We start from the raw sequence: 144,179 nt of genomic DNA, 5'->3' as shown, positions 1-144,179 counted from the left end.
ACTGTTCAATGACTTGTTTAGCTTATATGAGGAATTTGAAAAATGTTTCGTAAATAAATCCTGGAGTGAGGCAAAACAGACGAAACTTCAGAACAAATTCTTAAATGGACCAATTTACAGACATAGCAACACATAACTGAGAAAGTTTTGTGTATGTGAAGTAGCTAAAACCATGCACAAAGCTTGACTGCTGGATGTTCTAACTGAAATTAGAATGCTCAAGTGACAATTTCCAGAATCGATGCAACCCAGTAGCCAAATTCTTGGAATTTGTAGTGAAACTGGAAACCACCGGGTTTCACACCAGCAGGCAAGGGAACTGGGAACTACAATGTGAGGAAGAAATTTTAGACATCAGGACAAAGAGTAAAAGTTTAAACAACCAGCAATGCAAGGACAACGTAACCACAACAGGAGAGCAGGAAACTAGATTTCTCTGCATCTGGGGTCCAGAGATGTCAATCTAAACCAGCATGGTAAAGGACAAGATGGGTAGCCAATCCGAAAAAATATAGTGAGTTACAAACAAGGTTGAAATAGTGAAAATGGAGATTGTAAAGGAGGGCAAGAAAGTAGGGACAAATCAGATGCAGAATAACAGCAAGGAAAGAGAAATACATGGAAAATATGTATCAAATGACAAGAAAATCATGTACACTTCCTTTATAAGTGAATGTGTGGAGAATTTTCTGGTATGGCTCAATTAATGTGCACACTCATTCTCATGCTATTTTAAATAACAATAATATAATTTCTGTTGCTACTCATGATAATGACTGTTGTGCAAAACCATTATCAAATATTACGTCTACCTTGTAAGATTGCTGTGTTTGTTATTTATAAGGTCTAAATGCCTACAGTGCACAATCTAGTTATACCTGTAGTTACAGTTGTCCTTGTTTACATAACATTGCATTCCTTCGACTGACATATAACCCTTTGGATTACTGCCTCAATATCTCTCATCTCATTCTAAGTTATTAGAGTGTTTGTTCTATTCTCAGCTTTGTATTTCCAAACAACACTGCTTTGCACATTTGCAGCTGTTAGCTGCACTCTTGTCTTACATGTAAGTGCCTACCATTTAAGACTATATGCTCACTCCTGCTAATCCATTCTTTGACCATAGGTCCTTGTTACACCGAGCTCGGTGTAAACATCACCATTTACCAGGCTACATCCATATACTTAGCAACATCAACTGTTTCCTATAGTAATCCCATGTTAAATGCATTTATCAAAGGAGAAACAAAGTAATGTACTTCAGCAGTTCAAACTGATGTTATGCTCCATTGCTACACTGGTTTTTCATACAACACTTGTTAAGGAGTGTCTTTTATTGTTTATGTTCAGTGGCCTTACTACAGCAGTGGAACATTTACTTATATCCCCAGTTTTACAAATAACTCTTAATGGCAGCATGTTTCCTCTCTAGCCTCATCATAATACAGAATCTCCACTCAATGCTACATTTGATTTATTTGATGACACATTCAGTACCACATAGCATACCATTGATGTTAGCATGATTTCTATCTGTGTCTGACCAGTAGTGTAAGCAGACTGAAGTGCCGAATGAAGCAGTAGTAGTAAATAAAGAGTGATCCAGTACTTATAAGTACACTATTCTATAGATTAAGAATTGAGTGACTTTGCATACTTTAGCACAATGAAGCAGTAACTTTGCATATTATCATGGAATGTCTTTTATGAAACAGTGTACCTTTCCGCAAATTATTGTTGATTCTCACTTGTCACGTATTTGAATAATTTATATCAGCCCATTATACATGTTTCATCATTGTACTTTACTTTTATAATGGCAAATTGGTCACAGAACCTGGCATTGCTCTCCCTACTCTTTCCAGTTGCAAATCTCATGGTGATAAGTCTGGTACCCAACAGTAAGTACCGCAACCATGCCTGTGTCATTCTGCACTCAACATCAGCCAAGATGATGTAGGATCTGTCAAAATTGGATCTCAAAGCAGCCCCCACAATTCTAAGTATGAATGAATCCCCAAAGTCTGTGCTCTGTACATCATTCCAAGTGGAATGATCAATTATTTTAACTAAACATTTATATCCCTTGATATATTTTAAACCTAACTAAATGACAATTACAGTTATACACATACAAAAACTTGAACTGATTGATTGCCCTTTCCCAACCTCCACATGCCTGGAATGACGCCAACTATTTGTAATACCCCCTGGCATGAAATTTTAAGTTCCTCCTTATTCTTTCAATTCCTTTGAGCACTATTAATATCACCATAACACAAATATCCACTGAATTTTTTTTACATTAAACATGTATTACTTAATAATTTTATGCATAATTTTATATCCATTATGTACAGTAATGGTGAGTGAAAAAGCTCATCTCTGATGGAGTCTGGGGTGATTCTCACATACAATTACATAATTTTTTTTTCACTACCAAGCATCCTGTTCAATTTTATTCTTGCTATTCTATGTGCTTCTTTTCATTTTAACCATTTTTCATATAACTTAACATCATGCTATACTTCATCATAAAATTAATGTTCCACACATCATCTATTATTGAGATGTTAGTGCAAGAGAAGTGTATGATGAATTGTGTTTAAAATAATGTGAAATTGAAAAGATGTCTGTGGAATGCCTATGATGTGAATATCAGGGGTCAGGCCTCAGAACAAGGACTGAGAACAGGTCCTAGTTGTATAGAAATGCAGGGTCCCATTAATTGAAAAAAGGAGTACTCTGTTGGAGCTACAAATATTCAAACATTAATGGGGATTTATGGCCACAATGTGGTGATGTGATGTTTTCCTTATCTGCTGAGATAGTGGAGCTGTTAAGTCAGAGGAATCAGATGAATTGTTTTTGGAGGAGGATGAAAAACGTGAGGTAAATAATTAAATTATATGTGTAGATGGTAAAGCTACTGAGAGTAATACAATGGAAGAAAAGATGAATACATTAAACTCTGTCAAGAGCACTGTATCAGACTTTGAATGACGAAGTCAAAACAGATTGTAGTACAATAGATCTAGACAGGTATACTAAAGATGAATGGTGTGTCAGAATTACAGACATCAGAAGGATATGTCAGATTTTGAAAAGGCTAAGATAAGGAATGAACTTGATAAGAGAACCAGCTGTGGAGGAATTACTTTATGAATTAATGGAAGGAGATAACAATGTGCTAGAGTTTTGCATGGGGAAATGCAGACTGATACTTATTATATCATAATTTCATTTATTATGAAATTTCAATTGTAAAAACCAACTACATTCAAAGACAGATGAAGCTAATTAAAGTGGATATAAATGGTATAATTGAGAGGAAGTTAGCTCAAATCAGAACCAGCATGCCACATGAGAAAATAAATGATGTTAAAAAGTCAATGAGGCTAAAAGTGGAAAAGTTGCATTACTAATTTAGAGGTGGTGTTAATAACTGTTTGCTGAAGCAGAATGCACTTTTGGGGGAAACACGAGCTGTACTTCACAATATGCCTAAGAGAACTGTACATTGCAAAATAGTCTTTGGAAAAACTCAGTTGGGTTTGGAGATGAGCTTGAATGTAGATGTGTTAGCAATGGATCAGGTCGCCACTATAATAAATGTACCATGTGGTGGACGAGGATCTTCAATATGCTTTCCTAACAAAGGAAAGAACCACCTGACAGATTTTCTTGCGGCATTTAAAGGCAGTTGCGCACCAGAAGTGTCTCATGTGTGAAATATAAAACTAGTGGAATGACAGAAGGAAATGTGCAACAGTGGGAAAAATTGATGAATGACTTGTTTATCAGTTATGAGGCACCTGAAAAATGTTTTGTAAATAAAGTCTGGAATGAATCACAATGGAAGAACTTCCGAACAAGTTCTTGGGTGACAAAGCAATACAATAATGAGGAAGTTTAGTGGATGTGAAGTGGTGAAACTGATGCACAAAACCAGACTGCTGGGTGTTCAAACTGAAATTACAATAGTTGAGAGATGATTTCAAAGAATAGATGCAATGGGATCTAGTACACAGCCCAACAAACTCAGAAGGAAAATTCTTTGAATTTGCAGTGAAACTGGAAATCCTAGAGTTTCAACCGCAGGCATGGGAATGGGAACCACAATGTAAATTTTAATTAGGACAAAATGAATTAGTCCTATGTATTTCACAGGAACAGCATTAATTATGGAAATAATTAAGAAAGGGGGAATATAATGATAAAGAAAATTTTAGTCATCATGGAAAAGAACAAAGTTTTGAATGACCAACAATGCAAGGACAGCATAACCACAACAGGAGAGCAGAAAACTAAATTTCTCTGCATATCAGGTCCAGAGATGTAGATCTAAGCCAGAATGGAAAAGGGAAAGATGGGTAGCCAATCCGAAAATATATAGTGAGTTAGAAAGCAAGGTTGAAGTCATGGAAATGAAGATTGTAAAGGAGGGCAAGAAAGTAGGGAAAAATCAGAAGGAGAGTAACAGCAAGGGAAGAAAAATATGTGAGAAACATACCGGTATATCAAATGACAATTAATGGGAGTAAAATATTTTTTTGATTCAAGGGAGGAAGAAGCTAATGGTAAAAGACTTTGTACAACAAAATCACTACCAGTTATATGACCAGAAGCAGATGCAACCTTGGCAGAGATTGAATGGAATCTTATCTCAATTCATATAAAACGCAGCAGCAGTAATCATTGTAATGTCAGTTGTAATTCAGTGGATGTACTGGTGAATGTTCAAGATGACAGTAACAGAGGTTCACATGTAGTATTGATGGATGTAGAGAAGGTTGAATTTATGTTGACAACAGATGTAATTCATTCATTGTCAAAGAAAAGTGAGAAGGAGATTTCAGAGAATACAGTAGTGGATGAGGATTGTAATACTGCTGGATTAGATGTGTCAGAAGAGAGAATCAAAGCATTCATTTCTGTAGTGGATGGTGGGCTAATTGTTTTATATTATGATAAAAAGTCAATGAGAGGTTCTAAGTAGGACCCACGGACCAGTAAGAAATTATGAGGAAACTATTGAGCAGGATCATGAAATTAATACTTAGTAGTACCTAAAGGAGGAAGCAGAATACAGTTTTACGATGAGGGATCATACTGGAAAATTCCAAAATCACTATTACCGTAATTGTGGAACAATAAATAGATTAAGGTGGTGAAAGCGCTTATTAGAAGGAGAGACAAATTATCACAAGAGAAGTGTATGATGAATTCTTAATAAAAGATTGTGAAATTGAAAAGATGTCCATGGAAAGTCTGATGTGAATATCAGGGGTTAGTCCCAAGAGCAAGGGTGGAGAACAAGTCCTAATTTGATGGAAATGGAGAATCCCTTTAATTCCAAAGGAGTACTCTAGTTTAGTTAGAAATATTTAAGCATAAATGGAGTAGCTTACTACCAGATAATGCACTTTTACAACCTTTGAAAGATTGTGTGTGGATGAAATAGAATGAAAATGCCCTGGAAATGAAATGTAGGTGTAAATGTAAATGGTATTGGACCCCTTAACTGCAATAATAATTCTACAATTAACTTACATGTTTTACATTAAACCTTACTTGGTACCGTGTATACAGATACTGATTACTATTCCTTTAAGTACATGTCCAAGCTTTTCATAGATGAGAATGTGTGTTTATTGCACTTTCATTCAAATACCATTGACAAAAATCAATATTTAAATTAATCTGTTATTCTATTACTCATGTACTCCATCTTTTATAAGTGCATGTGTGGAGTAATTTCTGGTATGACACAATTAATGTTAACACTTATTATCATAGCATATTAAACGACAATAACATAATTTGCGGTTCCACTCATGATGACTAACATGGAATGCCATTGTCCGATATTATGTCTACCTTGTAATGCTACTGTTTTTGTTATTTATAATGTGTAAATGCCTACAGTGTAAAGCCTAGTTACACTTGTAGTTGATGTTGGTGCTGGTGTACATAGGATTGCATTCCTTCAACTGACATAACTGTTTGGCTCACCGCATCAATATTTCTTGTCTAATTCTAAGTTTCTAGAGTGTTTGTTCTATTCAGTGCTTTGGCATTTCCAAACAACATTACTTTGGGCATATGTAGCTGTCCTCTTGTCTTTTACATGTAAGTGACTAACACTTAAGGCTACCTGCTCTCTCCTGCTAATATATTCTTTGTCAATAGGCCGTCACCATGCCGAGCTCGGTGGAACCGATTACCATTTGCCAGGCTACATGCATATACATAGCAGCATCAACTGTTTCCTATAGTAATGCCGTGATGAATGCATTTCCCAAAAGGGAACTGTCCTTGACGTCCTTCAGCAGTTCAAACTAATGGTTACGCTCCTTTGCCACTCTGGTCTTTCATACAACACTTGTTAAGGAGTGTCTTTTATTGTTTATGCTTAGGGACCTTACTGTAGCAGTGGAACATTTACTTAACTCCCCAGTTTTAAGAAATAACTCTCTCTCTAGGCTCATCACGTTACAGAATCTCCACTCAATGCTACATTTGATTTATTAAATGACACATTCAGTACCACCTAGCATACCACTGATGTTAGCATAATTTCTATCTGTGTCTGACCAGTAGTGTCAGAGGTGAATGAAGCAGTACTACTAACTGTAGAATGATACAGTACTTATAAATATACTATTGTATAGATTTAAAATTAATTGAATTTGCATACATTTCACAAAGAAGTAGTAATTTTAAATACTATCATGAAGGTTTCTTATGCTATGGTGTTCATTTGCGCAAATTATTGATGACTGTCAACTGTCACTTATTCGAATAATTTATACCAGCCCATTTCACATGTTTTATCATAGCACTTCAATTTCATAATAGCCAATCAGTCACAGCATCTGGCGTTGCTCTCCCTGCTCTTTCCATTTGCACTTCTCATGGTGCTGAGTCTGGTACCCAACACTTAAGTACTGCAACCATGAATGTGTCACTCTGCACCCACCATCAGCAAAGATAATGTAGAATCTGTCAAAATTGGTTCATTAAACAGTTCGCAGAATACTAAATCCGAATGAATTCCCAAAGTTTATGCTGTTCACACCATTCCCAGTAGAACTGACAAACATTGTAGGAGCCAATGCAAACTGCCTAATACTTTGGCAGAACTGGATGTTCATTTATTTTAAGTTAACATTTATACCCCTTGATAAATTTTAAACCTAACTAAATGACAATTACAGTTATACACATACAAAAACAATTTAATTACATTAGCTTGTCATTATTACTACTTGAACTGATTGACCTCTTGTCCTTTCCCAATCCCCGCATACCTCGAATTACGCCAACTGTTTGTTATACCTCCTGGTGTGAAATTGTAAGCTCCTCATTATTCTTCATATTCCTTTGAGCTCTATTAATATCACCATGACACAAGACACAAATATCCCATGAATATTTTTATATTAAACGTGTAATATTTAATAATTTTATACATAGTTGTATATCCATTATGTACAGTTATGGTGAGTAAAACAGCTTCTCTGTGACAGAGACTGGGGTAATTGTAACATACAAATGTGTTGTTTGTTGTTTGCCACCAAGCATCCCGTTAAATTTTATTTTTACTTTTCTAGCTTCTTCTCAAATTTTAACCATTTTTTCTTATAACTTAGCACTGTCCTAGACTTCTTCATAAAATCAGTGTCCAAAACAATATCTTTTATTAACTCTTTCACTATTAAGCAACTCATTCTGAACTGAAATCAATGACTTTGCAGTTCTACTAACATTCCTTCTATTACTGACTTTCTCAACCCACTTGTTGCAAATCTAATTTTTACACCAGTGACAGTAACAATTACCAATTTCTTGGTTTTTTGCCAATTTAACAAATTTTCTAAAATTGCTGACACCTTGCTCTCATAACCGATAAGTTCATGTATTTTCCTATCACAATTATTGATTTCTATGATCTTCCTCCAAACATTTTTCCCTTCATAGATCATTTTCTATGTCTCTGTACTTCCAGTGCATACATCTTGTCTGTCAAACAGTCTTGAGCCTCGTTATCTGGTTCCATTAATTCATCAAGGAATTCCTTCACTTCCGATTCTCTGATCAGTTTCCCTATCTATCTTGGCCTTTTGAAAATTCCATATACCTGTATGATGTCTGTAATTTTGACTACATAATCACCATTCCTCTTTTGTGTAATTGTCTAGATCTTTTGTACTCCCATCCAATTCGACTTTGTCATTCGAAGCCTGATTTGATCCTCTCCACAGAATGTAATGTACTCATCCTTTCTTCTATCGCATTACTCTCCATAGCTTTACCATGTACACATAAAATATAATTATTTACCTCACCCTTTTCATCTCCCTCCAACAACACTTCATCTGATTCCTCCAACCTAACAGTTTCACTAACTCACCTGATGAGGTGTTTGGTGGCTATGGTGGCAGGGTTCTGGGTGATTTACTCCTCGGAGCTGTTGGAAAATGCAAGGAATGGTCATGTTACGGCTATCAGATAGAGAGGACTGGTTTGGTTTTTCTGACATGAGAGAGAATCTTTAATTATAACCATCGGAAACTTGTATTTTTCGTGATGTGGAATGGAGCCAAGTGATAGATTGAGAACAGATACTTGAGACTGTGTCTTTAGCTGATGGAGCAAGTGACTGGATTTCATTATATATGGATTCTAAAATAGCACATCCTTACTAGATGGAGCCACATTTTTATTTCATTAAGGACCACCATTCAGTAGGATGCTATATCTTTCTAACTAAATAAATTACATAAAATATAAATCTGAATACATACAGCTTTACTGTATGATTAAATGATGATGGCGTCCTCTTGGGTAAAATATTCCGGAGGTAAAATAGTCCCCCATTCGGATCTCTGGATGGGGACTACTCAGGAGGACGTCGTTAGCAGGAGAAAGAAAACTGGCGTTCAACGGATCGGAGCGTGGAATCTCAGATCCCTTAATCGGGCAGGCAGGTTAGAAAATTTAAAAAGGGAAATGGATAGGTTAAAGTTAGATATAGTGGGAATTAGTGAAGTTCGGTGGCAGGAGTAACAAGACTTTTGGTCAGGTGAATGCAGGGATATAAATACAAAAGCAAATAGGGGTAATGCAGGAGTAGGTTTAATAATGAATAAAAAAATAGGAGTGCAGATAAGCTACTACAAACAGCATAGTGAAGGCATTATTGTGGCCAAGATAGACACAAGACCCATGCCTACTACAGTAGTACAAGTTTATATGCCAACTAGCTCTGCAGATGATGAAGAAATTGATGACTATATGAAGAGATAAAAGAAATTATTCAGGTAGTGAAGGGAGACGAAAATTTAATAGTCATGGGTGACTGGATTTCGACAGTAGGAAAAGGGAGAGAAGGAAACATAGTAGGTGAATATGGATTGGGGCTAAGAAATGAAAGAGGAAGTCGTCTGGTAGAATTTTGCACAGAGCATAACTTAATCATAGCTAACACTTGGTTCAAGAATCATGAAAGAAGGTTGTATACATGGAAGAACCCTGGAGACACTAAAAGGTATCAGATAGATTATATAATGGTAAGACAGAGATTTAGAAACCAGGTTTTAAATTGTAAGACATTTCCAGGGGCAGATGTGGGCTCTGACCACAATCTATTGGTTATGAACTGGAGATTAAAACTGAAGAAACTGCAAAAAAGGGGGAATTTAAGGAGATGGGACCTGGATAAACTGAAAGAACCAGAAGTTGTACAGAGTTTCAGGGAGATCATAAGGGAACAATTGACAGGAATGAGGGAAAGAAAAACAGTAGAAGAAGAATGGGTAGCTTTGAGGGATGAAATAGTGAAGGCAGCACAGGATCAAATAGCTAAAAAGACGAGGACTAGTAGAAATCCTTGGGTGACAGAAGAAATACTGAATTTAATTCATGAAAGGAGAAAATATAAAAATGCTGTAAATGTCGGCAGGAAGTGCAAAATGGCTAAGCAGGGATGGCTAGAGGACAAATGTAAGGATGTAGAGGCTTATCTCACTGGGGGTAAAATAGATACTGCTTACAGGAAAATTAAAGAGACCTTTGGAGAAAAGAGAATCACTTGCATGAATATCAAGAGCTCAGATGGAAACCCATTTCTATCCAAAGAAGGGAAAGCAGAAAGGTGGAAGGAGTATACAGATGGTCTGTACAAGGGCGATTTACTTGAGGACAATATTATGGAAATCGAAGAGGATGTAGATGAAGATGAAATGGGAGATAAGATACTGCGTAAAGAGTTTGACAGAGCACTGAAAGACCGGAGTCGAAACAAGGCCACTGGAGTATACAACATTCCATTAGAACTACTGACAGCCTTGGGAGAGCCAGTCCTGACAAAACTCTACCATCTGGTGAGCAAGATGTATGAAACAGGTGAAATACCCTCAGACTTCAAGAAGAATATAATAATTCCAGTCCCAAAGAAAGCAGGTGTTGACAGATGTGAAAATTACGGAACTAACAGTTTAATATGAAACCTACGTTTCTGGCTTTTGTAGACTTAGAGAAAGCTTTTGACAATGTTGATTGGAATACTCTCTTTCAAATTCTGAAGGTGGCAGGGGTAAAATACAGGGAGGGAAAGGCTATTTACAATTTGTACAGAAAGCAGATGGCAGGAGTCGAGGCGCATGAAAGGGAGGCAGTGGTTGGGAAGGGAGTGAGACAGGGTTGTAGCCTATCCCCGATGTTATTCAATCTGTATATTGAGCAAGCAATAAAGGAAACAAAAGAAAAGTTTGGAGTTGGTATTAAAATCCGTGGAGAAGAAATAAAACTTTGAGGTTCGCTGATGACATTGTAATTCTGTCAGAGACAGCAAAGGACTTGGAAGAGCAGTTGAACGGAATGGACAGTGTCTTGAAAGGAGGGTATAAGATGAACATCAACAAAAGCAAAACGAGGATAATGGAATGTAGTCGAATTAAGTCGGGTGATGCTGAGGGAAATAGATTAGGAAATGAGACACTTAAAGTAGTAAAGGAGTTTTGCTATTTGGGGAGCAAAATAACTGATGATGGTCGAGGTAGAGAGGATATAAAATGTAGACTGTCAATGGCAATGAAAGCGTTTCTAAAGAAGAAAAATTTGTTAACGTCGAGTATAGATTTAAATGTCAGGAAGTCGTATCTGAAAGTATTTGTATGGGGTGTAGCCATGTATGGAAGTAAAACGTGGACGATAAATAGTTTAGACAAGAAGAGAATAGAAGCTTTCGAAACGTGGTGCTACAGAAGAATGCTGAAGATTAGATGGGTAGATCACATAACTAATGAGGAGGTATTGAATAGAATTGGGGAAAAGAGGAGCTTGTGGCACAACTTGACTAGAAGAAGGGATCGGTTGATAGGACATGTTCTGAGACATCAAGGGATCACCAATTTAGTATTGGAGGGCAGCATGGAGGGTAAAAATCGTAGAGGGAGACCAAGAGATGAATACACTAAGCAGATTCAGAAGGATGTAGGCTGCAGTAGGTACTGGAAGATGAAGAAGCTTGCACAGGATAGAGTAGCATGGAGAGCTGCATCAAACCAGTCTCAGGACTGAAGACCACAACAACATAAATCTGAATTTCAGCATACATTATTACTGTGATTTTCCTGATCTTTTATCTTTAGTTATCTCTAACTCTCATTACATGTCCACCCTCAACCATTTTACAACAAGATCACAGTGTTATCATTGATTGGTCACTACCACATCAGGGCTTAGACCAGACAGTTTACTGCTCAACCCTGAGACATCTACGAGTGAAGCTTTTAAAAATAACCACCACCACAACCACAACCACAACCACCACTATCATCAGATGAACTGTGACTTTCACATTCAAAATAGAATTAAGAAACAATGATTTTCATGTAGACTTCACCCTGTAGTTTAGGGTTGTGAATGGAGTCATCTGCTCTGGTGGCAAAATATTCAACAAGTTTCGACACAACATAAAAAGAAGCTCTGAGTATCTACCAATCCAAAAGAAAAGTAAAAAGCGTACCCAATTACCAAACTTTCTACAAATTATCTGAATGCCGTAACACTAGGAAATGATAAGTTGTTTCCTATAAAGCAAGTATCAAAGTGTGACTAAAAACTGCATAACAAGCAGTTATGTACTCTAAATAAAACTCAGTATATAAAGCTTTAAGTACATATTTCCTTTGAAATATACCATTCTGATAAAGTATATATTAAGCCATCAATATCAATAAGCAGCAGCAATGTGGCACACTTGAGATGGCACCATCCTTTTGTTCAGAGAAGCAGATTTCCTTGTGATTTAGAACATGCCATTAAATTTAAATGATAAACATGGAAAGTGTTACACAGTGCAGTGATAATTTAGAGTTAAAGCAGTATATGGATAAGGTTTCCACAATTTCCTTGCCTTTCCTTAATTAACCTTTATCTTGGCTCATTTCACATCCCTGAAGTCTATCTTTCTTGATGGGCTCTACGAAACATGATAAAGTAGTGAATGGAACTGGATTTACGTTTATCCTCTAATTGTCTTGTGTGGATATGAGAAATCAAGCAGATCAACACAGTCACCTATTTATACCTTCTTAAATGAAATTCTAACTGCAGTAGATAATTAGCAACACATATCTGGCATATTTCTTGAACTTAGTAAAGCCTTCGATGTAATTGATCATAATACTCTGTTGCAGAAGCTAGGTAATTATGGAATATGAGGCCTGCCAAACAGGTGGATACATTCCTACCACCATGACCGTCAACAGATCACTCTAATAAAATACAAAGACATAAAAACACCAAAAATTTGTAATTTTTACAGTAATGCACAAAACATTAATATGGAATTCCTCAAGGGTCAGTCCTTGGACCAATACTTTTCATTCTGTATGTTAATGATTTGTCAGAAAAAATAACTAAAGAACAATAGTACTTTTTGCATATGACACAAATATCCTAATCAAATCATGTGATGAAGAAAGCCTACAAAAAACAGCTACAGGTATAATACAAAATTTGACACAATGGTTCAGAACAAACAAGCTAATAATAAATAATGAAAAAACAGTGACAGTCAATTTCCTAAATTCACAGAAACTACATCCTGCAAGACCAATTTTTAAAGTTGATGGAAAAACTGTCTCATCTGTGAGCGACACAAAGTTTTTAGGTATACATATTTAGCAAAATACAAGCCGTGCATCTGTGATCACAATGTACCATGGCACTATTCAGTCATTGCTGATATACGGCATTATCTTTTGGGGGAACTCCGTAGGCTACAGAAAAAGATTGTTAGGATAATAAACCATGCTAAGTACAGAGACTCCTGTAGACCAATATTTAAAAAACTCAGTATACTGCCTCTTTCTTACTTATATATGTATGAAATATTAAATTTCACAAAAGGAAGTATTTTAAAAGATGGAAATATCTTCAAGTGTAACTGTGATTACCACCCTCACGATACTAGGCAGAAGCATTACTTGCACGTCAATACAGTAAGTACAAACATTTGTAAGAGAGGAGTGTATCATACTGGTATAATGCTGCACAATCACATGCCACCCTATTTGAAACAGATACAAAATTTACAAAAGTTTAAAGTGAAACTGAAAGAGTACTTCTTGTCCACTGCTTCTATTCTGTTTCCGAGTTTTTACAGTACGAGAAAAGTGTAGTGTAACTGCTCAAATATTCTCAATAAGTCTATCATTTTATTTCACTATATTAAATTTGTCATCAATTTTCAACATGTACTGAATAATTTTTAATTTTTTATTCTTTCAAAATAACAATGTGTATGATGTTGTATATACTGTACCAACCTGACTTGTCCTACATTGTTTGTGCAAAATATGTATGTAAACATGATTTACAGGACCAATAAAGAAATAAAAATACAAATTACAAATCACTGTGTTTCCAGAAGTGACAATTAATGGTTGTCATGTATCTTGCATTTCAACATCCCATGTGATTGTGAGGGGCGGGGGGGGGGGGGGGGGCGCTTACATTCCTCACACTTTCTGCCATTGCTGATGATTCTGTTGTTGTAGTTGTAGTTGTAGTTGTAGTAGTAGTAGTAGAAGAAGAAGAAGAAGAAGGAGAAGAAATAGTAGTAGTAGTAGTAGTAATCTGTGGATCATTTTTACAAGGATACTGGATATGACACGGTATTACAATTTAAGAGAAACAAAAATAAAGTAGTACACATGTACAGATATTTGCATACTCACAGTACAGTATGGCAAGGATGCAACAGGTAGTTGCCTGTGACCTTACAGTAGTAACCACCTGAGATCCTGAAGTAAATTAGAGAAACCATGGAAAACCTGAATCACAATGGCTATGTGAAGATTGGAGCCTCCATCCTCCTGCAACAATTTGTACACTTACTTATTATAACACTCATGGTAATTGGTTAGAACGCTATGGTAAAGAAAGATAATGCACAAGGGATTTGTGCAAAACCGTTTGAAAATTAGAATTATTTTGAGGAAAATTATTTACATAACTTAAGAGTAGCTTTTAAGTTTAAATACTATTCGCATCAGAATGAAATTTATTTTACGAGAGAATATGAATATTATTTATTGGTGAAGATTATAAGACAGATGTAAACTCTCTCGTCACAGAAACGGAGTTTAGGTTAGTTCACAGCTACTACACAGTCATGATAAAATGAAGTAATCTGATGGTATTCAACTAGTAGTTTTGTGGATACTGGCGTGATACTAAACTATAGTATATACAGTACCGGCAACTGCACAAATCTACTGATATTTTCCTAAAACTAAATGCTAAAAGTTAGCTACAACTGTGTTTTACAACGTCGATGCGACGTATTTTCTCCATAACACATATAATCTACTAAGTACAGATAAACTTGATATACTGCAATAGCTGTAACTACGAAACTTAAATAGCTGCGTCTAAACTATAATTATGACTAACCAGAAAAGAAATTCAGTAATTACGCCCTTGAGCTGCATTACAAACCTATATTTCACAGCAACCTCTATTCAGAACCAGTAATTAACGAAAATGTCGAATCTGCTGTGCTGAAAATTCAAGGAAAGAGTAACCTGTGTAAAACGTCGAACAATTTCAATTCCAGCGCTTCGAACATTTCGCTCGTTCCTCGTCTCTCATTGGCTGCCTAAAACAGTCTTCCCACTGGCTACGGGACTGAGGCAGTGCCAACATATATAAATATTAGTTGTTTCGAAGAAATTGCATTTTTTGCATGCTGTACATCGAAATTTTTATTTATGCACCCAAACGTAAAAAATGGACAAATCATATAATATTTCAGGACACCCACTGAAGATGCCTTGTAAAAAAAGGCGAAACGCATCTGCGTGCATAAATAAAAATTTCGATGTGCAGCATGCAAAAAAGGCATTTTCTTTGAAACAACTGCAATTTATATGCAGCTGCTGCGAAAACGACCACTACAAGAAACGTGCCAACATATATGCTCGGAAAAAAAGTAGTTGTTGACACTACCCTCACACCGACTGTGACGCGATATGAACTGGAAAACTGGCATGTTAGATTTTATTTTTGCCAAGCATCTGTTTTGCTCTTGAAGGGCACGAATTTATTGACCGGCCGATCGCCCACACCATTTCGCCCAACAAATCATGTATTGTGCAGCGTTATCGTGACAAGCGTCCAACAAAAGTTCAGATAATGGGTAATCGGAGTTTAATGTATCAGGAGACATATGACACAGTACACGAATATTGACAGTCCGTTATCACTTTGGTGTAGTGAGGAAAGTCCTCAGCTGCGGGTAAAGAGATTAATTTGCAAATACGACAATGCTGTTTCTCAACCAATCATGAATAAAAATGTTTTTATTTAGCTTCACGTTTCAGATTCTGCGACTTATCATTGTCAATAATTTACTAATTTACCGTGAAACACGGAAAATGCGAATGATTTGATTATATGGCAAAAACAAACTCCCACTCGTTGTTAGAAAGAACACGAAAAATGACTGATCCATAAGAAAAAGAATTAACACATGACTTATTCTCACTGTTTGTCGCCTATACGGTCTAAAAGAAAATTTAGGAACTAGTAATTTTAAGCGACAACTTTTCCAAACAAAAACGTCTTCAAAGAACGCACATATGCCGACGTAATTCATTATTTTTATTTATTTATTTATTTATCCATCTTTAAGCATTTACATGCAGTCGATGTCGTCATGAGTAATGTACAATTTACATATTAAGAAATATAACTATTGTGAGGTATCACACAAAGCTAAAGTATACATTTTAAAAGAACATACATAATAAAGGAATACATTTGATACAGAAAAGCTTAGGAAGAGGTACAAACAGAGTTGCAAGTTGTTTCGTAAGTAAGGTCTATTTTTGAAGAGTTTTTAAATTCTTTAACACTGTAAAAAGCTTTGTCTTTCAGCCATTTTTTAGTCTTACTTTTAAATGTATTAAGAGAGACAAAATGTGCCTGCACAGGTAATGTGTTGAAAAGCCTTATTCCCATGTGTTCATAACTGTCTTGTGTTTTCTTGAGTCGAGTTGTTGGTATGTCTATCTTAATTGTTTGACGAGTGTTATGATTATGAATGGACTGCCTAAGGTTGTAACTGTTAAAGTTTTCTTTTATGTACAAAAGGCAGCTGTTTATAAAAAGAGAAGGGACTGTCATTATCTGTAACTCTTTGAAGTATGACCTACATGAATGTTATTTTTGGTAATCCCAGAGATACTCCTGATGGCTTTCTTCTGCCAAATAAAAATTTTCCTGGACCATGGAGAATTACCCCGTAGAAGAATACCATAGCTAATAAGGGGGAGCTTCTTAAGTACTTTACGTACTACATACCAGTAGTAGGTTTTCACTTTCCAAGAAAGAAAAGGCAGCAACAGTTTTCAAGTTTGCAATGAATAAATCAGATGAACATGTAAAGAGCTCCTGCTTTCATTCGTCTGTTAGAATAGCTGCTGTAATCACGATTGTACCTTCATAACAGATACATTTATCGATGCCTTTCAGAAAGCCAAGGTATATTTTTGAAAGGAGCGCAGCTACATTACCTCTTGTAATGTGTATAAAAAAGGCACACAACAGTACTCTCTGGGCTGTTATGCAAATCTGGCATGGACTCCTGCTCCTCTCTCCTTTTACTTTTATCATGGCCGACAGATCCTCGAATGCCATGTGCTCCACCCAGTGTTTGGGCTCCACTTACCCCCCCCCCCCCCCCCCACCCTCTGCATCCTCTGCTAACTTAAAAATTTCCCAGACTACTCCTTCAGCTTGAAGACCCCCGTACCATAAACTCGACACTACCCACCCCCTAGCACTCCCTCCCCCCCCTTCACTGACTGCTACTCTGCTGTATCTCAATGAAACTTTAACTGCCTTCCTTTACACAACCATGAAATCCACCCTGAAATATATGTATGCCCATCCTACCAGATCTAATAGATCCCTACCACCATCCCATTGTCAGGGCAATATTCCCTTCCAGTCCTCACCATCCACTTCCTAAGTCTCAATGTCAATTCGGAGCACTCCCTCCCACTTCACCCTTCCCCAGTCCTTCCTCCAAATGTCCACCCACACATCTGTTTTTATATTTTATTTAATCATCAAATCAACCTTTAATATTTTAACTTACACAGCTGATAATCTGTCTTTTTATTGTTCAAAATGTTTACTCATCACCATTTCTAATCTTTCTTCTTCTGATCTAAAATGTGTTCCCAGTTCTTAAAATTATAGGAGACATCATTTATGCTACATACGTAAATAAATACTCCCCCCCCCCCCCCCCCTCGAATGATCAGTCTTCTGACTGGACTGATGCAGCCCATGATGAATTCATTTCCTGTGCCAACCTTTTCGTATCAGAGTGGCACTTACAATCTACATCCTCAATTATTTGCTGCATGTATCCCAATCTCTGTCTTCCTCTACAGTTTTTACACTCTACAGCATCCTCTACTACCCTGAAAGTTTTCATTGATAACTTAACACCTGTACTGTCATCCTGTCCCCTTTTGTTTTCAGTGGTTTTCATATATTCCTTCCCTTGTTGAATCTGTAGAAAACTTCCTCATTCCTTGCCTTAGTCCATCTAATTTTCAACATTCTTCGGTAGCACCAAGTCTCAGATGTCTCTATTCTCTCGCATTCTGGTTTTCCCACATTCTGCGTCTCAGTGCCATACAGTGCTACACTTCAAATGTACCTTCTCAGAAATTTCTTCCTCATACCAAGACTTATGTTTGATACTAGCAGACTTCTCTTAGCCAGCAATGTCCTTTTTGCCAGTGCTAGTCCTCCTTGCTCCATTCATCAGGGGTTATTTTGCTGCCTAGGTAGCAGAATACCTAAACTTCATCTACTTTGTGATCACCTGTTCCTATGTTGAGTTTCTTGGTGTTCTCATTTCTGCTGCTTCTCATTACTTTTGTCTTTCCTCGGTGTACTCTCAATCCTTATTCTGTACTGATTAGACGATTCATCCCATTCAACAGATCCTGTAATTCTTCTTCACTTTCACTGAGAATAGCTGTGTCACAGTGGATTTTAATGTTTATATCCTTTCACTCTTAATTTTTATCCCACTCTTAAAACTTTCTTTTATTTACGTAAACACTTCTTCAGTATATACCGGTAGATTGAACAGGGCAAAAGACTACAACCCTGTCTTACACCCTTTTCAATCAGAGCACTTTGTTTTTGGCCTTCCAGTGTTATCGTTCCCTCTTGGTTCTTGTACATATAGTATGTTATGCATCTTTCCCTAGAGCTTACCCCCGTTTTTCTCAGGGTTTCAAATATCTAGCACCATTTTACTTTGCCAAACACATTTTCCAGGTCAACAGATCCTACGAACGTGTCTTGATTTTTCTTCTGTCTTGCTTCCATTATCAACAGCAACATCAGACTTGCCTCTCTGGTGCCTTTACCTTTGCTAAAGCCAAACTGATCACCATCTAACAGTTCCTCAATGTTCTTTTCCAGTCTTCTGTACATTATTCTTGGATGCCTAAGCTTTTCAGCTGTTTGAGTGATACTTCTCACGTTTGTCAGTTCTTGCATTCTTGGGAATTATATGGATCCATTTTTCTGAAAGTCTAATGGTATACTGCCATACATTCTATACACCAGTGTAAGTAATCATTTTGTTGTCACTCCCCCCAATTATTTAGAAATTCTGATGAATGTTATCAATCCCTTCTGTCTCATTTGATTTTAAGTAATTCAAAGCACTTCTAAAGTCTGATTCTAAAACTGTATCTCCTCTCTCTCTTCCCTATTTATTTCTGTTTCTTCTTCTATCACATCGCCAGGTAAGTCCTCCTCCCATAGAGACACTCAATGTACTCTTCCCACCTACTCACTCTCTCCTCTACATTTAACACTGGAATTCCCATGATCTATTTCTTCTGTTACCCATGTTTTCTTTGCAGTTATCTTCCTTGCACCTATGTTTTTCTCTCTAACTTCTGTGACTGCCCATTTTAGAGATGTCCATTTCTCCTCAACTGAGCTGCCAACTGAGCTATTCATTATCACAGTATGTATAGCCTCAGAGAACTTCAAGCGTATCTCTTCATTCCTTAGTACTTTCGTATCCTACTTCTTTGTGCACTGATTCTTCCTGACTAGTCTCTTAAACTTCAGCCTACTCTTCATCATCACCAAATTGTGATCTGAGTGTATATCTACCCCCAGGTGCGTTACAGTCCAATATCCTATTCTGGAATCTTTGCTTGACCATGATGTAATATAACTGAAAGATTCCTGTATCATCTAGCCTTTACTAAGTGTATCTCCTTCTTTTGCGATTCTTGTGCAGAGTGTTTATTGTTACCATCTGAAATTTATGTCATAACTCAATTAGTCTTTCTCCTCTCTCATTCCTATTACCAAGCCCATTTTCTTCCATGACCTGTTCTTCTGCTCCTTCACCTACAACCGCATTCCAGTCTCCCATGACTATTGATTTTCATCTCCCTTTACATACTGAATTATCCATTCAATATCCTCATATACTTTCTCTATCTCATCATCTTCTGCTTGCAACATTGGCATGTATACCTGAAATATTGTAGTTGTTGTTGGTCTGCTGTCGATTCTGGTGAGAATAACCCTATCACTGAATTGTCCATAGTAACTCATTCTCTGTCCTACTTTCCTATTCATAATGAATCCTACTCTCATTATTCCATTTTCTGCTGCTGTTGATATTACCCTATGCTCGTCTGACAAGGAACTCTTTTCTTCTTTACATTTCACTTAACTGAACCCACAATAGCTATATTGAGCATTGGCTTTTATCTTTTCATATTTTCAAGCTCCCTAACACATTCAAACTTCTGAGATTCCCTACCCCAACTTGTAGAAACATTATCCTTTTGTAGGTTGTTCAATCTTTTCCTCATGGTCATTTCTCCATTTGTAGTCCCCTCGCAGAGATCTAAATTGGGGGACTATTTCTGGAATCTTTTGGAGTTGCAGGCCACATGTCCTGTGGATATATGTTATCTGTCTTTGATGGGATGATTTCCATTGACCTTTGACTCCACGTGCCACTGATAATTGTAGTTTCTCATTTGCTTTACCATAATGTATTTCCTGAACATCTGTAAGTAACGCTGCAGATTTCAGGAATAATTTTACACAATAACTGAATTAGAGATCTTGCTAAGTTCTGTTAATAGCTAGAAAACTTGATACATTGAAGAGCTGATCCTCACAGCTCACTGCTTCTCTTATCACTGTACCAGTATCCTTTTTCATTGATTGTAACTTAATGTGCTTCAGCAGCTTAGAAAAGCATTGTATTGTATTGTGTTGTATTTTTTATTGGTCCTGTTGTCTACATAGCAGCTTATGCATAAGACATTGGACAAGTCAAGTTATAAATATACAGGCTGAAACTCATTTCAAGGCATACATATTTAAGGTTACAATAATACACTTTACACGCAAGTATTTATATAACACTTTTCATAAATTTAAATATTCTTCAATGGAGTAAAAGCAGTGATGCTGTAAATATGACTTTAGAGATTTTCCAAATGTATTGACCTCTGTGATAGCTTTTATGTTTTCAGGAAGTTTGTTATAAGGCTTAACTCCCATGTGAAAAGTACCTTTTTGTCACAGTGCTGTGCTGATTTGAGTCATATGTAAGTTTCTGTTTTGTCTGGTAAAGTGATCATGTATATCACAGTTTTTTTGCAGTCTCAAGTCCTTACTTATTACATTTAATTTAAAGAACAAAAGGGTTTCCTTAATGTATACACATGGTAATGGAGGAATACCAGATTTCTTAAACAGGGGTTTACAAGAGTCTCTAGGCTTGCACCCAAACAAGATTCTAATGGCCCTTTTTTGTAGTTTAAAAGTGCTATTAGCTGTTTTAGAGTTTCCCCAGAAGGTCTAAGACGAGAATGTAAGTATGAATGATATGCATTCAATACTGTTTTCTCACTACAGCATGATTTTAATGAACAAAGAAGGTAACATGTTTTGCTCAGGTCTGCATTGAGATATTCAATATGCTTATTCCATCTGATGTTGCTCTGCAGCCAAAGTCCTAAGAATTTGGTTTCAATATTGTTACCAACTGGTTCGTCATTGATAGAGACTGATGGGATAAACATGTCCTTGTTAGGAACATTGTGGAATTTTAGAGCAATGGTTTTTTTACTGTTTATTACAAGCTGATTACCCTTTGCCCAGCTGCTAAGTTGCTTCGTGACCACGTTTACTGTCTGCTGTAACTGTCGTCTCCTTTTAGTAGAATCATGGTGTCATATGCAAATATGGTTGTTTTGTGTGCATCAACATTTAAGCTTAGATCATTTATGTACAGAAGAAACAGAAGGGGTCCCATTACTGATCCTTGGGGTACACCACATTTAATTTGTTTATAGTCAGATAAGTGATTAGATACAGTTTTTGTTGAATATTTGTGTGCTTGATGCACACTGTCTGCTTACGATGAGTCAGGAAGGAACTGATCCACTTGTTGGACAGACCTCGAATTCCATATCTTTGATAGCAGAATCTTATGGTCCACCATGTCAAAAGCTTTTGACAAGTCAATAAATACTCCTAGGGTTTCCTGTTTTTAGTCCATCAGGTTTAGGATGGAATTGATGCACTCATACACAGCAGTTGTCATTGACCTCTTATTTCTGAATCCATGTTGTTCATTACATAGGATGCTGTTTTTATTTATAAATTTCATAAGCATCTCTCATCAAGCCTTCAAAAATTCCAGAAAGCATCTGATCCCAATTCCTTCACTAATGTGGGTAAATAAATTTCTTTCTTTGATAAAATCGTTTCTTTTCCCACAGCTTTCTGTAGCCACTTCAGTCCTTGTTAGTTCTAAACTAATCAATGTAAATACAAATTGTGTGTACAGCCTCTTAGTATATGTTTAAATGAAATGCATAATGGATCCCTGAAATGGTACACAGTTCAGGCTTGTTTTGTTAAAGCAAACAATAAGTTAAAGCAAGAACTATTATTTTTAGAAGGCATTCCTGCTCCCTAAATTTTATGAACACCAAATAGAAATAAATTTCTTGTTGTATTATTTTAAGGAATAATAGGGAAGGAACATGTACACATAATGGTGAAAGAATAAGTGTACATAGATCAGCCAAAATAGTATAAACACCTCTTTTACAATACAATACATTCATCCTGTATTTTCCATTACTTAATTTACAATATACATTTTTTATTTCAACAGTAAAGCCTATCTCAAATAGAATAATATTTGTTATGAGCTTACTTTCAGACTTCATCAAGTCCTAGGCCACTTCCCTGTATGGAGCATGCCATGTTTTTGTGTGAGAGCTCTAATATTATTTTTCTGCATACAAGCTTTGTTAAGAATTTTAAAATACACTGTGCCTTGTGAGACACAATACCACTTCCAAAGAATTTTATTCAAAAATGTATGGTTTTTGAACCAGTTTAATGTAGAACATAGGAAAGTAAAATCAGCTATAGAAGAGTCGCAGTGAGCTGAATGCTGTAAGTAAAGAACTGCATATTTTCTACTTTACTTAAATTAAACCTGTTATTTCCCAAAAGTCAGGCACATTTGACTATTCTCTGTGTGATTATTAGGCTCTCAGCTACCTCACAATCGAAATGTTTCAAATTTATGACACACATTTGTGATTATGTTGCACTTAGCAGTATACCTACTGTGGTGTTATTAACTGAAGCTTTCGATACCAATTTACCAACTCACAACCAAACTGCCAGTTTTCAGACTAACTTGTGCATCAGGCTACGCTACAGATCACTATGCCACCACAAGGTTTTTGCGTTCACAATAGTCGGCTTTGAAGATTCACAACACAATTTTCAACTTTCAACATAATCTATACCTTGCAAAAGAAGAAAAAAAAACTGCCAATGAGCTGTTCTTTTCCTTTGTGCATGTATGATGCTACACACCATATCATCAGTATATCCTGGGATAATGCTGACATATGGTATCAATATGTTCAGTTGACCCATATTATTCATGTACAATGATGTGTGCTTAACAAGCAAGGAAGTAAGAACTATCACAATCCATTTTTTGTTTCTAAAGATTCTTGAAATTTCATATATCTTCAGTGACTAGTTGATGACAATATACTTTCCCACCAACATATTTTTATGAACTTTAAATCTCGCAGATATACAAATCCACCTTGTGGTATTATCAAAAATTATTGTTGATGGGAGACATCTTTGTCGCAGAAAAGAATGAGAGTCGTAGGGCATAGTGGACACGCATCAGCAATAAGCACTGATGACAATGATGTAATTGTACTGTTAAGTATTAACTTAGTACAAAAACTGAATTTTGTAGGCATTATATGTGTAGCATGTAGAATTCAAATTTGGTAACGGAAAGAAGTTTGATTGAAATTACAGAAATTGTAATGAAAGCTACTCCTGATGTAGAAGCTGCTCTTTTACATTCAATATATTCAACAGTTTTGTTGTGATACTAAGCACTGCATTCTGTGCTCCAATTAATTTTATTGTGTTTTACAATGTACACGTGTGTAGTGAGCCCTTTGATGAAATATAGTTTCCTTTAAGCAGTTCCATGCAGAAGTCATGACAAGATTCATTCTTTTGTGAGTCCATAGAAGCTACAGTACTGATGTAGGCATATTGCAGCTACTAGGCTTAATTTACAACCTCAAGAATCACCACAACCACCACAAGGTCAGCACGCTCTGTGTGCTACTCCAAGCAGAGGGAGTACGCATAAGAGGAGTACTGACCATTACACGTCAGCAGTTGAAGTAATTGCTGGAAAAAATGTGTGCAACACTAACACCTCAATTTTTTTAATCATCAGTCCTAATTCCTCTCTTGTGCCAACCTCTTCTTCTCAGGGTAGCACTTGCACCCTGAGTCCTCAATAACTTGTTGGATGTATTCTAATGTCTGTCTTCCCCTGCAGTTTTTTACTCTCTACAGCTCCCTCTAATACCATGGAGGCTATTCCCTGAAATTTTAACACATGTACTGTCATCCTTTCTCTTCGCCTTGTCAGTGTTTTCTGTATCCTCTTTTCTTTGCCAATTCTTCAAAGAATCTACTCTTTCTTATCTTATCAGTCCCTCTAATTTTCAGCATCCTTCTACAGCACCACATCTCAAAGAGTTTGATTCTCTTCTTTTCCAGTTTTCCACCATTGCATGATTCAATATTGTACAATGCTGTGCTCCAAATACACAGTACATTCTCAGAAGTTTCTTCCTCAGACTGAGACTGATATTTGATAATAGCTGACTTCTCATTGCCAAGAATACCCTCTTTGCTTGTGATAGTTGGCTTTGTATATCCCGCTTGTTTCATCTGTCATGTCTTATTTTGCTTCCAATGTGGGACAATTCCTTACCTTTGTCTAATTCACATTCCCAATTTCCAATGTTAAGTTTATTGCTAATATCATTTCTGATACTTCTCATTACTTTTGCCTTTCATGGATCTACTCTCAATCCATACTTGATTCTCATTAAAATATCTATTCCACTCAGAATGTGCCTTAATAGTTATCCTCTTTCGCTGTGGATATAAATGTCCAATGTCATCAGTGAATCTTATCTAATTTTAATCCTATTCGAAAGTCATTGCTTCCTTCCTGTCTCACATCCTTTTTAATCCAAACCACTTCAGTCTTGTTCTTCCATTCTCTTTGTCTGCTCTCAGTTGTTGTACATACTGTATACTATCTATCTTTCCCTGTAGCTTATTCTTATTTTTCTAATAGTTTTGAAAATCTTGCACCGTTTTACATTGTCAAATGCTTTTTTTGGATTGACAAATCCTATGTAGGTGGCTTGATTTAGCTTAAGGCTTACTTCCACCATCAATCACATCAGGATTGTCTCTGTGGTGCTTTTACCTTTCCAAAAACCAAACTGATCATCATCTAACAGATCTGCATTTTCTTTTCCATTCTTCTGTATATTTACATAGTGATCAGCTTGTAGGCATGAGCTGTTAAGATAATTGTGTGATAGTTTCCACACTTATCTGTTCCAGATATCTGCGGGACTGAATGGCTGATATTTTCACGAAAGTCTGGTGGTACATTAATGGTGTCTTCATTCTACAAACTAATTTCAATAGTTATTTGACTCCACTTGCCCCAAATAATTTCATAAATTCTGAATGAATGATCTCGAGCCCTTCAGCCTAATTTGATCTCAGGTCTCCCAAAGCTCTATTAAACTCTGAAAACTATGATCCTGGATCTCCTATGTCTTACATATTGACTCTCATCACATAATGAGACAAGTTCTGCCCCTCTTAATACCTGTCCACACAAAACAGGGCCCACCCGTGCAGTCTGTGATCTCAAGCTGTGGCAGACAGGATGTATCTTTGAGATGTGTGTTATCACATTGTGTAGATCACACAAAGGGCGGCTTCATTGTGACAACCCCCAACCAATTGCTTCAGGTGGCACAAGTCTGTCTTACTGTACAGATTCACTGTTGTGACCGGTGACTGTGAGCACTTGCAGGTGCATTCTTTGCTTTGTTCTGACACTGACAACTGCAGCAGTGACAGGGGACACATATTTCATGTTGATAGGTGCATCATGCACACAGCAGAAATGATGGAAAAAGAAAAACTTATTGAACAGTTGAGGTAGCACAACTTCTTGAACGATATAGGTGATAGAGATTTTAAGAACATTTTGGAGGAGGCCAAAGCTTAGAGGGATATAGATGCTAAACTGGATCAATATGGTAAATATTTTTGAAAAAATTGTAATTTTCAAACATGCAATATATTACATAAAATGGACTACAGTACAGTATTAATTACTGGTAATAAATTAGTATTCTGGTATATTACACATTAACCCAAGTAAATGATATATCTGTAAGAACGCAAGCAACAATGTGATCAAAACAGAAAGCAACATGTAGAAAATTGAACAGAAATTTTTTTGTTGATTTCAGGGTTCATACAAGCCAATTATGTCTCATTTAAATAGAATTAATTTCCTGGTCCCACATGGCATTCCTGATGTCAAAATGAATTATTTCTGTGCTCACTTCTAACTCTAGCCTGGCCTCTGCACCCAGGGATAGTGATTGTGTTTGTGTGTGTGTGTGTGTGTGTGTGTCTGATTCAGAAGAAGGTCTTTTGGCCGAAAGCTTACTTGTTTAGCAGGGTTGTTATGTCTGTCTGCAACCTCAAATCCCCATTACATGGTGAATAGTAACCTATCCTTTTCATATTATGGTCATTATTCCAGCCTGGATTTTCCATTGTTTCACAGCAGAAGATGTTATTCTGCCCAATTTGAGCTGTGGTAAAATTTGCTGTTTTGAAGAGCGCACCGCAGCGCGTAGTGTAAAGAGTCACCCTCTGTTTCTGGTGGTGGCACCGCTGTGGCAATCGCAGCTTCGGTGTCTCCCTCTGGTGGGGAAAGGTTGCCTGTTCATGTGCATTTAAGGGGCGCTATCTGTTCGGCGGTTGGTCAGTTTGAGTTGGTGCAGTCGGACGGAGTCTGGTCAGTTGGTCAGCCGGGTCAGTGTGGGGCAGTCAGTGTCTGTCTGTCGTCTGGAGTGCTAGTATGTGTTAGGCCGTCAGTCTGCTCGAGTTTGTTCAGGCAATGGTCATCGGCGATTGGATCGATCGGTAGGTCGGTCGCGCACTGAGGCACAAGATGACCTGTCCATCTTGAGCGTCAGCACTTCCGAGGTCGCCACGTCAGGCCAGTGGGGTGCACCATATAGCGAGGGGTAGTGGCTGCACAGCCGACAAGAGAGCAACAGGAGTCAACCCACGATATCGGTCTGGCCGGCACGAGATGCGACACCGTGAGACGGTGTGCTGTGTCAAAACGCATGGGGTATGTTTTCCCTTACTGGTGCTGAGCGTCCTCAGTGATAAATCAATGATAACACCTGGTGGTCACTATAATATACGTGTATGATGTGGTAAAACCAAAATCAAATTGTGTTCTAAATGATATGAGAGCGTCTACGGAATAGCAGGTGGTGAGCATGCGCGATTGCAGCGATATACCACATCGTCCTCGTTGCACCCAGAGATGCTGCCTGAGCGACGCGCAGCAGGTGACCGCTATTGCGAAGAATCAACAGCATCGATGATTATTACATTAATTGTTAAAAGTTGGTGTGGCGTTGCGTGTTTGTTCATTTTAAATGGTTCCTATTGTACAACGAAAAGGGTTAGTTCCCGGATAGACCTCTCACCGACCAAGTGGTGGTAGTGGTGTATATCAGGTCTGATCTTATAGCGTTTCATTGCGTGGTGTAGTGAGGCTACTCAGTTGACACCTAAGTCTTGGGAGAGTGCACGGAATTTTGTTGATTATAGTTGTGGGAACAGTTTCGTTCGTAAAATTTGCTGGGGTGAGTCCCGTGTGAGCCTGATTTAATTGAGAGATTGATTTGTTAGGTGCTGAGTTTTGTGGAATCAGTGTGACCGATATCCCATCTGCATTGTATGTTGAGTGGTCGCGACATGCCCAGAGGTAATTGGGTTGCTTGTCATTTTTATTGAGGTGGTTTGGGTATTGTGCGTGTGTGTACCGAGAAGGGAAAGCCTCAAACACATGTTGGTAGTTGTATTTTCAAGACCACTGGCTTGCAGCAGACAGTGAATTGGCTCATGGAACAACGAACTGTTTCACTATACGGTGATGGTGTGCATTTATCACTGAGTAGACAAGCGATAGTAAATTGAAGGAACCATTTAACGAGCTACACGTAGCTAAACCAAAACTTGATTCATCAAGGTGATGAGAGGCCGATTTAAATCTTAGGGTACTTAGCGGGTCGCGTGTGGTCAGTGCCTGTAGAGGTCAAGATTTGCTTTTAAATTGTAACTTAAGGTTAGTTGAAAAGTGGCGGTGACATTTAGGATTTTTGTTTGATTTTTTTATTACTTGTTCCCGTATTGTGGGGAATGATAATATATTTGCTGGCACTCGTTCACTGCTGATAATCAACGTGTATTGAGATACCTAGAAGGAAAATAAATCCAATTTTATTGGAGTTGAAGGAAACTTTCCCGTCTATTTATTTGGTATCTAGTGTGAATATATATATATATATATATATATATATATATATATATATATATATATATCATTTTCGGAAGTATAAAAGAGTGTAATTCAGAGGTATTGATACAGTGGAGTCAATATCACGTATAATGTGGTGTTTTTCAAATGTGCTTGGTACAAGGTTCTTGAACGAATGCAATTATAAACAATCTACTGAAAGTAGATCTTCTCAATATTAAAGAAAAGATTTCAATTAAGGAAAAAAGTTTTCTAAATGATGAATAAGTTTAATTGAAGTAATTGAATTATTTTCGGAAAGGCCAAAGATTTTGCTACTAACAAAGATTCGTTATTCTGTGACGCATGCGAAGTCTCATCACTTACATATTATCACTGCATCAAGTTGGAAAAATGTTTAAGGGAGAAATAAACATGTTTTAATTCCTGACAGTAGTGATGGAAGTGTCCATAAACAGAATAATCATTTCAAGACGCTAGACAGATTGGTATTTTAGTACAGGTAATAAAACAGTTCCGAGTTAATGTCAGAGACTACGTCCTGTGTTGTGAAAAGCTCGTTGTGAAAGATAACAATTGCTAGCTGGATGTCACATTTATCATCATGCAAGATAATCAGGTACTGAAATTAAAGTAATTTGCTGCTCTGACGAGATCAGTATCATAGACAATGAGAGTGGTTCATTAAATAGGCCCATTTATTCACCACTGCTTAACTTCAGTAATCATTGGTGTGTGAAAATTGTTAAGTGATTATTCGTAGTTCCATCGTGGCTTGGTACGATTTCGGTGTCTTGTCTAGGCAGGGTGTTGTTCCCATTATTTGGCAGACAGGCTGTTTGCATGGTCAGCGGTTGAGGTAGCTGCAATATCAATTGTACTAAGGCTGATTTCGTGCCAGTGTGATTGCGGCGTGGGCTAGATTCTTGTTGTCATCAGAGGCTCCTCTCCAACTGGAATCTTCTGCAATTAGATAGCGTTCTGCAGTCTTAACGTCTCTTTAAAAATAAGAAACTGTATCTAATTAAAGGTGTGGTGGTCAACTGGTGGCCTAAGTACTTTGCGCAACAGGATGCTCTGCAATAACAGCATAGAGACGTTGGTACAGTACGATCCTTTGTCATTGTCAATCGATCTTGGGTACTGCCAGTCACGGACCAGTACAACGGGGGATCGGTGCACCTTCCTGCGTCCGTTGAAGCGGCTGGCAGCGGACGGTTCAGGAGAGCATTTTGGGGGTGCTGCGCCATGTCTTCACCAGGCATCGCAGTTTATTAGAACTTGAGTGATTCGTGATATGTTGTTTTATTTACTTGTTAAATTCTACTTGTTTTCTTGGTCAGTCTCTCATCCCCAGCTTTCTCGTCTGTCTCCCGTCCACAGTTGTTAGTCACTTAGTGTCTGTCTGTCTGTCAGTCTGTCGTATGTTAATAGCTGCCTCTGTCATGTTTGTCGGATTCGGTGTTAACGAATTTATAGAATTAAGGTGTAAAGGCCGAATTCTTGAAATATGTTTTTATCTTGCCTATCATCTTGCGAGGCGGTATATGTGTAATGTAGAGCATGTTGTACATTTTATGTAAGTCTGAATTTCATGGGTTTTATTTAAAGAGTCATTTTTATAAAGTTGACACCCTTCCACCGTAAGAGTCCTTTTAAAAAAAACAAATTGCACTTTCAGTGGCAAATAATTTCTTAGTTTGAGTGTTTGTACCATTTCCATTCCTCTTACGGGGTGCATAGTTAATGTGTTTGTGTGAGTTGCTAAAATTTTTAGTTTAAAGTAATCTGGTGTGTTGCATATTTGCACCAGTGTAGTCTTTCAGAGGTTGTTGTGGGCGGTTGTGCCGGCCGCGGTGGTCTAGCGGTTCAAGGCGCGCAGTCTGGAACCGCGCGACTGCTACGGTCGCAGGTTCGAATCCTGCCTCGGGCATGGATGTGTGTGATGTCCTTAGGTTAGTTTGGTTTAAGTAGTTCTAAGTTCTAGGGGACTGATGACCACAGATGTTAAGTCCCATAGTGCTCAGAGCCATTTGAACCATTTTTTTGGGTGGTCGTGACTACGGCCCTGTTGAATGGGAGCGGCAAGCTTTTCAGCCCGAAGGCTCATACTGTCAATATTGTTCTTTCTGCCTCTAAATAAAATTGTAACTTGATATTTCGAGGGGGCTTTTCGGCTTATAAATTTTAAATCTGCTTTTGAAAAGGCTTATATGAATAAAATTCCCATTTGTTAAAGGTAATTTCATTTTCATCAGTTACTCCCTGGCAACTACTTCCACACTCACCTAGTGTGATTAAATGTGTTCTTGATTAATTGCTAGTAAATAAAGTAAATTCTTTAAGAAAAGATTTATTAAACGTAATTTCATTTTCATCAGCTACTCCCTGGCAACTACTTCCACGCTTACCTAGTGTGATTAAATGTGTTAATGTTCTTGATGAATCGCTAGTAAATAAAGTAAATTATTTAAGAAAAGATTTTGAAAGTAAATTCTCGGTTCACAATTGTTCATAATACAATTTAAAACAATAGTTCTGATCTTACAAGAAATTGTGTGCTTAACATTTGCAGTCAGTAAAGAGTTTGCTTACTCACTGAACAAAGCCCAGAGCCCAGTGGAATCCCTGCCAGATTCTACACCCAATTTGCAGCTCAGTTAGTTTTCTGTTAACTGTACTCTATCTTAATACTGTGAACAAAAAACTGTGCCAAGTACTTGGAAGAAAGACTGGATTTCACCTACATACAAGATGTGTAGCAGAAGGGTCCTCAAAACTACCATCCAATATCCTTCAAATCTATTTGTTGCAGAATCTGAGAACATATTCTGAGCTCAAACATAATGTGGTACCTCACAGAGAATGGTTAGCTCCATGCCAGCTGGCATGGATTTCGTAAACATCAATCATGTGAAACCCAATCCACACTTTTCTCACACAACATACTGAAAGCTATGAATAGATGCAGTCAGGTAGATGTATTATTTCTCAATTTCTAAACAGCATTTGAATAGTAACACACGTACAATTATGATCATATGATCAAGGTTACAACTGTAGGGCAGGGGTATCAAAAGAAATTTGTGGCTGGGCTAATCATTTTGTTTGGGAGGCTGCACAAATTTATCTCGGATGGAGTCATAGATACTTTAGGGAAGTGTGTTGAGACCCTTGCTGTCCATGTTGTGTATTTTAATAGCAACCTCAGATTTTCACAGATAATGCTGTTACCTATTGCAAAGTACTGTCTGAAAGAAGTTGCACAGATATTCATTCAGATATTGCTAAGATTTCAATGTGGTGCACAGACTGGTAATTTGCTTTAATTGTTCATAAATGTAAAATTGTGCCCTTCACAATATGAAAAAAATGCAGTATGCTGTGACTGCAGTATCAACGAGTCACAGTTGGAATTGGTATACTCATATAAATACCTGTGTGTATCTTTTTGTGGGGATACAAAGTGGAATGATCACATAGGCTCAATCATGGGTAAAGCAGGTAGCAGGCTCTGGTTTACTGGCAGAGTAATGAGGAAGTGCAATCAGTTTACAGAGTAGATTGTTCACAAATCACTCATATCACCCATCCTAGAATATTGCTCAAGTGAGAGTGGGATCTATACCACGCAGGACTCACAGGAGATATTGATGTATACAGAGAATGGCAGCACGAATGGTCACAGCTTTGTCTGACACTTGGTAAAACTAAACTTGAAGATAGATCTTGTGAAAACCTACTTACAGACTTTCGAGAATCAGCTTTAAATAATGACCCTAGGAATATACCACAAGTCCCTATGTATCAAACCCATTGAGATCATGAGGACAAGGTCAGACTAATTACAACATACACAGAGGCAGTTAAACAGATATCCTTCCCATACTCCATATGTGAATGGAATGGAAAAACCCTTACAACTGGTACAATAGGACACATCCACTGCCATGTACTTCACAGTGGTTTGCAGAGTATAGATGTAGAATTGTGTACAGATACCACAAAATAGAGAGACGTTAAATCTTGGGTGTAGTTTCGCAGAGATTTCGCTTGGTCCTCTTTCCTTTAAATCTGTTCATATTGTTGCAAAGGGAGCTGAGTAGTACCATGGTTTAGTGGTTATGATACTAAACTGTTGAATGGAGGGTCATGAGTTCAAAATTCACCTGGACTGTACCATTTTAATTTCTATATTTGGTTTGAGTACATTCCAGAAGTATCCACAAATGTCAAGAATCACTGTACTGGGATGTTCTGTAGCTGTATATATACTGTATGTGTTGTGGCTGGAGGCAGTTCGCTCCAAGCTCTTGTATGTGCAAGTGCTGAATAAACCTTGGTTAAGTACACCTTCTTCCATGTGACATTATTGTGGTGGAGACACTGGGTATTGGAACTTGTGACAGTGCACATTATCAACAACACATTGGTTCCCATCCATCAGGCCACAACGGAGCCACCGTTTACGTGGCGAGAAACCCAAGTTCGAGCCATATTCAGCAGATCGCAATCTATCGGAGGCAGGAGAACAAGACATTACAACAACAGCGACTGTGTGCCACCACATGAGACATCCTTCTGGGTTCTCTGGTGATCATGGGCAAGATCCAAATAAGTGACTGAAGGTATATGAACTATATGAGCATATTGCCAAATTTAACAAATGGGATGACACTTTGTGTTTGGCTAACGTATTTTTCTACTTGGAGGGTACTGCCAAGCAATGGTATGAGAACAACGAAGAGAAGTTCACAAGCTGGGAAGTATTCCAGGCAGAACTGCGCAAGTATTTCGATGACGCACAACAACGGAAGTGCAAGGCTGAAGATAAATTAAAGTGTAGGGCACAGCGTCCAGTAGAAACAACAGCATCCTACATTCAAGACGTCTTGGAGCTGTGTAAAATAATGGATCCTAGAATGAAAGAGGAAGATAAGGTTGCAAGGTATGTATATGTTGTGGAAAGTAATGGTCCTCCACCACTTCCTTAATGTATGCCCAAAGTTACTTTTAAATCTGAAGATTTCTCTCCTTTGAGAATTTTTGCTGGAAACTCTTCACTCTCATTCCAAAACCAGTCTAATATTCCATATACTCTTATTTCGTTTATTTGACAGAAGTGCAGAAGTGTACCCAACACCTTTCAGAAGTCAAGAAATATATCAGACTGACTGCTGGTATGTTCTGCTTTCTGAGCCTCAGGCATGAAAAGAGTGAACTGGGTTTTACGCACTCACTTTTTTCAGAACCTGTGTTTATTCTTACAGAGGAGACTTTCGGTCTCCAGAAACGTCATACATGAACATGAAAAAAGTTCTAAAATTCTACAACAAACCAATGTTTGGGATATACTCCTATAGTTTTGTGGCTCTGTTTGGTAACCCTTCTTCTACTTCTTCATCTACATATATACTCCCCAGGCCATCGTATAGTCCGTGACGGAGGGTGCCTCATACCCCTACTGGTCATTTCTTTTCCTGTTCCACTCACAAGTGGAGTGAGAGAAAAATGTCTGTGTGTATGCTTCTATATGTCTCCTCATTCCTCTCATCTTATCATTGTGGACCTTAAGTGTAATGTATGTTGGCGGCTGTAGAATTATTCTGGAGTCAGCCTCAAACAGCAGGTCTCAACATTTTGTAAATAATGCCTCATGAAAAGAACATCGTCCATTCTCCATGGATTCCATTTGAGTTCCCAAAGTATCTCTGTAACACCTGTCTGTCAATTGAACGTTCTGGTAAAAAATCTAGCAGTACACCTCAGATTTGCTTTGTATCTTCCTTCAGTCTGACCTCAGCAAATTGCCACACCAGTGTTCTGTATGCAGTCTCCTTTCGAAATGAGCTACAGTTTCCCAAAATTCTCCCAATAAAATAAAGTTGAACATTCACCTTCCCTACTACCACCCATAACGCTCGTTCCATTTCGTATCGCTTTGCAATGGTACACCTAGGCATTTAATCGATGGGACTGAGTCCAGCAACACTCAGCTAATACTGTATTAAGACATTACAGCATTGTTTTTTCCATTCATTTGCGTTAACTTTCATTTTAATACATTTAGAGCAAGCTACCATTCATCACACAAACTAAAAATTTTGTATAAGTCATTTTGTGTCCTCGTGCAGTCACTCGATGACAACACCTTCATGTACACCAAAGCATCATTAACAAAAAGCAACAAATTGCTGCTCAGCCTATCTGTCTGGTCACTGATGTATACAGAGAATAAGAGAGGTCCTGGGCCACCCCTGACTATAGCCTTGTTTCTGTCTAATCCCCACTGTCGAGGAAAACATACTGGGTTCTGTCAAGAAGTGTTCGAGCCACTCACATATCTGGAAACCTAATCCGCATCCTTGGACTTTCGTCAATAGTTTGCAGTAGGACAGTGTGTCAAATGCTTGTCAGAAATGTAGAAATGTGGAATCCAGCTGTTCTCCTTCGTCCATAGTTCACAGTATATTATGTGAGAAAAGGGCAAGCTGAGTTCCTCACGAGCAATGCCCTCTAAATCTGTGCTGAATTATGGACAGAAGCTTTTCTGTGTCACAGAAATTTATTATATTTGAATTCAGAATCTATTCAAGAATTCTGCAGCAAACTGATGTTAGGAGTACAGGGTGAGTTAAAAAGGAAGTACAGATTTCAGTTGCTTATTAGAGGCAAACTATGAAAGTTATAAACATAATGTGCATGCCACTGGACGGAGGAAGGCTCAAAGTTTTATGTTGGTACAGACATATTAGCACACACTCAACATGAGCACCGTGTGTTGCTGGAGAAAATCAAAACAGTTGTCCACTTCATTCCACACGTGAATCAACATGTCCCTTGTGTACTGAATCAACATCTTCAACAGCCTGATTTCTAAGCTCTTGAAGAGTAGCTGCCATATGAGGGACAAAGACTCTGTCTCTTATGTCTGGACAAGTGGCTTTGATCTATTCACAAACTTAACATAAGAACAAAACTACTTAGGATTTTGTGTCAAATTGGTAGATACAGTGTGACTTTCAAATTTACTGAACACTTTGCAGACAAATCTCCTTATGCTAATTTTGCTTTCGTTCAGTTTTTGTTTGTTTGTGACATTTTGGCTACATTTAAAATGACAGTGGAGTTCTCCTCACTTTTTCAGCAGCATTCTAACATGGTAGAAGAACTATGGCAAGTCTTTTCTGTTTGTCCAAATTTGCTTACCACATACCTATCTAAAGCATGTTGTACAGTACTCTATAAATTTGTCTGTAGATGCTCATCACATTCGAATCTGGAGGTGAATTTTTCATATTGACTGCTCAAGTAAACTGAAATCTGTTTTTTGTCTTTCTTGCTAAACAGAAATAGCTTCCTACCTTTCTTTACATTTCTTTTTACAGCCATATTCATTGTTGCTGTAAGTGCCTTACAATCACCGATTCCCTGTCTAGTCGAAAAGATGGGGCCTGTCGGTGATTGGGAGACATAATGTGTTACCTGCACAAGCCAGTCCTCTGATTTGTGATGTATGACAGAATTGTGTCATCAGCGAACCTCCAAGTTTTTGTTACTTCTCCCTGAACTTTACTTTCTTTTCTAAATTTCTCATAAGTTTTCTTTGCTATTTGCTGTACATACGCATTGAACAGTATCGTCTCACTCTCTTGTCAACTACGGATTCTGTTTTGTGCCTTTCAATGCTTATAACTCTGCATTTGTGTACAAGTTGTAGATAACTTTTCACTCCATCTATTTCAAAGAGTGTATTTCAGTAAAGATTATCAAAAGCTTTCTCTAAATCTACCAATGCTGTAACATAGATTTTCCTTTCTTCAGCCTGTCTTCTAAGATAAATCTTAGGGTCAGTGTTGCCTCACCTGTTTGTGGATTTCTCCCCAGAATCTATAGCAATATTGCCTGTAGTTGGCTTCAACCAGTTGTAACATTGCTGTTCTTTCAATACAACAAAATTTAGTTTTTGTATTATGCTGCATCATTTGTGATTCTCATGTTTTTGCTAATTGAAATAAACAAAGTTCTAAACAGATATTCTGACAATTTTCTTCATTTGTTCATTTCAGATATCTAACTACAAGTCCATTACAACTTGAACTAACTGCGTACTGACCCATGTTAACAACTCGGTAACAATTAATTGTTTTGGACTGAAAGCAGCCTTTATATGGAAAAGTAATAATTCATGGTGCTTACAGTATTGTGTTAATTAATATGTTATGTAGTTTATAATGGAGGAAACAAGTACGTAATTATTTGTGTGTGACTGTACACTCAGCAGAAAACATGGACACATTTTACATAAATCATTTTGTAAAAAAAAGTCTTCTAATTTAAATTTTGTAAGATGAAAATTTTTGACAATAAATGTTACAGTGTGCAAGTTTTCATTAAAAATAACTTAATATTTTATTTGCTACAACAATAGGTACTCCAGTCCTAAAGCTTCATCATTCTCTACAAAATACATTGCTCAAACTCATATTGAAGACTAACAACTCAAAGTTTGTTACAGTATGAACAATTGATATCATCATTTAAGAAGTTTGCATTGAGTACTATCCTTTGAAGTCTAATTATTACTCTTCATGACATTATACAGTGATTAGTGTGAGTTGAAAATCAGAGCACAATCATACATATCTTTTTTATGGATCAAAATTATTCTGTACTGCTTCTGGTGAATCCCAATCTGTTATATTATACATTCTTTCCATTCTTCTGTACATCATACAATCTTAATATTATGCAGTTGTGACTTATTAAACTGATGATTTGATGATATTCACAATGGTCAGCACTTTCCTTCTTTGGAAGTCTTCTTCAAGTCTGATGGTATTTTCTCAGTCTCATGTATATTACACATCAGGTGGAATAGTTTTCTTATGACTTGTCTACTCAAGGGCCCTTGTTTCAATTTGAATCTTTCAGTGCTCTGTCAAGTTGTTCTTGCAATATCATATCTCCCCACTTAATCTTCATGTTCTTCCTGGTCTCTTTTTATTATGTTATCTTCAAGTTCCTTCCATCTTTTAGCATTCTCATTTTTGGTGACTGCTGAATTATCATCTGAGCTCTTGATATTCTCATTCTCTTTTTCTCTCAAGGTTTCTTAAATTTTCCTTTGTGTGGCACCTATGTTTTCTATGGTCATGCATTCATCTACAGCTATGTACACTACTGGCCATTAAAATTGCTACACCATGAAGATGACATGCTACAGACGCAAAATTTAACTGACAGGAAGAAGATGCTGTGATATGCAAATGATTAGCTTTTCAGAGCATTCACACAAGGCTGGCGCTGGTGGCGACACCTACAACGAGGTGACATGAGGAAAGTTTCCAACCGATTTCTCATACACAACAGCAGTTGACCGGCGTTGCCTGGTGAAACGTTTTTGTGATGCCTCTTGTAAGGAGGAGAAGCGCGTATCATCACATTTCCAACTTTGATAAAGGTCTGATTGTAGCCTATCGCGATTGTGGTTTATCGTATCGTGTCATTGCTGCTCGTGATCCAATGACTGTTAACAGAATATGGAATCGGTGGGTTCAGGAAGGTAATACGAAACGCTGTGCTGGATCCCAACGGCCTCGTATCACTAGCAGTCAAGATGACAGGCATCTTGTCCGCATGGCTGTAATGGATCGTGCAGCTACGTCTCGATCCCTGAGTCAACAGATGGGGATGTTTGCAAGACAACAACCAACAGTTTGATGATGTTTGCAGCAACATGAACTATCAGCTCGGAGACCATGGCTGCGGTTACCCTTGACACTGCATCACAGACAGGAGCACCTGCGATGGTGTACTCAACGATGAACCTGGGTGCACGAATGGCAAAGTGTCATTTTTTTGGATGAATCCAGGTCGTGTTTACAGCATCATGATGGTTGCATCTGTGTTTGGTGGAATCACGGTGAACGCACATTGGAAGTGTGTATTCGTCATCACCATACTAACGTATCACCCGGCGTGATGGTATGGGGTGCCATTGGTTACACGTCTCGGTCACCTCTTGTTCGCATTGATGGCACTTTGAACAGTGGACGTTACATTTCAGATGTGTTACGACCCGTGGCTGTACCCTTCATTCGATCCCTGTGAAACCCTACATTTCACTAGGATAGTGCACAACCGCATGTTGGGCCTTTGTGGATACAGAAAATGTTCGACTGCTGCCCTGGCCAGCACATTCTCCAGATCTCTCACCATTTGAAAAGTGGTCAATGGTGGCCGAGCAGCTGGCTCATCACAATACACCAGTCACTACTCTTGATGAACTGTGGTATCATGTTGAAGCTGCATGGGCAGCTGTACCTGTACACACCATCCAAGCTCTGTTTGACTCAATGCCCAGGCGTATCAAGGCCGTTATTACGGCCAGAGGTGGTTGTTCTGGGTACTGATTTCTTGGGATCTATGCACCGAAATTGTGTGAAAATGTAATCACATGGGCCGGCCGCTGTGGCCGAGCGGTTCTTGGCGCTTCAGGCTGGAACCGTGCTTCTGCTATGGTTGCACGTTTGAATCCTGCTTCAGGCATGGATGTGTGTGATATCCTTAGGTTAGTTAGGTTTAAGTAGTTATAAGTCTAGGGGACTGATGACCTCAGACGTCAAGTCCCATGGTGATTAGAGCCATTTGAACCATTTTGTAATCACATATCAGTTCTAGTTTAATATATTTGTCCAATGGATACCCATTTATCATCTGCATTTCTTCTTGGTGTAGCAATTTTAATGGCCAGTAGTGTATTTTTCCTCTCGCCATTCCTGCTTGATCATTTTGCACTTCTTGCTCATATATTTTTTTTTAGACAAATATATTTCTATTTGCCTACTTCATTTACTACATTTTAAATATTTTATCATTTCCATTGTGGTGTCTGTAGGTCTATTCCATACACACAACCTTATTTTACAAGTCTTAAACCAACAGTTGGCAGTGATTTAATTGTTCTACAAGGCAGGTTCCCTTTGCACACCTTTCTCCCTGGTCCATGTTCCTCCACTGTTTTTTCCTTCTCTTGCTTTGATTCATTTATTTATCCATTCCCATCAGCAAGAAGAATATTCAGAGGTGTGGAACAAGTCATGGTGTACATTCACAAAAGACAAGCAAATCACAGTAACTTCATCTAACAATGGAAATCCAGGATAGAATAATGTCAGTATTATGAAAAGGATAAATGGCTACTTACCACATAGCGGAGATGTTGAGCCACAGACAGGAACAACAAAAAGACTACTAAACTCAAAGCTTCACACACACACACACACACACACACACACAGAGAGAGAGAGAGAGAGAGAGAGAGAGAGAGAGAGAGAGAGTCTATCTGGCTATTGAAGCCACACTCTTTTTGTAAAACTTTAGTTCGTAATGAATGTGGAACACTGTGTGGCCTAGGCACCCAGAGACAGAGGTTGCATGCGTGTGTGTGTGTGTGTGTGTGTGTGTGTGTGTGTGTGTGTGTGTGTGTTTTCAGGAGAAGACCTTCTGGCTAAAAGCTTATGTGTTTAGTAGTATTTTTGTTATGCTCAACATCTCCGCTAGATGGTGAATAGCCATCTATCTTCTTCATAATATAGTAACTTAATCTGTATTCTATGGTGAGAATAAACTGTCACTATCCTGCTTAATGTTATGATTGATTGTGCCAGCTATGGCTGAATTATCCTAATCCTAAATATCTTCTATCTGTTGCCTACTTGTAGTATGTTTACTGTACACTAGAACTTGCATTCAGCCCTGCAGTGAGCACTGCTACTTACCATGTAGCTGACAGGAATTGCAGTTGGGACAACACAATACAGTTTCACAGAATACGTTCTGGCATTTACATATCAAGTATTCTGTAAAACTTTTACCCATAATGGATATGGAACACTGTACAACATATCCTTATTGAAAATTTTATAAAACTTTTATCTGTAATGGATGTGGAATGCTGTACATGTGATGCATAGTTTTTTCAGAAATAACTGCAATCAGTCACCTTTTGTGATTGTTCAACACCAGGATTAAACCTATGGACATTTATAGCTGTGAGTAATCGCCTCAAGTCGATTTTACAATGTAAATAATTCTTGGTACTTTGTCACATTCAGTGGTTACTGGTTTCATTTTTTATGCCTTGCCACTGTTAGATGACCCCCACAATGAACAATCAGTATCAGTGTATACCATCTGAAGATGAGTTTTAGGTTATTCAAAACCGGTCACAGCTTAATAAAAATTGAACCACCACAAAAGTCAACTGGATGCAGTTATTTCTGAGTGTGTTCAAATATTTATACTATAAAAAGACTGCAAATATCTTCCTTGGCAGTTATTTGAGATTGCTGTGGATGGATGGATAAATGAATGAAATGTCTAAAATAAAATACCGTAACATAACTCATGTAATGACCAATACTAAAGACAAGTAAATTATAGGAGTTAAATTGGAGGAAGCTGCAACAGAAAAATAATTGCAAAGAGTCCACTTCTTGTTAAATGAACATTGAACTATATTTCAAAATGGTACATTTGAGATGTGAGATTAAACCTAAAAATGAACTATAGGAAACAACACTCATAAAACTAATACATCACGATTAATAGCATTGTCAATTATTCGAAGAAAATATTTTCTTTAGAAGTTTCTAGATTGAATGTTGCACCTCGAGTGTATTATGAAGAAATATGTCGTGATGTTGTCCAATTTGAACAGTGGGTTGTTCTGAATTATTTTTGTATACCAGCTCTCTTATGACCCTGGTTTTTTTTTTTTTTTTTTTTTTTTTTTTTTCAAGTATGCTGCTGCTGTTTTTAGATAACTGCCTGTTAGAAGCATCTTTACTACATTTTACTTATGTATTGTGTTAAAACACCATTTGAAATTGGACTGTTTGTGTACAATAAAACACATGTACATAAGCCTAAATTCTACACATTGCTTCTGCATTGGCTGCTGTGGTCATCCCAAAATTACAAAGAAAATTTGTTAGAGATAAGTAATGAAAAATCTTCTCATATAGGGGATGCTGTGAAAGAATCAGCAAACATTTCTAATTGTGTGACTAATTTCTGTATTTTTTTTGTGTAAGAACTTGTTAATGGAAATATCCTTTTATGGTCATTAGCTCATCACAGCCATTACAAATTACTTCATTACACAGTTTGGAAAGTGAAGAGATCTTAATTTCCCACTCATACCGTAGTCAGTGGGCAATGGACATTTGTACTGATAGTTCCACATTTAGGGTTATTTCTGAAGCTGTTCTACTCATACAATTGAAACTGAAGTCAAATCTCTTGCTCTCTGTGCAGTTACGAAACAACTGAAGAGGAGGCCATTGTAACATTTTATGCCGTGCCACAGCTGCGGACTGTGATCCTGGACAAGGATATTTCACCCAGGGTATTGGAGACTCTGTCCTCTGGCTGTCCGCACCTCACCACTCTGCAAGCAACTTATCTGCAGGTGCTGACTTACTTGGTAAGTGTCCCTGTCAGCATGCTAACCCAAATCTGATACTGTGTACCTCCAGTGGTACAAGAACAGAGATGCTGTAGTGTTGCATGTCATTTAGGCATATGACATTTCCCACTGCCTATTTACTATGAGGAAAGATGATCGTGACAAAATAGTGAATTAGTATTGTGTAGGGAATAAATCATGTAACACATATTGTGCACACTCGTTTTGTTTCATATCTGTGCAGAGGTGAATGGAGACATGTGCGGTACAAGTACTCAGCAAGATGCGACAGTGAGTAAACATCTTTACCTGCTGTGGGCGGGGCATTTTACGTTTTGACGTCGCAGCTCAGCAGTGTCTCGACTGTTGAGGAGCAGACATCCACTATGAGAATGAAAACAGCAATGAACAAAGTTAGCTCTAAAATGAAATGCCTCTCGCTTATTGTCACGCCTTTGAGGTGTATGTTGTATTTAATTTATAATGTATCTTCTCTGAGTTATAAAGTGATTGTGATATGTACACAAGTTGGAACAAATACAAAACATTCAATGTTGAAATGTAGATATCATTTCGTAATTAGAGTAGGTATCATTTTTCCTTCCATCAATAATAGCTGCAAAGGAGAAGAGTCGAAGTCTTTCCAGGGCTACACATGGTTCTACTGAGATACTACTTTGCAGGACCTCCACATAAAGAAGATAATTAACAGTGACTGAGTTATGTAAAAGTAAATTAACACATGTTACGTTTGGTGACAGATTGCATGTGTGTTTTCTGACTTGGCTTCAAACACATAAGAAGAAGGTTGAAAACACTTCAGTGCCTGGCGTGGAGCAAGCATCACACTGTACAGTCTGTCCACCTAATATGAAAGCAAAGTTGCTGTCCATGCATCAGCATGGCTTTAGAAAGCATCGCTCCTGCGAAACGCAATTTGCCCTTTTTTCACATGATATCTTGTGAACCATGGATGAAGGGTATCAGACGGATGCCATATTCCTTGACTTCCAGAAAGCATTTGTCTTGGTGCCCCACTGCAGACTCCTAACTACGGTACGAGCATATGGGATTGGTTCCCAAATATGTGAGTGGCTCGAAGACTTCTTAAGTAATAGAACCCAGTACGTTGTCCTCGATGGTGAGTGTTCATCGGAGGTGAGGGTATCATCTGGAATGCCCCAGGGAAGTGTGGTAGGTCTGCTGTAGTTTTCTATCTACATAAATGATCTTTTCGATAGGGTGGATAGCAATGTGCGGCTGTTTGTTGATGATGCTGTGGTGTACGGGAAGGTATCATCGTTGAGTGACTGTAGGAGGATACAAGATGACTTGGACAGGATTTGTGATTGGTGTAAAGAATGGCAGTAACTATGTAAATTAATGCAGATGAATAGGAAAAAGAATCCTGTAATGTTTGAATACTCCATTAGTAGTGTAGTGCTTGACACAGTCATGTCGATTAAATATTTGGGTGTAAAATTGCAGAGCGATATGAAGTGGGACAAGCATGTAATGGCAGTTGTGGGGAAGGCGGATAGTCGTCTTCGGTTCATTGGTAGAATTTTGGGAACATGTGGTTCATCTGTAAAGGAGACCGTTTATAAAACGCTAATACTACCTATTCTTGAGTACTGCTCAAGCTTTTGGGATCCCTATCAGGTCGGATTGAGGGAGGACATAGAAGCAATTCAGAGGCGGGCTGCTAGATTTGTTACTGGTAGGTTTGATCATCATGCGAATGTTACGGAAATGCTTCAGGAACTCGGGTGGGAGTCTCTAGAGGAAAAGACACATTCTTTTCATGAATCGCTACTGAGGAAATTTAGAGAACCAGCATTTGAGGCTGACTGCAGTCCAATTTTACTGCCGCCAACTTACATTTCGCAGAAAGACCACAAAGATAGGATAAGAGAGATTAGGGCTCGTATAGAGGCATATAGGCAGTCACTTTTCCCTTGTTCTGTTTGGGAGTGGAACAGGGAGAGAAGATGCTAGTTGTGGTACGAGGTACCCTCCACCATGCACCATATGGTGGATTGTGGAGTATGTATGTAGATGTAGATGTAGATGAAGTACATCTATTTAAAAAAGCAGATAAAAATTCCCTTCAGGCCTTCCATCTCCATTCCTTCCAAAATGTTCTCGTTAAGTGTAGACAAGATGTGTCTGAAATTCACAGAAATAGTATCAGTGGTCTCTGAGAGATTTGTACTGAATAAATTAATAAAAGATGGTGGTGTTCTCTTATGCTACACAAAACTGATCAGAACACTGTTGCAAATGCAGTGACACAACCAAACCAAATTTTAAAGAATACAAAATCTCTGAGATTGGTGACATTTTACTGAAATTTGAAACTTTGCACAGACTCCAGTGCGAAATGCTTTTAATAGTTTCTACAAGGAAACTGCCCTCAAATCTGGCATAGAACCAAAGAGATTCTGGTTGTATGTAAAGTTCACTAGTGGCAAGACACTATCAATACCTTCTGTTCTTGATAGCAATGTCACTAATACCATTGGCAGTGGCACCAAAGTGGAGTTGCTAAACATGGCTTTCTGAAATTCCCTCACCAAAAAATACGAAATAAATATTACAGAATTTGTATCAGGAGCAGCTACCGATGTGACTAACTTAGAAGTAGATATCCTCAGTGTAGCAAGGCAACTTGATTCACTCAATGAAGGCGTATTTCCACTCCAGATTGTGTACGAATTAGGCTCCTTTCAGAGTATGTCGATACAGTAGCTCCGTATGTAGAAATCATACACCACAACTCACATGCTGAAAGGTCTATATATAGACTGGAAAGTTGCACAGGTCACAACAATACTCAAGAAAGAAAATAGAAGTAATCTGATAAAACACAGACCCGTATCACTGATGTTGAACTGCAGTAGTATTTTGTAATATATACTGTGCTCGAACGTTATGAATTACCATGGGGAGAGGGGGGGGAGGGGGGGGGGGAGGGGGAAAAAAAAAAGCGTCTACTGAAACATAGTCACACAAGTTATGAAAATATTGTTCTTTTGAAAAACAAGTAGCTCTTTATTCTCATGCAGTAATGAGTGCTATTAACAAGGGATCTCAAATTGAATCCATATTTCTATTCGGCAGTGGAGTGTGCGCTGATATGAAACTTTAATTATAATCACCCTGTAATTAATTTTTTTTTATCAATTTGAGGTGATTTTCAGCATATTACGAGTCCAACTGATGTCCACTCTACTCTTATGCAGGAAGCAGACAACTTCTTTGCTGGGTGTAAAGAGATCCGTATGCTGACCATTTCTGACTGTGGCCTCAGTGCAGATGTGAGGTTCTTTGATGCCTTGGCACGGTTGACAGACCTCCGTGTTCTGCAGCGAAAGGTTTCTCATCCAATGAAGGTGGCATTTCCCCTGAACATTTTAGCTGATGTCTGTCCCCATTTGTGTGACTTGGAACTGGGGAGCTGTGGCAATATTTGCTACGATTCGAGGTGCTGAGTATTTCATCAGTTCCGACAGACGAGTGCTCGAGTGCCTGAGTATCAATTGGATGTCAGTCGAAGGAAGGTGAGTCTAGAGTTGTGGCACTCATCCCATGTTGTCACCTGTGCTGTATCTGCTCTTACCTACCCTCAGTGTTGTTCACTTCCGGTGGATTCCTCTCATACTCGGAATTGTTGTATTTTGTTATTGTGTATATAATAATTTAATACATTATGATCCTTTAGATATATAGATATATAAAAAATATATGAATATGTTAAAAAATATTCATAGCACTGGTTTTGGCAAGTAACTACCATACTCAGATATGCTTAAACTATATCTATGCTACTATATACAAGGGTGGCTCAATTCGGTAAGTTCAGTAAATTTTCATGAAAGAATGGAACATATTTGTTGTGCCTTCATGTTCGGTAAGTGCAATTATTTGCAAGTATTGTACAAACTATGAGGGCTATTCAGAAAGTAGGGAACGTTTCCGTCTGACACCGCTGGCGCGCACCGGTTGCGTAAATTTTGGTATGTGCATGCTTGGCAGCTCAGTCGGCATCCATCCGTGACTGCGGGAACATCTCTCCACATCTGATGTTTGTTATTTTCGAGTTTGAAATGTGCACTGCAATCGAAAATCCCGCCAGTTGTGAGGTGCGGTCTGTGGTATGGTTTTTGTTGGCAAAAAACCTAAAAACTATAGAAATTTATCGTGAACTGTGCGAAGTGTACAGAAACAATGTTATGAGTGAATGTTCTGTCCAGAAATGGTGCATTTAGTTTAAAAATGGCCGAACCAACATTCGCAATGAAGAGAAGAGTGGACGCCTTAGCATTGTGACTGACAGTCTTGTCGCTAAAGTTGATGAAACAATTTGTGAAAACCATCGCTCTCTTTTCCACAAGTTTCACGGACTTTGTTGTTTGAAATTGTCACCCAAAAGCTAGGCTACCACAAATTTTGTGCACAATGGGTGCCCAAAATACTTAAAGAGCACCATAAAGAACAGCAAATGGGGGCAGCTTTGACATTTCTGGAGGCCACCACAAACATGGTGATTCATTACGGGATCAAATCATAACCAGTGACAAGACTTGGATGAAACACGTCAATTGCGAGACAAAATTACAGTCCACGGAGTGGGGGCACACCAGGTCCCCTCAAAAACTAAGAAAATTCTTGCAAACCTTATCAGCAAGGAAGTTGATGGTGACAGTGTTTTGGGATGATTTTCTCGAACGTGGAGCAACCATAAATTTTGCCCGGTACTATCAAATTTAGCACAGCCTTAGAAAAGCACTTCAAAACAAACACCAAGGAAAGCTGATGTTCAAAATTTTGTTTTTGCACGACAATGCCCAACCTTACAGGGCAAAACGCACTAAAGAGCTCCTTAATTCATTCAAATGGGAAATTTTTCCTCATCCACCCTACAGACCCGATCTTGCACAAAGCGACTTCCACTTGTATCCCAAGACAAAGAACTGGCTCGCAACGCAGCGCTTTGATGACAATGTGGAACTCCAGGTGGGCATGACTCACTGGCCGAATCTCAAGTGGCAGAATTTTATGATGAAGGTCTTTCAGAGCTTGTCCACCACTATGATAAGTGCCTCAATGTGTTTGGTGACTATGTGGAAAAGTAGTATGTCAGTCGCTCTTTCGGGTGTATATAATAAAATGTATTTCTTGTACTTAGTTTATTTTAATGCCAAAACGTTACCTACTTTCTGAATAGCCCTTGTTCGTGCAGCTCACAGTTCATTGAGGACAGCTGTTTGAATTGGTCAGTGTGTCATCTGTGATTGGAAATGGAGAAAACAAAAGTTTGTGCCATCATTAAACATTTTCATTTGAAGGGTTGGACTGTAGCACAAATCAAAACAGAACTGGACGAAGTTCACACGGACTCTGCACTATCATCAAAGACCATTCACTTTCGGATTAATGAATTTACGATGTACAGAGCTTTGAACTCAGGTGATGTTACTGTATTTCTACAGTGAAAAGGCATATTTTTTATGATGAAATGTATACGTGTCAGAGGATTTTAAAGTCTGACATGGGCTGAAACGAAATTTTTTGCAGTACCATTTGAAAATGGGCCAAGGGCTGAAATTGCAATTGCGAAATAAATAACTTCTACAGTCAACAACGAATATGATGTCTTAAAAAATTCTACATAACTGCAAATCCAGACCGTCAGAAATTAATCAGTTTAAACATGATGGGGCAAGCACCTAATACGAAGTGTGGTCTGTCCATCCGATTGAGGTCACCAAAGAGCAAGACATTGACAAAATCCGTGATTTTGTGATGCAAGACCACCAAATAAAAATTCGTGAGACTGCTGAGTGTGCAGGCATGTCAACAGAGGGAGTGCATAATATCCTGCACGGAGAGCTGGCTGTGTACGAGGTGGCTGCCGACCAAAGCGAAGCCTGCACTCTCGATGTCTGGCAATGTTTGGTTACAATACGCAAGACCTTTTGGCCAACTTGTGACATTTGATGAAACCAGGCCCCATTATTATTCACCAGAATCAAAATGGCAGTCAAAACATTGGATAAAGGCTGGTAAAAATCGACCAAAGGAGGTAAAGACCAATTTGTCAGCTGGGGAGATGGTGAACATTGTTTTTCAGGATTCCCAAGAAATAATCCTCATTGATTACTTTGAAAAAGGCAGAACCATAACTGGACCCTATTATTCTTCGCTGTTGCATCATTTGAAACTTGCGTTGACTGAAAAGAGTGAAATTGGCACACAAAAAAGTGCACTTTCACCGAGATAATGCACCGTCCCACACATTGGCAATAACTGTGGCGAAAGTGCACGAATTGGGCTGCGATTTGGTTCCTCGTCCGTCCTGTTCGGCAGACTTACCCCTGAGTGACTACTTCCTGTTCCCTAACGTGAAACTTTGGATTGCTGGGAAGAAATTTTCATCAAATGAGAAAGTGATAGTTGCCGCCAACAAGTATTTTGCAGAGTTTGAGAAAACCTATTTTTACAGTGGGATGAAAAATCTGGGAGATTGCTGGATCAAATGTATATTCCTCATCCTGGTAAAGAGAAGTCACAGTTTGACACTGTTACCAGAAACCTTGAAAAGTTCTTAATTGACGTACGTAAGACTTTTACACATTGCTCTATTCGACATTATGGTACACATTTGTTTAATATATGTAGTATATAAATATGTGTATACTATAAAGGGGAAAGGTTTTTACTAAGAAATCTCGGAAAGTAACAGAGAATGTTAGCACAAATGGTCACAGGTTTCTTTGATCCGTGGGATCATGCTGAAGAAACTGAAGTGGCAGACTGTCGAAGATAGACATACATTACTCAGAGAAAGTCTACTAACAGAGTTTCGAGACTCAGCTTTAAATGATAACCCCAGGAATATACTACAACCTCCTACATATCACTCACATAGGAATTGTCAGGATAAGATTAGAATAATTACTGCACTCACAGGGGCATTCAGTCAGTCAGTCTTTCCGCACTCTGTATGTGAATGGAACCAGAAGAAATGCTAATAACTGGTACAGTGGGATATGCTCACTGCCATGCACTTCACTGTGGTTTGCACTGTGTAGAGTAGATATAGATGTATAAGTTCCAGGGCGATTACTTTGGATTTTTTCACAATATGCTAATAAACATGCTGATGGACATATGCTGTGTATTCTTTTAAACAGCTCTGTACAGGATTTCTGTTCAAACCAACTGCGAGGGGGAAAAAAGCTGTGCTGTGCTGTGAAAATGTGTGGTTTAGTTGTTTTTCTCTTTTCCAAATTAGCTGTGATGTCAGGACATTCAAACTGTTATACAGATTGTTTCTCCTTCATATATTCTTTCTCCTTATATTTTAATTTTATGTAAAGTGCATATACACAACAATGCGCTGTTTGTTTTATTCCTCACAGTCGGTTTCAACAGAAAATAAGAAAGTTGTAATTATGGCTTATCAACTTATGATGAGTATATAGATTATTTGAAAATTTGTAATCCCACCCATTCGCAGATGAACGCTGTGTGAAACACTGTCACCGGAGGCACTGTCCTTACATATCTGGCAGCTGGAGAGGTCTCTCATACCCTATATGCCAGTGATTGCAACAGATTTACCGAGTCATTTTAAGCAACTTCAGTTTCCAATTGAGGTTTCCTTTGCAACCCAGTAGATGAGGCTCAATGTTGGAGAGAGGCAGGAGGGAGAGGGGGGGGGAGGGGGGAGCAGGAGATGGATAGAGAGGGCGGGGGGGGGGGGGGGAGGAGGAAACGAGACAGGGGAAAATGGTTCAAATGGCTCTGAGCACTATGGGACTCAACTGCTGAGGTCATTAGTCCCCTAGAACTTAGAACTAGTTAAACCTAACTAACCTAAGGACATCACAAACATCCATGCCCGAGGCAGGATTCGAACCTGCGACCGTAGCGGTCTTGCGGTTCCAGACTGCAGCGCCTTTAACCGCACGGCCACTTCGGCCGGCCGAGACAGGGGAAGGGGAGATGGACAGAGAGAGGGATGAGGCAGAAAACGACAGAGACTTATCACATTCGTGTTTTGGTATAGGGCTAAGACATGGATTACAGACAACAGGATAGCTGAAGATAAAGGAATTCCTTCAGGGAAAAGCAAGTACAAAGTAACAAAGCAGTTAACTTGGACTGCCTATGGGTGTCTCTCTCTGCCAAATTTGCAAAAGAGTGCAAATTATGCTGGGGATTTAAATTTATTGAAAAAAATAAATTATTATATAAGGTCTTTTTTCCTAGTATTACCTAAATAAAATTAATATCAGCATGTTAGTATTGGCTAGTCTCATTCTGTTCATGGTAAATCTCTCCTAGCATATTTGTAAGCCCATGTAAAGGGTTCCTTACATATTTGTAACATAAATCTTCCAAAACTCATTACACTGAAGAGCCAAAGAAACTGGTACATCTGCCTAATATCATGTAGGGCCCCCGCGAGCATGCGGAAGTGCCGCAACACAGCGTGGCATGGACTTGGCAAATGTCTGAAGCAGTGCTGGAGGGAGTTTACACCATGAATCCTGCAGTGCTGTCCATAAATCCGTAACAGTAAGAGGGGATAGAGATCTCTTCTGAACAGCACGTTGCAGGGCATCCCAGATATGCTCAATAAAGTTCATGTGTGGGGAATTTATTTGCCAGTGGAAGTGTTTAAACTCAAAGAGCATTCCTGGAGCCACTCTGTAGCAATTGTGCATGTGCGGGACATCGCATTGTCCTGCTGGAATTACCCAAATTCATTGGAATGCACAATGGACATGAATGGATTCAAGTGATCAGACAGGATGCTTACGAACATATCACCTGTCAGAGTCGTATCTAGACATATCAGGGATCCCATATCACTCCAAATGCACACGGCCCACACCATTACAGAGCCTACACCATCTTGAAGAGCCCCCTGTTGACATGCAGGCTCCATGGATTCGTGAGGTTGTCTCCATACCTGTACACATCCATCCACTTGATACAATTTAAAACGAGACTCATCCGACCAGGCAACATGTTTCCAGTCATCAACAGTCCAATGTTGCTGTTGACGGATCCAGAGGAGGCATAAAACTTTGTGTCGTGCAGTCATCAAGGGTACACGAGTGCTCCTTCCACTCTGAAAGCCCGTACAGTGATGTTTCGCTGACTGCTTCGCACACTGATACTCGTTGATGGTCCAGCATTGAAATCTGCAGAAATTTGTGGACGGGTTGCACTTCTGTCACACTGAACGATTCTTTCCAGTCGTCATCGGTCCCATTCTTGCAGGATATTTTTCCGGCTGCAGCGATGTCGGAGATTTGATATTTTTGCCGGTTTCCTGATATTCATGGTACACTCGTGAAATGGTCATACAGGAAAGTCCCCACTTCATCGCTACCTCGGAGATGCTGTGTCCCATCGCTTGTGCACCGACTATAACACAACGTTCAGACTCACTTAAATCTTGATAACAACTGTACCAGGCACTTGTTGTCTTATATAGGTGTCGCTGACCACAGTGTTGTATTCTGCCTGTTTATCTCTGTATTTGAATTCTGCCTGTTTATCTCTGTATTTGAATACGTTTGCCTGTACCAGTTTCTTTGGGGCTTCAGTATATATATGCTTTGATGTTGAATTATAATAAACTGAATACTACATTTAATACACAGCATGCCCAAGTGCCTGGGAAAAATTTGTTCAGTTTTAGACTTATGCTTTGCTGCTAAACCAGTGATTGTATTTGGCACTAAACTTTCTGTCGCAGCAGACGGAAACGTATAAATACGTAACTTTCAATATTTTATGAAAATAAGTAAATTCTTCAACCAAATTCTTTTTATTTATGAACTGATAAAAGAAAGAAGCTTTTAGGCTAACATTGCCTCAGGCAAGCCATTCAAACAAACATAATCATATAATGAAAGTACTTTTGCCAGCGATGTGACCAATAATGTGAGGCACACTTTAGTGTAATGTGGGTTATTCATGAGAAAGACGTTTGTTCCACTGAAAATGCTTGTGCTGGTGAAAGGTGGTCGTGTCTTTTATAAACATTTTATGTAGTATAAAAAATATTCTGTGCGGGCCCCAATCTGTGATCTCTGTGGATGGTGCGTATGCAGTGACGTAATGTGGCAGGGGCAAGGTGCAGTGTGGTGAGCACATTAGCACTTGCTGGATGTCGACATTCGTGCCTTGGCGACGCCTTGTGAAGCTGTCACAAACACCTCAGAGAAAACAGACATACCAGAATGTAAACACTAAAGACAAATGAAGACTGTTAATCTAAGACCTTAAGTTGAGTTCAGTGTGGCCAGATGTATTGAAGGATGTATTTGAAGTTATGGGTCATTGATAACTGGATCTGTCTTCACAATTAATGTACGTAGTTGAAAAAATCCGGAAGATTATGTTCGAACATGTATTTATCGTATAGTAGCCAGAAATAGTGAGACACACTCATACATCACCTCGCTGCCTGAAGACAAAGTCGATAAGAATAAGTTCGTGCATGGCCGTGGTATGGAGTAGCCTGACCACGAGAACAAAACGTAAAGGCGAGTGTACCTGAAGAAGAGAAGTAAAAGGAAACTTTGACCGCATCAGACAGACAGATCCGCCACGTAGTGTTCCTTAGTTGTCCTTGTGGAGTGACAGTCAAGTCAGCGCTCTCTCTCTCTCTCTCTCTCTCTCTCTCTCTCTCTCTCTCTCTCTCTCTCTCTCACACACACACACACACACACACACACACACACACAAACACGCGTGCACACGCGAAAGGGAAACACTGTAACACCACATCTGTAATGATATTTTGGTGTCCTCAGAATAAAATATGATAGCCACCTCCATGTACAATAGAACAGATACATCTATACATTTCAGCTTTATATTAATTAGGACACCAGCACAGATTCTGCTGCTCAGAAAGTTTCTTCTTTCAACTGATGATTATTGACAGATTCCCTTACATAAAATGCATTTGTAGCTTAATGCTGCAATTATACATAGTTCAAATACTCATTAGAATAATGCTTCTAAATAATAAATATGTTAGAATCTATCCTACTAGTCAAACTTCCTGGACACACAAAGCATGTGACGCTCAATTCCTCCTCTGAATATACATTATTGTTTATATATTTTTTTATAATTAGGCTTACAATCATAATAAATGTGTTTAACAGTGAAGTTTGCCTTGGATACCACTGCCTTAAATTGCTTCAAAAATGCTACTGGGTGTACAGAACCATCTGGTTTGAAATTTAAAAATTCCTTCTGGTGAGCTACAATATTGACCAAAGATCTGATGATTGTATCTATAGACACAATGTTCTTTTGTACTTTTAGTTCAAGTAATTCCTCTAGAAGCTCCTCCAAACTAACCATAGTATTTGCGATAATACTTACTTCACAACATTCTTCATTTTATTCTAGTGCCTCTACCTGATCTTATATCAATGAGATTTGGGAATGTATACTTCCAAATGTCTGTGCTGACTGTCAGTACCAGTTTGAATTACCGCAATTGACAGTTTAGCATCTGCGTGTGCTCGTAGGCTGAATAAGGGAAGTAGGCTTGAGTCAGCTTGATGTAACAGTTTATTAACGAAGCCCTGCGGCCAGAACAGACAACAATACACTGCAATCAATAACTTGTGCGAAGGCGTGAGTAAAGTTCAGTATGGTAAATTATTCCGTATCTAACACTTGGATTCGTGCATTACGTCAAGGAGTAGAACGTGGAACAGAAAACTACAATCAAAGAGTAAATCACAGAACAAATGTCGCTTGTGTATAGCGTCTCTGGTGTTCAGCGGGGAAGTTTCGTGCACTGTACTTGCAAACACCCGTGCATGTCATGGCGCTGGAAGATGACAGAAGGCGCCACGTCAGCCCCCATGGTGGAAGCGGAGCGTCATTATAAATAGCGTGCAGGAAAATTGACATGTCACCCGTATCTTGAGGTGCGTGGTGGTGGGTCGACTGTGGCCTTTGGCTGCATCTGTGTCAGTGATGACATTGATGGAGTGATTGCTGAGTGAGGCAGAAGTTGTGGTAGGTCAGGTGTCGTTGCTTCCAGAAAGACATACGCAGGTTTCATGCAGTCTGTGGAGACTGTAGTCAGTTTCCCATTGATCAAGATGTCCACAGTCTTGCTTCCTCTGGTTACGACAAAGTGTGGGCCGGAATACGATGGTTTTAGTGAGGGTTTAATACCATCCTTTTATAACATGGCGTGTGTGCAGGAGGAGAGGTCACAATGGACAAAAGTCATGAATATGCTCTCGAATAAACCAAAAGGAGTGATTATGGCTGTCTTTGGAATGTCACATTCAGCTACAGGTATCTGTGTGTAGGCCTTTGCACAGTCTAACACAGCGAACACTACTGAACCACTCAATGTGTAATTGTAATGGTGCAACAAGGGTACAGAATAACGATTGGGTATTGTCCGGGCGTTCAGGGCTCTATAATCACCGCACGGCCTCCATGCACCTTCCTTCTTTGGCACTAGATGTAATGGTGAGGACCAAGGGCTGTTGGAATGCCAGATTACACCTTCTCGCAACATACACTCAAATTCTGCCTTTGCTATTTTGAGGCAACCTGGGGCTAAACGTCGTGGCCTGCAAGAGGTAGGGGGTCCATCAGTAGTCTGAGTGCAATGGACGGTATCATGTTTTACCTCCTTAGGTGCCCCGGGTGGTCACATCAGGGCTGGAAATCCTCACATTAGCTCCGCGTAATAGCCATCCACTACCTGGATTACCTTGGCAGTATGGACAGCAGCATCTCAATGGAATCTGAAAGTTGTTAGGCCGGTGGTGTTGTCGACCAGACGAGAGTTCCTCATGTCAGGCAATAGGTTGTAGTGGGCAAGGAAGTTGGCTCCGATGATTGGTTCGGCGACGTCCGCGACCGTAAAGTCCCACGCGAAAGCACGCCGCTACCCGAGGTAGAGTTCCAAGTGCATCGTGCCATACGTCATAATCCGGGAGTTATTAGCAGCTGTGAGGCAAATGGGTGTAGACGGTCACTTCTGATGTAGCATGGTTCGAGGAAAGATTGACAAATCTCAACCAGTGCCTACTGAGTACTTCCAGGTGGAACATCGGTCACCTACAAACAGGCGCCTGGATGTCTGACAGCAACTGGAGGAGCCGCTCACTTCTGATCGCCGCTGATCGCAGAGCGTCATCCACTTACATGCTTGCTCGCCAAAGATGCAATGGTACCAGCAGACTGTTTGTTCTGTCCCTGTCGTAGACGAGGCTGCACGAGTGACGGCGGAATCAGTGTCGGCTCCTGTTGTCCGTGTCGCGGCAGTGTAACAGCTCACTGATTTGCCGTGGTAACAAGTCCACTTTGTTGGCGAGAACATAATAATTTGCGCGTGAAACAGTTGTCGCCGCGCAGGCGCACGCCGCGGTGGTGGAGCTAACTATTGACAGTGTCATTGTCTCTTGGATCTAAGTGGCTAATTCAGCCACTGCATCTAAAGATGCATCAGTCTGTAACACCACGACTGCCTTCACTGGTGGCGGTAACCGGCTGCTCCAGACTGTGCGCAGTAAGCTGTCCGGGACAGTACCTGCATCTACCTTACTCCGCAGATGACATAGGTACTGTGAAGGTTTCTTGTCACCGATGTCCTCTTGGGTAAGCACCTGCCGGATTTGTTCTTCTTGCGAAGTGGACACATGCCATATTAGTTCTGCTTTCAATCAGTCATAGCTGTTCGTTCCCGGCAGTCTAATTATGATGTCTTGAACCTCGGCGGTGTACTGGTGATCTAGTTGGCTGACCACCAGTGCGAATTTTGTGGCGTTGACCGTGATACCCACGTATAAAAAAATTGTTTGAACTTGCGCAAACCACAGGGATGGATTGTGCGGCCAGAAGGGTGGTAGTCGCACCACTAGATGCACCACAGAAGTATTTGTCAGCTCCGGTGGATTCGCCATCTCAATTTCTTGCACGGACTTCTCATAAATTCAGCGGGCATGCAGAAGATCATGTCAGGGTCACCACCTTGTCGTTACCGGTTTGAATTACCACGATCGACGGTTTAGCATCTACGTATGCTTGTAGGCTGAATAAGGGAAGTAGGCTTGACACAGCTTAATGTAACAATTTATTAACGAAGTCCTGCAGGCAGAACAGAGAATAATACACTGCAGTCAATAACTCGTGCGAAGGCATGAGAAAAGTTCAGTACAGTAAATTATTCCGTGTCTAACAATTGCATTCACACTTTACGTCAAGGAGTAGAACGTGAAACAGAAAACCACAATCAAAGAGTAAATCACAGAACAAATGTCGCATGTGTGTAGCGTCTTTGGCGTTCAGTGGGGAAGATTCGCGGCACTGTACTTGTAAACACCCCATGCGTGTCACGGCGCTGGACAATGACAGAAGATGCCACACTGACGATTTCTCCTACCCAACCACACTGACGATTTCTCCTACCCAATCTGTAACTTGTTAGGCAAATTTAATATTAGTGTTTCCTTATTAGAAATTTTATATGCTTTCATAGGTATCTCCTCTAATGTTCACCCACAGTTTGTGATACTGGTTTTCACATCTTTAATACTAATAGATAATTCCTGTGTGGTTGTTTTAACACTGTCTGGCAATTCTTCTAACTTAGCAGTTAATACCACTAGATTTCCTCCCATTTTGCACATAGTGGCAGGGATACAGTAATAACAACAGCATACTCAATAAATAGCACTGAAACACAATTATGCACTTTTTGATACCAGTGCTTGACTCTAGAAGAAAGTACAGAAACAATTCCACACACTTAAAAAACAGGACAGGGCTTTTTACTGCTCACCTAATCTGGCACAAAGGAAGCTGTACTCCTCTGCCGATATGTCGCACGCTGGCACGTGTAGTTATCGCGTAGTCAGCTGACTGGCTGCCACACTGTGAAACAAAGTAGCGCAGCCGTAGCGCCGGGCAGCTGCCACAGGGATCGCCGCTGCACTCGTAGCCCCGATATCAGCACTCGGAATAGTTCTGTATTGTCGGTGTACTGCTTCTCAACTCGCGTGCCACAAGTTTTTAGCTCGAGCCCACGAATATAGCTTCCTGTTGACCTCATTGCTGTGGTGAACAATTTCCTTTTCTGCAGTTCTGTGTGGCAATTGAAATTCCTTTGCTTTTCACCAAACGAAAATTTTTTATTCTTAAGTACTTCAGTTACTTCATTTGATTCTAAAGCATGTGCTCAAATATACTTCTTTCACTGTTTACCTCTATTGCTCTAGACATTGTTGCATTTCCTTTCCCCACATTTTGGAAATTATTCTTATTTGTGATAAAACTCTCTTCTCTTTGTCGCTCATATCTGTGCTCTGCGCTTGAGGTGCAAAACTTCACTGTTACCTTCCAATTGATCTGTCATCCTGATGTTGTCCTGAATAATTTTTGCCTTAATTATTTTATAGTGTGACAGCCTTTCTTGAATTATCTCGATGCAGTGGGCTTGCTGTGCGGTGCCACTAATTCTTGCTATGAGACTACTTCTCCATCTGCAGAGGGTCGAGAGCTGGAAGGGAGTTTCAAAGTATTCGACCTACTAAATTACACGAACTTCTTCAATAACTCTTATGTATTTTGTTGCTCCAATATAACAATTACACGGTTGGGTCAACACATCTCTTATAAATCAGTACCTCACATCATCATGTCAATACAGACTCCTAGAATGAACAAAATAGAGCCTCCAAACAGTTCGAATAGGATAGAAGCTGAAGTAATGAATTAAAATTTGTGCCAAGACTAGGACTTGAACCAGGGACTCCCACTTGCTAGGCTGTTGTGTTATCCACTTTTCTTTTCTTTTTTTTAATTTTTTCGGTATTGTTATGTTCGTTTGGTCTGGGCAGACGTCACACAACATCCGTTCAAGTTGCTCGTCGATTCTTCTACTTAGTTCTTCTTTTATTACAGAGGACAATTGGCCCTCTGAAATCCACTAGACCACCCGGGCATTGTGGCTAGCACGGCTGCACAGACTGTGCCATCCCTAACACAAATTTAGTCTCACACCTGAGTCCACAGAAGGAATTTTACTAGGATAATGAGTGCAGCCTTGCTAGCCACAGTGCCTGGGCAGTCTACTGGATAACACACCTGCCGAGTGAGCAGGAAACACGTGTTAAAGTCACGACCCGGGCACAAATTTTAATTCGTCACTTCTGCATCTATCCTTATCAAAGATACAGTTGAGATTCACTATGTCTCCAGAGATATATATTTGAGCCAGAGTAGAATAGACTGACATTTCCCTTCAGCTTCTTTCAACTGTTCTTAGGGCACTGTCACTGACAGCAGCACCTCTCGTCCTCTGCCTTCTGAGACACTGCCGAGCCACAGTGCCGAAGCGTAAGCGACCCTTCACGGCGGGTCGTGACACTCGATTGCAGTCACGCCCCAACTGTCGAAAGTTCTCGACATACTAACTGCTTAACAATGTTTTCACATGAACATTTTTCATCTGATTGTGAGGAAGTGGTGGAACGTGTTTCTCTGAATAATGAACATGTCACACCACAAATGCTACAGATGTCACTGAAAACAGACGACGAGAAGTTATCTGTCGAACCTGTTAGCAGTCAGATGTCACATATAGTTCCTGTAACATTAATGTCAAATGTGTGGGCGCGTGTCGTATTGGCAGTATTCCCTTGCTGCAACTGATTGTAATACAATACGCAATATACGTGTTCCGAGAAGAAGTACTTTCTTTTATTTTGTTCAAAGTTGCAGTCATTTCCAAATTTACAGGTCTTCAGCAGAAGACTCGACTGCAGAAGAAACAAAGTCCATCTTGCGGCACGTGCACAGCTGATCGAGATGAAAAACACGTAAAATCTTAAATGTAGTTCTTGCGCTAACAAAAGAACTTACTGATTTAAAGAAAAGAATAACCAAAAAGGCACAAAAATTTGAACAACACGCAATGGAATTTGTATAAAAAATCAGAAATAAATAATAAAATATATAAACTAACATCAGCCACTTTAACTTTAACCCTCTTGTCACACGTGACACACATGTGTGCATTCAGCTTTTTCAGTGCAATTCCACGGGACACGCTGTTATCGTGTCAGACATAATATCTGGGCCGTTTGTATGTTGGAGGTCGCTACTTCCCTACTGAATCTTTCTCTGTTGCTCTGGAAGATCAGAAGTTGCTATTTTCCTATCTAAACTTTGTCTGTTGCTCTGGATTGTGGGAGTCATGTTTTACACATTCTCAAGTTTTACTGCCACTCTTACACATATACCTTCCTGCACCCGCAGTTTTGCAACTGTTTTTGCAAGCTTGTGTATGTAACCTTGCTTCAAGATGTACCAAACTCAGAAAAATTATCAGTAAGCTTGTCCTGTGTGTGTGACACTGAATGCGGTTTTCACATTTCCCACACTATGTGTGTTAAATATCAATTGAAATAGTATATAAATTCAGTTTTTGGCGTTCTTGTTACATTCCTTTATTACAGTTATAACTATTATCATTATTGTTTAAAATTGGTCTGCAATTCTCAATAGAAAATTTGGAAAATTGACCACAGTTGGAGATGGGGATGTAACGGGCCTACTGTTGTTCAAGCAGTTTGGGAGTGGACTGAGGAGGCTAAAAGTTTTTGTGGTTGCCGTTACCTCTATACGCTGTTTCACTGGACCGTTCTATCTTGAGACCACAGACTTCGTTCTCGAAGGTGTCGAGTCAGTGCCAGATGGAAATCTCAAACACCAGTCACTATGAAATAAATTCAAATGCTGCTCCTTTATCATGTACCGTATTTACGCAAATCTGGTGCACACTTTTTTTTACCGTATGAAGTACTCAAAATTGGGTGCACATAAGATTCAATGGCGCATTAGATTCGAGTAGAAACTTGAATCGTTCACAGATATTACTTACCTATGTGATCTGAAGTAGCAAAATATTTATGAAACTCCAGAAAGAAAATATAGGTATGGTATCTGTGAATTAAAGAAAGGAAGACGTAAATCGGGTAAGAGGGTAAGAGGTTATCGAGTTAAAAAAGCTGGTATATATTTCCAGTTCTGAATTCTGTCCGCAGGCAGCGGAACAAAATCCATTACTGCCATGAGAGGAAATTTTCTTCAGTAGTCGGTTCAAATAGAACCTGTCTTTTCTTCCTCCGTTGAAATTTATGTACTTGAATCGTATCATCTTCATCTTTGCCTAGGTGTGGTGTGTAGTCTTCTGGAGCCTTGGCTTGGCTCTGCCGCGATTGGTCCGTTTGCTTTTAAATTTCGGAGGGGGCGCTGCATTCTTAATAACTGAACCTAAAATATTATCTGTGGCTGAAATTTTATTCTGACCCAAGTGCAATAACGATCTTGTATTTTACAATTTGTTGAGTGGTATTATTATTTAGATTTAGTACTGGCCGTCACATTTACTAAGTCAAAGATTTACGAAGGCCAGTGGGCGTCATTAACAGTTCCTGCCTAGATAGGCGTTATATTTTGAACCATGTGTTTCAATGTTTAGTAATTTTTATTTTATGTGTTATAGAGAGTTGCTGTCATGCCCTATGTGGACGATTCGCCACGTTGGTGAAGTTTCTAGTTGTTCTGCTGGTCTGTGCCATATTGCTAAAGCAGGCAGTCCTAGCACAGCTGATTGTACATTTTTCCTAACGGTGAGGAGCACGGACTGGTTTTAAGTGCTAACTCACTAACTTCAATCATTCTCAAATATTTATTACGACTGATATTCAGGCCCTTCAGACCGAGTGGCGACGTCACTACCCCTTTTTGGTTATTAATTTTATCTTGTTAGCTTGTTTCATTAAAAAAAACCTTTGGTATATGAATTTGTCTTTTGGTCTTTACTGCTCCTTTGGACGAAGTAAATTAACTGTTGGTTTTGCATTCTTGTAGCATTATCAAAACAGCATTTGTGGTTATATTTGATTGGCCCTTCTGGCCGAATGATTAAAGTAATTCCTTTCAGTAACTTATTGTATTGATCAATAATTAATCAAAAGTGTTGGGTCCTTCAGACCGTGATTATCTCCTTATTTTGAATCTTAAGGTTGTCATTCTGACATTACAGTTGTTGTGAATGTTCAGCGGCCCTTATACTATATAGGGAAACATTCCACGTGAGAAACAAAGATGCTGTAACTTACCAAACGAAAGCGTTGGTGTGTTGATAGAGACAATAAAAAACACACAAACACACACACAAATTTCAAGCTTTCGCAACCCAAGGTTGCTTTATCAGGAAAGAGGGAAGGAGAGGGAAAGACGAAAGGGTGTGGGTTTTAAGTGAGAGGGTAAGGAGTCATTCCAATCCCGGGAGCGGAAAGATTTACACTAGGGGGAAAAAAAGGACAGGTATACACTCGCACACACGCGTATCCGTCCGCACATATATATACACAGGCAGACATATGTAAATGCCAACTGTGTGATGAAGTGCGAAATAAAAGGTGCAGACATAGGATTCTGAATCGAAACACATCAAGAAAGAAAGCCGGACAGGGAACTGAAAGTGATCTGACCAATTATTGTGGCAGTTTGACAATGGCGAACGGTTTGGGCATGATGATGAGCACTCTGATTGGAGGAAACCAGCTCCAACGCGTCAGGTGTCAACTATCAAGTAATTTTAATCAGACTACAGTCAGACACAGGCAATGAGCGTGCTGTATGTGTCGGAATGGGGGAAGGCGTGCGATCTGTCTGAGATGGACCGAGGGTAGATTGTGATGGCCCGGTGGCTCGGCACGAGCATTATTGAAACTGCACGACTTTTTGGCTGTTCGACAAGTGATGTGAGAGAACCTTCAACACGTGGCGAAGCCGAGGGGAAACCACGTCCAATCGTCGTGGCGTTGGGCGGCCACCCCTCATTACAGATGTCGGATGTCTTGGGCTGGGCGAACTAGCAAAACTGGATAGCAGTGAACTCTGGTGGAACTAACATCAGACTATAACGCAGGGCAGAGTGCAATTGTGTCTGAATACACAGTGTACTGGACACTCATAACGATGGGCCTTCACAACTGACGACCGATGCACGTGCCGGCGTTGCAACCACAACATCGGTAACTGCGACTGAAATGGGCACGTGACCACTGGCATTGGACGTTGGCGCAGTGACAGAGCGTTGTACGGTCTGATGGAGCGTGATACCTTCTTCGTCATGCCGATGAGAGGGCACGAATCTGTCGTCTTCCAGGGGAACAACTCCTTGACACCTCTACTGCAGGATGGAGACAAGCTGGCGGTGGCTCTGTTATGCTCTGGGGAACATTCAAGTGGGCATCTATGGGTGCAGTGGAGCTCGTGCAAAGCACCATGACGGCCAAGGAGTACCATACACTGGTTTCAGACCACGTACATCCTTTCATGACGATCACGTTTTCCGACAACAATGGCATTTTGCAACAAGATGATGCACCGCGTAACCAGGCCAGAAGTGTGATGCAGTGGTTCGAGGAACACAGTGGCAAGTTCCAAATGATGTGCTGGCCTCCCAGTAACCCAGTTCTGAACCCAATAGAACACATCCGCGGAATTTACGGGATTTACGTGACTTTAGTGTGCAGATATATTGCCAACTCCCTCGTGCGACCTACCAAGGCCTCACTGCTTCCATGCCACGATGCACTGCCGTTGTTATCTGTGCCCAAGGTGGACATACCGGCTATTAGATAGGTGGTCATAATGTTCTGGCTGGTCATGTACATGCAATGATAGCAAGAACTGACATCTGTTCTATGGCTGTAAACATACAGTTATCATACTTCATTGTACAAAGTTTTCTTAGGCTACTTTCCCTCCATTTGTTTACAGATCTGAAGATGGGTGTAGAAAACAACCAAAACAAGCCATCGTTCTTTAACAATATAATGAAAACTGCGCTTTATGCCTTAAAAGGTTTTTATATTAAAAAAAGTTTATTCAGTAAATTACATTAGGACCGCCGTCTCCTCCGTGATAGTGTCAGACTTCACTGAAACTGGTCAATACTGGAAACTATGGAATCTAATAAACTGGATTGGTAGCTTCGATGGAAGGCACGTCGGATTTAAGCTCCTGCTAAATCTGATTCAATTACAGTTCATAGCCTTGTTAAATGTTTCAGATGGAGATGGGTTATTCTTATCAATTAACATTGGAGAGTGTGGCTGCAGCAGCGTTGGAAGCGTGTAAAACGAATGTCATTTCCGTAAAGCATTTGTGGGATTTCGGTAGTGGTGAGTACACGGAATAATATTCAGATACTGTTGCCGCACATTAGACACTTAACGAGCGAGGTGGAGCAGTGGTTAGCACACTGGACTCGCATTCGGGAGGACGACGGTTCAAACCCACGTCCGGCCACCCTGATTTAGGTTTTCCGTGATTTCTGTAAATCGCTTCAGGCAAATGCCGGGATGGTTCCTTTGAAGGGGCACGGCCCCATCCTTACCTAATCCTCGCTGTTTGGTCCCATCCCCCGAATCAACTAACCAACCATTACACACTTTATTGATATGAATACACACAGGCAGTAATAACAGCACAATAACAACAGCACAATTTGGACCATAGCACGTGATTAATTATGTCTCCACTATAAGATTCCATTGTTGTGTAAACTGAGTGGCATTCCGGTATGTTGATAATTTTTACTTATGGACCGTCTGACAGGAACTGAATAAAACACAATTTTAGTGCCATACGCGTTTCGCCTTTATTTTCTGCAAGGCATCATCAGTGGCCTGGAATATGTACATATGTTAGCTATTTCATTTACATTTTTGTCACTGTGCCTATAGATTATAAACAAAAAAATGGCTCTGAGCACTATGGGACTCAACTGCTGAGGTCATTAGTCCCCTAGAACTTAGAACTAGTTGAACCTAACTAACCTAAGGACATCACACACATCCATGCCCGAGGCAGGATTCGAACCTGCGACCGTAGCGGTCTCGCGGTTCCAGACTGCAGCGCCAGATTATAAACAGTTCTTGTGTTTGGTATTTCCTATTAAGTAGTAATGTTTTGAACTGTACTTACAGGTTGCGTGGACAATTTCTTACATATTACGCTCCTGTTGCATTTTTGGTGTTGTTCTTCTTCTTACGAATGCCAATTTGTGGTTTTTTCCCATTCCACAGCACTATGAGCTGAACGATTGTTTCGATGCAATGTTTTGGTTTCTGTTATCGACTGTCAAATGTTTTTGCCAAAGATCGAATGTTATTGCCAAACTCTGGCCGTAATAACGGCCTTGATACGCCAGGGCATTGAGTCAAACAGAGCTTGGATGGCGTGTACAGGTACAGCTGCCCGTGTGTGGGCTGACGAGAATCCGCACGCAGTTGTGCAATCACGTCATCAACACAGATTTTCTGTGAACGTTTGGGCAGGCATTGTTGGTGATGTCTTGATTGGGCCCCATGTTCTTCCACCTACGCTCAATGGAGCACGTTATCATGATTTCATACGGGATACTCTACTTGTGCTGCTGGAGAATGTGCCTTTACAAGTACGACGCAACATGTAGTTCATGCACGATGGAGCTCCTGGACATTTCAGTCGAAGTGTGCGTACGCTTCTCAACAACAGATTCGGTGACCGATGGATTAGTAGAGGCCGACCAATTCCGTGGCCTCCACGCTCTCCTGACCTCAACCCTCTTGACTTTCATTTATGGGGGCATTTGAAATCTCTTGTCTACGCAACCCCGGTACCAAAGGTAGAGACTCTTCGTGCTCGTATTGTGGACGGCTGTGATACAATACGCCATACTCCAGGGCTGCATCAGCGCATCAGGGATTCCATGCGACGGAGGGTGGATGCATGTATCCTCGCTAACGGAGGACATTTTGAACATTTCCTGTAACAAAGTGTTTGAAGTCACGCTGGTACGTTCTGTTGCTGTGTGTTTCCATTCCATGATTAATGTGATTTGAAGAGAAGCAATAAAATGAGCTCTAACATGGAAAGTAAGCTTTTCCGGACACATGTCCACATAACATATTTTCTTTCATTGTGTGTGAGGAATGTTTCCTGAAAATTTGGCCGTACCTTTTTGTAACACCCTGTATATTACAGCGCTACTTGAAGGGTGTACATCCTCCGTTATTCAGATTATGCACCTGAAAGATATGACACAACAAACAATAACTAGTTACTACGGCATAAACAGACGAGCTAATTACTACAAACTACATACAGTACTTGTCATACGTTACTTACGGAAGAACACTGTATTCATTCACAAACGTATTTCATTCGGCGCATTAACGACGGAAAAATCACTACATGTATCCGCGAGGTTCGCGGCAGCCTCATGACGGAAAACAACTCTTTCCGATTGACTTCTATAAGGCTCGTGCTGGACGCCTTCACTCTTCCAGGTTCACACCTATGATATGACGAAGAGGCAACCGGGACAACATAACTCTCTCCACGTGCATTCTGTCCCATGCCTCGCTGTAAACAAACGTCGCGCAGTTGGCTATCTGTTATCCCTCGTGAGGAATTCGCAGCACTCTTACTCGGAGTTGTTTTCATGTGACAAGGCTTAAAAGTTTAATACTTTACTAACTCACGGCGTCTGATGATGAAAAATGCTCTATTTACAATTACCTATCGATCCCTCCAATTTTGAGTCGATTGCTCGTCATAACCTTTAGGGGTGATTTTCTCAAAATTGCGGCGTGTTGACCCAAAATATCTTAAGAGTTCTTCGTTTTAGGTTGTACACAAGCGCCCTGCCAAATTTGAGCCGAATCGATTGGCCGTGTCTGAGGCCTTCCCCTTGTGAGTCAGTTTTGCTTTTTGAAGAAAAGCTCCGCATACTAACTACCTGTGTGTCAACAGTGTTAGAGGCTTTAAGAGACCTGGTGGTCACCAGATCTTAAGCACACGATGAAAGATTTGTGAACTTCCCATTATTGAGCTTAATAAGAAGCTTGTGGCTCTTCATTTAAGATTAGACCCGACATCTAAACTGTGCAGTTATCCTAGCCTTATTCCACAACAGGAATTGGTTACATCACAAGCTGAAAGTCTGGCTCACTGCTTACATTTCGTGCACGGGAATCATCCCCCTGTTAAAGACGCGCGTGAGTTCTGTGGAAAAAGATTTGAAATGGCGCACATCGTTATGCAGTCCATGTTTCATTCCGTTGCTAACTTTAATCTTGTCAAATCAGTGGAGCAGAAGCTGTTTCTGATTAATAAGACACATGCAAAAGAAAGATTTCACCCTTCGCACTTGTAAAAATGTGGGAGGTGTTATCAAGAATAAACGCAAATCCGTTTACTTTATGGTTTTATTATTGTTCCGACCGTCTCACTCCACTGGGTAGAGGGTCACATAAAAACTACGGAGCTTTCCAAAAACATTACAATAGTTGTACAACCTCTCAAATTATTTACTGCTAAGACGCAATTTGGTAGATATTAACCTTTAACTCACGAGGTGTATTATCTTAGTCCGCGTAAAAAATTTCTGACTCCGAGGTCAGTTCTGGCTGAACGTTTCTGCACCGCCCTCCCCCTGTCCTCCTCAAATCGGCAACCCTACAATGATTCCTTGTCGGTTGCAGCATCGCCTTCTTTGTCGCTGACACTTGTTGGGGCCTCCTAGACCGCACCTCATAAACCACGTACTTGTTTACAAAATGTGTTCGCAGGAACGCGTCACTGTCAATGGTCCTAAGTTTGATTAAACTGTCAGTCGGTAGATAGAGAAAGATGCCAGTATTAGATCAAGGAGCAGACGAAAAAGACGATGAGTTTACAAGACCAAGTGATCACAGTTCTGCTAACGGAGCCTCATTCAGCAGAAGAACTTAAGGACGATTCTAATGGGGACCTTTCTGTTCCTCCAGTAATGTACATAAGGTGTTAGTTAAAGCCAAATGTCTTCTGAGTGGAGACAAAGAAGAATGTATATTCCTGCACTGAATGGCAATTTTGCAGACTTTCTTTCTGAACCTATGGAGGCCAGCTTTTACGAACAAGTTTAAATCCTGGCAGTTAGTTTCACGTGAAAATGTACTTGCTACAGAAATACCATAATTTTTTAGAACGTAAAATTCAGTTCTCTGACGTTTCGTTTACAAGCACTATTCAAAAAATTGTAAAAAATTATGTGATTTTGTGCGATAAAAAGGAAAATACTATAGGCTTTGTTTAGTGCAATAAATTCAAGAAGGAGTATTTAAACAGCTCTTAAATAATTGTAGAAATAAATGTTATATAAGTTAAATTACAAATTTCAAATGATTGGGGCATTTAATCTCACTTTAAACTGAAGTGTCTGAGACCCCACTTCGTAGTATACGTTACAGAAAAGTTACCTCGTGAGTTAAGGGTTAAACTGTCACAATATTTACTTTACACTGTTCATAGAATGCGGTTTTTGGTGAAGCTGGAGGGAAGGTGGTCAGTGAGGAAGGCGGGAGAGGGGGCGGGGGGTAACAAACCATCTCTCAAGGGGAGGGGAGGGGAGGGAAGGCTGCAGCGGATTTTACAGGACAGATGCAGACGGTGGGCACGGGAGGGGTTTTTCTTTTTTTTTACGTAAGCCGAGGGGGTTGTGGCGGGGAGGGGGGGGGGGGGGGGGGGGAGGAAAAGAGGGAAGGCACCGTGGTCCATGAGTCGCCTCTTCCATGCCGCTCCCGAGACCACAGATATTCGATAACTAATCGAGGACCGTTTTAACAAAACTCAACAAACGCCATTTACAGAATTTTACAAAAGATGTATTCTTTAGCTGTACTCAGTTTGACTGATTCGAACAATTTGAAAAATGTAATACTGGTCATCCATGTAGATAGAGGTCGATAGGGAAAAACCGAAGTTCATCTTTAACCTTCTTCAAAAATGGTTCTGAGCACTATGGGACTCAACTGCTGAGGTCATTAGTCCCCTAGAACTTAGAACTAGTTAAACCTAACTAACCTAATGACATCACAAACATCCATGCCCGAGGCAGGATTCGAACCTGCGACCGTAGCGGTCTCGCGGTTCCAGGCTGCAGCGCCTTTAACCGCACGGCCACTTCGGCCGGCTAACCTTCTTCATTGAGGAAAAACAAGTTATAAATTACAAATTTTTACAAAACCCAACATATTCATGTTTGCACGGGCGTTTCTTCTCTTAGCTCTACTATTACTTTCACATTCTTATTCGTACCTTTGCCAAGGAGTGAGTGAATTTTAAAATATAGAAGCTCTTTTTATGCAGAGATTGATGATCTACACCTCTTGTGTGAGACACTTTTCATTTGGAGAAGCCGTTTTTGAGTTATTGGTCTAGGACCACGAGCATAACTCACTGTCCCGCAAAACTGATAAAAATTGGAGATTTTTGACAATCAATTGTGGCTAAACAGGTGAACCGCTAATTGATCTTGGGTAGAGAACCCTATGCGAAATTTTATGCTCTTTCATTCCGATTTTGTTAATTTTTGGTGGGATGTGTCGTTATCGAGTTAATAAAAGAAAAATTGTAGGAGTTCAAAATTATCGTGGCTTTTCGGCCCTGAAAAGTTTAGCACAAGCAAGAAATCGTCGCAGACTCATTTATTTTGGATGTCTAACTTCCATTAGAATTATTTCCATCTTGCGCATATTTATTGACCAGGAAAAGTCTAATGTACTTATACTAAGCGTAGTAAGAAATCATCCCGTAAAATCTTTGTTTTGTTTACATACAGGCTAGCTCTAAAACGAATAAGATTATTGAAACACAAATATCCTGCTTCAGATGTTGTTTCACTACAGTTACATATTGAGATCTTCATTTGATGGTGCAACTGCGCACTTCTCTCTCTTTTGACGTTGACGACTCATGCTTTATCTTTTACTTTTCACCTCGTGAACTGTTTCAGAATCTCCCGAATGTTCTAACATCTTATTAATGATGTCTGAACAGGGGTATATTGCAGTAGCTACTTGTCTCGTAGTAAAACAGTGACTCAACACGGGAGATAATTAAGTGGGACAATACGTATTGTTGTCCAAGAGACATTTAGCAAAGAGTCCGTTTTTCTCGCAGGATGTTGTGCGGTTGCGTGACAATTAGCATGTGCGAGTGTAAAGGCTATTAAACTTAACATCTAAATTTTGTGTTCTAAATTTCAAGGAGTTTTGCTATTTGGGGAGCAAACTAACTGATGATGGTCGAAGTAGAGAGGGTATAAAATGTAGACTGTCAATGGCAAGGAAAGCGTTTCTGAAGAAGAGGAATTTGTTAACGTCGAGTATAGATTTAAGTGTGAGGAAGTCGTTTCTGAAAGTATTTGTGTGGAGTGTAGGCATGTATAGAAGTGAAACGTGGACGATAAATAGTTTGGACAAGAAGAGAATAGAAGCTTTCGAAATGTGGTGCTACAGAAGAATGCTGAAGATAAGGTGGGTAGATCACATAACTAATGAGGAGGTATTGAATAGAATTGGGGAGAAGAGGAGTTTGTGGCACAACTTGACTAGAAGAAGGGATCGGTTGGTAGGACATGTTCTGAGGCATCAAGGGATCACCAATTTAGTGTTGGAGGGCAGCGTGGAGGGTAAAAATCGTAGAGGGAGACCAAGAGGTGAATACACTAAGCAGATTCAGAAGGGTGTAGGTTGCAGTAGGTACTGGGAGATGAAGCTTGCACAGTGTAAGGTAGCAGATTTTGTACCTTACATGATGCTAAATCAGTATTAATACACCGAATAATAATTGATAATTGGTCCACCGGTAGGAGAGAATGGACACAGAAAAGGAAGTTGTGTGTGTCATGTCGACTAAAGAGATGGCCGCGGCCGGACCCCTTTGTCGGCTGGCACTTCAGACCACCAAAGACGTTCGGAGAGGCTGGGCCATCACAACAAGAAGTGAGAAGGAGCTATATGCGAAAGAGAGAAAGACGATTTCGCGCCACAGTGGAAAATTTGTGGGATACTGTGACGGGATTGGCGCAGAGCGCGTAGAGATACGTGTTAAAAGTTTGGCAGCAACAGTAACCGCGGGAGAATTCCGTGTCGTGGTTGGGTACAAACGCGCACGGATCCATGCGGCGTAGAACGGCCAGGTTTGCAAAAACTCTGATGGACGACTCTGGGGTCGGCTGTGGAAGAGAGCAGTCGCGGTGTCTGGCTGCCCTGCTTGGAGAGCGTGGAGAGAAGTAGGTTGGAGAAGTTACCGGCATTGAGTCCAGTGGTTACTCTCCAAGGCTGGATAGTTTAGAGCATACGACTCCACACACGTAGCATTTTCTGTTCCTCTGAGGAGAGAAACAGATTTGAACTAACTTGTGGTGTTCATATGCAATCTGAAAGGTACCTTTGCTGCTGCGCACTTGAGTCGACCAACTACTCTTGGCATATGTGCAAGTAAGTAGCTTGAGTATTGATTAGTGACGGGCTGCGCAATTGAACACTTACGTACAGGAGTTTACGGGCGCAAACCACGTCCACGTTGGAGATTAAAGCCAAGCTCGCTCACGGGAAAGACGGCATCACGACGTTGGCTGGGCCGACCGTCGTAATCATCACGGAGAATTACGGTGATATTAGCAATCATCAACCAAAGTAGGGCACTGTAATTCTAAATGAGTTCGTATTCCGCTAGCTCTTTGACTGGCGCTCTCTGAGTCCGTGTCCGTTCAGGCAGAACTTCAATAGAGTCACTTGCGGGTTCAGTGTTGACTTAAGTAGTTAGGAAAAGAGGATGCATTGTACCAATGATAGGCTAATTAGGTTAGCGAGTGTACTGGATTGTCATGTTAGGCTAGAAATATTGCTCATCCTGTTCTGAATAAATCTTAATTTGGTATCATATGCTAATCGCCGCATTATTGATTTCGTAGCTAGCAATCACAATATTTTTGTTTAGTAATTAGAGTGTAATGATAATTTCGATGCAAATGATACTGGGGTCATAACCGCGCGTTTAAACAGAGCCAACGTAAGTCTGATAGCAACTCGAGGTCTTCTAAGACTACCAATAGATATTTTTCAATACATCGATGATTATACGTTGCAACAGGGTAGAGTAGCATGGAGAGATGCATCAAACCAGTCTCAGGACTGAAGACCACAACAACAACAACAACAACAAGTTTCAACAATGGAGTATAGAACAAGATTGGTGGAGTTTTAAGAAAAATGGTCGAGTTTTATCAAAATTTACTACATTCGGGAGCATTTTACAAGAGCGAATATTCAGTTTTGTCGTATATTCTTTTAAACCATTGTGTGAGTCTTCTATAGAAGTACCAAAATCCGTTGACGTGCTGGCGTAAGCTGTCGCCAGTACACCGGTCGGAAAAGCTGAAGCGTAAAGATCGATAGTGGGCGCTAGATCGAGCGCGCCTATCGCGAGAGTTTGCGACCGACGTGTGGTCTGTTGTGCGTGTGTGTCTGGCCTCTCTCCTGACAGGCGAGCTCGATGCAGCTCCTACTACCGATCTTTGCGCTTCAGCTTTGACGACCGGTGTGCTGGCGAGAGTTTACGCCAGCACAGTTAAGGAACGAAAAAAAGTGGCGTCTGCCGAGTTTTGTCGAAACGGTCCCCAACTGCGGCGACGCCTGTCTCGAAGTGACGTGGGACGGTGCCTGCAGACGGCCCCGCAGCGCTCAGTCCTTCTTCTGGGTCTTCTTTCCCCGCTCAGGTGCGGCGCCGGCTGTGCCGGCGAGTTTCCGCACGAGGAAGCGGACTGCGAGGGCGGCGGCCAGGGCGGCGGCCGCGGCGCACAGCAGCAGGAAGGCGGCGACGTCTAGCAGCAGCAGGCTGTACCAGGGCAGGTCGAGCGCCGCGGACCGCATGTGGCGCGCGCCCCCGTGGCGCAGCACGTACTCGACGGAGCGCGCCGCCAGCTGCAGCGGCGGCTCCGGCCGGTCGTGGAACAGCCGCGAGCACTGGCGCGCCCTCTCCGCGTACCTGCCGGCAGTCACAGGGCGGGTGAGCGCGGCCGGGGGAGTGCCGTCTGATACGGGGCGCTCGCGTTCTATCGAGCTGGGAAACCGCCTCAGACTGGCCTACAAAAAACACACTCGCCACAGCATTTCGGTCTGCCAGGTGTACCCGTATGAAATGAGCGTTTTTCTTTGTCAAAATGAAACACTAATTTTGAATTGAAATCTCTGCCGATGACCAACTCCTCCGCCTCACTCATCTCCTCTCCTTCCAGCTTAACTCCCGTCGCTCCGCCATTTTTGTCTCCGTCGACCGCGAAAAGGCCTACGACCGCGTCTGGCATCCCGGTCTCCTGTTTAAACTCCAAACCTACGCCCTTCCTGTCGACTACATCCGTCTGATGGCCGTCTTCCTCTCCCGCCGCCTCTCCTATGTTACCAATTCCCACACCATCTACCCTTCTGCAGGTGTGCCCCAGGGCTCTGTCCTCTCCCCTCTCCTCTACCTCCCGTACACGGCAGATATGCCCCAACCCCCGCCACCCTCCGTACACCTCTCGCAATATGCCAATGACACCGCATTCCTCGCCCTCGCTCCTACCCTCCGACGGTCCCGACGCCTTCCCCAGAATCACCTTCACCTTTTTGCCGCACGGTGTAACCGGTGGCTCCTGAAAATCAATCCTTCCGAGACCTGGACAATCCTCGTAGGTCGTACCACTCGCTCCTTCCGGCTCCTGGATTTCTCCCTTACCGTCTGTGCCCGTCCTGTCCGGCACACCCCCACACTCACCCACCTTGGCCTCACCATTGACCGTCACCTCACCTGAATCCCTCATCTCCGCTCCATCCAATCCGAAGCCCACAAGCGCCTCTGACTCCTCAAACTCCTCTCTGGCCAGACATGGGGGTTGCACCCCTCTACCGTCCTCCACACCTACAAATCCTTAATCCGTCCCATCCTCTGTTATGCCAGTCCCGCCTGGATTTCTGCCCCCCCCCCCCCCCCAAATTCTATAAGTCCCTCCAGATCCTTGAGCGTCATGCACTCCGCCTCACCTTCTGTATACCCCTCCCGTCCCCCACGCGGATCCTCTATGACCTCATTCCTTTCCCCCATCTGCTCCTATTCCTCGAACATATCTGCATACTCTACACCTGCCTTGATCCCCCTCACCCCCTGGTTGCTCCTCTCCTCTCCCATCCCCACCCCCTGCCACGTCTTCACTGTTGTGTCCCCCCTACCCTCCATCTCTACACCCTTCATCTCCTTTCCCAAGGTGGCTTCCATCAACTCCCCCTCCCGGATGATGCCCTCTCTCCCTCCATTTATCCTTCCTATCAACTCTGATCCTCACCCCCCCTCCTTTCCTCCATCCTTTTCTTGGGCTCCCTCTCCCCCCTTCCATCCTCTTTTTTCCCCACCTACCCTCTCTCTGCCCCCCTTCTCTCCCTCGAGTCCTTTTACATTTCTCTCCTCTGCTTTTCCCCATTCCCTCTCGCGTCTGCCCTGCCCCTCGCCCCCCCTTATGAGTCCATTCCCTCCTGTGGTTCCCCTCCCCTTTCGTTTTTCCTCTTCTCCTTCCTTGTTTTCCCCCCTCATCTGTCCAGGTCCACCCCCCCCCCCCCCCCACCCATCTGCCCTAGGCTATGGTGTGTCCTCTTTGTGCCGACATTTTAGTGCAGTGTTTACAGTGAGTGTTCAGTGTTGTGTGTCTTTTCTGAAGTGTTGCGAACGGCCATCATACTGTCGCTGGGTGTGCTTTTATATCTCTTGCGAACAGAAACCAGACTGTCACCATGTTTTTTAATTGTGTGTCTGCTATGTTACCTGTCTGCATCCTGTGTATTTTATTCGCTTTGCAAACCCTTTGCTTTATGTTTTAACTTTCCACAATTTTCCACCGTTTTACAATTTAAGTCTCCGTTTTATCGCCTGCTTTTATTGTTTCTTAACTTCTTCTTACGTTTTAAAAAGGTCTGTAGGCTGCAGAGCAGCGTAATAAGCTGCTGCCAGCCCGCCCCCTTCGGGGGGAATCGAAATACAATAAAGGAAAAAAGAAGAACTGAATTGAAAAGTAAAAACATTTTATTCAAAGTACTGACCATTGCTTTCTATACATTTTGACCACCTTTGTGGCAATTTGTGGACAGCACGCCAACAGAAATGTTCGTCTCTTCAAGCAAACCAATCAGACACCCAATTTTCGACTTCTTCGTAGCAATCGAAGTGTTCCTCAGCCAATGCCTGTCCCATTGATGAAAAGAAATGGTACTCGGAAGGGGCCAAGTCTGGTGAATACGGCGGGTTGGATAGCAGCTCCCAGCCAAGTGTTTTGATCGTATCCCGAAATAGTTTTGCGTTGTGTGCAGGTGCATTGTCGTGTAAAAATTTTCCATGTCTTCTGGCCCATTCTGGTCTTTTTTCGAGCAATGCGTAGTTAAAATTGATCATTCGTTGTAAGTAGCGTTGTAAGTGTTCACAGTTTCACTGGGTTTTAGAAGCTCGCGATACACCACAACTTTCTGATCCCACCAAACACAGAGCACTGTCTTCTTGCCGAATCGATCTGGTTTTGCAGTCGATGTTGATGGTTGTCCCGGATTAACCCATGATTTTTACCGTTTAGGATTTTTTAATAAATCCATTTTTCATCGCCAGTAACAATTCGATGCAAAATTGAATTTCTTTCATGCCTTTGAAGCAAAATTTGGCAAATGGTTTTTCGGTTTTCCATCTGTCTTTCATTCAATTCATGTGGCACCCATTTTCCACACTTTTGGATCTTTCCCATAGCTTTCAAACGGTCAGAAATTGTTTGTTGTGCAACATTTAGCATTCCTGCCATTTGCTTCTGACTCAAAGTATCATCTTCATCCAATATTGCTTGCAATTCGGCGTCTTCCAACTTTTTTGGTGGTCTTCCACGTTCTTCATTTCTGAACCGTTGAAACCATCTTTTGTATGTTGCTTCTGATAGAGCATGATCACCATATGCCTCGACAAGCATTCGATGCTACTCTGCAGCACTTTTTTTTTCAAATGAAAACAAAAAATTAATGCTTTCCGCAAATCATCACTTTATGGTACAGAATTGGACATTGTTAACAAGACGAAAACATATGATGTTTGTTCCATGACTTGATGTATACTAAATATCTTTGACAGATGTCATACGAACCAAACAAAAAAAATTATGGCTCGTTCACAACAAATGATCCCTATCGACACATTTGTATCTTAACGCTCATTTCATACCGGTACACCTGGAAATCCTACACGAGGGCGGAGTGGCGTCACTTTTAAGCCTCCTCACGACCCCCTTCCGAAAACCTCTCTCTCGGGCACGGTGACCCGCTTGCTACAGCCCCATCCCAGTCAGGGTCTAGCCGCCGCAACAGTATGCGTCCTCTAGGGCTTCGTCCGTCCGTTTTTGCCTCTACGATTGTTCTTTCCGTTGCCTCTTGCCTTCTGATTATGTGGCCAGAATACATACTTAAGTAAAAAGAATAATAATAATAATAATAATAATAAACCTCGTAAAAAAACCTGGGTCCATCTGGCTCCGGATGGTAGCACCCTGTGAGGGCCCCTGCCTAGGGTTACGGGTGAAAACCGGTCAACGGTCTCATAGGCGGATGAGGAATTTTTAACTCCCAACGGCTGAGAGGGCGGAGGAACCAAAACTCTATAACTGCAAGCGTCTGTACCCAGATTGGGCGGCTTGTGGGCAGCGTCTGTTCCTCATGTTAGAGGCGGCTGTTTCAAGAAAACCTTCTAACGCTAACAACGTTAGTCGTATTCCTGGTAGGTTACGCAAGTAATCTCCCCAACTTTGAAGAATTTCAACAGTTACAATCTTAACGCATGATGGAAATGTCTTTCAATAACGAAACTACCCCAGGTAGCCAATCCACCATCGGCAACGACGCAAGCAGACCCATGGATTCTGGGGAGTCTGCAACACCATGCAAATCCAACAAGATTAAACCCAGAAAAATCTTCAACATAGCAACTCTCAACATAAACTCCCTTCTCAAAGTGGGAAAACTTAAGCACCTTACAGACCAGTTACACACGGAAGACATACAAATTGTGGCGCTAGAAGAAACTCGCTTCACTGATGAAAACACATTTGAATCAAACAAATTCAGAATATTTAAAGGAAAACGTGGAAAAACTGTAATGAAGAAATGCCCTCAGCTTGGCACAGCTTTTGCTGTAAACACAAAAATTCTGAACTCTGTCGAACATTTTTGGTCAACATCATCGAGAACATCTTTCCTCACTTTTCGATGTGCAAATAAAAAATATACATTAATCAATGTTCACGCTCCCACAAATGACAAAAATAACGCTAAAAATAGGGAAGAAACAGATGAATTCTGGGAAAACCTTAAGGATCATATATCAGAAATCCCAGAAAACAATGCAAAAATACTTCTAGGAGATTTTAACGCTCAGATTGGAAAAGAAAAGAAATTCCGCGATATTGTCGGCAACTTTCCCGCACACAAACGAACCAACAAAAATGGAGAAAGGTTAAAGCAGTTTAAACTCAAGCTAATGTCAACACGTTTTAAACATTTTCCCAGAAAACAAAAAACCTGGGTATCTCCGATAAAGAGTATCGGAGAATTTCAAATAGATCACGTTGCCATCTCCTCCAAATGTGAAAATGAAATATTGAACACACATTGAACCGGGTGCTCACCCAGCCCAGGCCGAAAGCACTTCGATGATCTGAAGGGAAGCCGTGTTACCACTGCGAGTGGCCGAGCGGTTCTAGGCGCTACAGTCTGGAACCGTGCGACCGCTACGGTCGCAGGTTCGAATCCTGCCTCAGGCATGTATGTGTGTGATGTTCTTAGGTTAGTTAGGTTTAAGTAGTTCTAGGGGACTGATGTCCTCAGATGTTAAGTCCCATAGTGCTCAGAGCCATTTTTACCATTTTTTGTTCCGCGCGCGAGCTTCACTAGGCAGCAGGAAGCGTCGCCGTCCCTTTTGACAGTACGTACTAACACCGCGACAGCCAGAGCACAAGTAGCGCTTGCAGAGACTGCGACAGTATACGAGTTTTCGAATAAAAACTTCGCTGCTAATGTACGATTAAGAAAAACGCTGATGGCTCTTAATACGTTGGAATATCTTAAAGTTTCACCCACAGTCACATAGGTACCTAGCACGTAAGATGGACGTACTTCAAAGAGCGTAACAATACGAGTGTACTTGTGCTGCGGCTACTGCCCAATCGTGGCGTTTGTGTCTGTTTACATCCAGTTTATTGGTATGACGAAGGAAGCGCAGCGGCTTCGCCCCACCTATCGCATCCGTCTCCCCTCCCCTACGCGGGTCCTGTACGACCTTATTCCGTCCCCCACCTCCTCCTTTTCCTCGAACGGATGCGGATCCTCGACACCTCCCGTAAACTCGATCCTCCTCACCCGCTGGTCTCTCCCATCCTCTCCCGCCCCCGCCCGCTCCCGCGCCTGTACTCCCACGTCCCACCTGCTCTCCATCTCTCCACTCTCCACACCCTCTCCCAAGGTGGCTTCCGCCAGCTCCCCCTCCCTGATGGTGCCCTCCTCCCCTCCATCTACCCCTCCTACCAACTTTGATCCTCCCTCCCTCTACCTCTGTTTGTTCCTTTGGGCTCCCTCTCTCCCTTCTATCCCCATTCCCTCCCTCCTCCCTTTCTCCCTACTCATCCCCCGGGCTTCCCCTACCCCCATACCTTCATTCCTCCTCCCATCTCCTCTGCCATTGGCATCTTTGCTCTCCCCCCCCCCCCCTCCCCCTTCTTCCCCTCTTGACAGGTCCCCGGACTCACACACGTTACGTAGACATTCGCGCGCCGGAAATCATCGCCATGTGTGCCATCGTGTTGGTGTTTAGTGTTCACCGTCACGCTCCTACGTTCACCTGTGCCGTCGAAGTCGCCAGTGTTTGTGCGCCCTGCCGACAGTTTTAGTGTGTTTTTCGTCGAGTGTGAACGGCTTCGTGTTTTTTTGTATTCTGTGTCAACTGTCTTTTGCCCGTCAATTTTTCAGTCTTTTCTGTGTCATCTTTATATTTTTTCACTGTCGACCTGTGGCTGAAGAGCGGCGTAGGATGCTGCTGACAGCCCACCTTTTGGGCTCAAATGGCTCTGAGCACTATGCGACTTAACTTCTGAGGTCATCAGTCGCCTAGAACTTAGAACTAATTAAACCTAACTAACCTAAGGACATCACACACATCCATGCTCGAGGCAGGATTCGAACCTGCGACCGTAGCGGTCGCGCAGTTCCAAACTGTAGCGCCTAGAACCGCACGGCCACTCCGGCCGGCCGGCAGCCCACCTTTTGTAAAGGTGTTCAGACCACAATAAAGGGGAAAAAAAAGCGTAGCGGGTAGCCGGCGTCCTCGGGGCCCCTGCCGGCCGGCTCGCGCTGCCTACCTGGGGTCGCCGAGCAGCTGGTCGAGGGCCCAGCCGAGCGACTGCTCGGTGATGTTGTTGATGTGCAGCAGCAGGCCGAAGCCGGCGTCGCGCGCCCGCACCAGGTTGGCCTCCTGGTCGCCGAAGATGGGGAAGCCGAGCAGCGGCACGCCGGCGTACAGCGCCTCCTGCAGGCTCATCATGCCGCCGTGCGTCACGAACAGCCGCACGTTGCGGTGCACTGCAACAGGTCAGGGGCCGCCGGCCGTCAACCTCACCGCTACAGCTGGGTCCACTCAGTGGCGAGCTGCCAAAAATCTAACTTCTATCGTTCTATTTGCATTTCTATTTACACTGAAGAGCCAAAGAAACTGGTGCTCCTGCCTAATATCACGTAGGGCCCCTGCGAGCACCAAAAGTGCCTGAACACGACGTGGCATGGACTCGACTAATCTCTAAAGTCTTCGTTGATCCTTTATGGATAGTGGGACGACGGCTCGCATGAATTCCTTCATGCAATAATTTACCAACAGCCGTATGTATTGTAGAAATTTATTTTATTTTATGAACTTCTATGTGCTACCAGTTTCGGCATTGTATTGATGCCATCTTCAGGCCCCACTCGTCGTAGTCGTAAAATCACTATATACAGAAGGAGCCATATAACTGGATCCGTGAATCAATTCGTCCTGCAACAGCTTTTGGTGGCCAGGCGCTTGCAGGACGAATTGATTCACGGATCCAGTTATATGGCTCCTTCTGTATATAGTGATTTTACGACTATGACGAGTGGGTCCTGAAGATGGCATCAATATAATGCCGAAACTGGTAGCACATAGGTCATAAAATAAAATAAATTTCTACAATACATACGGCTGTTGGTAAATTATTGCATCAAGAATCTCTGAGGTAGTGCTGGAGGGAACTGACACCACGAATCCTGCAGGAATGTCCATAAATCCGTACGAGGGGGTGGAGATCTCTTCCGAACAGTACGTTGTAAGGCATCCCACATAAGCCCATAATGCTCGTGTCTGGAGAGTTCGGTGGCCAGCGGAAGTGTTTAAACTCAGAAGAGTTTCACTGGAACCACTCTGTAGCAATTCTGGACCTGTGGCGCGACGCATTGTCCTGCTGGAATTGCCCTAGTCCGTCGGAATGCACAATGGACGCGAATGGATGCAGGTGACCAGACAGGATCCTTACGTACGTATCACCTGTCAGAGTCGTACCTAGAGGTATCAGGCGTCCCATATCACGCCAACTGCACGTGGACCACACCATTACACAGCTTCCTCCAGCTTGAACAGTCCGCTGCTGACATGCAGGATCCACGGATTCATCAGGTTGTCTCCATACCCGTACAGGTCCATCCACTCTATACAATTTGAAACAAGATTCATCCGACCAGGCAACATGTTTCCAGCCATCAACAGCCCAATATCAGTGTTGACTGGCCCAGGCGAGACGTAAAGCTTTGCGTTGTGCAGTCATCAATCGTACGCGAGTCGGCCTTCGGTTCCGAAAGCCCATATCGATGGTGTTTCGTTGAATGGTTCTGACGCTGACACTTGTTGATGGCCCAGTGCTGAAATCTGCGGCAATCTGCGGAAGAGTTGCACTTCTGTCACACTGAACGAGTCTCTTCAGTCGCCATTGCTCCCGTTCTTGCAGGGTCTTTTTCCGACCGCAGCGATGTCGGAGATTTGATGTTTTACCGGATTCCTGATATTCACGGTACGCTAGTGAAATGGTCGTACGGGAAAATCCCCACTTCATCGCTACCTCGGAGATGCTGTGTCCCATCGATCGTGCGCCGGCTATAACACCACGTTCAAACTCACTTAAATCTTGTTAACCTGCCATTGTAGCAGCAGTAACCGATCTAACGACTGCGCCAGACACTTGTTGTCTTATATAGACCGCAGCGCCGTATTCTGCCTGTTTCCATATCTCTGTATTTGAATATGCAAGCATATTCCTGTTTCTTTGACACTTCAGTATAATTACACTGTGCGAAAATAATTTCGTAATGACAGAACGTGTAGCAGCTGCACGTAAAGATTGTCACACTCGAGGGCCGTGAGGATGCGGAGGGGCAAAGTGTTGTTTCCTTTTAGTGCTCACCATGTGAAAATATGAATGCCGGTGTGTTTGAGCTAGCAGCAGAAAGATTAACCAAAGGTACAGTGAGTGTGGTGGTCTGGAAAGAGGAAAGAGTAGGGACGACTGGGCAAAGAGGCTGGCGGGCGCCAAGGCCAGCGTGGCGAGTGTCGGTGGGCAGAGGGGCAGGCAGGCAGTGTTCCAGGCCGGCTGACGAGGAAGACGCCTCCGTGGTCGAGGTCACGGTGGTAACAAAATTGTCCGAAAACTGAGCCACAGAATCGTTTATGTTGCGAGAAATGCATGCTTTATAGTCAATGTCGGCGGGGAAAAGGGTGATAATACGATTATTTTGGCAATTTTTGATTATTTCACTGGTGGTAAAATGGGGACTTGGGTTCCTGAGATGGAGTACTAGCCGTCCGTTTGGTACTCAGGTAAGTCAACAATTAATAAGTAAAAGGTCTTTTAGTGCAAAGCTCAAGTGAAATGGTGCGATCTCGTGTGCGGTTTGTAATGCTTTAATGATAATTTTACATACTTTCCTTTGTATCATAGTAGGGAATACATGTGGCATTGAGCCATGAAAATTCTCAAATTTCTTCCACCGTTCTGCAAGAAACGTTTTACATATTTGTGTAATTAAGTATCGTTGGTTAAAAACAGCGAAGTTGAGATTTTTGCAGAATTTGTTTTGTGTACTGGTGTATCTGGGTTTTTTTTCACATTGTGATAATGAACAGTACCTTCGAGCCTTATGTGTGAAATAACTGAATAGTTAGCGGAGATAGCTGCGAATTCGAGCTCAACCTAATGTGGGATAATTTTCGGTGTTTTGGGCCGTTCTCTTTGTACTTAACTTATGGGAGCACACTTTGCACCAAATCCGTTAGTGTTTTTCAGTTCGCTCAAATCCTCCAGTTTGTTTATAAGTGTAGGTGTTCTTTAAAGGCAATTACAGCCCCGTGATTGCGTTTAAATGATTTCATAATGCCTACCTTGTGTGATTTCTTTATGAAGAGTTGAAGTCGACGTGCCTCGCCCCCCCCCCCCCCCCCCCACACACACACACACGCATCAGCTTGCATTACGTGCCCTGCGCGAAGGCTTTCGCTATGAGAACGTAATGGAGGAGATAAATCGATGTGGCTATGCAACTGACGCCGCGTGGAAAATCCACTGGTAGATTTTGACCATTGATGTTTGTCAGTTCTAAGAAGCTTGATGGACATCAGTCGCTTGTAATGTTTCAGTGATTCAAAATAATAATAAAAGAATAATTTTCAATCCAAGGTAATTTATCGTGCTTGGTGGCGTTCCCGAAAGCGTTCGCATAACCAGTCAGATGTAATTAGAGAGTACAAATCGTAGGATAATCAAAGTTTCTTTCCATTATATTAAAATAACTTGAGTTTTGCCGTGATAACTTTACTGAGCGGTAAAACAGTTTATTAGGCGTTATTCTGCTAGGTTCAACTTGCTTGATCAACCCCTGCACAATCTTTATAGAATTGCACTAGCTTAGATTACCCTGCGGTTTGCAGGCCTGTGCCTTCAGTCCGAAACAGTTTCCGCCACATGATTATGTATTCCCCTTGATTCTTTTATTGTCTGACGCCCTTAATTAAAGATTAGGGGGCCCATTGACAGTACACTTAAAGTAATGAACCATTAATTTTGCGTATATAGAAAGTGAATTAAACACAAGAAATGTTTTTAAAATAGTAAATAAATTGTGTGTGCCCTAATCTCCCACAGTAGTCACGATTTTAAATTAAGCCCAGCCATTACATGAGATCTGAGTTAAAATAGTTCATTAAAGCAGGAAACAGACTGGCAAATGCAAAAACCTCACCCCCCCCCCCCCCCCCTCCAGTTGCTCGCTCTGTATGTAGACGAGAGCGAGGAGCGTTGTCCATTGAGTACTCTCGTTCCAGCCTCAACGAGGGACAAAGTTGTCATTTTGCCTTTTGAGCCGTTAATAAAGAAATACCATGCTGCCTAACGTTCACAACGTGCGAGGAGAGGTAGCCTCCAGAATCAGATCAAATAGTATCACGGTCAAACATAACGAATTTATAAGGGGCGTGACAATAACGATCAGTTCGAAGGTAGGTCTGTAACAGGATGAACATGTCCACTCCAGTACTGGTATGTTCCGAGGAACAACAAGAAGTAGTTATTGATTTCTTTTGTTGGTAAGGGTGAAACTGGCAGAAATTCATTATGGACTTTCAGCACAATATGGGGACAATGCCGTGTCACATAAAAGTCCTTATTTGTGGATCTAGATGTTCGAAAGTGATTGGGCAAGTGTGACACACGAACAGCCCATCTGTGTCCATTGCTGACCAAGAGATTCAGCAAGCTCAGCAGATGGTTTTAGCGGATGGCGAGTTCCCATCAATGTGGTAGCTTCTTCTTTGGACACGAGTCACAGTTCTGCCCATCAGATCATCCGCAATGATCTTGGCTTGCATAAAGTTTCTTTATGATGGGTACTGGAACAGCTTACTTAAGAACTCTAGGACAAACCTGTTGGCATCTGCCAGCTCTTAATTATCTGTTTCAACAGGGAAGGCGACTCGTTTTTGACAAAGATAGTCACTGCTGATGAATCATAGGTTTGCCACAATGAAGCAGAATCAAAACGCCAGAGTATGGAGTGAGAAAACTCTGGATCGGTGAGAAAGAGACGCAAACGGGCTTGAAATTATTATAGTACATGATAAAGGGATCAATCATCAAGAAAGAGTCTGAATCGTTGGCCAACGAGCTAAGGTCACCAAATCACATCAGACAAGGTGGTCTGATGTCACAGAAAGTGCTGCTGTTGCATGACAACGCCTGCCCCAGCCCCACGCTGTTGAAGCCATCGAGAAGCTGGGTACTAAGTTGCTGGAACACCCACACTACGTCCCAGATCTGGCCGCCTCCAACTTTCAGTTGTTGGTCCGCGCAAGGCTGCTAAGGGAGGTATTAGATTTCCCTCAGTTGTGGAGTTACAGGAAGCTGTGCAAAAATGGCTTCACGACCAGCCAAAAACCTTCTTTTCGGCAGGAACAGACAAGCTTGTCGACCTCTGGACCAATTGCATTGAAAAGGAAGGAGAATATGTTGCAAAATAATATATAAGTCGACCCATCATTTTTTTTGTAAATTCATTGTGGAGCTAAAGGTGTAGGTAAATTTTTATTCTCTCACGTATTTAATTCATATACCGTTTTGGAATGTGTTGTAAGAATTGTGGGTAAGATGTTGTTCAATTCTGGGCACTGCAGTTGGTAGATGGCGCTCCCGCAGAGGGTATTGTTAGATTGTTCTGGGCCAGGATGTAGTTTAATTCTTCTTTTTTTGCAAAACATTTATTTACTAAGTCCCCCCACCCCCAAAATCGGTCGGTCCACTGCAGTAAACTTACCGAGCAGGTCGCTCTGTGGAAACCACTTGCTGATCCTCAGGTTGGGCGGCTGGTTCGGCAGTGAGTCGTCCTCGAACTTCCAGAGCACCTTCTGCTTCAGCCTGGCGAACGTCTTCAGGAAGACCGCTCGCAACTCCTCGGACAGGTCGGCGCTCTTGATGTTGCTACCCATGCTGAAGTAGACCACACCCTCGGTGGCGGCGTCCATGAACTCCTGCAGGTCCTGGACAGGGAAAACCCAGCTGCTAGTTCATCGTATGATTGATTTTACAAGGGCTCCGTGCGCAGATTAATAAATTTGTGGCACGAAGTCAGTATATATTTCTTGGATATGTAATATTCAGCAACTCAGAAAATTGAATTGGGTAACTTGTTTGGAGTTGCTAGTTCTCCATTTTAGCTTGATCGATCCAGTAGGGATCCTGTTGAGGGATGTAACTTTGGTCTTAGGTGGAAAGATTGTGAAATTATAGATCCAAAATCGTTGTTCATGAAATTCTCATTGCTTCCTGGTACGATATGATAGTAGCTCTCATGTCCAACTGTGATAAAGGAAATAGAGCAATTCTGTATGAAAATTAAAAAAAAAAGTTGTCTTCAGTTCTCTTATGGAATTTCAGGTATTAAAATGGAATTCTTGTATAAAATATTAAGGTACAAATTAAAAGAAGTAGGCAAACGCCTCTTGTACCATACGCTGGCTTCTTTTGTTAATGCAGTTCCACGCCAACACTGTACATATTGCTGTAGCCCAAAGATCACCCCCAGTCACTTCATCAAAAGCAGTAGGATGTGCCTCATCTGAATCATTTCATATTTTGTTCCGTCCATACTGTGAACCAACACTGTTTAATTTATGAACAGAAAAAACGTGTGGTTATTAAACTCGTCATCTTTTGACTTCTCTTACAATAAAAATGTTGTTGATACATTACTGTCTTGCTCCTAAGATTCTGACTCTTCTAAAAAGAGTGAGGCTACCACAAAAAAAATTGTTGCAGAGCTAAACTATAAAAACCAGAATATGCAGTCATTAAAAAACAAAGTTCATGAAATAAACATACTTCTTTGCAGTCAACAGAAGGATGTCTCAGTTTTACGTTTTTGTAAAACACAGTCACAAAATTTCTATTTTCAACACTTAAAATATTAGCTTTTAACATTAAAAACTGTTTACTTAGAACAGAATCTAAATATTGGGGAACTTGCATTTATGCAAAGAACATTTAAATTATAAGAGTGTAGCAGCCCTGTGTAATTTTTGTTGTGAAAGTGGTTTTGAACCCGATTGAGTAGGTGGCAGAAAAAAACTTACTTTATGTGTGTACAGATTTTCTGATAGCAATATGGGTGACTTTTTGTTTCAAACAACAGGCCTGGGTCTAGGCTATCTAAAGATTATTGCGAAAATAACGGTAATCTGTGCAGATTTTAAGACTGATTTTCTGAGCCAAAGCGCTCACAGAGAAAAATTCTTTGATACAATAAAAGCCTAAAATCTGTGTTTGGCTGTTAGCTGTCTTACTCACATAACAAAAACTGGTGCCACTCGTATGTGTAAAGTGAATGCCAGAAACCTCTGATACCAGCTACAGCGATCGCTTCTAGCAGTTACCAAATGTAAATCACCTTTTAACCTGTGCGGAAAATGTCTTTCATAAAAGGAGCTACAGTCAGAGAAATAGTGATCATTTCCGGAAGCTAGATAGTGGAACAGGCTTGGCTACAAGTGCAGTATAAGTGCAGTATATGGTAGCTCCGTTACCAATGAAAAGATTGTACATTTTTTGAACATTTTCAAGGCTAACTTAGAAAATACTATTCCAAAAATAAAGGAATTTTCAGAAAGACAGATTAAAAAATGGATAACTCGAGGTGTTATGGTCTCTTGTAAGACGAAGTGCGAACTTTTTTTACTCTAAAAAACAAACAGAGGCTTAGAGTTTCTATGTTACTTACAGAAATACAAGTTACTTCTGAATGTGTCACAGGAAAGAGAAAAATGAAGGAAAATGATAAATATATTACAAAACTAAGTACAGGTGAAAAATTATGCAGAGTCTTATAAGGAAGAAGACAGCTCTCAAAAATATAGTCTTATCACAGGATAGAAGAAATGTCGCTGATCCTAGGTCAACTGAGACCAATTTCAGTTCTTGTTACAAAATCTTTGTTGACAAATTAGTGAAGGAAACATGTGCAAATTTACCGAACACAACACTAAAGAACTTTAATGTATTCAAAGAAACAATCTATCCTAGTTTTTTTTTCTCTTCAGTCGAGCGGGATGTGATGAACTTGTAAATACTATTAATTCGCTGAGGAGTAAATATTCAGTTGGTATCTATGACATCCCGGATAATTTTATAAAAAAGTCAGCAAGGCACATGAGACCTCTTTTGTCAAATATATGCAATTCGTCACTCTCAAGTGGCGTTTTCCCAATCCAGCTAAAAACAGCAAGGGTAATACTGTCACATAAAAAAGCTGACCAGCAGTGTAAAGCTTACTGTAGGTCTGTGTCACTCTCGTCAGGGGTTTTAAAAATTGTTGAAAAAGTCTTCCTTTCACAACTGACTACATACTTCATAAAAAATGATATTATTTCTGGACGTCCAGGAGGCTGCGGTCCAGAGCAGGCTGGCGTCAGTAATGCTGGCCAACACTACCCCAACACAACATGATGCCATGCCAGGCAGCCTGCATCTCAGGGGCTGAAAAAACAGTTTTTTGCCCCTACCTCTGGTCCTATTTACTATGGGGCAAGTGATAAGTGTGCCAAATTCGGTTGCAAACGATCCAGTAATTTTAATGAAGGTGCTGGACATTCACACATACTTCCTACTTTTTATATATATTGTTTATTGTCTAGCTTTGTGTCTCGTATGCACAGCACATACCTTTGGGAGGGCCTTAGGAGGCTTGATGTGCATCCCAGCGACCTGCACAGCATTGGGCACCAACGGCCTCGCGTAGTCGAAGCTGAAGTGATTGTTGAGCAGCAGCAGGGACATGTTGCGCTCCATCTCCGCCAGGGGGGGCATGCTCGGGTCACCGAAGGCCTTGCGCACGATCTCGTCTAGGGCCGGGAAGTAGACCAGATCCCGGTAGAGGTTGAGTGCGAGGGAGAGCAGAGAGTTGTAGGTCTTCTGGAAGAGGCTCATGCGGGTCGTGTAGGCCACACCGCCCTCGGGCAGGTACGACAGCGGGTACGGGTTCCCGACCGCGTAGTTGATCCAGGTGTTGCCGCCGCCGAAGGCGCACGCGAGCACAGTCGGCGCCCGGTACTTGTGCGAGAAGGCGAAGAAGCAGTCGTGGAAGAACGTCTCCATGATGAGCAGGTCGTACGTCCGCTCCTGGGAGTCGATCAGCTCGCGAACGACCGGGTCGTCCATCAGGCGCTGGCAGAAGTCCGTGCCCATGTGGAACAGGATCACGAACTGTGTGAACGTCGAGAGCGACCCGTACCCCAGGAAGTCGAACTCTGTCGAGGAGATAGAACACTGTCCCTTCATCTACATACATATAAATTTATGTGAATGTGTGTGTGTGTGTGTGGCAGGGGATTCTGTAATGAGGATAATGGACAAGGAGCACTACATTAGTTGTGTGTGAAAAAGTTCAGAATTTGGATCTGATGGGAAGAGTGCTAGGGTAGTTCGTGCAATTGTGATGACCTCTGTGTCCGGATGGCCTAATGGTCAGAGCATCTGCCTACTAAGCAGGCAACCGAGGTTCGAGTCCTAGTCTGGCACAAATTTTCAACTTCCTTCATTGGTGTCAATCAATACCCATTTGCAGCCAGTGTCTTAAGTCTTATTTGTCCTTGTCATCTGTCATACACTGAATGACCTTTGCTTTTTACAATGTCACTTCCTAGCGTCGATCACTGGAATACACTGAATGATCTTCCCTTTTTATGATATTCTCTTCTAGAGTCGATGGAAAGGGTGGGTGGGGGGGGGGGGGGGATGAAAGGCAGTTGCAGGATCAATCTTCCACCCCATCTCTCATTCTGGGGGGAGCTCTACCCACGGCACTTCCTCCCACTGCCTTGTCTGTGCATTTTCTTCATCTTCTTTTATCGACACTCCGCGTTCCATGTTCTCCGCAAGTCACTTATTGTGGCAGTGTCACAGCTCTTCCCCAAGCTCTATCCGTAATACTCCCAGAACTCTCCTTTTAGCTCGCCGACTATTATGGGGATAAAGGAACTAATAACCACGCAGGTAAGCTCCTCTTAAACCCTATCGGGCGTCAGAATCGTCGTCAGATGGGCGGCGTTCGAATCTGATCTGGAAGTGGCATCTGCCTCTCCACTAAGGCACAGTCCGCCTTTGTACCTGGTCTGGAGTGTGGACTGAATGCTGCACCTTCCCAAGCAACCAATTTGCTAATCTGAACCACGAATGCCGAACTCTGTCGTGGTTCTCAAACAGAGCGGGTTGGTTGTTGCGGCCGCTGAGGTAGCATCCTTTCGCACTTCCCTGTCTCGCAGTTGAGCTGCGATCGGAAACGGCCAGTCGAGTGAAACTCGTCGACGACCTCCCACTCGTATCTGAAGGGAAAAACTTGCGAATAAATTCTTTTTGAAACGAATCTCGCAGACAGGACACTGTCTAATCAATGGCAAAATAGAACTCGTGGTCAGACATAGAAAAATTTAACTATTTGACTGGAGACAGAAGAAAGCCATTGATTAGGAAATCTGCTGAATGGTAGACCTTGCACGAAATTAAAATAAGGAAATAAGATGCCTTACCGGTATTCCTAGCCCCACTCAGCTACCGAGAAGAAAACGTACTAATATGTGCCAGTATCGTAAAATATGAAGTTTCTGTAAATCTGAAGGCTGAAATGAAGACTTTGCTCAATCGGTATGCATGCGACAGATATGAATGTAATATGTTTCAAAACGCCGCTCATAAAAACTGGATTTTCCGGTGCTCATACCTCGGGTTCTGTTGGTGATAAAAAGGTAGGGTCAGGTGTTTCGGATAGCCCTTCGGCTAGGGACCATTGCATGTTCAACAGGAGGATCGTTCTTAGTGTCACTACCCCACAGTACACGGTCAAAGTATGAGTATTACACACTTCCTACTGTTTAAGCAAATGGACCAAATCGGTTCGTTCTTTTTTACTTTTCATGTGGTCTCCTGTGGACTTGACGAGGCTTGTGGAGGTTACATTAGTTCATGGGCGCTACCCCGGAAAACCCCACAAAAAACGTGTCTTTACTATATTTCCAAGGGACTGAAGACCATGTAGTTTGGTCCCTTTCTCTCCAAACCAACCAGATAACTATATTTCCGCCGTCACCTGCGAACCAAAACCTAGCCGAGGATTCCAATAAAACGTCTGAAATTTTTTCTATATATTCCTAAGATCCCGATCTCGAACAGTCTTGAAAATTTTCTGGATATCTTCATCCGTTTCCAAGACACTGGGGTTCAAAGTTACCCTACTTCTATGCGAAACATCCGGTACGAGGCGAAATCTACATTATAAAAAACCGCAGCAATATGTCATATTTTAAAGGTATATTCTCTGGGGGTCTATCTAGGAGAGCCACCTCCCTGTCTTCAAAAATCATTATCTGTTATCGAGAAACACCCCAAAAATTTCAAACTTCCTGGGAGTTTCAAACTGTGTGCCGGACCGAGACTCGAACTCGGGACCTTTGCCTTTCGCGGGCAAGTGCTCTACCAACTGAGCTACCCAAGCACGACTCACGCCCCGTCCTCACAGCTTTACTTCTGCCAGTACCTCGTCTCCTGCCTTCCAAAGGCTGTGAGGACGGGGCGTGAGTCGTGCTTGGGTAGCTCAGTTGGTAGAGCACTTGCCCGCGAAAGGCAAAGGTCCCGATTTCGAGTCTCGGTCCGGCACACAGTTTGAAACTGCCAGGAAGTTTCATATCAGCGCACACTCCGCTGCAGAGTGAAAATCTCATTCTGGAAACAGCCCAAAAACTTATTTTTTGGGTACCAAACCCAGTCGCGAATTCCGAGATGGCTATGCACAGCAAATGACGATATGTTCCTAAGATGCCCTTCTCGAGCTAACTTTCAAATTTTTTTCATATCTTCATCCATTTCCGAGATACAGGGGTTCAAAGTTATCCTACTATTATTACACGTAAAATACGCACGTAAAATCCGATGTGAGGCGAAAACGTAATTTAAAAAGTGACGTAGCACTGTGAAATATACTGTTAAGTGGCTCCGTTATCATCTGGGAACCCCATGTTGTAGCACTGAAGCACATACAAATTTTTTTTGCGCGTAAAATCCGGTCTGGGGAATAAAGTTAGTTTTGCGTTATTCCAGTTAGACATAATAAACTATCTAAATTTTAATGAAAAATGCATTTCTTTTCATATGAGTCACAGGGGAAAGAAGGGAACCAACGGAAAAATTCTTCTCTCAGAGCAGAAAAATAGCGAATAAGTTCCTGTTTGTTTAAAAGAATCTGGCTAAAAAGTGGGATACCAGCTGCGTCATTCTACATTCCTCAGCATCTTTAAATTTTTACCAAAAATTTTGGCATACAAACATATTCCCGCTTTTTTATGCTGAGAAAGAAGAAGACGGTGCAAGTGGCAAAGAGACGGAAAAGTAATAAACACGGGAAGATAGTAGACAGTGGTTGAGTCATACAAAGTGCGAAGCAGACAATGGCAGTGTGAGAGAAAGACAGGGAACAGTGGCAGTGGAACGTAGTTGACAGTAACGGAACAGCACTAGGAAAAGAGTGAAGGAGACAGCGCCAGCAGAACAGGAATAAAGAGAAAGTGGAGGTGGGTGAGAGCAAGTGATAATGAGAGACAGTCTGTGGCAATGACAACGACGAAGAGAGATATAGCAGCAGTGAGAAGAGACAGCAGCAGAGGGAAGGAAGGAAAGCGGTAGTAGCAGTAAGAGAGAGCAAGAGGGGGATAGGAGACTGTAGTAGTAGGACAGAACGGATGAGCAGGAACAATGACAGAGACACGAAAAGATAATGACAATGAGTTGGGCTGAATGAGTGAGTGAGAAACAACTAGGGGTAGATGGGTGTGAGCGACGTAGAGCGATGGACTACTGGGGGTGAGTGAGCCACAGTTAGGGGAGTGAGATGCATGTTAAAAAGAGTGCGAATATGTCGCCAGCGAAAACTTTTTGAAAAAAAACTTTAAAGGTGCTAAAGAAAGTAGAATGAAGTAGCTTTTATCCCACTTTTCGGTCAGCCTTCTTTAAATGAACAGGAACATATTCGCATTTTTTTGTGCTCCGATAGGAGCATTTTTCCGCTGGTACTATTATCTTGAATTCGACGAAGATTTATACGGATCGAACGGAGAACATAGACGGCGACAATGTAGGATGAGCGGGATACAACACAACGGAAAGTTATCAACTGTCTGCCTAAGGAGGCAGCAGTCTATTACACGGAAGCCATCCCAGTTTAGAGAAGCAGTAAAGTACGGCAGATCTCGCACGCGAGGGAGGGTGGAGGTATTAACCGTTTCCATAAGTGTACTAAAGAGTCTTATGAAACCAAAATGGAACGGAAGTGAATCGTCTATAATTATGAACACTATTAAAGAAATCGTTATAAATAAGCAATTAGGAATAGCTGCAAATATCTTGTGGATTAGAGGGCACAGTGGTATCTATCATAATTATATAATAGACAGCTTAGCCAAGTGAACAATGAACTGAGGTGAAATCCTAAATAATAGACTTCCTTATCAAGAAAAGCAGGGCACAGTCAGTGAGAAAGCGAGAAACGACTGGTAGGCGCATTGGGATTCGACCAAGACAGCAAAAAGAGTACAGTACGACCAGCTGTCACTAAAAGTAGCGTTATCCCCTCGGTTTAGTGATTGGAAAGGAGCAAATGAATCACAGCAACTAATACAGTCGTGCCCTTAAATCTTGCCAAATTCCCAACCCGTCTGTTCTGCAAAGGACGGAAGGAATCTCTAGACGTTGACACCATCTCAGACAGTATGACGCAACTGCTACCAATCGGAAGCCGTCCTTGGGCTATATAAGGCCACCACAGCAGCAATTTTGACAGTCCGCGCTCTACACGCGCAGTATGAGCGCGCAGCTGGTGCGCAGCCGCCTGCGACGAGATCGGAGCGTGGGCTACCAAATGGCGGCTCGAGTTCAATCCTGGGATGAGCCTGGCTGTGGTGTTTGCGCGCAGCCGCTTTCCCGGTGCGCTGCAGCAAGGGCGGATCGTGGGGGCCCCCACTCCGTGGCCTCGCACTGGAAAATACCTCGGCGTCACCTCGGACCGGCGCCTCACCTGGGGACCACACATCCAGGGGCTGAGAGGCCGAGCGCTCGGAAAGGTCCTCCGCTCGGCCCCACAAATACTCTGCCCACCCTGTGCGGCATCTCGCTGTACGGAGCACTCGTCTGGCCGGTGCTCGAGTAAGAGGCCGTGGTGTGGGGAAACGCGGCAGAAACCCATCTGCAGACACTGCAGAGAGTGCAGAATAAAGCCTCCCGGCTGGCGCTCCATCTGCCGAGAGACTTTGACACGAGGCAGCTCCAAGACATTGCGGGGAAAAAAATGGTTCAAAAGGCTCTGAGCACTATGGGACTTAACTGCTGCGGTCATCAGTCCCCTAGAACTTAGAACTACTTAAACCTAACTAACCTAAGGACATCACACACATCCATGCCCGAGGCAGGATTCGAGCCTGCGACCGTAGCAGTCGCGCGCTTCCCGACTGAAGCGCCTAGAACCGCTCTGCCACACCGGCCGGCCATCGCGGGAATCCCGACGCTTCCGACGAGGTTCTACGCGTCGGCGAGGACATCTAGAAACCTGAATGAGATTTTCACTCTGCAGCGGAGTGTGCGCTGATATGAAACTTCCTGGCAGATTAAAACTGTGTGCCCGACCGAGACTCGAACTCGGGACCTTTGCCTTTCGCGGGCAAGTGCTCTACCAACTGAGCTACCGAAGCACGACTCACGCCCGGTACTCACAGCTTTACTTCTGCCAGTACCTCGTCTCGTACCTTCCAAATTTTACAGAAGCTCTCCTACGAACCTTGCAGAACTAGCACTCCTGAAAGAAAGGATATTGCGGAGACATGGCGTAGCCACAGCCTGGGGGATGTTTCCAGAATGAGATTTTCACTCTGCAGCGGAGTGTGCGCTGATATGAAACTCCTATTAGGAAGTTTCATATCAGCGCACACTCCGCTGCAGAGTGAAAATCTCATTCTGGAAACATCCCCCAGGCTGTGGCTACGCCATGTCTCCGCAATATCCTTTCTTTCAGGAGTGCTAGTTCTGCAAGGTTCGTAGGGGAGGTTCTGTAAAGCTTGGAAGGTACGAGACGAGGTACTGGCAGAAGTAAAGCTGTGAGTACCGGGCGTGAGTCGTGCTTCGGTAGCTCAGTTGGTAGAGCACTTGCCCGCGAAAGGCAAAGGTCCCGAGTTCGAGTCTCGGTCGGGCACACAGTTTTAATCTGCCAGGAAGTTTCATCTAGAAACTTGCTGGTCAGTGGACTGGGAAACCAACTTCATTATCGCCCGGCTACCTGATGGCCGGACCTACTCCTGGAATGATAACCCGGCAGCGAGAGGAGAAGAATACAACCGACTGACAACAGAGAAGACGGGCCGAAAAGAGAAGAAAACGAATACACTACGATTCACCGAAACAGGAACAGCAGGCTCTGCTTAACCTGCATCGACCGTGCATGGCCTGCACGTGTGTCACGTCTGCCAGTCTGTTGCTCCTGACGAAGACAATGGTGGAAATCGTCAGAAGCTCCAGTTTAAAACCCTGAACTGATGCGGCAGAAGGCCGTATACAACATCGTGACCGGGACAAACGTCTCACGAAATAAGCGTCAAACGAAATAAAAATAAAGGGAACGAAACTTGTCTAGCTTGAAGGGGGAAACCAGATGGCGCCATGGTTGGCCCACTAGATAGTGCTGCCCTAGGTCAAACGGATATCAACTGCGTTTTTTAAAATAGTAACCCACATTTTTTATTACATATTCTTGTACTACGTAAAGAAATGTGAATGTTTTAGTTGGACCACTTTTTTCGCTCTGTGATAAATGGCGCTGTAATAGTCACAAACATATGGCTCACAATTTTAGACGAACAGTTGGTAAGAGGTAGGTTTCTTAAATTAAAATACAGATAGTAGGTACGTTTGAACATTTTATTTCGGTTGTTCCAATGTGATACATGTACCTTTCTGAACTTGTCATTTCTGACAACGCATGCTGTTACACCGTGATTACCTGTAAATACCAAATAAATGCAATAAATGCTCAAAATGATGTCCGTCAACCTCAGTGCATTTGGCAGTACGTGTAACGACATTCCTCTCAACTGCGAGTAGTTCGCCTTCCGTATTGTTCGCACATGCATTGACAATGCGCTGACGAATGTTACCCGTTGTCGATGGGTCACGATAGCAAATGTCCTTCAACTTTCCCCACAGAAAGAAATCCGGGGACGTCAGATCCGGTGAACGGGATGGTGCTTCGACGACCAATCCACCTGTCATGAAATACGCTACTACAGTGGTTCCCAACAGGTGGTCCGCGGACCCCCAGAGGTCCGCGAGCTATGCCAGAGGGGTCCGCAAGATGCTATTAGAATGAAAAATATATTAAATATATTTCGTATGATAAGAGATTTTTTGTTTTGGCTGCTTCCTGCATGAGCAGAGCTTTAGCGAACGCTAATTTTTGCGTCTAGCGTCTTCCTAGAGCCAACTGACACTAGCACACTCTAGTGAAAAACTAGAATTAGATAGAGGCAAATAGTTTTGCTGTATGCCGTTAAACTGCACGCGATGTCTCTTTGCAGCTGACAACTGACAGTCACTTTACACAGAAACTCGCATTTCAGACGACAATCGGCCATTGTTAATTTATTGCCACTGCATTCACAGACCGTCTTGTTTACATATTCAATATTCTGTATTAAAACAGTAGTGTTTGTAAAGCGTTGTTTTTCGCGGGAGCTACAGTTCGGGTAGTTAAAAATGGACCGTTGGTTAAAAAGGTACCAATCATGCTCGATGAGGGGTCCTCGAAAAAATATTGTTGGGAACCCCCGTGCTATTCAGTACCGCTCCAATCGCACGCGAGCTATGTGCCGGACATCCATCATGTTGGAAGTACATCGCCATTCTGTCATGCAGTGAAACATCTTGTAGTAACATCGGTAGAACATTACGTAGGAAATCAGCATACATTGCACCATTTAGATTGCCGTCGATAAAATGGGGGCCAATTATCCTTCCTCTCATAATGCCGCACCATGCTTTAACCCGCCAAGGTCACTGATGTACCACTTGCCGCAGCCATCGTGCCCAATAGTGCATATTACGCCGGTTTATGTTACCGCTGTTGGTGAATGACGCTTGGTCGCTAAATACAACGCGTGCAAAATATGTGTCATCGTCCCGTAATTTCTCTTGCGCCCAGTGGCAGAACTGTACACGACTTTCAAAGTCGTCGCCATGCAATTCCTGGTGCATATAAATATGGTACGGGTACAATCGATGTTGATGTAGCATTCTCAACACCGACGTTTTTGAGATTCCCGATTCTCGCGCAATATGTCTGCTACTGATCTGTGGATTAGCCGTGTCAGCAGCTAAAACACCTACCTGGGCATCATCATTTGTTGCAGGTCGTGGTTGACGTTTCACATGTGTCTGAACACTTCCTGTTTCCTTAAATAGCGTAACTGTCCGGCGAACGGTCCAAACACTTGGATGATGTCGTCCAGGATACCGAGCAGCATACATAGCACAGGCCCGTTGGGCATTTTGATCACAATAGTCATACATCAACACGATATCGACCTTTTCCGCACAGGGTTATTTGGTAACCGTGATAGCGTTACGGAGATGTTTAACGAACTCAAATGGCAGACTCTGCAAGAGAGGCGCTCTGTATCGCGGTGTAGATTGCTCGCCAGGTTTCGAGAGGGTGCGTTTCTGGATGAGGTATGGAATATATTGCTTCCCCCTACTTATACCTCCCGAGGAGGTCACGAATGTAAAATTAGAGAGATTAGAGCGCGCACGGAGGCTTTCAGACAGTCGTTCTTCCCGCGAACCATACGCGACTGAAACAGGAAAGGGAGGTAATGACAGTGGCACGTAAAGTGCCCTCCGCCACACACCGTTGGGTGGCTTGCGGAGTATAAATGTAGATGTAGATGTAGAATTGGTAAACGGTCCATTTTAACACGGGTAATGTATCACGAAGCAAATACCGTCCGCACTGACGGAATGTTACATATACGTTTGTCACTATTACGGTGCCATCTATTACAAAGTGAAAAAAGTGGTCCAACTAAAACTATCATATTTCTTTACGTACTACACGAATATGTAATATAAATTGGGGGTTCCTATTTAAAAAAAACGCAGTTGATATCCGTTTGACCTATGGCAGCGCCGTGTAGCGGGCCAACCATAGCGCCATCTGGTTTCCCCCTTCAAGCTAGACGAGTTTCGTTCTTTGTAGTTTTTTCGTGTTCTCGTGTGACACATCGTAACTGAAAATCCCAGTTAGCGAAAAGTAAGATTAACAGAAAGGACAGGGAGCAGACTCACTGGTGCTGCCCGCCAGCTGCGCGGTCGGCTTGACGATCTCCCAGGGGTCGGCCGGCTCGTGGAAGGGCGTCAGCACGGTCAGGTTGTGGCCGCGGCGCGCCAGCTCCACCAGCAGCTCGCGGTTCACGATCCAGTGGCTGCGGCCCTCCATCGGGAACACGGCCAGGATGTTGGCACCCCTGGCGGCGGGGAGCCACCCGCAGCACCACGCCGCCGCCGCCCACACCGCCAGCGCCACAGCCGACGTCTGCAACACCGACCACGCGTCAACACTACTCGGCCAGCAACTCGGTACAAGAAACAACAAAAAAAGAAAAAAAAATCAGCCTAAGTGCAAGAAGGACTCGCGCATCGTGGGTTCTATACTAACTTGCCATCTTAACGATTATGCGTTATACACTGAAGAGCCAAAGAAATTGGTACACCTACCTAATATCGTGTAGCGGCTCCGCGGGCACGCAGAAGTCCCACAACATGACATGGTATGGACTCGACTAATGTCTGAAGTAGTGCTGGAGGGAATCGACACCATCAATCCTGCAGGGCTGCCCATAAATCCGTAAGAGGGGGTGGAGATCTCTTCTGAAGAGCACGTTGCAAGACATCCCAGACGTGCTCAATAATGTCCCTGTTTGGAGAGTTTGGTGGCCATCGGAAGTGTTTAAACTCAGAATAGTGTTCGTGCAGCCACTGTATAGCACTTCTGGACTTGTGGCGCATCGCGTTATCCTGCTGGAATTGCCCGAGTCCGTCGGAATGCACAGTGGACATGAACGGACGCGTGTGATCAGACAGGACGCTTACATACGTGTCACCTGTCAGAGTCGTATCTAGAGGTATCATGGGTCCCATATCACTCCAACTGAACACTCCCCACTCCGTTACAGAGCCTCCACCAATTTGAACAGTCCCCTGCTGACATGCAGGATTCGTGAAGTAGTCTGCATACTCGTACACGCCTTATCCGCTCAATACAATTTGAAACGAGACTCGTCCGACCAGGCAACATGTTTCCCGTCATCAGCAGCCAAATGTCGGTGTTGACGGGCCCAGGCGAGGAGCAAAACTGTGCGCCGTGCAGTCATCGAAGGCTCCAAGAGGCCATATCAATGATTTTCCGTCGAATGGTTCGCACGCTGACACTTGTTAATGGCCCAGCATTGTAATCTGCAGCGATTTGCGGAAAGGTTGCACACCTGTAACGTTTAACGATTCTCTTCAGCCGTCGTTGGTCCCTTTCTTGCAGGATCTTTTTCCAGCCGTAGCGATGTCGGAGACTTGATGTTTTACCGGATCCCTGATATTCGCAGTAAACTCGTGATATGGTCGTACGGGAGAATTCACACTTGATCGCTACCTCGGAGATCTGTGTTCTATCGCTCGTGAACCGACTATAAGATCACTTTCAAACTCACTTGAATCTAAGGTGACCAGATGCAACTGTTTAAAAAGGAGGACAAACACCTTCAAAAAGGAGGGCAAAAGAAGAAAAAAGAGGACACACCAAACGGATCAACTGCAGATGAGGATACCACCCGTCAGCTTTGGACAAGTCACGTGACTGCCGGGAATTACCAGTAAAACTAGTAGTTAATTGTTACTGATAGTCAGGTGGTGGTTAACTGAACAATATAAAAAAATTAAAACAATGATTGTGGTCACAGTGTGGCGTCAATTGCTTTGTTATGTCAACAACACGGAATTGTTTACAGCGCGAAAAACGTAAGACCATTCACCTCCCTTCATTCGACGCACCGCTACCAACATCTACAATTCAAGCAGCAGCTGACGACATGTAAACTGCACTTTTACCTTCTGAATACAAATGAATTGAATGACTATGAAACGATGAAATAAACCCATGACACTTAATCTGTCGAGTTATTTCTTACCTTTATTGGCCACTGAGACGTAGGCTACGTTCCAGCTCCACATATCTTACATTCCGTTTCAAATTCATTTCTCCCTTTCTTCAAGCCGGATATTTGCAGGAAAGGACATTAGAAAATGTACACTTTCGTTTAGGCATAGCCAAATATTTTACGTAACTCACTCGGTTAAAAATTACGCTCACAAATCACAAATGCACTACAGGAAGCCAAGCCACTACAAAGTGAAGATACGAAACGAAAATTTTAAATAATCGATATTTGCATTCGCTTGTAAGTAGATCAACGATAACATCTTCGATGCTGGTGCCACCTACTAACACCGCTATCGCGCGAGTTTATCACGAAGGCTGTGCCAATAGTTAAAGTATTTAAGTAAAGAACGGGACGAATTGTAAATTTAACTGTATTACGCTCAACCTTGCGAAAAACCCGGACACTGAAAAAATCCGCCCGGACCCCGGGCAAAGAACTAAAAATGAGGACATGTCCAGATTAATCTGAACGTCCGGTCACCCTACTTGAATCTTGATAACCTGCCATTGTAGCAGCACTTACCTATCTAACAACTGCGCCAGACACTTCTTGTCTTATACAGGTGTTGCCTGCCGCAACGCCGTATTCTGCCTGTTTCCATATCTCTGTATTTCAATACGCATACTATACCAGTTTCTTTGGCGCTTCAGTGTACACAGGTAGAACACTCACCCCGCGAATCGATAATCTCGACGATTTTTGTCTGTCATCGACATCTATTCCCGATAAAAACAGATGTTAACTCTTTGAGGGGCAGGTAAACGCCATAAAAATAAACCCTACAGATGCATGAAGAGTAATTTACATATTTCAAATTTGATCCACTTGTTATACTTCAGTTTTATTATTGTGAAACGTTTTCTACAGTGGGTTTGTAAAAATTCGCCTTAACAACAGAAAAGGTCTAAGCATTAGATGTAGCCACCGCAGCTAAACATCACCTCATTGCAGCATACGATAGTTGGTGGTTGAACTGTGGTAGAACTTTCTTCTAATTTTCGTGGTATCTCTTTAAACTGTTCTTATCTGCTCTCAGGCAGAAAGGTGCACTGCACACTGAAAATGTTCACATAGTTCACACAAGGGTCTTTCTTGAACAGCAAATTCGTGGCGAATACTTTCGTCTACGTATGGTTTGTGTGCATCGATCTGAGATGATAAATTATTTTTGTATACAGAGGATGAACCACCAGCCACTGAAACCATTTTCGGGACCTACAAACTTTTTTACACCTCTCGACGAAAATGAATGTCGGTCACTGTCATGACTTGCATCACGGTCAACACTGTTGTCACTAGAAGGAATTTCATCAAATCATATTGGATAACATTCTTCCTCTGTTGTTTCTCAGCGAGACATACTGGTTGGAGAAGAAGGTCGTTGGTTAGCGCCACTTGTAAGGTGTCAGGCAAATCCAACACCTTCCATGAAAACCCTGACACGATAAGCAAATCCAGTAGCATGTCACATAGCTCCGAATAAATCGTGACATTAAATTAACCGAAGTAATACGAGTAACGAGTGAGCAAATGGAATACCACAGACAAACACAAGAATGCCTACATGCGTGTCATACCTTCCCACCGTGAGACAGACGCAGTTCCGAGGGGAGAAACGAGAACAGAATCCGAGAGCAGAGCCGTGTTAAGCTGGAAGGCCCTACGATAAGGGACGGACTCCCACGTCGCCAGCTAACCGCTAGGACCACCCCCCAGCCCATGTCAAAAGCTAGAGCCCTGCAGAAGAACAGTATAGATCTTACGATAACACTAAAAGGACCACACCAGCTGCAAGTTTTAGCGTGAGACTTTTTCGCGTCTCTGTTACGTTGCAAACTTTAAAAACATTGCCCCACCACGAAAAGTATAGCGTTTCTCATTGGATAGACAGAATTTTTGTAGGCGGAGCTTAAGGTTAACATTCAGACCCTGATTGGTCAGATGAAAACACAGCCAGATAGTTTTCTTAAACCAACGTCGGTAAATTATAGTAAGGAGAAGTTAGGAGGGAGTTGCTTCCGAGACGGCGAGCTGGATGGAGCTGTGCTGTCCGCCACCCCCTGACGAACACCGACAAGGTAATGAACGCACGTGATGCCGCATAACAGCGCATAAAGCTTCACTCAGAACTGCAGAAGTCTCATCTGTTACACCCCCTTTTTGCGTAATACTAGTGTCGATCGTCATTTGCCACTTGAAGTAAAAATCTGAAACGCGATGATTTTTCTGTTATATAGTTATTGAGAAGCCACATCAGCCACTGTAATTTACGACAAGTTAGATAAGTAATTAAAGATAATTGAGGGTCACTGTAGACCATTTTGATAGTTTTCTCTTTTGTGAAACTTAATTTAAACCTAGATTATAGATGTGATATGGCATAGGTCATCCTTCGATCCATTGTAGAACTTGGAAACCCATTCAGGGAATATTCGTTCACATTTTTGTTGAACGCAGTTGGTTTTTACCATCCTGTATTAACAAAATTTCCTTTTATCAACAGTGCAATTTATAAACAATGTTTTGTGAGTAGAATAAAATTTCCAATGGTAAACTTAACTGCTTTTTCGACGTTATTGTACCAGCTAACTAAAAATAGGTAAGCCTTGAACCCCTTCCACTAAATTTAGTTAGTATTAAGATTCTTTTACAGGCAGTGCAGTGGAGCTGACGCTGAAATCATTAAGTATTTGGTTATATCATCGCTAGTCTCACTGGACTCTTCTGAACTCTACATGTCATGTGTGGTCTGACGTCTCCTTACCAGCAACAGGTCCCAGGTTCAAACTAGTCAATTCCCTAAAAAACACGCTCAGAGCGTCGTTGCGCGAAAGTGGTAGGGAGACACGATATAGAACAAAGAGACACCACGCAGAATGTTAGACACTGACCACACAGAAATCCGATATCGCAGTGCCTGTGTTATTCCGATTACGACGCAAAGTTGCATGTGCAAAGGAGCAGGTACTACGGCGACCACAGACTTTACGAAACACATCAAATGAATTCTCCACCGCGAATAAGGACTATCATAAGCTGTAGAATGCAATGGCGAAAATGAAAATTTGTGGCGGATCGGGACATGAACCTGTATTTGCCGCTTATCGCGTGCGGTCGCCTTACCATGTGTGTATCCGTGCACGACTCACGACTCACAGCTGCACCCAAACTTCCATATGTCGTCAACCGTGCGCCTACGCCCTGTACTCGTACATCCGTTATGTATGTTCCCGTACACGTCAGACGTATTTCAAACTCGCTTGCCCGTCATCGGCAGATACATACGATTTTGCAGTGCCTGTGTTATTGTGATCACGAAGTGTAGTTCCTTTCGACATGCATGCATGCATGTATGCATGCAGGTCCAAAGGACGCATGGTTGACGACATATGAAAGTTTGGCTCTGGCCGTGAATTGTGCTCAGATAGCCAACATGGTAGCCTGCGCGGTAGCTCAGCGTGTTCGGTCAGAGGGCTGCTCGCTCTCTGTAATAAAAGAACTGAGTAAAGGAATCAACGATCAGCTTGAACAGATATCCTGTGACGTCCGCCCAGACCAAACACAGCGAACAATACCAGACTAAATGAGAAGAAAAAAAAGGTGGTAAGGCGACCGCTCGCGATAAGCGGGAAATACTCGTTCGAGTCCCGGTCCGGCACAAATTTTCGTTGTTCCAACGTTCCTGGAAAGGAAAAAGTTCAAATTTTTATGCATTCAATGTGAGCACCATGTATTACATGACAAATATCGAAACGATGGCTCATTTCCTACCGCACACGAAGTGGCTGGTCTCTCGTTATCGAATTCACAGTTTCAACAATGCGATGTCGCAGACGTTGAGTAGTGTCGGCTATAAGGGGGATAAAAACGCGGTCTTGTACGTAACCCCACAGACAAAAGTCGCAGGGTGTAACGTCTGGGACGTTGGATTAGAAGAGGAGGAGCAGAGGATGAACCTCGTCACCGGTTGCCTCCTAGGTCTCCACACTCCACATCTACATTTATACTCCGCAAGCCACCCAACGGTGTGTGGCGGATGGCACTTTACGTGCCACTGTCATTACCTCCCTTTCCTGTTCCAGTCGCGTATGGTTCGCGGGAAGAACTCCTTCCGCGCTCTAATCTCTCTAATTTTACATTCGTGATCTCCTCGGGAGGTATAAGTAAGGGGAAGCAATATATTCGATACCTCATCCAGAAACGCACCCTCTCGAATGCTGGACAGCAAGCTACACCGTGATGCAGAGCGCCTCTCTTGCAGAGTCTGCCACTTGAGTTTGCTAAATATCTCCGTAACGCTGTCACGCTTACCAAATAACCCTGTGAAGAAACGGGCCGCTCTTCTTTCGACCTTCTCCTTTGTCAACCCGATCTGGTACGGATCCCACACTGATGAGCAATACTCAAGTATAGGTCGAACGAGTGTTTTGTAAGCCACCTCCTTTGTTGATGGACTACATTTTTTAAGGACTCTCCCAATGACTCTCAACCTGGTACCCGCCTTGTGACTTTTGTCTGTGGGGTTGCGTGAAAGACAGCGTTTCTTATCCCTGCTATGCCTGACACTCTTCAAAGTCTTCGACATCGCGTTGCTGGCGCTGTGGATTCGGTAAGGAGAGACAAGCTGCCTCCGGTGTGACAGGAAATGTGCCACCGTTTCGATATTTGTCGTGTAACATACGATGCTCACATTGAATGCATAAAAATTTGAACTTCTTTCTTTCCAGAAACGTTGGAATTGTCTTTCTATCTTTTGTAGTTTGGAAGCAATAAATGTTTCAAATCTGTTCATTCTTTTTTAACAGCCCTGTACATATAAATGGCAGAGTGCCAGGTGAACGAAAATTTAAGGGTAGAGTTTCTGGAAAAATTTGTAGACTGTACAGCTTCGTGAGACACGACGTTCGAAGAATGAAGCACTTTTTTCATTTTTAAGGACGCCGTATTGGTTTCTACATCCCTGTTTGTAGGTTTTATTTTCGATACTTATAGGAAATGAAATCTAAAAACCTAAAATCAACATTTCATCGACTATTATTCATAAAATATACTTCCAGCGTTGTTATGTGTTAAAAAGTCCATCCTGTAACCAAGCCCTCTGCTATGAAGAGTAAAGTGTGGAAGTGTTTTTCAGAGTTCTGACAGTTGCCAAATGCTTCATTTCTTATGCGTCTGTTGTTGTATTTATTATATGAGTGCGCCACTACCATAGTCTTCGAATTTGAAATAATTTCTTTAAACTTACAGGAACATAAACAAAATAATTGAGTTCACACTAACTTTTTTTTGCTTTATTCGTTTTGCTTTACCATGAGGTATTTCCTCAGTCAACTACCAATCACGTTGCAGCTTTCAGGAATCATTTTAGTTAATAATTGTGAGGATACCACTACAGCGAATCTGAGGTCCACTTAACTTCTGCCAGTGATTAGAAATGCTAATGAAGCTAACAGTTCCTCATTGCAGCTTAGAGACTCTCTCATGACTATTTTAATCATTAAATATAACACGATGATGAGCAACAGCTCCGAAGCGCATGATTCACCCATTCTTAGGTAATTACGAAAATTATCGGGTCCCAGCCGCTTAACTAACACAATGTGGGTGAATTTCTTTCCTTGCATTAACCACTTCTTTGCCCACAGTTTTTTTCGTTTTGTTTGTCCTTGTTGCTTCTAAAACAGCCAAGGCAAACCTCTGTGTTTGTTTCTGTGTAAAACCAAGTGGGATCTCTTAGAACGAACCCAGTGAATCGGTCGGTAAGTGTACAGGCTGCCACAAGTTGGTTGGTTGGTCCGTCAGTTGATCGGTCTGTTGGTTGATCGGGCTGTCGGGTGGTCGGCCTCTCAGTTGATCGGTCTGTTGGTTGGTCGGTTGGGCCGTCTGCGTATTGTCGGTTGATCGGTCTGTCTGTCGGATGGTCGGTGTGTCGGTTTGTCTGTCGGCTGGCCGGCAAATTAATGCCTTTAACCTCACACGTGAACACGTGAGGCAATACTGACCTTACGACTTATCTTACAAGGGAACCTCCCCATCGCACCCCCCTCAGATTTGGTTATAAGTTGGCACAGTGGATAGGCCTTGAAAACCTGAACATAGACCAATTGAGAAAACAGGAAGAAGTTGTGTGGAACTATGAAAAAAATAAGCAAAATATACAAACTGAGATGTCCATGCGCAACATAAGCAACATCAAGGCGTGTGTGTGTGAGTTCAGCAGCGCCGTGGTCCCGTGGTTAGCGTGAGCAGCTGCGAAACGAAAGGTCCTTAGTTCAAATCTTCTCTGGGGTGGAAAGTTTAATTTTTTATTTTCAGACAATTATCAAAGTTCAGGTACTCACACATAATCAACTTCGCTCTCCAAAATTCCAGGACATATTCAGATTTGCTTGGACATATGCAAGATTTGACAGTCTACACACGGAAAAATTTGAAAACGTTAAAAACATACGTTTTGACAGAGCACAGGGAAAACTGTGCGACTGTGAAACAGTTGCATTCACTTGTTGCAGTTTATGTGACAAACTATTATCTTTTCATCACTTTTTTGGGAGTGATTATGACATCCACAAGAAAACCTAAATCAGGCAAGGTAGAAGAATCTTTTCACCCATTCGCCAAGTGTACAAGTTGGGTGGGTCGACAACATATACCTGTCATGTGACGTACATGCCGTCACCAGTGTCGTATAGAATATACGAGACGTGTTTTCCTGACGAGGAATCGGTTGACCTATGACTTGCGATCAAATGTCTTCGGTTCCCATTGGAGAGGCTCGTCCTTTCGTCTACTAATCGCACGGTTTTGCGGTGCGGTCGCAAAACACGGACACTAAACTTATTACAGTGAACAGAGACGTCAATGAACGAACGGACAGATCATAACTTTGCGAATATAAAGAAAATAAACTTTTCACTCGAGGGAAGACTTGAACCACGGGACCACAGCGCTCCTGAGCTCCCACTATCCTTGATGATGCCTATCTTGCGCATGGACTACTCAGTTTGTATATTTTGCTTATTTTTTTCATAGTTCCACACAACTTCTTCCTGTTTTCTTGATTGATCTGTGTTCAGTTTCTCAAGGCCTTTCCACTGTGCCAACTTATAACTAAATCTGAGGGGGGTGCGATGGGGAGGTTCCCTTGTTAGAAGCATTTGCAGACTTAGAGAAAGCTTTTGACAATGTTGACTGGAATACTCTGTTTCAAATTCTAAAGGTGGCTGGGGTAAAATACAGGGAGGGAAAGGCTATTTACAATTTGTACTGAAAGCAGATGGCAGTTATAACAGTCGAGGGGCATGAAAGGGAAGCAGTGGTTGGGAAGGGAGTGAGACAGGGCTGTAGCCTCTCCCCGATGTTATTCAATCTGTATATTGAGCAAGCAGTAAAGGAAACAAAAGAAAAATTCGGAGTAGGTATTAAAATCAATGGAGATTTAGTTATAAGTTGGCACAGTGGATAGGCCTTGAGAAACTGAACACAGATCAATCAAGAAAACAGGAAGAAGTTGTGTGGAACTATGTAAAAAAATAAGCAATGGAGAAGATATAAGAACTTTGAGGTTCGCCGATGACATTGTAATTCTGTCAGAGACAGCAAAGGACTTGGAAGAGCAGTTGAACGCAATAGACAGTGTCTTGAAAGGAGGATATAACATGAACATCAACAAAAGCAAAACAAGGATAATGGAATGTAGTAGAATTAAGTCGGGTGATGCTGAGGGAATTAGGAGTTTTGCTATTTGGGGAGCAAAATAACTGATGATGGTCGAAGTAGAGGGGATATAAAATGTAGACTGGCAACGGCAAGGAAAGCGTTTCTGAAGAAGAGAAATATGTTAACATCGAGTATAGATTTAAGTGTCAGGAAGTCGTTTCTGAAAGTCTTTGTATGGAGTGTAGCCATGTATGTAAGTGAAACATGGACGATAAATAGTTTGAACAAGAAGAGAATAGAAGCTTTCGAAATGTGGTGCTACAGAAGAATACTGAAGATTAGATGGGTAGATCACATAACTAATGAGGAGGTATTGAATAGGATTGGGGAGAAGAGAAGTTGGTGGCACAAATTGACTAGAGGAAGGGATCGGTTGGTAGGACATGTTCTGAGGCGACAAGGGATCACAAATTTAGCATTGGAGGGCAGCGTGGAGGGTAAAAATCGTAGAGGGAGACCAAGAGATGAATACATTAAGCAGATTCAGAAGGATGTAGGTTGCAGTAAGTACTGGGAGATGAAGAACCTGGCAGAGGATAGAGTAGCATGGAGATCTGCATCAAACCGGTTTCAGGACTGAAGACCACAACAACAACAATAACAACCTCATTTATATAGGTGCCCTAGCATCAAGGATATGTTATAAAAGGACGCAAAAAGATTTATGACGAAAAGGCTCAACTGGAAGTGTCAATATACACTTTAAGTTAATGGGATAACAAAAGCCTGGTGTAGAATTTTTATTTATTAAAAAATTGACAATGGCGCCATGGGCCGATAGTGTGGTAGCAGTTCATCGTACTTTCCAATTTCCTGGAGACGTAGCTGGTAGCTGCTGTGCGGAGGACCGGGGCTCGGTTCCCGGTATTGCCATGGTTCTCCATGGTGGGGTGGGGAGGGGGCGGGGGAGTTCGGCCCATGGTGCACTCTGTCTCGTGAGGCCAGATGGAGAGCTACGTGGTGGAGAGGTAGCGGCTCGAAGGTCGGAGCGTCGACAACGGCCGGGAGTGACGTGTGCTTTCACTGTGCCCCTCCATACAGCAAATCTTGAAACCAAGACTATAAAATAATACATACGGTGTACAGAGTATGAGTAAAACACAAGGCACTGGCGCAACTTCAACTGTTGCAGTTTAACTGTGAGCAGAAGGGAGCACGTAAAAACGTGAGCACGGCACATGTACATCCTGTCCACTATCCCAAGCTTACTAACAGCAACATCAGACGCTACTTACGGGCTCTACACAGGCACCAACCAAACGACCGACCGACAAATTGGACATGTGTAGACGCTTTGGCCAACTGACCAACCAAATTTTCTTGCTGCAATGCTCCCAAAAAAGCCACCTTCCCACCACTCCACCCAACAAATTGTGGTGTGTGTAGCGCGTTGTGCCAACCGCCCTAAAAAAGTTCGTTTTTGTCTCTGCGTACAGGAATAAATGCTGCTCTAATATACACGACAGGGTGCCAAGCGGGCGAAAGTTTAAGGGCAGGCATTGCCTGCAGGGGGGAGCGACTGTTAAAACTGAGTTTCTGAAAACAACCACAAGTCGCAGTTTTTTTATTTATTTACCGGTTTCTCTCTTCAAATGAACACGAGGATCATCAGAATACGAAGTGTAAAAGATACAAATCGAGATAATATTGAAAACCTACATTTGTTGTTGTTGTTGTGGTCTTCAGTCCTGAGACTGGTTTGATGCAGCTCTCCATGCTACTCTATCCTGTGCAAGCTTCTTCATCTCCCAGTACCTACTGCAACCTACATCCTTCTGAATCTGCTTAGTGTATTCATATCTTGGTCTCCCTCTACGATTTTTACCCTCCACGCTGCCCTCCAATACTAAATTGGTGATCCCTTGATGCCTCAGAACATGTCCTACCAACCGATCCCTTCTTCTGGTCAAGTTGTGCCACAAACTTCTCTTCTCCCCAATCCTATTCAATACTTCCTCATTAGTTATGTGATCTACCCATCTAATCTTCTGCATTCTTCTGTAGCACCACATTTCGAAAGCTTCTATTCTCTTCTTGTCCAAACTATTTATCGTCCATGTTTCACTTCCATACATGGCTACGCTCCATACGAATACTTTCAGAAATGACTTCCTGACACTTAAATCAATACTGGATGTTAACAAATTTCTCTTCTTCAGAAACGCTTTCCTTGCCATTGCCAGCCTACATTTTATATCCTTTCTACTTCGACCATCATCAGTTATTTTGCTCCCCAAATAGCAAAACTCCTTTACTACTTTAAGTGCCACATTTCCTAATCTAATTCCCTCAGCATCACCCGACTTAATTAGACTACATTCCATTATCCTTGTTTTGCTTTTGTTGATGTTCATCTTATATCCTCCTTTCAAGACACTGTCCATTCCATTCAACTGCTCTTCCAAGTCCTTTGCTGTCTCTGACAGAATTACAATGTCATCGGCGAACCTCAAAGTTTTTATTTCTTCTCCATGAATTTTAATACCTACTCCGAATTTTTCTTTTGTTTCCTTTACTGCTTGCTCAATATACAGATTGAACAACATCGGGGAGAGGCTACAACCCTGTCTTACTCCCTTCCCAACCACTGCTTCCCTTTCATGTCCCTCGACTCTTATAACTGCTATCTGGTTTCTGTACAAATTGTAAATAGCCTTTCGCTCCCTGTATTTTACCCCTGCCACCTTTAGAATTTGAAAGAGAGTATTCCAGTCAACATTGTCAAAAGCTTTCTCTAAGTCTACAAATGCTAGAAACGTAGGTTTGCCTTTCCTTAATCTTTCTTCTAAGATAAGTCGTAAGGTCAGTATTGCCTCACGTGTTCCAGTGTTTCTACGGAATCCAAACTGATCTTCCCCGAGGTTGGCTTCTACTAGTTTTTCCATTCGTCTGTAAAGAATTCGTGTTAGTATTTTGCAGCTGTGACTTATTAAGCTGATAGTTCGGTAATTTTCACATCTGTCAACACCTGCTTTCTTTGGGATTGGAATTATTATATTCTTCTTGAAGTCTGAGGGTATTTCGCCTGTTTCATACATCTTGCTCACCAGATGGTAGAGTTTTGTCAGGACTGGCTCTCCCACGGCCGTCAGTAGTTCCAATGGAATATTGTCTACTCCGGGGGCCTTGTTTCGACTCAGGTCTTTCAGTGCTCAGTCAAACTCTTCACGCAGTATCGTATCTCCCATTTCATCTTCATCTACATCCTCTTCCATTTCCATAATATTGTCCTCAAGTACATCGCCCTTGTATAGACCCTCTATATACTCCTTCCACCTTTCTGCTTTCCTTTCTTTGCTTAGAACTGGGTTTCCATCTGAGCTCTTGATATTCATACAAGTCGTTCTCTTATCTCCAAAGGTCTCTTTAATTTTCCTGTAGGCGGTATCTATCTTACCCCTAGTGAGATAGGTCTCTACATCCTTACATTTGTCCTCTAGCCATCCCTGTTTAGCCATTTTGCACTTCCTGTCGATCTCATTTTTGAGACGTTTGTATTCCTTTTTGCCTGTTTCACTTACTGCATTTTTATATTCTCTCGTTTCATCAATTAAATTCAATATTTCTTCTGTTACCCAAGGATTTCTACTAGCCCTCGTCTTTTTACCTACTTGATCCTCTGCTGCCTTCACTACTTCATCCCTCAAAGCTACCCATTCTTCTTCTACTGTATTTATTTCCCCCATTCCAGTCAATTGCTCCCTTATGCTCTCCCTGAATCTGTGTACAACCTCTGGTTCTTTTAGTTTATCCAGGTCCCATCTCCTTAAATTCCCACCTTTTTGCAGTTTCTTCAGTTTTAATCTACAGGTCATAACCAATAGATTGTGGTCAGAGTCCACATCTGCCCCTGGAAATGTCTTACAATTTAAAACCTGGTTCCTAAATCTGTGTCTTACCATTATATAATCTATCTGATACCTTTTAGTATCTCCAGGGTTCTTCCATGTATACAACCTTCTTTCATGATTCTTAAACCAAGTGTTAGTTATGATTATGTTGTGCTCTGTGCAAAATTCTACCAGGCGGCTTCCTCTTTCATTTCTGTCCCCCAATCCATATTCACCTACTATGTTTCCTTCTCTTCCTTTTCCTACACTCGAATTCCAGTCACCCATGACTATTAAATTTTCGTCTCCCTTCACAATCTGAATAATTTCTTTTATTTCATCATACATTTCTTCAATTTCTTCGTCATCTGCAGAGCTAGTTGGCATATAAACTTGTACTACTGTAGTAGGTGTGGGCTTCGTATCTATCTTGGCCACAATAATGCGTTCACTATGCTGTTTGTAGTAGCTTACCCGCATTCCTATTTTCCTATTCATTATTAAACCTACTCCTGCATTACCCCTATTTGATTTTGTGTTTATAACCCTGTAGTCACCTGACCAGAAGTCTTGTTCCTCCTGCCACCGAACTTCACTAATTCCCACTATATCTAACTTCAACCTATCCATTTCCCTTTTTAAATTTTCTAACCTACCTGCCCGATTAAGGGATCTGACATTCCACGCTCCGATCCGTAGAACGCCAGTTTTCTTTCTCCTGATAACGACATCCTCTTGAGTAGTCCCCGCCCGGAGATCCGAATGGGGGACTATTTTACCTCCGGAATATTTTACCCAAGAGGACGCCATCATCATGTAATCATACAGTAAAGCTGCATGCCCTCGGGAAAAATTACGGCTGTAGTTTCCCCTTGCTTTCAGCCGTTCGCAGTACCAGCACAGCAAGGCCGTTTTGGTTATTGTTACAAGGCCAGATCAGTCAATCATCCAGACTGTTGCCCTTGCAACTACTGAAAAGGCTGCTGCCCCTCTTCAGGAACCACACGTTTGTCTGGCCTCTCAAGAGATACCCCTCCGTTGTGGTTGCACCTACGGTACGGCTATCTGTATCGCTGAGGCACGCAAGCCTCCCCACCAACGGCAAGGTCCATGGTTCAAGGGGGGGGGGGGGGGGGGGAACCTACATTTATGTAACGTAAATTATATGTTCTATTTCCAGCACGGCGACTTACGTTTGAAGCTGACTGACAGTATTAAAGTTAAACTACTGATTGTACTACAATACTTACGTTTAAAGTACAGTAGTAAATGATGAAATTGACAACGCCAAAGACTGAACTGAGTGTACAACAGCACTTGTAACATACTTGCTATAGTGATCCAAAGATAATTTACGAGTACAGAAAACGAAATTTATATTTTATTCGCCTCTTTTGTGAGCATCTCATATTTTTATATGTCTGCTTTATCTTTAAAAAAATATGAGTACATCTGTAAAGATTAAAATATCTTAAAACATTATAAAAATACATATAAACATATCTTTACCAAAAGGCATTCTAAACCACCGTTTTTAAAAGTATATCTGTTAGGATAATATGGCCGGTATTATATATTTTGTTGCTTATCTATAGCACTTTATCAAATAACTGGGATGACCCATGTAAATTAAATGCGTTTTGTTCCTTTAATAAATTTTGCGGGTTTTTCTTCTTTTCTGCGAAAATTTCTAATTCTTCTAAAACAATTTAAAAAAATGGCCCTTATCTGCGGTGTGGATAACTTTCTTACTATCTTGAATCTCATCTAATGTATCTTTAGTTGTCCTCAAATGTTCACTCAGTGCTGACGATTTGAGTTTAAATTGCAATGTCCCTAAAAACATATTTTAAATGATCTTCCAGTTTGTCCATTGTACGTGCTCTGAGAATTTTGGTAGTTTATTTTATATACCCCTGAATTACTGTATCTGTTGTGTACATTCTCTTTGTCTATTAGTGCGTGTCTAAGGAAGCTGCTAGTTCAAACTGCTACTTTAACTTTTTGTCGTGGGAAGCATCTCGCAATATGATCTGTTACAGGACCTTTGTATGTGAGTGTAATAAATCTTTTATTTTCTGCTGGCTTGCCTGTACAGTTGGTTTTTATTTCGTTTAATATTTTCTGTATAGTGTGGTACAATTTCACTGTATCACGTTCTTGGTGATTGTTCCTTAACGTTATTTTTTTGATTGTCTGTAATTCTGTAGCTCTGTCCTGGTCTGTGAGTGGTAACTGTAACATTCTGTGTAAAGCTGAATGGAAGTATGATCTTTCGTGCTGTGTTGGATGATATGAATTATTCCTAGTAATTGTATCTGAATATGTAGGCTTCCTGTAAACTCTAAAAGTACGTTTCCTGTTCGATCTACTAATTGATAAATGGAGAAAAGTGATGCTGCTGTCAGTTTCATGTTCAACCATGAACTTAATTTTTGGGTGCAGTTGGCTGAGTTTGTCTGCTTCTGCATTTAAATCTTCTGGTGTTCCCTTAAATAGAACTATCTACTGTCGGTAACGTACCTGTTATAATACAATATTTTCAGTTTTATATCTGGAAATTTACCAAAAAATCTAATTTCCAAGTCATTAAGAAAAGTTCTGATAAGACGCTACATAAACTATAGCTATTGCTAGACCGTCTCCCATGCGATAATTTTTTCCATTAAAGGCAAAATTGCTGAATTCAGGGCTAAATTGAAAAATGTCTAACAGCTCTAAAATCTCATCTACTATCATAATTTTATGATATAGTACATTACCGTTAATTATCTCTAATGTTTCGTCAGTTGGTATAGGGAGGAATTTAAGACTGGAGATCCTTTTGGCCACGTCTTCCAAGGAGCATAGCAATATAGGTGCAAGGAATGAAGCACATGTTTCATTTTTTTAATAAATCCCTATTGGTTTCGTGTCACACACAAGAAGAATAAATGTCTGGTGACATTCTGTATTTCCGTTTGTAGGTTTTTATTTCCGATACTTATAGGAAATAAAATATAAAAACTGAAATATCGACATTCAGTTGATGTTAATTCATAAACTATACTTTCATAGTTGTTACAAGTGTTAAAAAAAGTCCAGCCCATATCCGAATCCTCTGTTATGAAGAGCAAAGTGTGAGATTGTTTTACAATTATAACAGTTACTAAATGCCTCATTTCTTGTGTATCTGTTATTTTATTTAATAGATGATGTGCGCCACCACCATGTGTTACGTTTCTTCTTCGAATTTGAAATGAGTTTCTTAAGTTTACCGGTAATAGTTTATGCCACATACATAAATAGATTAATAATGTTTACGTGAACACCTTGTGTTTTATTTATTTTGCTTTGCCATGATGTATTTGCTCAGACAACTATATACTACGTTGCAGGTTTCAGAAATCATTTTAGTTAATAATTCTTCTAATGGCTGAAAATTTTAATGTAGCTATCAGCCTCTACTCGAAGCTTACAGACTCTCTCATGACTGTTAAGAATAGTTTAGTGGTGACCAGAAACTCCTAAATATGTGATAGATTCCTTCTTAGATAACTACGGAAATTATCTTTTTTTTTTTTTTCTTTATTGTGATTTTAACACCTTATACAAAGGCGGGCTGGCAGCAGCACAATACGCCGCTCTTCAGCCTTGAGTGTTACAACAAGGAGTACATAAAGGTGGCACAGAGTAGACAGTAAAAACGGTGGGCAAAAAAAAATGTAGACACTAAAAATCGAAAAAACATGGAGCCGTTCACGCTGGACGAGAAACATCACTAGCACTGGGCGACACGATGCACAGAACATGGATGATGGCGACGGCACGTGAACGGTGGGGGCGTGACGGCGAACAACACTACACACAAACGAAGGCACACACACGAAACACTGACGACGATGATCTCCGGCGCGCGAATGTTCACTGAGCGTGTACGAGTCCGGGGACCTGCCAAGAGAGGAGGTGGAGGAGGAGGAATGGGAAGGGGAATGGGAGAGGGGGAGCAGAGATGCCATGGGCAAAGGAGAGAGGGGGAGGGAGGAAGGGGGAGGGGAAGCCCGGTGGAGAGGGGAGGAGGACGGAAATTATCGGCTTCCATCTGCTTAAGTAACAGAACGGAACGTGGTTGAATTTCTTTCCTTGTACAGTCCACTTCTTTGCCCACAGCTTTATTTTATTTTTTGCCCTTGTTACCTCTGAAACAGCCGAGGCAAACCCCTGTTTTTGTTTCTGTGTTAAACCAAACGGGCTCTCGTAAAACTTAGTGGATTTATGATAAACAAATCACAACAACATGACGGCGCTGTAATCGCCGAGTGCAGTCGGTCGGTACGCGTGTGGGCTGGCACGAAATTGGTCAGTCGGCCGGTAAACTGGTGCGTATTAAGGGGCATTTAGTAGTATGCGATGAGTCGAGAAATCGGGTCGGATAGAAAGCGTGCTCGGATATCCGAAGCGGTTGAAAGCGACCGCTGGCATAATTTTCAACTTTCGCCCCTGAATTATTTCAACGCCCAACTGCGGCTGACGCCGGAACCTCCGTCGGAATAAATTGCAAAGTAATTTAGCAATTGAAATGCGAAGTGCAATAAAGGAACGTCGTGCCGGCAAACAGTCTGTTGCACGTCAGAAAATCAGGGAACAACAAATGAGATGCAGAGTACGCCAGGGCAAGGAGGGAACGCGGCGCCCGCGATGACCTCGCCACAGCCACCAGGGGCCGCTTTCCGCGCCTCCGCGGTCAGTCTCCGTGTGAGTGCAGGGGGGCCAGCGCCGAAGCAGCCGCGCCGGCTTCACACAGGGCGGTAAGCGGCGGAATTTTGTTCCGGAAATTATTTCGTAATTTACTAATGATCAATTAACTTTCTGGCTGTATAACATTCCTTTCCTGCACCTCGCATTATATTTGTTGAATTACTATGTAATTTACTAACGGCAAGTGCGCCAAGCTGATAACCAAACATCTTCGCTCAGTGAAAGACGGGTGAAAATAAGCGAACACGTGCCTCGGACTATCCATAGATATCCGACCGCATCTGAGAAAAACGACGGTCAAAATTTTCGAGGTAATTTGTGCACTTTTTAGCGAGTGTACAGAACAAACGAAGCGGTAGCATAGTGGCTAGCTGTGCATAACAGTTTTGTGCCCCGCGTTCGAAACACGATTTCTATTTTTATTTATATATTGATATCCGTAGAAGATAAATACGCGAATGTTTTCCAATGTATATTGAAATAATGTTTTTCCTCTACTAATTGTACATCCGGTGAATGACTTTAAAAGAAAGAACAACATAAAGAAATGTAAACATTATTTGAAAGTGTTTTCGCTGAAATTCCTGTAGTGTATCTTCATTCATAAGAACTGTAAGCGCCAGTTTACGGAGAGAGAGAGAGATCCATTATGCGTGGTTTGCCTCGAAATTATTGCCAACCCCTGCAAGTTTTCAGCAACGTTGACGTCGTTTCTTTCTCGAGTGACAGTCAAGCGAAGGAACGTCGGTCTGGCAAAACTGCCTTCGTGCGATGCTCCTAATGTCGGAAATTCTGTTTAGAGTGTTTCTACGATCGGTATCATCCAAGGAAATGCACCAAATATCCCTGAATAATAAATGTAAGAATTTATAATGAAGAATTTAAGAATTAAGAACGAAATATAAGAATGAGAATTTAGAAAGGTTGTAACCCCTTGAAATAACATACACCTGTATATTGTACAATAAATGCAAGAAACTTATTGAGAAACCCAGTTATAATTTTATAGGTAACGTAACGACCTCGTATCCCATAACTTGACAATAAAAGTTCGTGTATTAACCTACAAACGTGGCTAGATAAGTGAAAAAATAAAACAAGTAAAAACAATAGTTGGGTTTTGAACTCAGGACGCAAAGGTGAGAAGCTGTGACGCTGGCCGCTCTGCCACCAGCTGAGCTGTGCTTGCCGCCCGCTAAAAGGCATCTGAATTACGTTAAAAACTTTGGTGGTCGTTTTCTCGAAAACGATCGAGTATCTATGAATGAGCCGCAAATTTTGACACCTCTTCCATTGAGCGAAGTTTGTGGGGAATCAGGTTATGGCACGTGCGTGTTCTCATAAGGAGCGCCTTCCCCCGTCAATTACCAGCTAAGTCACTAAAATGGGTGTCTCATATTCACACACTCTCTGCATATTTCATTATTTTCAGTTGTCGAACTCTCTTATTACTGCGAGTTAGCCTGTCAGTTTACTTTTATATACTGTTCAGTTTTGTTTATGAATTGTTTCGTAGCTGTACATACAGCGCTGCCCTCTAGCTGATGCACGTTTGTTTTTTACATTATGTAGTAACATCACGATACTCACAGTATTCTTAATAACTCGGTACTTGATTGGGACTTGTTACACGTTTAACGATATTTTATGGTACCTTCTTTTGCACTTTTTATTTTTATTATACATATTGGAATAACATTTTGTGAGCATTATTTCCTCTTTTATGATATGAAAGAAGACTGCTAGTACAATCGAAACCGTTTGTATCATTACATGTAAAATTCGCGCAATATAGGCAAGTAAGTTGTATGGAAGTAACGGCGCAACGTATCAAACTTTTTTTATAGAATTATTTTGCAGCAAAGCGTACCCTGCAATAATAGTACAAGCTTTTCAGACTTTCTTACCACCCTGTGTGTACATAAGCTAAAACTCCGTCCGAATAGGACCTTGAGGGCCAAACGATACCGACCGACCGCCGTGTCATCCTCGCCGTCACTGGATGCGGATATGGAGGGCATGTGTCAAAAAAAACCACACACACACACACACACACACACACACACACACACACACACACACACACACACACACACACACACACACACACACACACACACACACACACACACACACCTGACATACGGCCAGGAGAGCTGTGTACTGACACATGCCCTCATATCCGCATCCAGTGACGGTGAGAATGACACGGCGGTCGGTCGGTACCGTTTGGCCCCTCGAGGTCCTATTCGGACGGAGTTAAGTTTATATATACACAGGGTGATAAAGTCTGTAAAGCTTCTACTAGTTCTGCAGGGTACATTCTGCTGAGAAATAATTGTTAAGAAAAGAATTTTGATATGTTACGTCGTTTGAGTTAACTAGCATTGGAGTCAGCCACCTAGACTCTTGCACACACAAATTCTTTTACTTGAAGAAAGTCCTAGGGACCGAAGATGTACCCTTTGCGCCTCTAGTTGTTCTGTTATAAAATTTTATCTTAAAATACATTTTAATCCAATGGTTTTCAAATTTCATTACGATTTTTAATATGCAAAATGTTCTGTGCTACATTGCACTGTTAGAGATAGGCTTACAGTGTCTGTTAGTCACGCGCTATTTTATTTGCGAACTAGGAGATCTAACTTACTCTGCATTATTATTCACACCCAGTTTTTGTCAAGTCGTTTTATGTAAACCGTTCGGCACGCCGATTTGCGGATCGCATGCGCTGTACACACGTAGAACCAGCCCTCTACAGAGCAGCCTACTACGATAGTCAGTCAGCAAGTTTTATCTTGGAAGTTCACGCTTGAGCCGAGGCGGCTTCTGTGAGGGGGGCGCTTGCGCGCGAGATCCTACTGGCTCCACTTGTGCGTGCGTTCCATCGATTCTGACACTCATTCTGTCATCGCTGCTTGGTTTTGTGTGCCCTGTGGGGCTGTGTGGTGGTGGTGGTGAGCGGCACGTGGGGACTGACGTGCCTGAGTACTCGACGTCCTGGTTCAAAATGGTTCAAATGGCTCTGAGCACTATGGGACTCAACTGCTGTGGTCATAAGTCCCCTAGAACTTAGAACTACTTAAACCTAACTAACCTAAGGACAGCACACAACACCCAGCCATCACGAGGCAGAGAAAATCCCTGACCCCGCCGGGAATCGAACCCGGGAACCCGGGCGTGGGAAGCGAGAACGCTACCGCACGACCACGAGATGCGGGCTCGACGTCCTGGTGATTGCGGCGAGTTGGAACAGTCGGCCACTGGACCGACGTTTTCCTGCAGCGGCGAGATTAGCGGTCGAGGAGCGCCTCTCGCGTGCCACCCGGCTACGAAGCGTACCAGTTAATCGTGGTGTGTTAAACACGCAGAGATGTACTGTACAACTTGATAGCATCTACGATCAGGAAGCCAGTATTATCTGGTGCCTACCTGAGGCTATTGGCCTCCTTGGCATTTATTTGAAATTACGTATGAAGCCTGTTCAGTAAGTACTGAACTTAGTGTTAATTCTGCCCCGTGTGAGCTGGCCACGAATGCCTTTCAGTGACCCCTTCTGGGGCCCTGTGTGCCGATCTGGAAATTTCTGTAAGCACCAAGGTAGTATTCGCAATTTCATCTGGTACTTGAAATAGTTGTTTATCACTGAGTAATTTATACGACTGATTGTAATTTGTGTTTGTTGTGCACCTTATAGCCCTTCTCGGGGCGAGTTATTGGATTTAACCTGTAACGAAAGTGCGCAGCTTAAAGGTAGGTGTGTGTGGGTGTGGGTGTGGGTGTGGGTGTGGGTGTGGGTGTGGGTGTGGGTGTGGGTGGGTGTGGGTGTGGGTGTGGGTGTGGGTGTGGGTGTGGGTGTGTGTGTGGGTGTGTGGGTGCTTGTATTTGCACACTCCCTTACTCCGTGTTGACAAGCCCTTCGGGTTGTAGATACATATTTTAAGCGGCCGTCTGCCATTTGGTGCGTATCCAAAATACAGTCTCTATTAGTCGCTAAGAGACCCAGTAAAGTTATACGTAGATTTATTTAATCGTGTATGATTGTTAAATGAATGTGTACATTGCTTCTTGTTACTGCTAGGAAGATTAACTTGCAATGTTTGAGCTGGCCACGCCTATACTGAAGTTTTAACTGTAGATTTACTCGAAAATCTTTAATTGCCCGTTTAAGTATTGCTATGTGTGTTAATTTGAATCAAACTTGTTAGCTCTTTGTTCTTTGGTATGTGTTGACAGCCTTGCATCCGCAACCGCTCCTATACGCAAGTTTTAACAGTCGGTTTCCTAGAAAATAATCCTTGATTGCCAGTTTAAGTATTGCTGTATTTTAATTTCTAGCAAACATCTTGGTTATCTGGTATATGTTGACAGTGTTGTATCGGCAGCTGCTCCTACGCTGAAGTTTTAACAGTCGGTTTCCTTGAAAGTAATCTTTACCTGCCCGTTTAAGTATCGCTGCGTATCTAAATTTCTAGCAAACTTATTTGCTGTATCTTGTTTGGCACATGTTGACAGCCTCGTATCGGCCGCGGTTGACGCGTTGCTGTTCTGCAGGCCCGGGGGAGGGTCGGCGCTTTTCCCCTCTGCTTCTTCGGCCTTCCCGCCATCGCACGAGGCCTCACGGCATTCTGCGGATCTCCCCTCCCCTTCCGTTCCAGCCTCGAGTTGAGTAGTTCCTCATTCTTTTGATCTCGTGCCATGGCGGGGGCGTCCCGGGATTAGGACTTGGATTTGACGATTTTCTGGAAGTAATTTACTCAGTGTTTCTATTATTGTAAGACCGTTGTGGGCGTGTGGTGACAGCGTTTGGGCAAACTGAGCACTCGGTTTCTTGATTTCTTAAAAGTAAGGGTTAATTGTCATATTCATTTTAAAAGTGTTTTAGGGGCCCAGTAAAAGTATTAAATTGATTTATGAGGTTTATCATACCTATATCTTTTATTTAATATTTGTTGAACTTATATTCAAGGCCTTTGGGATTAGCCCAGCAAGTTTGTCTGATCAGTTAACTGTTTGTAATCAGGCCACCATTGTACTCCACAGTTGACATGTTCTCAGAGTACCACTTGTCATGTTCAAATGGTTCTGAGCACTATGGGACTCAACTGCTGTGGTCATAAGTCCCCTAGAACTTAGAACTACTTAAACCTAACTAACCTAAGGACATCACACAACACCCAGCCATCACGAGGCAGAGAATCCCCCTGACCCCGCCGGGAATCGAAGTCGGGAACCCGGGCGTGGGAAGCGAGAACGCTACCGCACGACCACGAGATGCGGGCCTTATGTTATGAACTATTTATACGAATTTGGCAAGAATCTTGGTAACTGTTGGTTGACTTGTGATGGACTTATCAATAAAAAATATTTGTATGGGAATGGTAAATGACGCATCAAGATGAACCACCCTTCCACGTGTTTTCCTTAAATTAATTCCGATCCCTGTCCTGGATCTCAACCCTGTTATCTGATGACCCTATTGTTCTGGAGATAACTTTTTACTTGACAAGAGCAATCGACTTCAATCTAACGTACCTTTTCAACACAATATGTAACAGTAGTCTTGGTTTCTAGTAGTTTATACTCATTTATTCCGTTTTACTCGCACCTTTTCTGTAACCAATTAAAAGCCGGCCGTTGTGACCAAGCGGTTCTAGGTGCTTCAGTCCGGAACCGCGCTGCTGCTACGATTGAAGGTTCGAATCCTGCCTCGGGCATGGATGTGTGTGATGTCCTTAGGTTGGTTAGGTTTAAGTAGTTCTAAGTCTAGGGGACTGATGACCTCAGATGTTGAGTCCCATAGTGCTTAGAACTATTTGAACTTTTTTAATTTTGTGTGTGTGTGTGTGTGTGTGTGTGTGTGTGTGTGTGTGTGTGTGTGTGTGTAACCAATTTCTCGGTGTTACAGTCTCATTCTTGGTGGGAAGATAATTGTATAATTGTCGAAACCTAGGTTAAGGGCTCTAATACATCTGTGTTACACAACTAGTTGGGTGATTGTTCCATTCTTTCCAAGACTAATGCTACACAGTGTTTACCCTCATGTTAAAGATTTTTTACCCAGGTGATATTCTTCCAGCATTTGACAATTACACGACTTAATAACTTGCAACACGCTTGACACACTATTTCATGCCGTTACGAAACATTTTCTCGCTGACAACTCACAGAAAAGACGGAAGGAAAAAGTTTCTGGCTTGCAAAGTATTCGCTCATCACGCAGACATTAGCACCAGGCATGCCATTTTATTACTCTAGTAAAAATTCTATTGGCGACACTTTTGCAGACAGTACCTACATATACCGGTACCTGCAAAATTGTATTATTTCACTACACACAGAGAGACGACGCCATAAGCATTGAGAAGCATGGTAACCTAACTTTTTCTTAAAACGGAGGTCGAAGTTCCCGCATTACACTCATCCAGTGCTTGTAAGTGAGAGCTCTTAGCGACTTGGAACAAACTTCAGACATAATTTCAAACCTTTTCTATACTTTTCTCTCGCTCACATGTTTAACGTCAAATATTGGGTTGCTGAATAACTTTGTTGCGCTTATTAAACTTATGGAAAAACGCTACGGATCCACACAAGAGACATTAGTCGTCAATAATATTTCCTCCGTCCCTATTTACAAGTAATTTTTAGATTGTGCAACTCATTTTTTTTCTACATCTACGTGATTAGTCTGCAATTCACAATAAAGTGCCTGGCAGAGGGTTCAATGAAACCACCTTTAAGCTGTCTCTCTACCATTCCACTCTCGAACGGCGCGCAGAAAAAACGAGCACTTAAATTTTTCTGTGCAAGCCCTGATTTCTCGTATCGTGACCCTTCCTATGTAGGTATGGTGCCAACAGAATGTTTTCGCAATCGGAGGAGAAAACTGGTGATTGAAATTTCATGAGACGATCCCGTCGCAACGAAAAACGCCTTTGTTTTAATGATTGCCACTCCAATTCACGTATCATGCCTGTGGCACGATCTCCCCTATTTCGCGATGGTACAAAACGAGCCGCCCTTCTTTGAACTTTTTTGAGACGAACAACACGTCGAGCCACGTTCGAAGCTCATTTTCATCCGGAAAAGAAGTTCCTTGAAGATTGTTCGAAAGAGAGGAAAAGCTGAAAATCTGATGGCGCAAGATAAGGTGGGTGCGGAATTACTTCCCAATCCAGCTGCTGTGTAGCGTTTCTTGTCAGTGTAGCAGAATGCGGGCGGGCGTTACCGTGTAGTAGCGTCACTTCACGCAGTCTCCCTGCTCGTTGTTCTTGGACTGCGACTGCAAGAGTGTCGGCTGTTGACAATAAATGTGATCAGTGATGCTCTCACTTCTGGAAAGGCATTCGTATGACACCACACTGACGCTGTTCCATCAGAAGCATAACGTTATCTTTTATGGACGCACGCAGGTCTTTGTACAGGGAGTTATTGCTTTGTTTGGGTTCAACCAGTCCTTTCTTTTCCTTATGTTAGCATGAAAACACCACTTCTCGTCACCAGCAACGATACAGGGTATGAATGGTGGCTGTTGCTCAAGAGCCAACTTATGACGAGCAGGCAGAGATGCATATGTGGCCACCAGCAGATTTTTGTGATTTTGGCTTAGAGTATGAAGTACCCATACATTCTATTTTCGAGCCTTCCCCCCCCCCCCCCCCATTCAAACGTCGCACAATGGTGCGATGATCGCAGTTAATCACATTTGCCTGTTCTCGACTACACTGACGGGAATCATTGTGGATTAATGCGAAGTTCTTCCTGAACGTAGAGACTCACTAATCTCAAAACGATCGACCTCGATACGAGGAGATTGTCTTTTTGCCGTGCTGTGTCCAGTAACGTTACCGCCATACACGCCGTAAATGTTTCTGGCTGCCCCCGCTGCTGTCACCCTTCTATTTATTCACATGGCTCCAAGCACTATGGGACTCAACATCAGAAGTCATCAGTCCCCTGGACTTAGAACTACTTAAACCTAACTAACCTAAGGATATCACACACAGACTTGCCCGAGGCAGGATTCGAACCTGCGACCGTAGCAGCAGCGTGGCTCCGGACTGAAGCGCCTAGAACCGCTCGGCCACAGCGGCTGGGCTTCTGTTGAACTCAAACAGAATAATATGTCGGAAGTGTTCATATTTCTCCACCTGGCACTCCATTTTATAGCGTCCGCAGCTCCACGCACTGCCTCCAAATGAGAGAACGACAATACGTAAACTCAGATGGCAACAATGAACTACAAATAACCCTGACAATTGATGAATAAACCCAGAGGAATATACAAAACAAAAACGCTACGAGCTTATCAACATGATATTTACCACGTCAACTCATTTATAAAAGTAATCATACATCCTGAGGTGCTGTATAGATGGGATTTAGATTCTATAAAGAATCTTATGTTTACTGGTAGGATCTAACAGAAAGTGAGATCGATATTGGACAAGTAATACAAGGACTATGGAGAAGTGATTGCAAAAACTATTACCTAAAAACAAAAAATATGAGCGAATAGGAAATTAAAATTTAGTTTCTTTTTCATGAAACTCTATACAAAATGGCGAACAAAGAGAAAAACTTCTGCTAGTTCAAAAACGGTTTTTCTTTAAAAAGTAAAACACTATAGCTCCGATCGAGAAATGATAAACGAGAAAGTGGTAGGGCTTGGAAAGTTCTGCCAATCGTATTTATAATTATCGGTTGCTGTCTTAGGTTTTGAAATACTTCGAAAAAACCTCTAAAAGTCCCATTGTCTATAACTCTTTAACATTCACGTTTCCGTACTTGCTATTTAGTTTAAGTATAGTCCGACTTGTTTGAAAAAAAATTTTCGAGATTCCCATTTTAGGGAAAAGAGCAGTCTCGAGATTATATACTCAGCGGATGGCCAGATAGTAACGATATTAGACTTAGTTTCTTCGTTAAGACTTGTGCTACCATGCTATTGAATACATGATTTTATTGGTTGTACGACTCACTAAATGATATAAAAAAACCTGCTCTTCTGTTGGGCGTGTTTTTTAACTATCTTAGTTTTTAATTTTTTAAAAATAAGTTGCTGACTTTTTCGACGCTCCGTTTGCCCTCACTCCGCCACCCGCTTGCACGTTGCAAGTTGTCACCCAGTCACCAGCGTACTGCTAAAAATCACTGAAACAAATCCAATTGTTTCTTCCTGAAAACATAAATATTGAATGTTAACTTCCAACAAGGGCATCGCTGTAAAATGTTGACTGCGTTCACTAGATTTTTTTAAGGAAATAAGTTTATCGGCTTTAGAAGGTCGTAGCAAAAATTTTAAAATGTGGAAAATTGTAAGCAACTTATTTCTTCAAAAATTGTTTTTATAAAGTAAAAGCTGAGGTAGGTAGTTAAAAAAAAACACTCCCTAACAATAGTGCAGCTATATGAAGTCCTTTTTTATCCTTACAATTAATGTAATCGTAAAAATTATTTAATAACATGGTAGAGAAAGAAATAACCCTGAAAATGTTACTGTAGGGCCATCCGCTGAGAACAGCTAGCCAGCTATCAACAGCGCCTTTTTTAATAAATCGATGTATCTCAAAAAATACTTTTTATTTCTCAAACTACTGCTGTTTTTTACATACTGTGGGCTGTACCTACAATAAATTAGAAGTATGGGAACGTAGATGTTCACGAGTTATAGTGCACCCGATTTTTAACGACTGCCGGCCGGGGTGGCCGAGCGGTTCTAGGCGCTACAGTCTGGAACCGCGCGACCGCTACGGTAGCAGGTTCGAATCCTGCGTCGGGCATGGATGTGTGTGATGTCCTTAGGTTAGTTAGATTTAAGTAGTTCTAAGGGACTGATGACCTCAGAAGTTAAGTCCCTTAGTGCTCAGAGCCATTGAACCATTTTTAACGATTTTTTTTTTATACACCTAGAAACGTAAGAAAGCAATCGATACTTCTAAATAAAAGGATTGGTTGATCTTCTGAGCCATATAGCTTTCTCATTTAACATTTTCCGAACGAAGCTATAGTTCTTTATTTAAGAACAACCGTTTTTTAATACTTGGCGAAATTTTTAGACCGCATGCGCCAGCTTGGATCGAGTTTCATGAAGAAGAAACTTTAATTTACTATAAGCTCAAATTTTTGCAAATTGAATAGTAGGCTGTCACAGAGCGCCTGGACTATGCCGAAGGAGGTAATTCGAACACGTATTCACTGTATAATTTAGTAATTCCGCGTTCTGTACGCTGTCTTCAGTTTTGACAGCAGACAGAGCAGGAAACTTGCGGCTGCAACAGCAACTCTGAGCAGAGAGGAAATGCGTCCATCCCGCCCGCCCATGCCACACAGGCTAGGCCAGCGGTCGTCAAACTTGTCTCCTCAAAAGCCAATGCTTACATTGTGGATCGCCACCTCGGCCGCATCCGTACTGATCTTATTATTAACTGGTATAAATTATATAACTGCGCAGGCTTCCGCGGCCAGAGTCAGTTGACATAAAAGTTTTCTGGGTCTGGTACCGCGTCGTAATGTAAGAACTACTGCTGCTGGAGAAAAACCAACGTTTCGGCCACGATTACAGCGGCATTCTTCTGGGTCTAATGGTGCTTTCTAGTTATGCAGTGTCCTTTATATTTTGTTGTTAGTGTACACGGCGCATGCCATTACGTCATAATTTTAAGAAGGTGGTTAGTTACATTGGTCACTTAAGGAAGAAGGAGAGGGAACTTTATTTTAGTAGGTTGTTGCAGTGGAGGGAGAAAGCGATCCCTGTTGTCCATTGGCTCTTGTGTTGTGTACCGTGATTGGTGGTCTCCGTCGAATGAGAAGTCGGCTGCTGTATGTCGGCCGCGCGGCGGCAGTTCCTCGCCGGTAGTGCTCGCACCTCGTGTTGACAGTGCGGTCTGTTGGGCTCTGATTGCTGGCAGCCAAGGAGGGGCAAGCCTCAGTCCATCCTCCCTTTTCACGTTATTAGGGTGTTTAAGTATTTGGATGGCCCCTCTGGTTCTGCGTTTCGTGATAATTGGCTGCTTGGCCAACACACAGGCTTCGCTGAATTTGATTTCTTTTCCGCAGTCAAGGTGATGTTCTGCCACTGCGGATTTGTTGTGTTGCCCTAGACGAATATAACGCTCGTGTTCCCGAATGCGCATTGCTATTGGCCTACCAGTCTCGCCGATGTATGCCTCTCCACATAGAAGAGAAATTGAGCAAGTCAGTGACGCGTTGGTCCTTCTCTGGCCCTCTTGTAAGCAGTTATTCGGTTTGGCATTGATTGATAGAGGTCTTAGATCTCCTCCTGAGGGATACCGTACCGTACCAGATTCTGTTCAGTTGGCGCGTCAGATCGTCAAACACCGGAGCTGGTTGGAGGGCCCTGCCCGTAAGGCTCCACACGTTTGCTATTGCGGAGAGACCCGGCCGAAGCGCTAGAGAAAGTCTCGCCTTGTGCGGCCGGGCATCATCTTGCTGAAATTTAACCTCAGGTTGGCTTCCCACATCAAACTGGGGCGAAGAATATCGTCGACGTACCGCTGTGGTGGCAAGCATGTGAACCAACGGAGTCCTGCTACCAAAAGGAGCGGCACCCAACACCGCCACTCGTGGTCCTCGGGCCGTTTGGCGGGCGACAGTCCGGATGAGACCCCACCGCCGTCTGGGGAGGGCGCCTCCAGCTACGTCTTGGCCCCGAAATCTCATTGACTGGAGTGGAACTGACTTCGTTGTTGAGTCCCGCTCCGAACTGAGCCCCGATGACCAGAGAAGATGTGTCTGGAGGCGCTCCAGACGGCGGTGGCGTACTAGCGTCACTAACACCACCACAATAATTAGATAAATGATTAAATGCCAGTTTTCTTCTACTCATTGCATTATATTAGAACAGCCTCAGTTGTATGTCATATTCCTTACTAGAAATATGCACCGCGTTCGAACATAACTCTCTCTGTAACAGGCTTTCAGGAATACCAATTACTTCTTTGTCAAAATATATACTATATAATTGATGGAAAATCTGATATAAAGATGTGAAACAAATACTAACAAAGAGATAGAGGGGCTGACCAGTACTTAGCTCAGTACAGCCGATAGATACACAAAACAAAACAGAAAATTTACGTATCCTAGCTTTCGGAAGTTTGTTCCTTCGTCAGGGAGGGGGGAGAGGGGAAAAAAGGGGAAGAAGGGAAAGTGGATTCAGTTAACACAGGTTATGAAGCAACAGCGGAAAGGCAAATGGGGAGGGTAGCAAAGGTGGAGGCATGGGTGTCAGAGGCAAGCCAAAGATATTCTACTGTAAGTACTGTGCCAGCTAAAGCCATTCACTCATCTTTTCATCCTACATAGTTGTGTTTATACTATATACCTCTTTACTTCTGTATGCATCCTCTTTGGTTTGAAGCTCTTTGGCTTGCCTCTGACACCCATGCCTCCACCTTTGCTACCCTCCCCATTTACCTTTCCCCTGTTGCTTCATAACCTGGGTTAACTGAATCCACTTTCCCTTCTTCCCCCTTTTTCCCATCTCTCCTCCCTGACGAAGGAACAAAGTTCCGAAAGTTATGATACGTAAATTTTCTGTTCTGTTTTGTGTATCTGAGCTGAGGTAAGCACTGGCCAGCCCCTCTATCTCTTTGTTAAAATACGTACTATTGCACCTGATCGGTACGAATTGCCCGTACTGGAGCATAGATAAGACATTGCCCCCCCCCCCCCCCTTACATCCGCTTAGCCCACTGTGGCTGCCCCATATTGTTCCTCTGTCCTTGAGGTGGGCAGCCGACTTTACTTCGTCCACGGCGCAGTTTTCCAAATTCAGTTAAAACTGAGCACATCTTGAAAGATCACTGTCCCTGTAAATCTCTTTGCTACTGAACAGGGGACACACACTCTCGAGAAGCTCCTAACTTCGACATCTTGGATCCGGTAGTCAGTTGCACATGGTATTTTTATTACCGCAGTTAGGCGGCCAGTGGGCGAGCTGCGCGCCGCAGGAGGCGCTGCTGCGTTACGCCTTGCGTAAGCCTGGCCTCCAGATCTGCCAGTCACTCATCTCCTCGCCTGTTCCAAAGTCCCTTACTTTGTTTTATGTCCGTATCTTTTTTTCCCTTTTCCCTTCACTCGCCAAAACGACCTCGAAGTGGGGTGTGTTGGGCGGTGGGCAGCTGGTTTCCGTGTGACAGCGGTCGTGTGGAGCCACTGGTCTCGCAGCACTGACGCACACTCGGGACACGTCAACTTTCATATACAGGGGCCGTTCAGTACACAAACACTATTTTCTTCAGTCGTTAGTATACAGGCTGATTCAGAAGTAGCTGGACAAACTTCCTGGTTGTAATTCATGCATCAAAATAAAACAGCCTCTGTGTGCTATACACGAACCACACTTAAGTGCAACGAATCCGAGACTGGTTTCGCTCGCTCGCCCGCCGGCCACGTCGGAGTGTCGGGGAATGAAGCTGCCGAGGATGCAGTCAGACTACCTAGGCCTTTTAGCTGTTCTTCACTTCAGATGATTTCCTTTTGCCGCGTGTAGGAACACTACGTGTTGCTGGTCTTCTCTAACGGGACAAACTGTAAGAATTAAACGCTTCCCGACGGCTCGGAACACTCCCTCCCTCCTCGCGACGAGATACTTTCAACTCGGCTGCGTACTCGGCACCGTCTTTTCAGCCGCCGTCATTTAAGTGGAGACCCCGCACAACTCTGTGCTCACTTCAACCCACCTTTGACAGAGCCATTTCCTGACCCGATGCCGATTTTATAACTGTTCACACTTTAAAGTGTATTTGCCATCCGAATGACCAGATATTTTAGCACGTACAGCTAGAGCTGTAGATCGCGTTAAAAGTAAAACCTCTCATCGTGGTAACATGGCGAAGGAAACATTATTTCCATCAGTTTGAACATCTGCCTCAGAGGGGACACGATCATCTTCAGCTATCCCTCTCCGCCAGTCGATTAGATTCCGAGTATTATCGACTACAAATTCATTCGGCAATTGACCATTTTAAGCTATGACGCGAGCGCTTATCACCTCGGTTGTTTGGCGCCGTAAAACAACAAAAAAACCAAAGTAAACCGCTAAATTGTTTCTTTATTTCAGAGCTATGCAGGAGAGTAGGGATCACAAGTGGAACGTAAACCACACAAAATTAATTCTTCTCAGAAAGCAACGACGCGAAAGGACCCGAAATTCAACTCTGCCACGCGCTGTACGTTCATTCCAGCACAGGTTCAGAACTGTGCCTGAGCAGACTTCTTACCGCTCTCGCAATGTTGCAGGCTCCGTCCATCTCATCCCGCATTCCCAATTCTAACGCCATACACGACCTCCTCGAGCCGGCCCTAAGGTAGGAGTCCACAGGTTGAGAACCGGACATCTGGGGGACCCAGCAACTGGCCACTTATCAGGACAGGCAACACCGAGGTACGTTCTCGCCTCCCGACTGAAATGTGCAGGGGCACCGTCGACAAGCCTGTACTGGTCCACGGTGTAATGCCTACCACAGACGACGTTACGCGTCGTAACTCGGAAATAAGTTTCAGACAAAACACAGTTAACATTTTACTCTTACTCTGATGCGTACATTACACCCACGAAGATCGTACAGTTACTTTTGAATCGGCCTGTCTGAGTAGTGCTTAAACGAAAAGTTACAAAAAGTCGTAACAAATAAATTGGTTGAAATCTGCATCTGGCTCTTGGGATAACGTACTGAGACATCTGGCGGTGAGAATGTAATGTCCGGTGTGATCGTACGCGTATTCAGGAGACAAGCAGGCAGCTGCGTGTTCCTTTCGTTTAAGGGTCAGCGCAAACTGAGACGCGTGTGAAGGGATGTGACATTACACCGCGACGCGCACGTCCTACAACATGCCGTGCACCTCCTGAGACGTGTAGACATTGGGTGCCCACGGCGGTTGCCAACAGAATCGAGGCGCGCCCTCTGTAATCTTTGTCAAACGATTTTACAGAAACTATTCCCTAATTAATTTATTTAAATTTACCAGACGTAGTTGAATTTTTACTTGCACATAGGATTCAAACTCGAGAAAATGGATTCCATGTAGAACGTTCACTACCGATCGCATGCGGGCGAAGACGAAAAATTTCTAACCTCCCTCATATCTCATAAACCTGTCGAGACATCGAAGCGAGATTTTGGCAAATGATAGTACACAAAGAGGAGAATATTTTGGCAAACGATTCACATACAGCTTTATCAACGGCGGTATAGCAGAACCTATAGTTTTTGTTTTTTCAATCCACTATTGTAATTTTTAAGTCATCAACAACTAGTGAAAGAAATTCCTAGTATGAAAATAAGCGTGAAATTTCGGCTCTTGTGTTATTGAGAAACTGTACAGGGAGATTTTCTGTAAGCTATTATTGATCTCAGGTCGCAATTTGCTTGTTTAATAAGACACACTGATTCACGATTCTGTCGCAATAGGTGATTTTGTTTCGGCAAAGACAGCAAAATTTAATGTGGCATTGTGGCGCACAATGCCGTCACGAAGCTCTGTTTACTAACTACAGTCAACTGTTCACTGACCAAAGTTTATACTGTCTTATTTGTTTACGCGGTGTACAAATCATAGTCGCCAATGATGCTGTGTCGAACGTTGGTGCAAGATTTGTTTATAGGATTTCGCATGGCTCGCGGCTACTGTATTCCAGTATCCGTAATGTGGCTTGACACACCATCGACCATATACAACACAGACTGCACATGGTCTATGTGACACACAAACGTTCAACGATTTTACTGCCGACAGCAACATCGTTGGTGGCTGTGATATATGTGTAACAGGATCGTACTATCTTTGATAGGTCAACACAGTTGACTTTAGATAATAAACATATCCCCGTGCGAGTTCTATGAGCCATCATGATATGTACAAGAAAGAGAATTATATGACTGACAATTGATGTTTCCTGCCTGCTTGTTTTTGACTGTGCCTAATCACATGTTAATTTCAAGGTATGTAATACTACAGGGCAGTATAGATGATTTACTTTACCCGTGTGTTGAAATATGTAGTTATGCGAAGTAATGATTTCTCTCTCCTTAGTTTACAGAATTTGATAAAGGGATAATGTAGTCCCGAAATATGTTATGTTACTTAATTATTGATATAATACACAATGTAGAAAGGCTCCATTCAGTGCGTTGTAATAATTTTGGGAACAGAGAAAGGTCAGATTCCACCCAAGTGCTTTGACCCAGAACGTCATATTTCGAGTAAAAACGATCGTTTACGTACTTACCAAGACAACCTCAGATAAAATTTAATAATAGGCCGATTACAGTTTTCAACATGGCGGCTGTAAGACCATTATGGTCGAAAACAAACGTAAGGTTTTCAATCCGCTAAGAAAATAAATTAACGGGACACCATCGGAAATGAGATGTTTTGGTCGGGGACAAACTAAAAAAGGTTAATAAGCCGAAGATGTATCAAAACAACCAAAAAAACTGGAAAATAAGACACCCGAATAGATCGAGAATAAATGAATCGAAAGTGTACAGAAAAATAAAAAACTGCGATCGAGTAATTTGCTTGACTTACATAGCTTAAACGAAAAAAGAAATATCACACGCACACGCGCACACAAACGAGATAATGTAAAAATGACACACACGATTTTCTATAGAATAAACCGAGCCAAAAATTACAAAAATCGGACATTTGCAATCGAATTCTTTTCTTGACCTGTATAGCTCAAACGAAGACAGGGATACCACACACACACTCCCAGAAAACGACTTAATAGAAAAGCAACACTCACAAAAATTCATCCAGACGAACCAAAAGAAAATATATAAAAAATAATTTGGAATCGCAGTAGAAACGAAAATTAAGAGGTCAAAAACCGAAAACAAAAAAACTAATAACCAAAAACTCACTCCCATTCAACCAAATCGTTACTACAAATTACATAAAAAAATAAATCTCCACCGCAAAAGTGAGACGCCAATAACAAAAATACGACTCCTTAAAGATCAGTCGAAACCATATACGCAGCTCCACAACGTCACTTTCGAAAAAAACACCCAAATTTTGTGAGAAAAAATAGAACTGTAATCGCCAATAGATTCTAGATCGAAAATTTAAGCTATGCTCCCAGGTTCTATCCAAGCAATACCCACATGTAGTACGTCACGGGATAAACAGCATAGTTTACAAATATGATAGATTACACAAACAACTAAGACAACCGCACATAACATTTAATAACAGGCCACTTAAATCTTTCGCAGCGTAAACTGATATCATATAGGACGACATGGGTCAAAGCAGATGGGTGGAATTGGACCGTGCCCTTAATCCTGATTTCGTGTATGTATATTTATTCTCTAGCACATAAATAGCGATGTTCTGAATTGTTTGAACGACATACTTTCTATTGCTTCAGTTACTACACAAACTTTATCAGCATTATTCGTAATGAATTTTGCTTTGACCATTTAATAAACTTCTTCATTGCTAGATACTTAATTCTGATACTAAACGCCTACTTTTCGTATCACTGGGGACCTTACTGGTTGAGCAAAGTATACAATAAAATACGCACATTTCTGCACTCGTTTGCTTGTTTTTCTTCATCAGACTTCCGTCTGGTCCACCGTCAATACCTCTCCTGCTCCAATCTCTTCATGTCACACTTGTCCGCCCCGGTAGCTGAGTGGTCAGCGTGACAGACTGTCATTCCTAAGGGCCCGGGTTCGATTCCCGGCTGGGTCGGAGATTTTCTCCGCTCAGGGACTGGGTGTTGTGTTGTCCTAATCATCATTATTTCATCCCCATCGACGCGCAGGTCGCCGAAGTGGCGTCAAATTGAAAGACCTGTACCAGGCGAACGGTCTACCCGACGGGAGGCCTTAGCCACACGACATTTCCATTTCCATGTCACACTTGCAACCTGCGTCCTTAGTTATATGCCGGATGTATTCCAATCTCTGTATTCCTCTATAGTTTTTACCCTCTACAGCGCCCTCTAGTGCTAAGGAAGTTATTCCCTGATCTGTTAACAGATGTCCTATCATCCTGTCCCTCCTTCTTGTCACAGTTTTCCATATATCCCTTTCCTCGCCGATTCTGCTGAGAACCACCTCATTTCTTATCAGTCCACCTAATTTTTAACATTCTTCTGTATCGCCACATCTCCAGTGCTTCTGTTCTGGTTTCCTCACTACCATACAATGCTGTGCTCCAAACGTACATCCTCGGAAATTTCTTCTTCAAAATAAGACCAATGTTTGATGCTAATAGACTTCTCTTGGCCAGGAATGTCCTACGGTCTGCTTTTCATGTTCTTGTTTCGTCCCTTATGTGCGATTTTGATTCCTTCTACTTCGTGGTCCTAATTTCGATGTTAAGTTTCTCGGTATTCTCATTTCTGCTATTCCTCGTTACTTTCGTCTGTCTAATCCATATTCTGTACTGCTTAGACTGTTCATACCGTTCAACGGGTCTGCAATTCTTCCTCACGTTTATTGAGGATAGCAATGTAGCCAACGAATCTCTTGGTATCCTTTCACCGACTCTCTAATCTTTCTTTTACTTCAGTCATTGCTGCTTCGATGTATAGACTGAACGGTGGCGGAAGACTGCATCTTTCACATTTCGTTCTTGGCCTTCGTCTTATTGTTCCCTCTTGCTTCTTTTATATTCTGTGTATTATTCTCCCCCCCCCCCCCCCCCTTTGCTTTTACTTTACTCCTATTTTTCTGGACCTTTCGAACATCTTGCAAGATTTTACGCTGTCGAACGCTTTTTCTAGGTTGACAAATCCTACGAGCGTGTCTTGATTTTTCTTAAGTCTCGCTTCCATTACCACGCGTAAGGTCAGAACTGCCTCTTTGGTGCCTTAACCTTTCCTAAAGCCAAACTGACCATCTAGCCTATTCCACATGTTCCTTTTCCATTCTTCTGTATATTATTCTTATCGACAGCTTGGATACACGACTGTTTTGTTTTTATATCTTTATTTTACACGCCTCATTTCGTAGGATGAAATAAAGGCGCATAACTTCACCGTCATTGAACGAGTCGGTAAATGAAATTATCAGAAAAGTTACGGGAATCCTATGCAGACGACAAACTGTTGAGTATATATTACCATTGTCGACAACATAACTGAGATATTGACTTATTTCCAGGAAATCCTCGACGAAATGGAAGGAATGAGCCTTAAGGAAATTCTTCAGCTCGGACTTGAAAGTGAGGGGCTACTGCTAATATTTTTGAAATCCTTGTGGATGCAGCAGAATATGCGGGCGTTACTGTACAAGAGTTGAGGAGGTGCGATGCAAAAGCAGCCTGTCAGCTGATTGTGCGAAGGTCAATTAAGCGAGGTGGATTTCCGCTCAGACGAATATGGGGCAATATCCACAGCAGCAGAAAAGCATTTAATGGGAGAACTTTTCGTTGCGAATAGTAAGGCAGGGAAGAGAGTGAGCTGCTGGGAAGAGCCCGGTAACAGCGATGTCCTCGTCATGATCGACTGCAAACCAAAGACAAGAAGAATAGTTAAAGTGTATGTGCCAACATCGTAAGCAGAAGATGGAGTAATAGAGCGAGGTCAGTATATGAGGATACTGGGCAAGTAATTCAGGAAATAACGGGAGATGAAAGTTCAGGGTACTGTGGATGGCCAGCACAGTTTCGCAATGAGTCGTCATTATAGACTTAAGGTAGAGGCAGGTTGTGTGGTTTACGTGTCGCGAGCAGATAAGGCGACACAGCCTCCGGTGCGTTCTTGTTTGTTCTGCGTTTAGTGTTGGCGTTCTAAACGCCACACAGGGTTACCAGGTGTCCGCCAGTCGTGTAGTGTTAGTGTGTGTGTGTGTGTGTGTTAGTGTGTGAGTGTGTGAGTGTGTGTGAGTGTGTTAGTGTGAGTGTGTGTGTGTGTGTGTGTGTGTGTTAGTGTGAGTGTTAGTGTGAGTGTGAGTGTGTGTGTGTGTGTGTGTGTGTGTGTGTGTGTGTGTGTGTGAGTGTGTGTGAGTGTGTGTGAGTGTGAGTGTGAGTGTGAGTGTGAGTGTGAGTGTGAGTGTGAGTGTGAGTGTGAGTGTGAGTGTGAGTGTGTGTGTGAGTGTGTGTGTGTGTGTGTGTGTGTGTGTGTGTGTGAGTGTGTGTGTGTGTGTGTGTGTGTGTGAGAGAGTGTGTGTGAGTGTGATACTGCTTCATGTTGAATTGAAACTGCTGGACTAATTTGGATGAAATTTGGAATGGCCATAGCTTATGCCCTGAATTAACACATAATAACCGTGAATAAACAGATAGTACATACCTATCTATCAAAGGGGTGGGGTGAAAAATTAAGTATAGTCCACGACGCGCAAATACTAGTACTTCATTCGTCCAGTATTTGAGAACGAGAGCACTTAGTGAGTTTCAACAGACTTCACACTTAATTTCAATCCTTTACGAGACCTTGTCTCGCTGACAACTCTCACAAAATAATGATAGGAAAAAAGTTTGCCGGGCGAAGTGGCCGAGCGGTTCTATCCGCTACAGTCTGGAACCGCGCGACCGCTACGGCCGCAGGTTCGAATCCTGCCTCGGGCATGGATGTGTGTGATGTCCATAGGTTAGTTAGGTTTAAGTAGTTCTAAATACTAGCGGACTGATGACCAGAGCAGTAAAGTCCCACAGTTCTCAGAGCCATTTGAACCATTTCAACCAAAAAGTTTATCACTTAGTAATTTTTCGCATGAAGCATGACGTTTTAACTTACTACTTTCTTACTAATTACTGTATTCGTGACACATTTTGCAGGCAGTGTTCACATACATCACTGTACCACACATAGTTCAGGAGATATGACGTCAGAAACATCGGGCTGCGTGGAAGTTAAACTGCAGGGCGAAATTCGCTGGAGATATACATTACATTCTAGATTACATATAAATGGGTAATCGATTATGTAATTACTAAAATGATTCAAATGGCTCTGAGCACTATGGGACTTAACATCGGAGGTCATCAGTCCCCTAGAACTTAGAACTACTTAAACCTAACTAACCTAAGGACATCACACACATCCATGCCCAAGGCAGGATTCGAACCTGCGACCGTAGCGGTCGCGCGGTTCCAGACTGTAGCGCCTAGAACCGCTCGGCCACTCCGGCCGGCATGTAATTACATGTGAATGTGATAATTGTGCAGTATTCTGTCACTCAGTCATTGTACATGTGGATACCGCTGGTGCTCTTCTAACCACACACGCACACTCCAGCCGAGCGGTCTAAGGCGCTGCAGTCATGGACTGTGTGGCTGGTCCCGGCCGAGGTTAGAGTCCTCCCTCGGGGATGGGTGTGTGTGTGTGTGTGTGTGTGTGTGTGTGTGTGTGTGTGTGTGTGTGTGTGTGTGTGTGTGTTGAACAGTTTCTGAACGCACACTCAGAGCTGTGCGACACGTTGCGTTGTCCTGCTGGTAGATGTCATCGTGCCGAGGAAAAACAAACTGCGTGTAGGGCTGGACGTGGTCCATAAGGATAGATGCATGCTTGCCGGTTCACTGTGCCTTCGAGAATGACAAGATCATCCAGCGAACGGCACGAAAACATTCCCCAGGCCGTAACGCTCCCTCGTCCGGCCAGGACGTTTACGACCTGTCGGCAGGGAGTTGGCTTTCAGACGTTCCAAGCCGACGGAGCATAAAGCGCCATTCATGTGCAAACGCCTCGTGTCGGTACCCAGTGCACGCCCAGCCGCAGCACCGCGGCGCTAACTCCAGCTCTCGTCGCCGATGAACGGCAGTCGGCACGGGTGCCTGCCGCGGCGGCACACAGCCAGCAGCGTTCGCCGAACTGTCCTCGAGGAGACGCTGCCGCCAGCCCCTCGGTTCACCTGGGCGGTCAGTTGTTAAACAGCTGTACGTCTGTTGGCCCGCGCACATCTCCACAGCCGTCGTGCAGCCCTGCCTGTCACCTGTGGACCGCGGTGCTCCACAGTCGCCTCGTGCGCCGGTTTTGGGTAGCGCCATTTTGCCATGCGCTGTATACTTGAACCACGACGGCACGTGGATAGGCTACGTAGTTAGCCGCTTCGGAAATGCTTCCACTTTCCGCACGAAAGCAAGTGATCGTGCCCTTTTGGGCGCGAGACAAACTGCTCCGTCTGCGCATTACGACAACGACTGCATTTTTTTTCCCGTGTCCTCCCCCCCCCCTCCCACCCCTCCCTCCACTGCTAATGCTGCCACATGACGTCTGCGAGTGGTTGTTCCAAGTTGATGTCAAACATGGGGGGAGGAGGGCCGCATACATTGTGACTGGGCCGTTTTTTAATAAATTAATTCCAGCCCACACGAACGTATGGGTGCTTTTTTCGCAAAATTATCGAAAAAAGATTTCATGACCTAATTGTAGTCTGAAAACCAAATTAAAACGAAAAAAAACCAGGGCTGAAATACCATCAGCAACTTGTCTAATAGAGATCTGGCAATCGTTCGAAATCACTTGTTTCCCTTCTTCCACGGTTTCGTCGTCAAATGGTGTGCTGGGACGACGAGGGCTCCCTCCATCTTCAGCGACTTTCCGGCCTCCTCCAAAACGCGTATACCTCTCGTAAACCCTCGTTTAATCATACGAGTGTCACCAAAAGCAATATTTACCGTTTCTAATACTTTGCTGCGCTTCATTCCTGTCTGATACCAATATGTAATGCTAATAATCTCGCCCACATTTACACAAAATTATCACCGATACTACCAACACACATCTAACCATTCTGGCAGCTCGAAACAGACTAAACATCCGATAACGCTAACTCTGTACACACACACTTTCCAGACATACTTACCTACGCAAGAACTAAAAATCACGCGAATCAATCTAATACAACATGCGAAATAATAAAATTCGGTTTACTTTTTGAACACACACTTGCATTTCAATGTCTAAATTTCAGTGCTAACTTTTGGCCAATAAAATAGCGTGGAAGCTAAGAGTCTCAAAAATGGCAGTGGATTAAAGAACTTGCAGAATTTCATATATTTTATGGTCATTAATGTAATTGTTTTTCATTATTATTACATTAAAAATGTTTATATACGGGTATATTAGATTGGTGCAAAACTTCGTGTCGTTTTCCTTTTGCGTGTTGGTATGCCGATTGTTATGCGTTTTCTTATCCACTCTCATTTTTATTTGTAGTTCACTCTTGCTACTTGAGTTTAAATATTGTCATGTCATTTGTAGCTACTGAGTGGAGCTGTCAACGCTACAAAATGAACTGCCAAGTGGAGAAATGGGAACATTTCCTACATATTCGCCTGTTTTGAGTTCAGTAGAGGGGTGACAGCAGCGGAAACAGCGAGAAACATTTGCACGGTATGAGGGAATAACGGAAGTGTAGAGACAAAGCCAAGAAAATAGGTTTCTCGTTTTGAGGAGGATGGTTTGGACGTAATTGACTTTCATCGTTCAGGAGGCCTACGGCGTTCGAAGATCATCTTTTAAACGTTTTAATCGACTATGTCTCAAGTCAATGAACTCGAGAACTGGCAAATATGATGAACTGCGCGCTCTTTCCACCATTTGCATGCAGTGGGGAAAGTTCAAAAACAGGGTTTTATGGATACCGCATGCTCTGTCACGAAAATCAGCGTATGGCCGTATGTGCATATCTGCTTACTCATCAATTGGCTCGTGAACAATACCGACCATTACCATCCCGTAGCGTTAGTGGTGACGAGAAATGGTGTATTTATGCTAACACAAGAAAGAGAAAGGAAAGAATTGGTTGAGCCCAAACAAAGCAGCAACGAAGATCTGCGCACATGCACAAAAGATCGTTATACATCGGGTGGAAAAGTGACGGTATGGTGTACTACGAACTGCTTCCGCGAGTTGTGATCATCACTGCTGAGGTTTATTGTCAACAACTGAGACGTTCTGCAGGCGCAGTCCGAGAACAGCGACCAGGAAGACTGCGTGAGGTGAGGTGATGCAACTCCACGGTAACGCCCGCTCGCATTCTGCTAGACTGACGAAAAACGCTACACAGGTTTACACCTTTTCCGCTCTGTGTCGAACAACCTTCAAGGAACTTTATTTCCAAACGAAAATGCGCTCCGAACGTCGGTCGACGAGTTCTTCGCCTCAAAACCACGTGATTTCTACACTCGCGGAATCGAACATTTACCCCAGCTATAGCAGACCGCTATGAATAGTGAACTATATATCACTGATGACTGAAGCCTCTATTATGTGTGTCTGTTGTGTTTACTGAACTTGGAAGAACGCTTCGAAGTTATGCACCAACCCAGTATTTGATCGTTATCAAAATTGTGCGCTCTGTAGCACATTCAAAATGAGGATGTTGGAGGCTATTTTTGTGAGGAAGGGCGGGTGAGGGGTTTTGGATGGGGAGCTAGGAGTGGGGGGGAGGTGAAGACAGCTACAAAAACACAATACAGTTTTCCGTGACAACCTCCAGAAACGAGAGCGCAGTCCGCCTCTGGTCATCACAGCAGCAGTGATGCATTCTCTGAGCTGTTCCAGTCTTCATGGCAGTGGAAGTACGTAAAAGCGGTCCTTAATATACCCCCAGAGGAAAAAGTCCCCAGGTCAGGTGACAGGTGGGTGGAGGGAGGGGGGGGGAGGGGAGGGGGGAGGACAGGGAGAACCTCTGGAGGCACGTCACGTGCCCCACTGCGCCCTGTCCCCTGTCCAGCGATGCTGGAGTTCAATGAGGGCGTGTGCCGTCTTGTCGGAAGATGAAATTCTCGGAATCAACAGACAGTTGTGGAAAAAAACTAAGACTTCAAAATTTCAAAATAGGACGTAACAGTCGCAGTGATAAGAAAAACGGCCCTTACAGCTTCGACTGTGAAATTGCACAGAAAACATTAACTTTCGGCGAATTTTCTTCACTCGTAACAATTCGTCAGGAATTTCAATTTGTGCGCCACAATTTCGTGAGGATTTTCAGTTCATGCGCTAGAATATACTGCCATGTGGAGAAGTCATGAGTAGAATGAGATTTTCACTCTGCAGCGGAGTGTGCGCTGATACGAAACTTCCTGGCAGATTAAAGCTGTGTGCCGGATCGAGACTCGAACTCGGGACCTTTGTCTTTCGCGGGCTCTACCATCTGAGATACCCAAGCACGACTCACGCCCCGTTAGGAGACGAGGTACTGGCAGAAGTAAAGCTGTGAGGACGGGGCGTGATTCGTGCGTGGGTAGCTCAGATGGTACAGCACTTGGCCGCGAAACGCAAAGGTCCCGAGTTCGAGTCTCGGTCCGGCACACAGTTTTAATCTGCCAGGAAGTTTAAAGTCATGAGTACTTTCAGTGCCCCAAACTCTGACATAGTGGCCATCAACCTTTCCAGATAAATTGGTTGCTTTGTCGCTGACCATCAGATTGTAGGCGAAATGTTCATCCTCGAGTGCCTTTTGCATTTCGCTGCGAAATTGTAGGCTCCGGCCATAATCTTCCGCTTTTATTTCTTCCACGAGCTACAGACGTTACGGTTGGAAATGTAACTACCTTCGCAAAATCTACCGTACGGTTTGCTGCGGTGTTCAAAGTTCGTGGCATACACTGGCTGTTGATTACTTTGGACTGCGTACGAACTTTTCTCTCGCACTCTCCCCGACTGAATCTGGCACACTTTGTCGACCGGTATTTTCAGTTTACAGACGCACCCAGTGTTCCTAAATTGTCGACACGAACGCACGATGCTCTGTTTACTTTGCGGTTCTTTTCCGTAATTTCTTCTGAATGTACGCTGCACTGTTGTAACAGATACACATGTAGCACGTAAAATAAAAAAATAAAAATATTACTTGTTACAATTTTTTCACGGTCGCAGGTTCGAATCCTGCCTCGGGCATGGACGTGTGTAATGTCCTTAGCTTAGTTAGGTTTAAGTAGTTCTAAGTTCTAGGGGACTGATGACTTCAGATGTTAAGTCCCATAGTGCTCAGAGCCATTTGAACCATTTTTTCAAGGCCAGCTAGTAGATTCGATGCAATCTCGGCGAGTTCCCAGTTCTGTTTAAGACGTATCAGTTATAGTGTCCCTGTATCACAGATGCAGGCAATGGTTTGAAAATGAAAGTACTCGTTCGAAACTAATTAGCGCTAAGGATAATGTGCAACTGTGACAGACAACTAAATAAACAATAAAATTACTATTAAATAAATACCATTAGCTGCTGAAGGGCGTTGATATACATCAACGGGGACATTTGAAAATGTGTGCCCCGACCGGGACTGGAACCCGGGATCTCCTGCTTACATGGCAGACGCTCTAGCCATCTGACAAGTGAGCCACCGAGGGCACAGAGGATAGTGCGACTGAAGGGATTTATCTCCGGCACCCTCCCCGTGAGACCCTCATTATCAACTTATAGTCCACACACTACATTCGTAGTGCCCCTTCCATTATACCCATTACTCGCAGCAGACAATCCACGGAGTCCCGCAAGTGTTCAGGCAAATCGTGTGAATCCGCGCTGAAGGTCATCAGCCGGTTAGCGTTAAACGACATGAAGATGGCATCTGTTCTTTCGGATATGTCCGAAAGAACAGATGCCATATTCACATCTTCAAATAAATGATACACGAAATGTGCTCGTAGTTGTCAGTACGAACAATCGTCAGCTGTAGAATGGAATGACAATAAAAAACAATCGTGCCCGACCGGGACTCGAACCCGGCTTTCCCGCTTTGGGCGAGGGGTCGCCTTAACTGTTCTGGCTCTCCCTGCACGACTCGCGGGCAGACCCAAACTTCCACACGTCGTGGGTTCTGTGTCACGACCGGTATTCGTTCACACATTACGTGATTCCCGTACAGGGGAGGAAAGTTCGCTGCCTGATGAATACGATATCGCAGTTCCTGTCTTGCAGGCTGCGTGCGTGCATCTCCTAAGTAACGTCACATCGTTCTTCTTAACAACACCGGCACTGTAATATCGTAAATAAGTAATAGAGTTGCTGGTTTCCTAGGCCAGCGCAGTGTTGTCCAAGTATTGGGTTTGCCATAGCCAGCAGGTGCGGTCGCCCTGCGAATGAATGTGACACTGCCTGAATGGGACGTTTGCTAGTTTGCTGTGGGCAAGTGAATGAAAAGTATCGCGTGTTAAAACGTAGCTGCCGACTTCCAGAACTGCCCGCCGTGTTTGGGAGTGGGTGGTAAACACCACAGCAACGCACCCTCGGCCACTCACCTCGAAGCGGGCCTTCATGGCGGACTGCGCACAGCGAGTGTCCCCGACCTGCCACACCTTCCACGACTGAGCGACCGCCGAAGCTCTCTCGTAGGTTTTGGCGCTAATCTATCTTTGCACTTGACGTCATAGGCGGAAGGCGCGCAGTGGGGGGACCCTGGCCTTGGAACCGGCCGCTGCTCATCCACGGTCAGGATTGCACCTCGGGGCCCTCAGCGTTGCGTCACCCAGACCGCACACTGCCGACTCACGGGCAACGAGTAGACCGAGAGGAACGGCGCTAGGTGATTAATCACTGAAGCGGGCGTGGGACTGCGGCTGGTCAAAAACTTGTAGCAGTAAGAAATACCAACAACCGTACTTCCGTTTATAAAATACTTTAATTACGCGACCAGTTTCGACACTGGATTATTGTCTTCTTCAGGCCCGTATGCAAACTGAGTGGTGATATGCAACCGTCGGTGCTTCAGGACAGGCACCATGTATCTTCAGTGGTGTTGTGGATTTCTGTTCACACTACGTGTGCTTTCCACTCATCTGGCAATGTTTTTTAGCAAAATTATGCGATAGATTACAGAGTACCGTCAACGTTGCGATGTTAATGCCCTTTATTACTTGATGACTGGTTTCGAGCTTAAGCTCATTATCAAATAATCCTGTAAGCTATGCAACAACATACATTGCGACAGACACGTGGCTCTTCATTCACAGTTTTAAACTATCTTCCTTTCGAAATTCAGTACTGTTGTATCCCATTGGGAGAAGAAAGTGTGGGCTTTGGCTCAAAGGTGGCGGCAGCCTTCCTCCGTGCCGCTCTGCGACGCCACCCTCACAGGCTGGACTCGCTTCAGACAGCGACGCGCCGACACGTGCGGAAAAACGGACACAGCCCGGAAGTCCATGTGTAAGTAGGCTGTCTAGGTTTTTGTGTTGGTGACGCCACGTAGCGCTCTGTACGAAAATCCCTGGCTGTGCTGTGTGCAGTCTGTGGCTGGGTGGCATTATTGGAATATTCGCTATTGTAGTGTTGGGCAGTTGGATGTGAACAGCGCGTAGCGTTGCGCAGTTGGTGAGCCGCCAGCAGTGGTGGTGGATGTGGGGAGTGAGATGGCGGAGTTTTGAGAGCGGATGATCTGGACAGAAACAGTAAATTTGTAATATTGCATATCATGGACTATTATAGATATTATGACTTTTGAACACTATTAAGATAAATACATTGTTTGTTCTCTATCAAAATCTTTCATTTGCTAACTATGCATATCAATAGTTAGTTTGAATCTTTTATTTAGCTGGGAGTAGTGGTGCTCGCTGTATTGCAGTAGTTCGAGTAACGAAGATTTTTGTGAGGTAAGTGATTCATAGAAGGTATAGGTTATTGTTAGTCAGGGCCATTCTTTTGTAGGGTTATCAAAAGTCAGATTGCGTTGCCCTAAAAATATTGTGTGTCAGTTTAAGCACAGTCATGTGTAATTTTTCTAAGGGGACGTTTGACATGTGAAAAGCGGGTTACTGGTGTCACACTGGCACCACAGTTCCGTCCAGCGCCACGGTGACAAGGTCGTCACAGCTCTCTCACCCTCATCTCACCCCCTCCTTTAGACACCCCTGCCATGGTCAAAACCGCGGCACCCAACGTCGAAATCACGCGATTTTCTTACGGCAAAAACATGGAAATCGACACGAAAAGGCCTCAGACGGTGGGATAAAGAGCGCCGACAAAAGCACTCCGACACTGGTTCCCACACATTTCGCAGGTCGAAAACGACAGTTTGTAGTGCGATGAGCGACGGAACACATTCTCCACGTGCTTCGACCCTGCTGACACCTCCGGCCGTTCCGACCCTTCTCTGAGGATACTGCGGGGCTGCAGCGCCATTGAACGTGGTCGCACCCTTTTGCAGGCAGCGCGACCGCAATTTTCGCTCACGTGCACAGGTTAGACCCACTAGGGACCGTTCAAAAGCATTCGACGGAATTTCGACATGATCTCAAGTATCAGAGGGTACTTAGTGTTTCAGTCATCCTGTTTCCCGTCCTATGGCATGATCATACACACTGCCTATCTAACCCATATTAATTTAGGCAAGTATCTGACCCATTTCTGAAAAAAAAGTAGCCGATGCAGGACCTTAATATTTTTACTGTGACACTAATAGTCAACTGCACTAAAATCTACTTTATCCATTTTATAGTTTTT

At 42.4% G+C, this 144,179-nt stretch overlaps 1 protein-coding gene and 1 long non-coding RNA gene across 3 annotated transcripts; one reads left to right on the top strand and one right to left on the bottom strand.

Moving 5' to 3' along the window:
* Nucleotides 1–15,740: 15,740 nt before the first annotated feature.
* Nucleotides 15,741–42,583, top strand: LOC126427911 (uncharacterized). The gene is made up of 3 exons (XR_007576754.1): nt 15,741–15,817; nt 41,957–42,125; nt 42,352–42,583. It is a non-coding gene; the product is annotated as an uncharacterized LOC126427911 (long non-coding RNA).
* A 23,862-nt stretch (nt 42,584–66,445) lies between these two features.
* On the bottom strand, nt 66,446–142,064 carry LOC126428062 (UDP-glucosyltransferase 2-like). 2 transcript variants are annotated; one of them, XR_007576763.1, is made up of 7 exons: nt 141,980–142,064; nt 96,592–96,838; nt 86,887–87,470; nt 83,987–84,209; nt 78,484–78,703; nt 68,214–72,068; nt 66,446–68,010 (listed from the first exon to the last, which is right to left on the bottom strand). XR_007576763.1 is itself a non-coding variant. In XM_050089939.1 (6 exons), exons 1-6 carry the CDS (start codon nt 141,995–141,997, stop codon nt 71,765–71,767), a joined length of 1,596 nt encoding a protein of 531 aa, XP_049945896.1. In that variant the 5' UTR covers nt 141,998–142,064; the 3' UTR covers nt 66,446–71,764. The 2 variants fall into 2 exon arrangements, 1 of the variants encoding a protein (XP_049945896.1); XM_050089939.1 differs by having other exon boundaries at nt 66,446–72,068.
* Nucleotides 142,065–144,179: the final 2,115 nt, after the last annotated feature.

The sequence above is a fragment of the Schistocerca serialis genome, chromosome 12, assembly GCF_023864345.2.
Source record: "Schistocerca serialis cubense isolate TAMUIC-IGC-003099 chromosome 12, iqSchSeri2.2, whole genome shotgun sequence".
Classification (NCBI taxonomy): Eukaryota; Metazoa; Arthropoda; class Insecta; order Orthoptera; family Acrididae; genus Schistocerca; species Schistocerca serialis.
The sequence above is the reverse complement of the archived record's forward strand: the minus strand, read 5'-3'. Positions and strand labels throughout refer to the sequence as shown.

Coding starts and splice junctions, on each gene's coding strand:
- LOC126428062 (XM_050089939.1), bottom strand. Junction 84,210..86,886: donor CTCCTAAGGCCCTCCCAAAG/GTATGTGCTGTG, acceptor TTCCCTGTCCAG/GACCTGCAGGAGTTCATGGA. Junction 72,069..78,483: donor CAGCTGCTCGGCGACCCCAG/GTAGGCAGCGCG, acceptor GACTGCCGGCAG/GTACGCGGAGAGGGCGCGCC.